General features: G+C 41.8%; 9 protein-coding genes across 10 annotated transcripts; 4 read left to right on the top strand and 5 right to left on the bottom strand.

Annotated features, from left to right (window-relative positions):
* Positions 1-43,657: 43,657 nt before the first annotated feature.
* hbp1 (HMG-box transcription factor 1) lies at positions 43,658-53,686 on the bottom strand. Of its 2 annotated transcripts, none has more exons than XM_080841984.1 (11): positions 53,670-53,686; positions 52,109-52,289; positions 51,662-51,884; positions 50,663-50,783; positions 50,406-50,517; positions 49,139-49,254; positions 48,703-48,859; positions 48,406-48,550; positions 47,558-47,866; positions 44,994-45,135; positions 43,658-44,650 (listed from the first exon to the last, which is right to left on the bottom strand). In XM_080841984.1, exons 1-11 carry the CDS (start codon positions 53,682-53,684, stop codon positions 44,633-44,635), a joined length of 1,539 nt encoding a protein of 512 aa, XP_080698110.1. In that variant the 5' UTR covers positions 53,685-53,686; the 3' UTR covers positions 43,658-44,632. The 2 variants fall into 2 exon arrangements, with proteins under 2 accessions (XP_080698110.1, XP_080698111.1); XM_080841985.1 differs by having other exon boundaries at positions 43,658-44,638.
* Positions 53,687-56,428: 2,742 nt separating this feature from the next.
* Positions 56,429-68,667, bottom strand: prkar2b (protein kinase cAMP-dependent type II regulatory subunit beta; the record flags this gene model as incomplete). The annotated part of the gene is made up of 11 exons (XM_080841643.1): positions 56,429-56,562; positions 56,765-56,900; positions 57,552-57,620; positions 57,838-57,912; positions 58,023-58,124; positions 58,541-58,694; positions 58,868-58,974; positions 59,387-59,470; positions 59,627-59,679; positions 66,388-66,423; positions 68,403-68,667. The coding sequence occupies 11 exons, from the start codon at positions 68,665-68,667 to the stop codon at positions 56,429-56,431; spliced, it is 1,215 nt and encodes a 404-aa protein (XP_080697769.1).
* Positions 68,668-74,521: 5,854 nt separating this feature from the next.
* LOC308367651 (synaptophysin-like protein 1) lies at positions 74,522-76,813 on the top strand (the record flags this gene model as incomplete). Its single annotated transcript, XM_080841628.1, has 5 exons — positions 74,522-74,593; positions 74,919-75,037; positions 75,304-75,514; positions 76,396-76,587; positions 76,682-76,813. The coding sequence occupies 5 exons, from the start codon at positions 74,522-74,524 to the stop codon at positions 76,811-76,813; spliced, it is 726 nt and encodes a 241-aa protein (XP_080697754.1).
* A 1,825-nt stretch (positions 76,814-78,638) lies between these two features.
* Positions 78,639-84,548, bottom strand: LOC308368446 (cadherin-related family member 3-like; the record flags this gene model as incomplete). The annotated part of the gene is made up of 17 exons (XM_080842616.1): positions 78,639-78,988; positions 79,080-79,128; positions 79,215-79,240; positions 79,346-79,359; positions 79,495-79,700; positions 80,380-80,624; positions 80,759-80,927; positions 81,018-81,256; positions 81,352-81,450; positions 82,133-82,235; positions 82,423-82,582; positions 82,730-82,922; positions 83,010-83,155; positions 83,601-83,698; positions 83,818-83,903; positions 84,003-84,159; positions 84,390-84,548. 17 exons carry the CDS (start codon positions 84,546-84,548, stop codon positions 78,639-78,641), a joined length of 2,499 nt encoding a protein of 832 aa, XP_080698742.1.
* A 1,288-nt stretch (positions 84,549-85,836) lies between these two features.
* On the top strand, positions 85,837-89,242 carry ccdc34 (coiled-coil domain containing 34). Its single transcript, XM_080841529.1, has 7 exons — positions 85,837-85,923; positions 86,819-87,076; positions 87,182-87,329; positions 87,657-87,764; positions 88,310-88,468; positions 88,653-88,776; positions 89,004-89,242. Exons 2-7 carry the CDS (start codon positions 86,826-86,828, stop codon positions 89,201-89,203), a joined length of 990 nt encoding a protein of 329 aa, XP_080697655.1. The 5' UTR covers positions 85,837-85,923; positions 86,819-86,825; the 3' UTR covers positions 89,204-89,242.
* Positions 89,243-90,719: 1,477 nt separating this feature from the next.
* Positions 90,720-92,729, top strand: rab19 (RAB19, member RAS oncogene family; the record flags this gene model as incomplete). The annotated part of the gene is made up of 4 exons (XM_080842336.1): positions 90,720-90,788; positions 91,323-91,517; positions 91,794-91,977; positions 92,452-92,729. The coding sequence occupies exons 1-4, from the start codon at positions 90,756-90,758 to the stop codon at positions 92,727-92,729; spliced, it is 690 nt and encodes a 229-aa protein (XP_080698462.1). The 5' UTR covers positions 90,720-90,755.
* A 482-nt stretch (positions 92,730-93,211) lies between these two features.
* hdhd5 (haloacid dehalogenase like hydrolase domain containing 5) lies at positions 93,212-96,830 on the bottom strand. The gene is made up of 8 exons (XM_080842246.1): positions 96,637-96,830; positions 95,949-96,152; positions 95,703-95,815; positions 95,394-95,487; positions 95,233-95,266; positions 94,928-95,102; positions 94,607-94,795; positions 93,212-94,495 (listed from the first exon to the last, which is right to left on the bottom strand). Exons 1-8 carry the CDS (start codon positions 96,748-96,750, stop codon positions 94,102-94,104), a joined length of 1,317 nt encoding a protein of 438 aa, XP_080698372.1. The 5' UTR covers positions 96,751-96,830; the 3' UTR covers positions 93,212-94,101.
* A 330-nt stretch (positions 96,831-97,160) lies between these two features.
* On the top strand, positions 97,161-101,928 carry ccdc77 (coiled-coil domain containing 77; the record flags this gene model as incomplete). Its single annotated transcript, XM_080841606.1, has 12 exons — positions 97,161-97,243; positions 97,885-97,944; positions 98,380-98,563; positions 98,650-98,792; positions 99,250-99,346; positions 99,480-99,552; positions 99,845-99,924; positions 100,166-100,314; positions 100,606-100,852; positions 101,221-101,346; positions 101,474-101,626; positions 101,782-101,928. The coding sequence occupies exons 2-12, from the start codon at positions 97,907-97,909 to the stop codon at positions 101,926-101,928; spliced, it is 1,437 nt and encodes a 478-aa protein (XP_080697732.1). The 5' UTR covers positions 97,161-97,243; positions 97,885-97,906.
* Positions 101,929-103,405: 1,477 nt separating this feature from the next.
* Positions 103,406-133,704, bottom strand: ankrd26 (ankyrin repeat domain containing 26; the record flags this gene model as incomplete). The annotated part of the gene is made up of 39 exons (XM_080842615.1): positions 103,406-103,554; positions 103,937-103,982; positions 106,017-106,266; positions 109,567-109,802; positions 110,083-110,373; positions 110,916-111,060; positions 111,922-112,034; positions 112,393-112,527; positions 112,761-112,838; positions 113,369-113,395; positions 113,754-113,847; positions 114,268-114,443; positions 114,694-114,846; positions 115,023-115,991; positions 116,408-116,554; positions 117,012-117,195; positions 117,377-117,590; positions 117,740-117,881; positions 118,087-118,114; positions 118,412-118,618; positions 118,955-119,196; positions 120,215-121,603; positions 123,359-123,507; positions 123,862-123,906; positions 124,000-124,161; positions 125,179-125,272; positions 125,367-125,431; positions 125,731-125,848; positions 126,645-127,580; positions 128,814-128,995; positions 129,074-129,134; positions 129,214-129,286; positions 129,390-129,426; positions 129,892-130,052; positions 130,576-130,713; positions 130,823-130,929; positions 131,787-131,960; positions 132,815-132,929; positions 133,502-133,704. 39 exons carry the CDS (start codon positions 133,702-133,704, stop codon positions 103,406-103,408), a joined length of 8,235 nt encoding a protein of 2,744 aa, XP_080698741.1.
* Positions 133,705-144,179: the final 10,475 nt, after the last annotated feature.

Here is a 144,179-nt window from a genome sequence, read left to right as displayed (position 1 = left end):
TTTTCCAACTTTTATAATGACAAAAGTACTTCAAAAAAGTTTGCTTTCAACTCTCTTTGTCGAAAACTCTTTGTCGAAAAAGAACATGTTGATTTCCACCAGCTTGGCTTTCCTTGTTTGAACTTGTTTGTCTCATGCTGTAAGTCTGTATACAACATGTGTAACTGTACTGTGTTCATTTTCCACTGCTAAACATAGGAGGACATAGCCTTGTCTGCTGGTTTTGTATGTATGTACTGTATGTACTGTATGTATGTATGTATGTATGTATGTATGTATGTATGTATGTATGTATGTATGTATGTATGTATGTATGTATGTATGTATGTACTGTATGTTCACATATACATTATCAGGGTTCTTCTCAAAATGCTTTTATATTTGTTTCCTACTTTGGCACCTTCTGTCGCTGTGGGACTAACCTGCTGTTTGGTATCCCACTCAGCTATCCACTTAAGTTATGAAGTAACGTGCAACCGTGCATGCAAAAAAAACTTGTGGGGCCAGGTGTGAATAGCCGACCAGCTGCCGTGTGACAATTCTCTCGCGGGTGCCAACACTCAGATGAGTTATCCTTAGACATTTAAATGTTTAATGATCTTGAAGTTGAGCTGTCTAAATCTACGAGCGTTTCAAGTACTACTTAAGTTAACTTGCTTTTGAGAAATGCTCTGGATGTAGGATTGTGGGGATTCACAAGAGGGATTCTACAAACTGCTTAGTCAAAGTGGGTTTCTTAAAGTGAGATGGCAGCAGAGTCAGCAGAGGCAGCAGCCTGAAAGCTTTTCTCTGTTTGAGTCTCTGGGTATGGCCTCCTCCTGGGGCACCTTTAAACATATGTCCTTATACCTGACTGAGAAGAAGAGGAATAAATCACTGTCAACCCAGGCCCCGCGGCACATCACACCACACCTGCCGCAGTGCTACAGAGAGAGAAAGAGAGAGACACAGACAGAGAGATAGAGAGAGAGAGAGAGAAAGTGAGAGCGAGAGAGAGAAAAAGAGAGACAGACAGAGATAGAGAGAGAGAGTGAAAGAGAGAGAGAAAGAGAGAAACACAGACAGAGAGAGAGAAAGTGAGTGAGAGACAGAGAGAGAGAGAGATGTGTGGCAGACCCTTCTTGATTAAAGCAGAATACAAAGCAGAGCCTGCCTCCAGTGTGTGGCCTCAAAGCCAAAAGTTCTCATGAATACAGTTAATATAGTCAACATCTGACTGACAGAGCTTTTAGAAGGGCCAGAGCAATATAATATGATAAGTGAGTGAGATGGAGGTATGGCAAACACCAAGCTTCCAAAATAAATAACCCAAAACACTTGCCTGTGTTTGTGTGTAAATTTGCAAATAATTGTCCACTCAATATATATATACTGTTTTTATAAACATAAAGCGAAATCGTAATGCCAAGAAATAGAATTAATCATCTGTCGCTGTGGCAGTGGTAACGTCTCTTGTGAAGAAAGTTGCGGTACACCTCATGAAATGGAAATCCTCCCCCTTTCGGTTTGCTTTGGCGACGGGCCTGGTGACAGAGAAAAACAAAGGATACCCCAGTCACACATAAGTCTTTTGTGTTGTTCAGATACATGACTAAATCATTGATTTGAATTGTTTCCCTGACATACAGTACATGAGGAAATGAAGATTCCCAGGCAGTTGGCCTTGAAGAAAGGAAGTGCTTTGGCTGAAGTCCTTGTGTGACCTCTGCAGTATACTTAAAAGTAAAAAAAGAGACAGGAAAATAACCCATGATCTGAATCAGTGACAAAATACTCACTCTGGCAGGGTGACTATATTTCTGCTAGAGCAGAACAAAATGTTCAGATAGCAATTAAATCTCTCTTCAAGCCATCATCCCCTCTGATTGATTCCTGAGAGATACTGATGTTTTCCACAATGTTTCTTTCAGAGAGGCAGTGATAAAGAGAGATATTAGATAAAAAGGAAGTCGCTACGGAGATGATAACAAGCGTGGTATGCCCATTTCAGATTTGCCTCATAGTCTTCGGGTGTAGCACAAACTAAAAGTCACTTAAAAAAAACCAGCCTTACCAACAGAGGAATTCTTTAACCAGTTGTTTCTTTCAATTTCCATCACACACAATAGAAACTTAGAAATGATAAAGAATCCCTACATGCTACATACAGTAAGTTGTTCAAATTTGAAGAGCTGTGACAGACACTAGTTACTGCATTAGATAGTTAATTAACCACAACATTAACAACAATGTTTAATATCTAATAAGTGATGTTGATGTCTGTCACTATCTCTGTGTGTGCCTGTCTGTTACTCTCAATTCTTTTAACAATGTCTGCTACCTTTCTGCTCTTATTCCATACCCTGTCTGTTCCTTCTCTGACCTCCATGCGACATTGGAGAGCCACAGCGCTGTTGTTCACCATCTGCTCCCTATGTAAGGCAGTAGAGCATGTAATTCCTGTGGGCGTCCACTCCTGTTTGGGACGACTCATTCCTCAGGCTCCTTGCTGCTTTGGCCATATCTCAGGGTAAAAATTACATGGAAGAGGAACGGGGACATCCATTACCCATCTGAAGGTGACGTCAGCTTGCAAGGTGTTCTCTCCTTGTTTTGCGGGCGGAGAGGAAAAACACTAACCAGATTAAGAGAGAACGACGTGAGAATTAAGAAAGAAGTGACTTTTAACATATAGTGATTCACATGCGTATATGTCTGAAGTTATGAGTCGATGTCATTGCTGTAGTAGTCTCTATCCATTGCATGCACTGTACATCTAAATATTTTGACAGTAATACACTTTTCTCATGTATGGCAAGGTCTACAGTTCTTATAGGGTTTCCTCCATCATTGATATAAGCACTCCATAATCAAAATTGAAAGTTAGCGGTTAAAAATACTGTTGCGGATTATAACTCTTGTTCTCAAATATAAATGAAATACAAAGTATCCTAATCCTGATTTGGGAGAGATGCGAGTGTTGAGATTTACATTGAAGTATTAACATTCCACTCGAGGTTTTAAGTGTGTTCCACTCGAGATATCTCACTGCTCGGAATGAGGTCCACTGTGCATGAAAGAAAAGACATTTCCACCATGAAATGATATCCGCGCAGCAGGGTCTTTTTTCTCAAGTGCACGCTCCACATACACAGCAACAGTTGCTCACAACAATTTCCAAAGCAATACCTTGGCACACTCAATCCGAAAGCAGCGTTGGGACTGATGGACAGAGAGGGGTTTCCAGAAGCGAACATGTTTTATTCAAGAACCTGGTGGGCTCCCTTCTACACTGGCACCAGAGATTGAGTCGAGAGCTTAAGTCTCTCTTGTTATCACCATGACCTAGAAAAGTGCCGGCGAGCTCGGGAGGACACTGCCCTGATTTTAGACCGCAGGAGCCGGTTGGATGGAGGAGAGGCGAAGAGGTGTGGAGTGAAAAAAGTAATGAAGGAGCTGCGGAGAGAAAGTGTAGAAGCAGGGAGAAAGCTGTACTCTGACTGAGAGAGATTGTGTGAACGGGAAAGCTTATAACCACCACCCCCACACACACACACACACACACTCACTCACAAAAAATCCTGTGTGTGCTATCTTTGAAGGGCAGGTTGAAGGGTACCAGCTCGTGGCATGGCAGCTGCAGTCCCTCCGACACCCTTGAATTTCAAGCACTGCCTGAGACTGATGTGGGTGTGTTGGGTGCAGGCGCAGCGAGGCAACCCCTCAGAGGCTTTGATAAAGAGGCGTGGAGTGACATTGTCATGGCCTTGTCTTGCACTGTGCATCTCGGCACTGCCGTGCGGGGTCTGTGTCTGACATGTGCACGAGGAGCAGTCGCATGCTTTGCTCAGCCCGGGAGAAAGCGAGAGGGGCGGAAACGTGCTCAGTTTTTTTTCGAGGGGGAGAGTCTCCTCATTTTTCTTCTTCCTCTTCTTTGTCTCCTGCGCTCGGCCCAAAGCCCTCCTGGTGGGGCCAGAGCAGCCGCTGGTGCAGTATGTGATCACAGCAGCGGCAGCAGCAGCACCCAGGACACAATGCTAACACTGACAGTGATAAATGCATACAGCGACAAAAGATGCTTGAAATCATTGAATTTCCCTATTGAGTGTGTTTGTGTGTGCGTGTTACATGTGTGCTGGTGTGTATATGTATGTATGGAACATCCTTTTTATATAAGTGACAAATGCATAAAGAGATAAACATGCTTGAGATCTTTGTCCCTATTGTGTGTGTGTTTGTGTGTCATCGTGTGTGAGAGTCTCTATATGTGTGTGTGTGTGTATCCGTGTGTTCCATGTGTGCTGGTGTATGTGCCTGTCTGTGTGGACTGTCCCTTTCTATATAAACTGGCTACAAAAGTGATCAAATTTGACAACAAAGGAGCAGCTAAAGTGAAGATATCACAGTAGCATTCAAAGGATGTGTTTTGACAAGCCTGTATCTGACTAGTAATGACAACGTGCAGGGGCAAAAGCAGGATGGTCAGATGACTAATCACACTGCAGAGTTTTTTAAGCGTGAACAGTGTTCACAAAAGCCCTGTTCAATTAATAATTTAATCAGGCTAAATCCTTTTTCTCATTACCCAGCAGTTTTCTCTCTCTTGCCTCCTCTCCTCTCCTCTCCTCTCCCCAAGCCCCAAACAGCATAGCAGGTGGCAGAAAAAGCTGATTATCAGTGCTTTTGCAGAGTGTGAGAGAGCAATAGAGATACAAAAATAAGGATCCCTTGAAGAACATTATATGACCAGAGAACCCTTGAGCATTGGGGGTGCCTGCTTGATGTAATATTGCTTTATTGACATCAAAGGAGTCGACACTGACTTATCATTCTGCCAGCCGTTGACACATGTCTAGAAGGCCCTATTCATCTCTTGACAGCCGTCTCACAGTCTACTATGTGCACAGATTGCTCCAGCATCATCATTTGTCACTCTCTCCACATTGTGGAGATATTTCACGCCCCCTCTCAAAGAATCTCAAAGTCACCTCCGAAGACGGAGTCTTAATCCAAAGCACTGGCTGTCTATTTTACAGACGATGACAGAATGCCTTTATTAACCTCTGTGGATTCAGTCGCTCACCTGAAATGGAGCAGGTGTAACTCCATCTCACCCCCTTTTATTGGTTGTGAACTAATTGAAAAGAATGCGTGGGTCCCAATGGGTCCTGTTCTGCATGATGTTGACTAAATGGTTTAGGCAGCCATACTTCATGGGTGTGGATGGAGTTGTTTATTCATTCCATTGAATATATAAGTACCTGAATTGGTTAAATGTATGACACATGAACTTTACAAACAGACAGTGATTGGTTGGTTGTTGTTGTTAATGCTCCCTGTCAGTTTCAAGTGCTGGTTTTGGGATGTTTGTGATGTGGTGCAAAACCCTACACAGTTTTGTTATTAAGGCCAAATGGGTGGACTTCAAAATAGGAAAAATGTGTTCAGATTATGTAAGAAATCATTTTTTATGATAAATATTTCAACATGTAAACAACATGCCATACACCATCAGGATGACCACATACATCTTCCCCCACACAGCTGGAAATGCTTGCATCCCAGACGTTGCCAAACATGCCTGCCTTCAGGGCGAAAGGAGATTTTGCCTGATTACAGACTGGTGAAATGTGCTGAGTGAATCTGGATGAGGCAGCTCATTCAAAGTGCACTTCTTCTTCTCTCTCTCTCTCTCTCTCTCTCTCTCATTCTCACATGACAACACGTGCTGCAGCTTTGGCAACTTTTTTATTTTCTGACTCCCCCCCCCAGAGGCAGTGCATGCGGAGATGAGAGAGAAAAGATGGATACCACTGTTTGCAAATGTGACACGCTTCCCAGAGAATTCTACCATTATTATTCATAAATAATTGGCCCTGACTGACTGTGGTGGGGCTATATTTAACCGCCAATGCTGCATGTTTGCACTTGTTCTCTCCTTTGCAGAGTTTTTCCTGCACAGATCTCCGTTACTCTTAACACAGCAGTGACACGTTCCTTGAAATTGCCGGACTGATGCTCTGATTAATTAGTCACGGCTGTTTCATCTGATTCTTGTCACTGGTTCGGTCGAGGATAATGGCGTGCTGAGCACCAAAGCCTGCGGGTGTTCTTTCTTTATCAGCTGAGGGGCTTTGAAACTGAGCCACAGACTGCCAGACAAACTTGTTAATGATGCCGTTTCAGGATCTGTCTTGCTTGTAACTGGCGAGTCAGTATCAGACTTGATTGGTCAGCCCACCACTAGATTCAAAGAGAATGCAATCTCCCAAGAACAACAGGGGAGTGGATTCTATTCTCCATCAATCAGTTCTGTACCTTGTGTGTGAGTGTGTGTCTGTCTGTATATGTTTGATGGGACCTCCCTCTGTAAATATGTGTGTGTGTGTGTGTGTGTGTGTGTGTCCAGGTTTGATAGAAAGGACACAACACGTAGGAAGACAGACATAGGAGCAGTCTCTGAGTTGAGAGTCTGTGGACACACAGAGCGAATAGACTGCGTGTATGAGGCAGCAGCTCATGGCAGATTGCTTTTCTCTCAGACAGCCTTTGCATATTCTGCTAAATCCACAAACAAGAGACCAGAGAAAACAAGCACCCTTCTGGCAATCAATGCATGAACACACCCGTAGATGTAATCACACTTCCAGGCAGAGGGTATTGGAATTGGCATATGCATGTTGAAGCGGAGTGGATGTGAAATTTGATTTTCTTGAAGCACCTGGTTTTTTGGCACCTGGTTTGGGGGCTTACACTGGTGTTACAGCAGGCAATGACCTTTGACCTCTAAGCCTTAATAAACACAAGGTCCCTGTCAGATCACTGTATTTGGGCTCGGTGAGGAAGAGAAGTCTGTAATCACAGGGCAGATGGAGACACCACAGTAACGCCTCTGATCGGGTGTGATCACATCCTCCTTCAAACACCAGATCAGGGTGTCTCTTGCGATCTCGCAATGTTACCGAAAGGGGAAATGAATCTGTGTTTCTGTCCTGTGATTCAGATCCGCTCCAAAATCGAATTGGCGCATGCTACACCAAGTTTCACGAAAATCGGGTTGGTAGTTTTTTCCGTAATCCCGCTGACAAACAAACAGACGTTCCAACAAACATACCGTACCAAAAACCTAAGCTCCTTGCCGCAGACAATAATCACATAGGAGCCCACACTTCTCCATGCCTTTGAACAGGAGAGCAAAGAGAAGCAGAAAGCATAATTTCCACCCTTGTGCCGCTCTGTCTCGGCGCAGGTATGACAGCATATGAACATGGCCAGAATACCTAATGCTTACACAACATGGTGGATGGCCCGCTTGTCTCTTTAGTATTCAACACAGATGGCTCTTGTCTGTTTGGACCTTTGCTGAAATCCACTCCAGTAAATAGCAAATAAATTGGGTTTGCCATGCTGCAGAGCTGAGTATAGATATCATCTCCCTCTCTCTCTCCCTTTAGCAAGTGAAGGTTTCTCATTTTCTTTCTCCCTTTTGACCACCGCAGGCAAACAATAGTTGTGCTTTATATCAAAAAATGGCAGGAATTCAGACATAAGAGTGCATCTTTATTTGCAAAACGTTTTCATTAACGCGATTTTAGAGGTGCCAATGTCATTTCAAGAGCATGTTAAGAAAACTCAATAACTGGTCCACATTTAGTTGCAGTTATCAACTCGATTTCTTTTATTGTTGCATTTTGAAGTCATATGGTCATTCAGGACATTGAGGTGTGAACTGACCTCAGTTAAACTGTTCCCAATTAAGAAAGGGTAGGTAAGACTCTAACCTTTGGTGTGTCACTGTTCTTCTCATGTCCTTAAAAATACCTCTTTCTTATATCCTCTCACATCAGCTATTTGAAAGGTCACTCTATCAGATATCCCTTTGCCTGACTGCCTTTCTTTCTCCTCAGAAGGAGTTTCCGATTTATCTGTGTCTTTTGTAGAGAGAGGCCTGTTGATAATTGACTAACCTTTGCCTCAAAGGAGGTTTTAAAAGGGACAGTTGTTAATCAAGGGGAAATAAATGGTCACCATTGTGTTCAGCCACTCTATTATTGCTGTGAGCCTGTCTGTGTTAAGGTCTTATGGGATTGTGTTGGTAGGGTTTCGGTGAGGGGGAAGGCTGAAGTGTGTAAGTTCTCTGTGCTTACCGTGGTTTGGAGGGGACCGGCAAGCCTTCCCCTAATGAGGTGGCAGCTCTGCCCTTTGGCACACGCTGTGGCTAATGCCCCGGCCCTAATTGCTACAAAGAACACGCAGTGCACCGATAGGCTTCATCTTCAGGGGGAGGCCACCTGAGATCTAGAGGAAGCGAGATTGGATTTGTGCTTGTCCATTGCCATCTCTGCTGGAGGCGTCATTCAAACGTAGAGCTCCTTTGAGTCGGATCGACAGAATCAAATCAAGCTCATACTTGTTGGGACATTGAGTGGGGTATAAGGACCGTTTTAGTTGACTGGGATCACTGTGAAAAGCAACAACAACTGCACAGACGGTGCATCAGGTGGTTTCCTGGTGTAAGGGGGTCTGTTGTTGTGCTCACCATTGAAGGACTGGTTGATTGCTTGATTTCTGTGTGAGAGCACCCTAGCGAGACAATAAGCAAGACATTATGGTTCTAAATTGGGTAAAACAAGCAAGTGTTTACTGTGGAAAACTGGATATGACATATGTGTACCTTATACAACACATAAGTGCTTAAAGTTATGCTGTTGAAACTGTGAACTGCATGCAGGGCCTGTTTTGTAGAGTTACGGGATTTCATAAATGAGTTTCTCGGTTTCAATGACTGCATCATTTTCCATTTAAATGTACCATCTGTCTGGCTGAGGAGTGGATTGCAAACTGTGTCGAGTTTTGTACATATAATGCAGCCGATATCAATATCAGCATGAACACCGCATTCGTCCTTCCCGGAGGGGCTGTTGATGAGTTAGAACATTGCTAATGAGCCCAACTGCCATAGTCAGAGGTATTTCCCACAGGTGCGAAATATACTTGTGGTGGCCTGTGAAAAGTGCCAGCATTACCGCCACGAAAATGGTGTGCTACATGTGACAAACAACAAATGGGGGTGACCTTAATGTTTGGATTTATAGAATATTTATATTAATTTGCCATACTATATTTAACAGACCCAACTCCCCAAAACACTGCCCTTCATCTACCCACAAGGTAAGACTAATTTAAAGAAGGATCAAATACATTTCACTGTGTGCAAAGATGGAGAATAAAACACTCTTTACTGTGTGTTAAGATGCCACTGCTTGGAACTGTGCTGCTTGGTCACCTGCACTTGCCTCTACCACACTGGGACCTGCTGCAGCTGCTGCTGTTTCCTCTCCCTCGGCACTCTCACTGCTTGTGCCAACACCTTCACTGACTCAGTGGAATGAAAAACAAGCTTGAATTTAGTTTGGTCTCTGCAATCTGGCTCATTGTTGGATTTGTTCTCCCGGACGTATACAAAAATGTGAAAATAAAAAAATGCTAACACGGGGCGCCAAATATATACTGTGGTGGTCGTTAATATACCAGAGTGGCCGTAAGCTTCTTCTATTTCTCTGCACCAGTGAGGTATTTAGTGTATCCAGTCTTGGAGTCCAACAAAGGTGTTTAGCTGGCCAAAGATAATTTGAAGATAGCATTGCACTGGTTCTGTGATGAACAGACATCAGTGATGTCCTCGAGAGATGCCAGGGAGGTTTGGAGATCAACTGCTCCGAAGAGGCTCTCTCTGTGTAGACTGGTGTGCATGGCTATACAGGAGTATCTGGCAGGGTTGTGATGCTCTCCTCAGTGAAGCTGTGCAGGATGGCAACAGGAAGTGACATGCAGACAGAAGAGGGTAAGCAAGCTGGTTGAGTGCATGGAGACAGCACAGCATTTCAAAACTCATTTTCTGTGAACCTCCTTTCCACAAAGTCTGGTAGGCACTTTAAACTCTCCTTACCACGTCACGGGTGAACCCAGTTACCCAGGATCAGCAGAGTCTGAGTGCACTTTAAACTCTCCTTGCCACGTCACGGCTGAACCCAGTTACTCAGGATCAGAAGAGTCTGAGTGCACTTTAAACTCTCCTTGCCGCGTCACGGCTGAACCCAGATCCCCAGGATGAGAAGAGTCTGAACCCAGTTACCCAGGATGAGATGAGTCTGTGTCGCTTTGTCTGTGGCTGCAGCCTTATCCCCATTTCTGTTCAGAATTCAACGTCTCTAGGACCATTAGATCCCCTCTCTTGTGGCTGTCGAGTGACCCTGGCTGAGCAGTGGAGCTTTGTCTGCCATGAGTGGGGCTCTGTCTGCTGTCTGCCGTATTGAAGAAAGAACATTAGATATCGTATCCCATTAGACACACAAGAAATGTACTGTATGGTGATTCATGTATTGCTATTCAGACGAGTACATTTGGGATGTATGACAGTCTGTCGAGTATACTATATTCCATTACTGTTCTGTGTGAGAGTAAAGAATATACTTCAGAATATACTGGCTGTAGCATTGTTGTGGGAAAAGCCAGTTTTTCAGTTTAGCATGTTTCCTCAATCTTTGCCTTGTCTGTTCTGTTATTACGATGAGCATAACCCCAATACAAATGCATACAATTTCATGGGTTTCTGGGATTGTGTAGGGCTACAAGCCTAAAATGTTAAAAAACAAGTGATAGAAATCTTTGTCAATTCATGGCCAGCGGATACAGCTCACTGCAGTGAGAAAATCATTCCCCGAAACTATACAGACATTCTAGCTACAGGTGTCTGATTCAGGGGTTTAATTTTTATGACATAATTATATAAATTCATAATTATTAGCACCCCTTAACTCTTCTATTCAAGGGTGCAGGTTCGAGTACATTGTGGGACTGTGTACATTTACATGAAATCGCAAAGTGACCGACACACCTGTGCACATCTGTGCGATGTCCATGGATCATGGATCATGACCAAACAACAAATTCACAAATTTCACGAGCCACATCTATGAGCCTATCAATATAATAACCCAACTGCTGCATGGCTCAACAAACTTGTATCTAGCTTGCTTTGCAGACTTTGCCAACGACCAGCCGTAGCAAAACTTAGTGTAACTATAGCCCCAGCTTTGAGCCTTACTTCACCCTCTCCATAATTTTTAAAATGCTAAAAATTGTGATGGTAGCACTTAAGACTTAAACATTAGAGCATTTAAAAAAACATCACAGCATTTAAAAACCGCATGACGCCAGGAAGACATAGCATGCCATTAACATTAGGTCATGTGACATGCACAAAACTCCACAGATTTCATGTGTCACTGCGTGACCTGAGTGATTGACGTTTCTCACTCTCTCTCTTTAAATCATTTTAAATGCATCCAACATAGACAAACAAGCGTTTTACGAGTAACTTTAATGGAAAATAAAAGACTGACAGAACAGATAACATTAAACATTACACCAAATTTACAGTTGTGATAGAGACTAAGGAGCTGCCGGATCCAATCAAATAGGTGCCGGTTCCAATCAGGGAGGTCCCGGATCGCCATGCTCTGGCACAAACCAAGGTATTAGATATGTGTGTGTGTGGATCTGTGTTTGCATGTGGACGTGTGTGGATGTGGCTGTGTGTTTTTGATGTGAATTTCATTAAGATAGTTACCTCAGAGGCTTGGCCTCCTTAACCCTTGGCAGTGTGTTATCAGCACCGGCCTTCCAACCGTGACCACAGTAATGAACCTATTAGCCATGAAATTGAGTTTCCAGATAAAAAAAAGGGAAGTGAAGGGAGGATTGGGGTACATAAACTTTTTTTGCTGAGAAGTAAAATTGTACTTTTAGTTTCACTGCATCTCATTACCCCCCAAGATTTTCCACCATATCTGTCTATGGGATCTTTTAAGTCCTAATCACTTTTCACCATATCTGTCTTTTTAGTCCCCAACACTTTTAACCATATCGGTCTAATAAGTCCCCAACACTTTTAACCATATCAGTCTAATAAGTCCCCAACACTTTTAACCCTATTGGTCTAATGAGTCCCCAACACTTTTCACCATGAAATCTTTTTTTTTTCAAACAGGAGATTCCAATCTGTTAAAGATTTTTTTTAGTAGCACCATCAAACAACAGAAGCTTGTCAATTAGTCTAGATAGTAACTCGTATTTGAGTTCATACTCCCTTTCTAAATCCTCCTCTGTCCTGCATGTTAGCCAGTTGCCTGACAATTGTCTCCTTTGCGTGTTTGCTTCTGTTCAGTTGCTAGGTTGCTCTGTCATGCATCACTGATATTAAATGCCTTTCTCCAATATTAACAGCAACATCTCACTACTACTCTAAGAAAATTCTCTTCCTTGTGGGATGCATGTTTGTTTTTACTACGGCTGTCTTCACACTTGGTCCATTTTGGTGTGATAATCCCCTCCTCCCCCTTCTTTTCACATGACATTATTTGGTTGTGATTTAGGGTCCATTTATGTCATCAACATGAAAGCAACATGCAGCTTTTATTTACCAGTGTTGCTAGGCAATGATGCAAATTAAGGGCAGAAAAATCTAAAGTTGTACTCTTTTTGGTTTTTCTTCAGTCAGTCAGTCAATTCTTATTGTCGAACAAACGACACACAGCAACAAACTTGAATATTTAGATGGCGACACAGGTCACACACACACACACACACACACACACACACACAGGCCGAGGCCGCAGTGAATTTATCCTCTGTATTTATCCCATCCCGGACTGTCATTCCTCCAGGACCCCAGGAACAGTGCGCAGCTTTTAGGCGCCCGGGGACCAAGTGAAGTGATCGATCCGTCTTGGTCAGGGATGGACAGGTGAGTGGTCTGTTCTTCATCTTTTTGTTAATTTGGTCATTTTCGCTCACAACCCACACAGGATCACACCATGAATCATGCGAGCCCGGATAAAGAGGTTTTTGCAGAGACAGGTAGCAATGTGAGATAAATTTTCAGTTTTGCTTACAGAGAATACATGCATTCCTTCAAGCATGAATTGCCACGTAGCTGTCCTCTAGTCTCTTTTTGAATGAGTGTTAGAGTTTAAAAAATTGCATGTCAGTAAATAATTTCACATTTAACAGTAATTTTTTTATTTTGGGAGAATTAGGACCCATCAGCGGTCATAAATAGTGTTTACTTCCTGGCTTTAGATTGGATATCTCTATCACCAAATTCGAACTGCACTAGAGTTCATGTGAACCGTACCCCAGACCCCCATTTTCTGGTTGAGTTGGTTATGGTCCCTTGGTGTGCACCCGAGTTCGGAAAACAACATTAACGATCCAAACTAACAGCTCAAGTGGACCCCGGTCTGCACCAAAAGCTCAAGTGTGAAAGGACCCTTAAATTACAAAACACTGCGTTCTCCACACTGGCACCTAAAATATGTGGAAAAGATTTAACTCCAATCAATGTTCTTCAATTGTAACATTTCAGATGCAGCTGAGCATCTGTCTGAATTTGTTCTACATTGTTGCTCCCATAACTGTTTGCCGGTGACAGGTCCTTATCCTTGACCAGATCCTGGGAGGCCAGGACAGATGCCAGTGGGACACATCACCCAATTCTGTGACATGTGAGGGGCCACCTTAGGTGGTGTTGCCACCCAGTGAGGGGGGGATGTTTGCATATGATTGGCTCAGTGTTTCAGCAACATCTCATCAGGATCTCGCGCCCGGATGTCTCGGCTCCTTGCTTGATTGATTGCGCGGCTGGTTCTCACTCCTCCGGTCTCATCCCAGTTGTGGAAATGACAGGAAGGGCACGGAGATGAATAATGCATGCAAGTGTGTGCCTAGTTTTCTTTCCCCACTGTGTGTGTGTGTATGTGTGTGTACTATGTGTGCGTGTGTGTGTCTGTATGTGTGTTTCATGTCTTCAAGGAGGAACATACAGATACATACACTCTATAAAATTATTTGGGAAGAGTATGCTGAACAGCTTTCATAGGTTTTGTGTGTGTGAGTGGGTGGGGTTATGTATTATTTGCTTCAAACTGCTATCCTACTTGCTTGCACCACCAGACTGTCTGCTTAATCATTCCATCATCGACCGAGGAGCTGAACCAAACGGATCCCAACCCTCCTGTCAACTCTCAGCTTCTCAGCATCGTGGCACTCACAGCCACATCTCCATGCACTTTCACACCTCCCTACTGCAAATGAAGGAATGACAGCTATTTCACACTAAGCAGCTCTCACGATTATGCTCTCTCTCTCTCTCGCTTTCTCTGTCTCTCTCTCTCTCTCTCTTTTTCTCTCTCTCTCTTCTCTCTCTCTCTCTCTCTCTCTCTCTCTCTCTCTCTTTCTCTCTCTCTTTCGCTCTGCACCATTCTGGTTTAACGTCTCATTTCACATCACGACAATCCTACCGGGACGTGTGGGGTAGGGCACCACTCCTGTGGGGGAGCTTTTTGTATCCCTCTAGCCCAGTGGAGTCATTCTTCTCTGCAGAGGAGCGTGGTGGCACATGATGGCACTCTGTGGGGGTATTGCACTCGGCCAGGAGACTGCTGCACTGAACCCTCCCACCTCCTACTGATGACACCCACAACAAACAGGAAATAGGTCAACAGCATTCATACACTTCCCACACACACACACACACACACACACAACAGTTGGTTGTTGGATATGGCAGTACACTTCAGCCCACACAAAGACACCCTGAGACAAAATCACGAACGATAGAATAGAATAGAACAATGAATCTATTAGGAGCTAATATAAAGTGAAAGGAACAGCCAGAACTACAGACACTAATAACCCCCTATCCCCTTGTTTTGTCTCTGAGGTAGAAGGTACATGGCCACAGACAGTGAAATAGCATATCCATCTTCTATACCCATGAAATACATATACCAATATCCCTGTGTCCCTCTCTTTCTCAGCTGTGAAACAGTGACAATATTTTTATGTCACCCACAGCATGGAAATGTAGCACTAATTTAGCACTATTTATTTAATGCTGTTGCATTAAAGGTCTCTTGTGTGACGCAGATATAAAAGATGCAGTTTGCACTGCAGCGAGGGTACGTAAATTGTTTGAAATGAACCACAACACTGTGTTCAGATAACCTCATGTGTGCCATCACAGACAAATATGCTTTGACTGTGCAATTTTGAATCTGTGTTTCTGCCGTATCAACCGGAGGCTGAACATGGCAGTTCCACCCACTGATTCAGTACAAGTGCCAGAAAGGGACGTTTCATTCCACACATTTGCTCTCCAAGTAAAAAAAAATACCTATTGCATTTGTGTGGTTGTCAAGTCAGATTAGAAGAACTAGAGGAACACTTCTTCCAGACTCTGAACTGATGCCAATGTTTAGTTTTTTTTTTAGTCCAAGATGCAGGTGCAAGTTTCCACATTATATCAGTTTTTTGTCTGTGTAATATAACGCTCAGAACGGTCACATTCAAAAAAAGGGACCATGAATCACCACTTGGAAAGAGGAAGGGACAGAGAGAGAGAGATAGAGAAAGAGGACTGAGGGAGGGGAAAGGAAGGAAGGAGAGGGGGATCATCCCAGGAGTGATTACTGTTTGAACAAAGTGCTGATTGCTGCCGAGTGCGTAGCTAGCCATTAATGACTGTCCTCACCATCAGCACTCATTCTTCTTATAATATCTAATCAGGCAGCCATTAGAGCAGCGCGGATGAAAGTTTGTGTTATCATTCACTCCGATCCGGTCCTGTGTGGCATGCATCAGCCCTGTGTGATTAAATAGACGCCCTACAGAAACCCAAGCCCTGCCCTTCACATCCATTTCACTGTGACAGACTGTGCAGTTGCTTTTGGAGTCAAGGGTACAAATTTAGGACTGCTTAAGTAACATGTGCAGCTTTGCTAGAAATGCAGGATTAAAAAAATAAGGGGGGGAAAGACATTTTGAATGAGAGTCTTTTGGTAGCCCCGACTTGAGTCAATCTCAGAGATTTAAATATGACCTACTTTTTTGGTGCATTGTGCGTCCGTTGGCGTCATCAGGCGTACATGCGCACGCTTCCAGTCTGACATCAATAGATCAGGTCCGTGTCCTTGATGTTACGTCACTGCTCATGCTGCTTCAAACTTAGCTCCATGGGGTATATTTTGCCTGAGGGGAGGCATCTTTTTATGTTTACAGAAGTTGGCAAGACTTGCAGATCCTATTGCAGAACCGTGCAGATTACATCCCTACTTGCATTGCACGCTTGTTCACTCCCTTTAGTAAGGGGAGAATGTTTTCTTCAGTGACAGCTTTAGTTATGTGGACTTAGTTATGTATAGTGTATCAACACCACACTACATGGAAAAGAATATTTCTCTTAGTTAGAACACCTAAACAATGACATCTGCCATTTACTCCCTGATCTTGTTATGTATATATATATATATATATAATGTATATAGCCACAAATGACTGATTTGTCATAGCACATTGTAGAAAGAACACTTAGAATGCTTGTCCTTGTCCACAGAATGCCATCCCGTCCCCTCCGGTGCGGTGTGGCTTATTTACTGCTAACACCTGAACAGTTAATGATTTTATAATGACGTCTCTGTAGGTAGCGCACCTGAGTGTGGTGGAACAAGAGCGGATAGTCTGTTCCGAGGCTCAGGATCGAGAGGAAATAGATTAGATTGTCATTTAAGCATTAATGGCTTTTTTGTCCTAAACACTGCTCTCCAATCACTTCTGTAAATCTCCACATGATTCTCCTTCCTCCCATAGGTGGAATCTAACTCCATATTACCAATCTAAAGAGGACTCTCCCGCCATGTTTTCTTTAGGACTAAAGTTTTGTTGGATTCAGCTTGGATTCAAGATAGATTTCAGGTTGAACAATGTATTTTTTAGAGACTCCCTTTCGATAAGCAGTCTTGAGGTCATTCCAAGGACATTACTATCTTTGCCGTATTAGCCGTATTTCTTACCATGATTTTACCCTTCCCTCCTTCCCACTGCCCGGGCTTTTCTCTAGTCTGTTATCACCTCCCTCTGTCTCTCTCTTGCCTCTAGAGGTGTGTGTCTCCCTCTGTGTCGATCAGTCTCTGGAGTGAGACAGGGGCTATAGCCTAGGGCGTCGTAAAACAATAAAAGGTGTATTGATTTACCAAGAGTCGGACAGCTGGTGAAATGTCTTTGTGGATGCCAGAGCAGCGGTGGCAGGCATCTCACGGCCGATCGTGCGTACCGCAAACCAGTGACAACAGACGCTACAGAGCCAAAGGGATCTCAATTTGCAGACTGTAAAAAATACAACAAGAAAACAAATCACCATAGACAGATGGTCAACAGGTGAAATGTAAAGTATCTTGGCAATAATGTGAGGTTTAGGGGTAACACTTTTGCTGTAACGGTCCATTATGCGCTGGCCAACAAACTACCAGGTGTTAATGTAAATAAATGTTCAACAAACCTTTATCATAACTGCCATCTAAGCCATACTCTTGACTACCCTGGTAGCTAACTGTCTCCTTACTATGGTAAATGCCTAACCCTAACCCCCAAAGTAAACTTGTTAGTCTATGTGATTGTCAACAGATTGTGTCAATTATGATTTGCTCTTGCCTTTTGATGGCCTATGGAAATGCATACTACATCTGGGCTATGGTATGGGCATAATCTTTATCCCCTACTCTAATTGCCTATATTTGAGGCATTTTGTCGATCCTGGATTGTAGCTGGAAGATACATGTCGGAGAATGTAAGCATCTTATGACGTTGAGAAGATTGTCTGTAAAGAGTAGCACCTAAGAGGCAGTGGTTTGCTTTTGGGACTGGTGGTGGTATAGTGTGAGGGAGAAATCAGCTGGAGAGAGAGAGAGAGAGAGAGAAGGGGAGGGAGAGAGACCGAGAGAGAGAGAGAAGGGAAAAGAGAGACAGACAGAGAGAGAGAGAGAGAGAAGGGGAGAGAGAGAGACAGACACAGAGAGAGTGAGAGAGAGTGAGAAGGGGAGAGAGAGACAGACAGAGAGAGAGAGACAGATACAGAGAGAGAGGGAGAGAGAGAGAGAGAATTACAAAATTCTGCACAGTCAAATCTTGCCATATAAAATCTATTCATGTTCACATCAAGTGCTCAGCCTTCTCTGCTTTGAATGCCATTGACCCCCAAGACCGTCCCCACCCCTTGTGATTTGAGAGCATGTGTAATGATCTCAGCAAGCCCTCTGTGGAGAATGAATAATTACCGAATGGAGAGGTTTCGCAAGGAGGACATTCTTTTAAGGAACAATTATCTATTTAATATTAATGAAAAATATTAATAATTCTCATTCTCATCATTCTTTTTTAAACGTAGGTTACTCAGTGGAGCCACTTTATCTGCAGTAGCCTAGCTGTATTGAAGACTTTACATGAGGTCTGATGAAAAATCCTGAGTTTTCAGGAAATGCTTGTGTCTCATTCAGACGGCCTCGGACTAGCAATCTTCACCAATCAACATGCAGTCACGTCATGCAGTAAACATGGGGCTGCTGCGTTTGGCATGCTGGTCTTCTTGGCTGTGCGCTCATGTATGACCCTGCTGCCAGCTGAGGCAAGTGTAAGCATGGGTGCATGTGGGTGGGGGTGGGTGGACGTGGGATGGGGGGGTGGGGGGCGGCAGCATGCAGTGTTCATTAATGCAGTGCTACCCTTGACTGTTTGGGGAGGGGGGGGGGGGGGGGTAGGGATGGGTTGTATGAAGGTGTGCGGAGCAACATTAGTATTCCGGATGCACTCCTCGGAGCTGTGCAGAGGTCCCGGCGTGGTGTGCAGATTTACTCCCCCTGTCCAGAAACATTCCGTCTCCAGCCCTGCAGTTGCTCTTCCCGCTGTGTCATTACTGCCACAATGGTCGTTTGAGCTGCATTTTCTTTCAGCTCATTCCGAAAGCGCGACCACACTCACCACCTAATAATGATCTGTGGCACTGCACCGTTTGCGGCGCCGATTAGCGAATCCATGCTGCGAAAGACAACAAGTCACTTCCAGCAGGCGTCTGAAAATGTCATCCTTGTGCACTATCTCTGGTTTGCATACCGCTGCTTGCAAAAAATTGACAGGGACAACAGAATGAGGATGACCTTTCAAATCCAACAAGAATTTACATGAAATGACTTTGTGTACATTCTGATTGTTCACATGGACTGAACAAGAGACCAAAAGTGTGCTTAGTATTTATACAGCAATCTCTATGCTTTCCACTATAGGAATGAGGCTTAAGTTCCATTCCAGATAACATAGTTCTATCTGTTTCCATCTCAAAATCACAGCCTTTATGGTATATTATTTCAGATATGATGCAAATGTACATGGCATTAAACCATCATGATTAAAGCCTTCCATGTTATAAATTGTACAATGAAGCAAACGTCTGATTGCCTACCCGCCACTCACCGAATGAGGATGTTTATTTAACATAATTCCCCTGAATGATTCCTGCTTGTGTCCATTTTATGTTGAATAAGGAATACAGTCTACTACAGAGAAAAAAAAAAGAACTTGTGGTATCAGCATTAAAATTAAACATATGTGAAACCTGTTTACATTTGTCCCCTGATCTTATTTTACAGCTGTGTTGTAAGGCTCCGAGGCTAACTTGAACAAGTGCTTGTCGGTGTCAGTCTCCGTGTCATTGCGTTATGTTTCAGGAAGGCGTCACACGTATCTCTGCAGGTGTTCTCACTTGTGAGTGCTGTCATATGCCGCTGTTGGAACTGCAGCAGCTCTAATCGCTGCCATCCCCTCTGCACACGGCCATATGTCAACCGAAGCCCAGCCTGAGAGAGATTCTCAGAGCCCCATGCGACAAACGTACCCACTTTGACATCCACTAATGAGCTTGTCATCACATGGAGCGTGGACAGTGGCAGCTCCCTGTGACGGCTTCATCTCCATGGATGTGGCGGCACTTTGACTAGATTTACAAATAGCACAGCCCATATGGATCAGAGCTGCAAGTGGACGTGCGATGTAAACTGTTGGCACACGCCTGAACGGACTTGGCGGCAATTATCACGACTGCTGCAGAAGATAAAGTTTTCACCAGAGAGCCTGTGTACAGCCACGGATGTGAATGTTTCTATGGAAACAACATCTTAATCTCACCCTTCTACAGTGTCATCTGTAAAATGTTTTGTTTCTATATTTGTAACTTTGGTACCCTCATCTGAAGTGTGTGTGTGTGGGGGGGGGAGAAGAACAAAGAGGGAGAAAGTACAAGCAACAGAGCACAAAGATAAACTGCTCTGGAGAACTGAGGCCGTTTTTCACACAGTTTACACATTTAAAGTATCCTACAGAGATAATCTCTGGTGGAAAAGATCTTTGGAGCTATAAAGATGACACGTGCCGACTTTTAGCATTCCACGTGGCTCGTGTGAGGAAAAACAGACCTCTACACTCCACTGCTTTTTTTTAGCAGTGACATTTCTTTGAATCTCTCAAAGAATGACATAGATTAGGTCACCCATATCTGTCAAAGGGTAAATGTCAAACCACGACAGCCTTTTCATGTCTCTCTGCATTCTGCTGAAGCCCTCGTCTACGTAAATGTTTGCCTGCGAGTCCAGGCACATGCTAGGCAGTGGAGATCGATCTCCACGCTACTTGGAGCAGCCCGGTGTTTCTGTGAGCAGAATATTTGTGTTGTTATTTCTGTTCCTGCCTCAGGTCACATATTGAGCTGAACCCAGCCTAATAACTTTTCCCCCATGTGTCCCCCTCTGTAGCCTGTGCTATTGCATCTGTGATTGAGACAGAGAACACCTGACACCCCCTCTACCCCCCCCCCCCCCACCCAACACCCCCCACCCCCCACCCCCCACCACCACCTCCTCACTCTTGTTACCCCTGAGGGGCACAGTCCTGAAAATTAAGTTCCCCTTTCAAATCCCCCGCACCATGCCAAGGTTAAATACAATTCTGCACGCACAGACGCGTGCTACACCATGGAATACATACTAATTACAATTTACAGAGTTTATCGTATCCCAGGGCAAGTCTGAGAAGACAGATTATTCATTATTAACTCCAATATTGTCAAGATAGAGTGAGTGAGTTTGTGCTCAGGGTGTGTTGTGATTGCCAGAGTTGTAGTCTTTCATTATTCTCTGTTCAGCTATGGTTAAATATGTATGCGTTTGACTTGACTTTGGAGCTGTGGACATGGACAACACCAGCTGGGTCATGGTGTGACCTCAAGGGCTGGGGTGACTCACCAGGGAGTCACATACGGTGACGAGGTCCCCTTATTACATTAACCGATTTCAGATACAGGCTTTGTGAAATGTGAGTCTTAGGTTGCTAAAATAGATTAGTAACTTGAGATGAACCCTTTTGGGAAACTGAAAGTCACTATTTGTGTTTGGCTTTTGACTCTACCTTCAACAAAATTTCATAAAAGCAATGATTGACAATTCATTAAACATGACCCTTATGTCAGGGTTAGTCTGCGTATGCAATGGATGAAAAAGCCTTGTATCTAATTATGAAGTGGATATACATTACTATGAAGATAATAAACACGTGACGCTGAAAGATAATCTATATATCATAATAATGGTGATTATCAAATAGTGTTAGAGTTGAAATCTTTTCCTGTCCATGCGCTGTGGCACTGTGTGAGGTAAGGTTGTTGGGGTAGGGGTTCACAGAAGAAAATTGCTAATATGTTTTTTCAGACTCCTGTGCCATTACTTAGAAGCAGAAAAGCAAAACACATTAACCTCTGAATCATTACTCCCCCTAACATTAAAATCAGTTTCTGAACAAAGACGTTAATTCACAATTTCCTCACCTGTTATGGCGGCTTTAATGGTTAATAAGAGTGTCAGATCTTTAAGTCAGCATAAAATTACTGACACACTCACTGGGTGTCTGGCTCCTTTGTTTAACCGCCGTTCTGGAGATTTCGGAGAGAAGTGTTCCTGTCATGCTCACTGGCACAGAGGAAGTATTTTTAGAAGTGCTTTGCATCCCAGAGAACAATGGACAGAAGCAGAATAACACAGGCAAACGCTTCAGGGAGCACTTTCAGTCTTCTGAGTCCTTCCCAAACACATTTGGTTTAGAAGCACAAAATAGGCGTTTTGGCCCTGGCGCTGAGAACCTGGCTTGGTGAGTTGATACGGCCTCACCCGCTGGCTTCTGTGTTCTTTGGAACATGGGAACTTGATCAAGATCAATTTCACTTTGTGTTCTCGACCAAGGATGTGTTTTCCAAAAAAAAAACATTTTGTCAATGTAATATCGTTGTTAAATGACAGAGAGTCTATCCTTTGTACCCACTGTCTCGCCCTTTTACTTACAGTACCATGGAAATGCACCCCAGATCCCACTCTCTCCGCCCAGAGGTCATGTTCCCCATTCAAGAGGTCATGATCCCCCATTTGACCTGTTTGCCAGGGGTCATGTCCCCCATTTGACCTGTTTGCCAGAGGTCATGTTCCCCATTTGACCTGTTTGCCGTTCAGCTCATCTTGCTGATGTAGCTGATGCTCTCCTACTGAGGACTTGATCTCTATTCATCAAGATGGCGTGGTGAATTTAAGCAATAAGCCCCAAGAGGCCGTGGTTTGCGCTGATTTTAGAACAGGTAAGGGGAGTTGTTAGGCGCGACGCACAGCCTGCTTTGGCTTGGCTTTGCGCCATGAGATTATGAAAGGGGGGGGGGGGGGGGGGGTCCTCATCTATTACAATGTCAGATATACAGACTTTCCATGGAGTCCACTCTAACCTGGCTCGCACCAACATACTGTGACATTGGAGCAAAGATGAGAGGCAATTTACGTAGTGGTTAAAAATGTGTAAATATAATGTGATCATTTGTTAAAAATAACGTTCACCATAGATTATAATTCTTGGCCGTGGTATGGGGTCAACGGGGCGGTGAGGATGTAGCCTGGAGGTCTTATCACAAGTAGCCTCTGAGAGGATCATTGAGTTATGTGTGATGATGGTAATACAGCTTTAATCTAATCTAATAATAGCTTTCTAATATGAAGCTTCACAATACTGAAGGTTCACAATATTTGAATGTCACACCAGAAACTGTGTAAAGTTTTCATACAGGAAGACAGTATACACAGGCGCAGTTTATCGTCAGTCACAGTAAGCTATTTGTCGAAGGGTCTGACTAGTGTGTAAATGTCACAGGCTCGGGTTTCATCACTGTATAGTTTGTGACTATAGTGAGATTTATGGAACCGCAATGTCACTCTGGCAGTTTAAAGCAAACAATTTGGTATTTCTTTGCAATCTCAGGGTCCTTCATTACAAGTAAATGAGGCCATTTCTCTGTTGACGGAGTACACTGTCTCTTGACTTCCCCGTCATGCCTCAGGGGCCACTAAAAAAATGATTACTTTGGTTTTCTGTCTTATCTCTGCACAGTATGGCATTAAAGAATCTCTGGGATTTGTACCACAGCTAAAAAGTGAAGAAAATACCATTAATCACATATAAACACACACACACACACACACACACACACACACACACACACACACACACACACACACACACACACACACACACACACACACACACACACACATATATAAACAGACACAAATACATACAAACAATACATACATACAAAGTTTGTGTTTCAGTTTTGCAGACATGATTTGTATTTCACTGTCTCCCTTTCTCAGGCTTCTTGTGGCATTTAACACACCCCTGTGCGTAGTGCCTCCTACCCCTGTGTCAACTGTCGCTGTTTGAGATTGGACAGTACCACATTACTCTCACAGCATGGCCCATAAACTGTAAATGTTTTTCTCCTGACAAGGGCCACGCTGCAGAATGATTGCACATCGCATATGATTCATTTCACCCATGGGTACAAACTGAGCACATAAAATGATGCTGAGGATGCACTATCCATCTCGTCCAGAGTCCGTGCATGTCATCTGCCCTGAGTTAAACTATTTTTGAGCTGTGGTGTAAAATAGTCACCACCATTGGGTTCATAATTTTGTTTTGTTTTCTTGAGTGCCTTGCGAGGATAAATAATATGCTTCCCCTAAGGCAGCTAGTGTCAGCTGCACCATTTTTGGCTGAGATCCTTTGATGAGCTTCGATTTGCCCTGAAGGCCTGAATACCCTTGAGTTGTTTTGTATTTTGTAGATTTTTATAGAATGTGTCTGACCATGCACAAGTTAAACAATTGTGACAGATGAGTCAGATCTGGAATGAAACAAATGACAACAACCAACAGATGTATCTGATGCAGTCTGTCAGATCACTCATTGGTCAGTTTCTTGCCCAGGTATTTAGCCATTGCCATTTTTGTGGTAAGTGATAAGAAAAACAATATATTTTCATCCTTAATGGACACTGAACAGTGCTGAAATATTGCCTGATTTGGTGATATCAGGTGACGTCACAGCTGCCTTTTGAACTTCATGCTAGTTGGACCTAGCCTGGCCGTTACCAGACTGTGACTCCATTTCATTCCGTCAGTCAGTCTGGGCCAACCCAATGCATTTTGGTTTCCGAGATGGGCGGGTGCTTATCTTGAGGTTTAAAATCATTGGAGTTCCCTTAACCAATCAGCAACGTTTAGTAAGCATTCGGTAGATTAAACTCTTCCCAAAGCCAGTTGGGAGAAGAGCTACGACGTCCTTTCTCATCATAAAACTTACAAGACAATCCTCTTGTTCTCCTTTTAATTGTCTGATGTTCTCGAGAGTTGAGACAACTTCTCCGATAGCTTTTCGTGTCTCTTCCTCCGTAGCCATTTTTGCTATACTGTTAAACTACAAACTCGGCTGGACTACATGCAACTCGGCAAGGCGAGTTTTGCGTCACAGCTCTGAACTGTTCGCTGATTGGTCCGGCAAAATTTTGAGTTCTGGAAACGATTGTCAATGGGGCTGGGCCAGACTGAGTATGAGCTTGAAATCAATTCAGGCGGAAATACGTAGGCTGGTGTCACCAGGCTAAGTTGGACCTACGTACATACCAGTTGACTTATGGGAGAATAAACTTAAACATCTGCATATCTAACTTAAGAATACACATTCTACGAGTAGGCCTATGACACACACACACACAAATTATGCAAATGATAAAAAAAAGTTTAAATATTAAACCATTTCCAGATATGTTGCATAATGTGCCAATATATTAGGGTTAATCAAGACGTCAACATAAGCCTGCTCCTACAGTGTGTCGTATGCTGCCTGACCAAAAGCGCTTTTAAGTATCCTTGGAGAAGGAGTTGAGGATGAGGAAAATGTTGAGAAAGATAGCAAGGAAATAAGGCTATATTTTTGTTACTCAGTTCTCACCGTTGTTTTTGTTTGTCCCCCCAATCTCTTCCACTTTCTGCACAAACCTGTGAGCTAGGTTAGGCCCTACTGAATGCAAAGAGTGAATGCCCTACTGAATGCAAAGAGGAAAAAAGACAAAACAAATGGACATTTAATAACTTTGGCAATTATGTGTCCATAGTTTAATCATACTGTAATGATGGAGAAACTTGAAGGCTTGTCTTTGGCATCTTGCCGTTCATTAACTGCTCTTATACGCATACGCAACACACAATGCACAGGGCAAATGTAGACAAGGACGCTAATGCACTTATCTACACCAGGGCTTTACAACACAAAGTTTCTCAAGTGCTTGGGAAGTTGTCGCTTATGCTGAGAATGCCCCTGAGATGCTTCAGCTGCTTCTGGCAAAGGGACAGGGGCGGCAGCACAGTCTCAGTCTCTCTGTCCCCGCCTGAGTGAGCCAGGTGCCATTAGGGTGCTAGTCTGTCTTGGTGGAGAACCACCGATCTCTGTCAGCTAACTAGCTGGACCCTGTACACAACATTAGAAAGTTGCACTCGTCAGAATGGCGTGCAGTTAAAACGTTCCGTGAGTCCATTACCTTGGGGATGCAACGGAGAAGTACTGAGTCTTTCTGATGCCCAGCTACCGGCAGACCCCCGCTGAACATGCCAACATCAAGTTCTGGCCCTGGTTGCTGTACAGCTCCTCTGGCACGCCTAGATGGCAGAACATGTCAGTGGCCAGCCGCTCAGCAGTGGTGGCAGCATTCTGATTGGGGACTGCGTACGCCTCTTGCTACTTAGTGAAGGAATCCAGCAGGACGTAGCGGTGCCCTTGGACTGTGGTGGGGAAAAGGATGTTTTAATCACACACAGGATTTAGGACTGACACAGAATGGGTAAGATGGCAGGGATCTTATATGCAGGCACAATGGGCAAGGGTAGATATAAATATGCTAATGCACAAGGAAAACTACACCAGGGCATTACACATAACACAGAGATTAAATGGCAATATAATTACGCACAACACTAAAACCGGCATATTCGGACATTGTAGTAAATAAGTAACATTGACATATAATACACAGAATCTACATTACACCACGGTCACTTATGGAAGCACAACACAATAGCACTCTGCAATATTTCTGTGAGCTTAAAATAACTTGTGATTGACTACAATACAAAATAATAAAGGACAAGAATGTACCATTGAAATAACACTGATTCATTTACTGTAAGTGGTAATGTCCCTGCACGTCCTGGTGGTGACCCCAGTGATTCGAAAGAGTCCTGAGTTTTCAACAAAATATTGTTGCCATGGTTTGTTTCAGGGGGAGCTCACAGCTGTGGAGTGTCAGCAGCAAGATGTGAGAGAGACTTTATCACCTGTGGGACAGAGACGCACCTGAGGCTGACAGGTAGAGAGGCATACAGTGCCTGGTTATAAGTGTGGACATTACACAAGTGTACCAATCCCAGACCAAAATATAACATTTGTTTCATCAAGATGCATACAATCTTTGCTAAAGTGAATGACAATTGTGTAAATAAAAGTATACCCTGTGGATCTCAGAGGTACTTCATATGTGTATAAGAAGGAATCGTCTTCTTTGCGACTCTAACACTGTCGCACTTTCTGCACACCCCAACCATCTGCTCTCTAATTGACTACAATTACAATTATGTGTACTGCATGTTTCATATCAACACACTTTGGCTTTATTGTTGTTCCTAAGTTGTAAGGCGCTTTTGATAAATGCACTTGCTAAATAAATGTGTATGCAAAGAGCGTGTGGTTTTGCTGTGTCGTACATGTTTTATTGCACATAAATATTCCATCCTTGTCAATGCACTGGAAATGAAAAGCTGCACTGCTCAGGCATACTGATCTAAGCAACACGTGGTCACCAACAGTCAGCAGTGCTATGGGCCGGATCAGATAACTCTTCTCCCTCTACCTTTCTGTCTCCCTCTCTCTCTCTCTGTCTCCCTCTCTGTCTCCCTCTCTCTCTCTCTTTCTCTCTGTCTCCCTCTCTGTCTCTGTCTCCCTGTCTCTCTGTCTCCGTCTCCCTCTTTCTCTCTGTCTGTCTCTCTTTGTCTCACTCTCTCTTTGTCCCTCTCTGTCTCACTCTCTCTCGCTGTCTCCCTCTCTGTCTCACTCTCTTTCCCTCTCTGTCTCTCTGTCTCCCCCTGTCTTTCTCCCTCTCTCTCTCTCTCACTCTCACTCTCTCTCTCTCTCTCTCTCTTTTTATTTAGAGGGGTTCTGTGTGCATCATGGGTCCCTTGCCGTAGCCCCAGGTCTAGTTCTGCTGTGCCATTCATCCTGGGCAGGGCGTGGTGTCACTAAGGCCCATTACCACCAACGTCCATTACTGTTTCTCAGTGATTCATGCCTCTCCAATTCACACATTAATAACACAGACCAGTCCAGCCCCACACCCTCCCACCCAATACTGATGCGTTTCGCTGAACTACTAGAATGGTTTATAATACTGAAGACATGCTTGCCTCAGCAGCATCTATGAACTCAGCATGTTCATAGAGACCTATGGATAATATATAACAATTTTATAATATATAATAATATAATAATAATATATAATGATATTGGTGTCGTGTTCCTGCATGGCCGCTCATCTGTAAAAGTTCCTTTTGAGATTTTTATAAGAGCCTTATAGTTGAGGAAGGGTATATAGATTTGAATAACATGTTTAAGTCATATATCTAGTCAAAGTACATGGTCTGAGAAAAGCTTTTGAATGGCATATCCTATTGCATTTTGTGCAAGTAAATTGATTATTTGACAAAACCTAGTAGCACTACACATTTTGCTTGAAATAAAATACAGTCTGAGTATTTTGTCCAGAGAATGTTGAAAAGAATGCACAAGACAGCTTTTGCCCTTAACTGAATACACTTCCTTTCCTTCTTCATACGAAAGAAACTAATCAACAAAAGTCATTTTGTCCTCAAAATAGATCAACTAGATGCACACATAAACTATCACTATACACTTTCACCAAATACACAGAGCACATATTACTATAGTTATCATTTACCGCTGAATGAACAAGATCCTCTGAATGCTCATTTTGTTTATGTAATTAATTTACTGAAACATGCATGTGCATGAAAAGGGCCTTTGTCCAATTTGTTTCATGATTCAGCCAACGATCCCTCATATGGTGAAAATGAAAATGTTATCCACTACATTTACCCCTACATCTTGGAAGTAGTGATCAGAGTTATCTGTGTATTCCTCTCAGCTTCCTATCATCCATTTATAACACAGTTGTTTTGTCTGCAGTTGTCCACTTGAATTAGGAATGGCTTGCCTTTGGTTGTATTTGTTTAATCGTGTGTAAACCTAAGCACTGAATCTGTGTAAATACATTGGAAATTCGCCCCTTAGTGATTTATATCCGCTGCCTTTGTGTTCCTGGTCTTCCCCCACCATCCGTTTGGGCTCTGTTGAATATCAGCTGAATTTCAAACATTTTATTGACAGCATCCTATTCGTTTGCAAAGTTTGCAAACGAGAGGGAAAAGAGGAGTCTCAGGTCTTGCCAGAGAAGGTTTACAGTCTCCCTCTCGTCAACTGCTTTCTTTTAGACTGTGGTCTTTACATCTGACATCAACAGGACTTTGTCATGAGGACATAAAGCCTATCATCAAAGCATTCCGTCCCCACTCCATTTATTCTTATTTCATGGGCCATCAACTCTGACATGTTAGTGTGGAGTAGACAGCCATTATGTTGTGATAGCCGTAAGAATAATCGTCGTCGTCTGAGGAACCACTGATATAGCTGTTGACAGTCACTGGTAAAACTACTGAACGTACTGTAACTTTGAAGTTTACAAGAACTGTCTCAGTTAAACAAACAGTATAAATCATACGCTTGGCTGTGTCTCACCACACCACCAGCTGAACTGTTTCAGGCTCCTTACAAGCAGGAAGGAGCAACTGGTGCAACAGCACTCCAGGGGCGCGTGTCGTGTCGAGAATATGTGATCTCTGGTAATGAAACCTCTGTCCTCAAAGGTTACCTCAGAATTACATTTGCGTCGTACACCTCAGACACTCCAAGCCCCCATGCTGGCTTTGATCTCAGCGCGGTTTGGCAGACGTGTCACTCTCTGAGCTGATCCCTCAGTCGTGGCAGTCTTGAGACCTAGATAGGGTGTTGTGAAAAATCGCTGCCGTGTCCTCTGTTCTCTAGCCATGCAAATACAAGGCATGATTAGCAGCTGTTTACTGGTGGTGTAGATGTGTGCGAAACTACCACTCGGACCTCAGAGGCACAAATTCTCCCTCGTTGGCTCCTCTTGGGGCCTCGGAAATGAGCAGATTTACAAGTCGTCCACTGATCCAATTAAGGAATTTTGCCCCTGTGAGACCGACTGCAAGAGCAACAAGTTAATTAAGACTGGAAAAGAACTTCATCAATGCATGATTCATCAGAAGCCTTAAATTATGCACTAACTCAGTAAGTCTGTGTACTCAGATGAAATTAGCATGATAATCATAATGAGTAATCAATCACGTGATGGATTTCTTTATGCTTTCATAAATATCTGTGTAGATGACTCGAATGTTAACCAGATAGGACAGTGACCATGAATAATTGCTCTGCACAGATTCATTACTAATATGTGCCATGCATACAACATGTAGTCTTAAGTCTCCTATAATTCTCTTGATTTGGTCCTTCCTGGAGACAAGGATACACGTAAGGTGAAAGTATCTTTTTCACTTCCTGTTTGTGTGATATGCGAGATGTGTGTCTAACTTGACTATTTTTGCCGAAGCTGTCAACTCCTCCATTAACTGAGTTAGTAATGTGGAAGAGCTGTCCTGTTTGTCCAGTGTACCTGTCGAGTGTTCCGAGTGCCGTCTGGAGAGCTGTGTGTCCAGTGTACCTGTCTTGTGTTCCAAGTGCCTTCTGGAGAGCCAGACTGTCCTAATGAAAGAGGAGAGAGGGCAGCGCTTGGTGCCGTGACTCGTTAGAAACATAATTATGTGAACCAGCGGTGTGCCAATTGTCTTTCTGCAGAGGGCCTCCACCGTCCCGGGGGGAGGTGAGAGATCCTGTCGCATTAGCAGAAAAGAGTTTTTCAGGTTATCTCAAGGTGCTGGGCTTCAGCTGGGTTAGGCGGAGTGCATGTGAGATTATTAACATCTAAATGGTTTGCTCCAAAAAAAATATATTTACAATATATAACGACAGCAGAAGTGCTTATTTTTTTTTTAACTGTTGAAAGATAAAGATACACAATTTTTAGCATGCCTGAAGGGCAAAAGAAAAATCTTATTCCAGTATTCATATAAAGACATATTCCCATCAGTCCAGGATGCAGAGCAGAGATAAGATTTGATTTCGTTTAACTTGTGTCAGACAGCATTCGCGCCAATCATCTTGATACCCTGAGAGACTGTGTAGAGATCTGAGCAGTGTGAAGATGGCTTTTGAATGTCTCAGACTCCATTCCACGAGTCTCTTGGTAAGAGATGGCTAAGAGGGTGCGAAACTCATCTGCCCCGTTGCCTCACTGATTCCTATAAACGTTCAACCCTAGTGCCGACCCATTTACTCCCCAACCAATCCTGCCTTTGGACTCCGTTAATACTGGTGGTCGGATAATAAGGTCTCCAGCTATTTGCCGTCCATACCACCCAATCACTTCAACGAAGCCCTGGGTCCAGTTTGGTTCACCATCTGATGGGATGCCATAACCCATATAGGTAAGGGATAGTGAGGGATATTACCCCATCATGGACACAGAGCTGAAAACTACTTTGCAGGGGCCAATGCAGTTATTTCACAATAGACGGTTTTCCCAACCACTTTTCTTGCTATCATTACAATTCGTGCACCAGTACTTCTGGACAACTCAGAGACTGTTTTTTTTTTTTTTTGCTTGTCAGTGCTAAAATAACCGTAAATTGTGCTCTGGCTCAAACATCATTCAAGTGGAAGAAAAGAAAAACAGGTTTTTGTCGCTGATATAGGAAGAGAGTAAGGAAGAGAGACAGAGACACTTATAAAGGTTGCATTAATCCCTCTTCAAGGTTGAACTCATTCTCTGAGTCATGATTATATAGACTCGCAACGTTTTAATCCCAAATGAATGTCTCAGAGCAACCAGTTAAGTCACCCTGTCAATCACAGTGTGTGTGTACTGGGGAACAGGGATGGCGAGGACCGAGGGTCAGGTGCACGGATCCGTGTACAGAGGTCCTTTCCTGTCCTTCCCTATATGCTCTTTCTTGTTACAGCATCACAGATTATAATTTTGACCCCTTAGTTCTCACAGATATCATCACACAGCATCCAGTCTTTAAGATCTATGGTTCTGCCTGTAAAGGCACTGGCAAACAGCACAGGGCTGTAATTTACTGTTGGAACCACAATTTACAATCCAAACTGTGAGCATGATGATACATTTTACATGGGAATACATTCCTGTTAAGGTTTTCTGGGCAAAAAAAAAATACTTTTACCTTGTTGCATTTGTGACAGAGTACATTTAGTCTCCACTTTTATGTCATGCTCATCAAATAACAATCAACTCGGTTGAGGCGAAATCGTATCATAGTGTATGAACAGCTCTGTGGGGTAGCACAGGAGTGTTTGAAATGGGGTCAGACGATAATTAAAATGGACACCTGTGGTTGTGCTCATGCTTGTCAAGGGTTTGTGTCTGAGTGGTTGTGGGGCCTCGGGGGTAGGAATCTTGGCGGGTGTGTACACAAGCCTCGCATCCTCCGGTCTAGCAGGGTGTTGTGTCTGTGAGCAGGCAGGCAGGCAGGCAGGCAGGCAGCAGGACACGTGGATTGGCAGGCGTACGGACTGTGATCCTTCACTGAACTGCGAGAGTGAATACCTCGGTAGGTTGGATTCAGTTCGGCACGACTCCATCTCTGAGGTCCATTCAAAGTCAAAAAGGTAAAAGATTTGGGATAGTTCTAAACACACTGTGGGCCTATCTGAGCTTGCATTCATATGATGCTGGACTGGTTAATATGTTTGAAACACCCTATGATTGTCATCAGGTGGATAGTTTATGGTTATTTTGTTTATGTGACTCCTCTCTAGTTAAAGCAGCAAGTAGTTATGTTCCAAAACTAGCAAGCTAACTACCTAAACCTCATGCAAAGACCTTGCAAAAAACACCAACAGCCCATCAGCTGTGAATTGAAAGCTTTTCTTCAATTTTTGCAGGGTGTACCAGCCCGGAACACAGAACTACATGGTTCTTATCATGAATGGCTAGTGGGAAAGACACAGGTGTTTATCTGTCTTTCACATGACCATATGCTATCAAAAGGAGTTTCAGGGTGGTACCAAAACTAGTTGTCCATAAAACCATACCACAAAAAGTGTTGTTACAAATTGTTACATAAAATATAAATAAACAGATGCCCATCAGCATTAGGCTAGCCATCTCTTTTAAAATATAGACCCTGATGGTAGACCCTGACCATATTATTTCATTTCAAAGGCTATCATCTCATCACCAGAATGGTTAGTCACAGGCTACTAGGTATTCTGTGAGAGCACTGCCATACTTAATTTGACCACTAGTTGGCTGTTTATGGTTCTCTTTCCATTTTATCGCCCTCAACCCTTGCCCAACACTTTAGGAACCACTGACCTAATGGTACAGCAAGAATCAGAAGCACAGAGTCTAGTTTTGTTTCACGTTGGCCTACTTTACCTCAGTGTTGTTGCTTTGTTATTATGTCTCTATAGCCGATCAGGCACACCCTCAACATGAATGTGATGTGAGCAAGAACGCAAGAATACTGAATAATTAAATGGTATGAAAAATGTAATTATTGAAAGGGGACATTTAAAGGGCAGCTGCATGGCTTAAACTGTTACTATTTCTGCGCAACCATTAGTTACTCTGTTGCTAGCATCCCAGTTGCTTGAGAGGTTGGAACAAGTTAAGTAGCACTAAATGACTACAAACTGCCATAATGGCCTTTCAACAGCAGAGCAATGCACAAGGTTTTGACATGCTTTCAGTCTTCATTGTAGCACCTAAAAGACATCCACACATCTTTCTCAGTGCCAGATGGCTTCTCACACATTTTACAGCTATAGATCTATCTATAGAGTTCTATATTTTCATCTCCCATTCCCGATGCTCTTCCAATCTCCTGAAAGAAAACAAGGAATACATTAAGGTGTGAATCATCTGAGGTGTTTGAGCAGGTGTGTCTCAGTTCCATCCATACTGGTGCACACCAGTCGGTGGGGGTGTTAATTAACTGTTGCCGTGCCAATTTTAGCATGTCACCATAGCAGCCTACCATGTCTCCATTTCAAAGTGTCTTTCTTTCTCAAACTGATGCATCTTCTTTGATCCCTGAGGCGTTTCCTCTCTCTCTTATCTCAGAGAAGCTCAACTGAGGGCATATGTATCTGTCTTTATCCTGTTTGTTGCTGAACATTGCACTCAATACGAGGGCTGCAATATCAACGAGGCACTCATCAGCATGGGCGCTATATGTCTTCTGGAGTGGCCATGACAGTGCCATCCATCACTGGGTAATTAAGACACAGCACAGCCCCAATGAGCCATTGTTTGCAGGTAAGCTGCAGTGGATGACACAGTCATAACACATTTTCTCTTCTCCCTGTATCTCTTTCCCTTTTCCTAGAATCAATGATGGGGGGGGGAGGGTAGCAAAAGACTTAAAGTGGTAACCTGCAGGGTGTTCGATATCAGCTGGCCTGTAAAATGTGCTTAATTTATTTGCCTCCTCATTCCCTGTAGTTGAGTCAGCTCTTTCCCCCGTCGACCATTCAGTTTCCAGGGACATAGGCTGCCTGACAAAAGGGAGATATAGCATTTTTTGTACTTCTTGATACATACCATAAAAAAGCCCATCAGAAATAATGGCAAAGGCAGGGTAAATATATCAGTGTTTATGTGAGTCGTGAGGAAATAGCCAGTGGGACACCGTTTTTGGACGTTACGTTTGGAGAAGAGGATGAAACTTAATTAAAGGACCTCAATTTAAGTGCATTTCCCTTTATGGGCAGCCAACCTAACTTCTTAAATTGGTATTAAAAATAACACTAAATAACACTGACTTGCACGCCATCACAAAGGGTGCATCATCTCCCTTTCTAACCAAACATACTTAATTTTACAGAGAGGGAAACAATCAAATTAAGACTTCATAAATACAAATCTTAAAAATAGCTGAGCTCCCTGTGCTGAATCGCTTCAACCACTGTACAGGAAGGCGAGGGGATATCTCCAGGAGGCAGTCACAATTTGCCGAATTAAAAATACATGAATCCTCAACTGCGGTGCCGGTGTTGGCATTTATTGATGAATAGCATAATACAATGAAATGACTGCCTTCCTGAAATATTTAAGCAGTGGGGTTATCAAAGTCTTAATGTTTTGAAAGTGGAACTGCGATATCATCAAGAAGCAGGGAGTTATTTAAGGAAACGGTGAGGAACGGCATCTCAGGCCATAGAAAAAGCTCCAGTCTAGGGGCTCTGTAATTACAGGGGAAAAAAGGAGTGGGATGCAGTGATCATTTACCACATCCAGCTTCGTGCTCAGACAGCTCTTCACAGACTGAAACCACTCTCTGGCAGACGGACTGCGCTGTAAATATCTATTCCTGTCTCTGGATGAACTGACAAGATCTGACCCGTATGACTGTGTATTCAGTATTGAAGATGGTGCGAGAAGTTTTCGTGAGCAAAGAAGTATGAAGTATTGAACTGATATATAGTTTATGAGAGGCGGCACTAGATAATGAATTATATATAAAGCATAATCTAAGGTCTTTTTGAGATTGGAACAGCTAATAAATTGTCTTATGGAGTTGTCGTACTACCATGATGACCATGATGATCTTAACAATAAGGCAGTCTATGTTCTTATTGAAGTAAACATATGATTGAATGTCCAGATCCAGAGGTTCAGATTTACATGAGGCAAATCATTATTGGAGTTTTTTCTTGGAACTATTTGGAGAAAACTGGCACCTGTGAACTATGTACAATTTGTACAATGTGGTGTTTTTTCAGAATCCTTCTGTGAGTGCTTCAAATAACTGAAAAATCCCCCAAACCCCAAAAGAGTTGTGTGACTTTCACATTAACTTTCTACGCATGTCATCATACCTTTCATCTGAGTTTCTACCCTTTCTATCGATCCTCCAACCCCCCCCCCCCCCCCCCTTTCTCTCAACCCGATCCCTTGGTTTGATGAACAAAGGGTGTCCTCTTCACACCGTCACCTTGGCCCTCAGTGTGCAGAGGAAACGTGCCTGGGCCTTTGGAGCGCACAGACATCCTTCTGTGAGCGCGAAGGCTCTCTCATCCTGAATGGTCAATCATGCGTCATCACCCAATTCACAGTGACTCGAATGATGAATGTGCAATTTGAATGACAACTATTAACGAACAAGACTAATTGAAGTAGATTTTCTTTGGTTCCGGTCATCTTCTGTTCATTCCAATTTGAGTGCTTGGTCCAAAGAATCTTCACATTTTCACAATAATATGCATATAATGTAGGGCTACAAGCATAATGTGGTTCCTCATTGCTAAACATGTATGCGCTGATGCTCAGAATGATTTGGAGACAATTATTTTTGGTTGATATGTTCTCCTGGTGTCTCCTGAGAGCTCTTGAAGTCATTTTAGAGCCCATTTGAGCAGGTCTTTATGGTGTTGGTTTGTCATTATTGTGCTGATGGGGGAATTAATTGCATTGTGGGTGCGTCTTTGTGGACAATTTGTCACAAACTCTCACAGGAAATGTGTCTTTCAGCCTGATTGTGTTGACTAATTTGGGCCTTGTTCTCATCTTCCCCTGTTTGAATGTGAGCTATCCATGTAATTGTCTTTAATGCATTTATTAAATACAAACAAACAAATAGAAAAATTTCTTTTTTTATATCTTTATTGTTCACTGTCTGCTTTTCTGTCATGTGATGTGTTTTCTTTTAGTAACATTGGAGTGACATTGTCCTGTCAACATGTATTTTCTTGGATTACCATTGAGCCGTTCTCATGCTAAAGCTGTTGTTAATTAGTTAGGCTTGACACAAGAATAACATTCTTAAAGTCATTCTACTGTATGTATTTTTAGCTTTTTAGCCTAAGTTGTGACCAAATTCTCTCAGATGGCTTTAGTATTCCATTTTCACCTTCAGGAGGACTCTGGGCAATCCAGGAAAAAGGGACTGTTCTCTCTTACTTCACCACTCTACAGCACAGCATCCAATAAGATAAGGGAGGAGAGACAGAGAGACAGAGACAGACAGAAAGAGAGACTAAGGATTTCTGTTAAAAAGGGACAGCATTCTACAAGGAAAGAGGTGATACGTGAACCAGTTGGGGTAACAACACCCCCCACCCCTTACCCCGCCGCTTTACTCCTCGACTTCCGTTCCCCACCTTGTCAGCCGTCCTCTTCCTGTGCTTGCCGTTTTAAGATTAGATGGCCACTGCCGTCCCCGGCCCCCTGGCTCTTTCTTCAACACCTTCTCTGGCTGCCTCCTCTTTGTACCTGTCGGTGGCAGTGACCTCTGAACGCAAGGCAATTTGAAGCCCAGCTTAAATGTCAGCCAGCTACTCCTAGCCTGTTGATTATGGAGACCAAGATAGTGGAGGGAAAGAGGGAGATAAAGGGAGAGAGAGTTTATGACTGTGAGGGGGGGGGGGGGGTGTTTGGTTTGGGGGAGTAAGAATCAGCAGTTCATTTTTGTTTGCCATGAATTATTCAGAAGCTTTCTCGTCGCAGTGCCTTTGAGTAGATGTCTTAACATGTCTATTGCCGAGTGGCTAAGTGGTGGCTTTACCGTTGGCAGAATGAATAATGTGTACATCATTTCCAGTGATGACTACATTCAACCACAAATGATGTCATAGGGTAAGCTTTTATCAGTTCTAAGAAAGATTTCAAAGACGGCACACTCAGATGAACAGGAAACAAGAAAGTAAGAGTAGAACGTCTTGGCTTCTTGTTTTCCCATTAGACCTTAGATGACATCAATCACTGTATGGCAGATTTATCCCATGTATATATAACTGCTATAAATGAGATGCAAATGTGACTTAAAATACAAAATACTGAAGTATCACATATTTACATATTCAAAAAGCATGCATAGACCATTATTAAAGCAACATTAAAGTGTTTTGGTCTAAAACTAGCGAGCTAACTACCTAAAAGGCATGCAGGAACTAAATTATGTTAACACCACCAACAGCCCAATTGGCACTGATAAAAGCTTTCTAATGTGCTAACCAGTGTATTTTGGCAATGTAGTTGCTGATGTCTTGTTTAGCTTTTCTTACGTTTTCACAGGATGTTCCGTCCTACACAGAACGACAGGACATAGTGCGTAGCTGGGGTACTAGTGTGAACACTTGCGGTATTTATCTGTCCTTCATGTGACCATATTCCATCAAAATGAATTCGAAGATGATACCAAAACTAGTTGATTATAAAATCGTACCAAGGTTGCAGCTTGTAAGGGATACATTCGTATTCAGGAGATAAATGGTCTTCAAGTAATGTAATGTTCTGTAAGGCAACCTCAGAGCATCTGATGTGGATGGGATCTTAGGAAACGGGAATTTAATAATCATGTAGAACTATGCCTTATTAAAATGCTTATGGATGGACTCCTAATACGACATACATGAATGCTACATTCAGTTGATTGTCAAGAGCAACATACACACACACACACACAAACACACACACTCACACCCCACACATAAACACACACACACACACACACACACACACACACACACACACACACACACACCCCACACACACACACACACACACACACACACACACACACACACACACACACACACACACACACACACACACACACATCCCCCCACACACACACCCCACACATACACAAACACACACCACTGACATTCACTCTGCTCTGCTTAGACTTATAATCAGGGAACAGAGGCTGTGCCTGATGCCTTTCCCCTAGTTATTACAGCTAATTGCTCCTAATGAAGAAGCCTCTGTGAAGATGCAGGTTCTGATTAGTGGCAAGCCATTCGGTGATATTTCTTTCTGTCTCAGTATAAGTTACTCCCTCCTTAATTGTTTCTTTTCATTATTCACCTGTTTTATTGACAGCTTCCTTGCAGAAGCCATGCTCATTAGTAAACACTTAACTGAGGCTCTTGCTGCTGTGTCATTAAAATGGAATTCAGACTTTTGTGTCTTTCAATGTGATGTGCTTCAACAACTTCAACTTCAACTACTGCTGATGAAATTCAGCCCTATGTTTCACTTGTTCGATTTCTAGCTCTGTTTTTCCCCTGGTGGATTAAGCTACACTGACCACTCCTTACATGGCTGAAATGACATCACATTAATGGACCTACTGGTTGGACTCTGGACTTTGAGATGAATGACATTTTTTCTCAGTTGCTTTGGTACAGTTCTAGATCATAATTAATATAATTAAAATTCTCAGAACAGTTTGTTTAACCTCCATGTCATCTAAAAACATACAAATCATAACAGCAATTTCTCATTCTTTCGAACATTTTGCAAATTCTTTTTGCACATTCATGTTAAAGGGTATGTACAATCGTTAGCTAGTTAGTCTTACCCCCCAAAACATCTAGGGATCTATGCATTGTGTAAGTCATGTCATGCAAATGGGTTGAAGCTCTTGAAGACCGAACTCTTTAAAAAGCACCTCCTTTCCTTAACTTGCACTCCCTCTACCTTCCTCTTTCTTCCTCTACCTCTCCTTATCTCCTCTAACTACTTCTTAACTCACACTTACAGTAGTTACATTCCTGCACTTTGTATTCCTTATGAATGTAGTATTTATTGTTACACTAGGTCTCTATTGCTCGTAGCTTGATTGTTTTCTCCTTGGTACGTCGCTTCAGATAAAAGCATCTGATAAATTACCAAATGTAAATGTAAACCAGTAACCATTGTGTGTCAACCATATGCTTTCAGTGACATGGTATTTTTGGAATGTTGACAAAATTATTTGTCATTCAAACCTTGATTGTTTGCATGTGATTAATGAGGATTAATTCAATTTATTCAGACAAAAATGAGTTTAAAACCTCTGATACTTCTAAGCCAAGAGTGGATGTGTCAGGCCAGGTCATTGGGAAATACAGTACAGTAAGTGTGTAGCACTATATCAGACAACAGTGTGTTAAGTCATAGTTTATCTTTCTCAAAATCATTTATATGGATTGATAGGGAAATATAAACCTCTGACTTTAATTGAGTATGTATGAGTGTAAATCATATGCCTTATTTTGCTGAAACTGTTTCTGTATATCTTTGATTCTTAAGTGCTGACGGTTCTGACTCTGTGTAGGTGCTTAAAAGTATATCTTCTGTGTGTGTGTGTGTGTGTGTGTGTGTGTGTAAGCAAGGACTGATGTGAAGAACTAGTTGTCCTTTTTTTCTGCCTTGCTTATGCATTACATTGCAAAAAGCATAGTAAGATGACCTCAGACGTCAGAGACCGATCACGTGGTTATCCCTGCTGACAAAATGTTTTGGCGTCAGAGAACGCTAACATCTTTCTATATAAACCTCGTGTGATGTGTCTTATTTAGCTTCTCTCTCGTCTGTTGCAGTCTGGGAGTGAGCCCAGGCTCTCTCTCTCTCTCTCTCTCTCTGAGAGTGGGCCCGTAACTCTCTCTGGCCTGCCAGGACATGGGTGAGCCCGACAAGCTTGTTGTTGGTGTTGTTGAATAAATATACTCATATGCAACTCCGGAGTCCTGTGGGAACTTGAGTGAATTTTCACCTAACAGGGATCTCAGTCATAAGAATGAGAGGAGGGTTTGTAAGAGCAGCATGCCAAATTGTATGCATGTGGTCACTTAGGTCACTGTAAACACCATCAGGGAATGGTTTGGTGCCCTCAAAATAATAAGATCAACTTTTATTAATCCCATTAATTAATTAAATGAATACTGATTACGGATCCATCTGTTTTATGCTTTACTTTATCCAATAGAAAAGTTCTGTTCTGAGTGAAGATGAAATGATTATGATCATCCTGATACAATAACATTAATCCATTAAGAATTACTGTAATGTTTTTCAACAGGTTCTAATTGTTGCTACTGTCCAGTCTTTCAAGTTATGTTCTGCATCTTATTACTACATACGTTATTTACATACCAGTTGACATTGTTGTCATGAATAGCTTTCTAACCTGCACCAAAAGAATATTCAGTTCGTTTGAGGCAATAATCTGGTGAGGTAATCCCAGATTGAAAAGAGTGTGAGTACAAGGAAAAGTACTGTAAATACTAGAATACTTGGAAATAAGAAATACACTTTCATATTGGAATATTATTTATATTAATATTAATAGTTTTATTCTGACAAAATGGCTGCCAAGCATTTTGACTGTCTTGGTTCAAGTCAGTGATAAACGGACTATTTATTCTGCCAAATTGATTGGCATAGTTATTTAGTATTAAGATTTAAACTAATATTTTTGAGCGAGTTACGTGCTTTTGCTGGTAATCCTTACTATGGTGCATTTTATACTAACTATTCTGATAAATGCACTCAGTGTTTTGAAATGTTAAGGATGATTGGAAGAATGTACCAGAGCGACTGAGAAAAACTGTGACACACCTATCAGAAGCACTAGCAGCACTGTCAGCTTTCTTGGCCCATCTTGGTGTGACTATCCGCTTCCCATTGGCTGTCCACTCTGACAGTAGCCGCAGTCAGCCGTGGAGAGGCTCCTTCGCCACCCTAAGCATGTGGCCTGTCCCTGACTGCCCCACTCCACACTGCGGCATGAATAAACATGAGTTGCCCACTGCCAGACGGAGAATAAACAAGAGAGACCCGTCGACAGACTGCAGATATGAAGGTGTGCACTGCAGGGAACTGTGTAAGAGGTGTGTGTGTGTGTGTATATCTGTGTGTGTGTGTGAGTGTGTGGTGTGCGTGTGTGTGTGTGTGTGTGTGTGGGTTGGTGTGTGTTTATGCGTGCGTGAACGGATAAGGCCACATAGCAACGACAAGTATGCCATTTGTGGAAGCAGAAGAATTACATTAACTTTTTTGTTGCGTGTGTACTTTCACAGTTGATTATTATAACAATAATTCCTTTGTCCTGTGCACCTTGGAAGTGGGGAGAGAGCGTGTGGCATGTACCGTTGGGAGACGTGCTGCCTTTCTGCACTTTAATTAGAGGATTACAGGCAGGTCCCCTCTGGAATAGACTACATACGCACTTGCTCCAAGATATTAGCTAGGCTACTTAGTCAGGTGTAGCAAAGATTTGCTTCAATGATTTGATTTCTTAGTTAAGCCTTTAACATCTACGCCTATATATAGACCTATATACAGGCCTCTCAGCATAAAACTTGGTTACACTGGTGCAATACACGCAGACTGCACAGTGGATCCCGGGTAATTACCATGACTACAAGCAACCTTTGGGGATCTCTCCATTTGCCTGTTGTGTTTGTTTGCACGTCCAAGTTCACCATGCCTGTGGAGAAAGTACATCCCTGAAGGCCAGCTCAATTTTTTTTTTTTTTAGTTGAGTGCTCTGTCTGATATTGTAGAAGGCTTTTGTGGATGGATACTTTTAGGGAGTACACTGAGGGAAAACTGATTCTTGTGGCCATTTAAATTTCATGAGGCTTTTAAATCTAGAAAAAAAAAAAAACTCTTGGCAACTGCGAGCAGAGGAAAACACATTTTCCCGCTTCCAAACAGGGTGCTAAAAGCACAGGGGTGCCTCTCAGTGCCCCGAGAGAGAGAGGTGTGTTCTGAAGGACCATGGGGAAACTCCTTTTTTGGTCACTCTCTGTGTGTGTGTGTGTGTGTGTATGTGTGGTACCATCCGACACATGGGATTAATGAGAGTACAAAGACCCAGCTTCTGACATGTTGCCTTTTGGATGCTGAGCGGACGGGATGAAATGGGAAAAACACTGACCGGTATCCAAAGAAACAGAGAGGGCAGTACGAAAGACAGAGAGATTGTACTAATGCTTGTTTAGGTTCCAAAAATGCACAATGGACATGGTATGTTATGTGTGTGTGTGTGTGTGTGTGTGTGTGTGTGTGTGTGTGTGTGTGTTTATGTGTTCGAGTGTGTGTGTGTTCGAGTGTGTGTGTGTGTTTGTGTGTTGTGTGTGCAAAGAGTGAGAAGGAGTATATGAGTAATTTGTTGAGGACTACTGAGATATTTAGGATGTTGAGGCGTTACATAGCAACCCCTAAAAACAATCTCTTGCTGGCAGGAAACAATTTAACATGACGAAAAAATGACTAGTTGCTCTAGAAATGTTTACAGTTACCTTTCCACCTACAACAGAAATCTACAAAAAGCTTCTCTCTTCCACAAGGATCTAGACAGCTCCACAAGCTCTTATTGGTTTACTCGGAGTGTTCGGAGTGTGATAAGTTAAGAAGTGCAGCGTTCTGTTTATGTCATGGAGAAGTATAGGGAAGCACAATTCCTGTCAGATCCCAGGCCAATACCATAACATTTCTCATCCTAAAAGGCATAATCTGAAGTAAATGGGAGATTTCATACATTGTATACTAGTGACCTCTGCTGGTCAAATTCACAACTGTGCATTTATATAACATACGAAATTGGGTATTTCGGGATTTTACAACAGTTCAACATTTGAAGTGTATGCATATATGTATGTTTAATACTTCTAGATATGCTCTAAAATGTAAATGATTGATAATAACATTCCATGAATTGAGAACATGCATTTTATGCAGACCGATTCAGAAATACAATTTTCATGAATGGAATATGAGTAATTAATTCACTGCCATTACTGAATGGTTGAACTGCACCTACAAAAGACAATCCCAGTTAATTGTACTCCTACTGTAAAGTTTTACCTTCTTTAAGAATTATTTTGGCTTTGAATTTTTTAAAGCTTTTTTGCTTATACTTTTTGTTGTTTCACCTCCAAGGTGAGGTATTGAGTGAGGCGAAGATTTAATTAAACCTTCAAAGAGATCTCAGCCCAACAGGAGATTCAATGATGTGGAGGACACTAGAATAAGGAATTCATTAGAGTGCTTTGTGCGCACATTTGTTTTTGATGCGGTAAATTGGAGAACAAACACAAGATTTGCAGAGATTGAGCAGACAACAGAATGAGTTACAGAAAGATTGCCGTTTCTTTTTTTTCACAGGCTTTTGAAGAAGATCATGAAAAGACATGCAGATCTGTTGCACACATTAAAGCCTCTTCATCACCTGCTAGAGCTCAGATTTTCTAATGCAGGGAAGATTAGAAAGTAATAAGAAAAGTGGCCCTCCCCCCAACACCATCCATAAAGAAGTTTGATCTCGTACACATTTGAAAAATACTGATAACAGCACACGTGAGATGATAGCAAGTTTCAAATGTTTATTATAGTACAAGAATAGTTTGTGCAAGAGTTTTAACATGGAACGTGGACCTGTACATTATAAACAAAGTTTTATAAATGTAATGCAATGGCAAATCTGCAGAGCACAACACTGAGCTATACAGTTTGGCCATGATTGTGTCAAAAAAAAGGATATATTTCAGCAAGATATATAAAGTTTCTATTTTTTGTTTTAAGCACAAAACTTTCAGGCTGTATACATTTATTGGTTTTATAAGGTTATATGTATATAAAGTGCAAAAAAACAAAAACACTTTCAGTGATGGCATGGCCCTGAAGTGTTGTGTGTGAGAGTGTGTGTGCGTCCACCCCATGTACATAATAATACATCATCATATGGCAGAGTGGTTAGTCACACACATGTATATGGCCTATACTGAGCAGGTCTCTCTCTATAGTACAAAAACCTGCCAGCCCCTCAGAGTATACAAAGTTTACCGGGTTACCAAGTCAATGTGCAAGATATTGAGTTATACCAATATAATTAATATGAACAGCTGCAACAAAGGCTATCTAAAATTTCCCCTTTTTACATTTAAAAATAGACATTTGTCTGAACTCTGCTCCTTCAGCATCTACCATAGCACCACAGGATCTCAGGATTCAAGCCTAGAAATATGAAATTACCTGAAAACAAAGTACTGAGTGATTTCTTACTTTGGAAGTATAAGGCATTTCTGTCACTGAAAATATAAGAAAATATATAAGCACTGTTAGTTAACTAGATTACATGTTTTTTTTTATGTTTGCATTTGATTTTCTCTTTTTTATTATATTTATCTGCATAATGTCTGGGTTAAGCGGTTTTCCTTTAAAACAAAGCATGTGTATTCGGCATCACAGTTAAGTCTCGTCGATCTTACAGGAGAGACGGGATCGGTTTATTGTTGTGTCCAGTTCACGTTTCCATGGTGATCTCCTGCATATGGGGGTCTAGTTCTGCTGGGAACCCTGCAAAAGGGAAACATTAGAAGAGCTGTGGGAGGGAGGGCCCACACAAGCCTGGAGACAGAGTGAGGGCCTTGTGCATTCCTCCATTAGAAAGCAGTTACAAAACAAACAAATTACAAAACCTGTTTCCTGAAAGCATTGTTGTGCAAGAACCACGGTAAGCAAGCGTGCTCCAAATTGTAGTCTCTCTATCATTTATCCATGGTCGTCGCATAACAACCCTTCCAGGAAACACACTGCCAGGTGTTTTTTGGTGGTTCCACACAGTATTTCGTTGTCAGTTCATTTTTTTCGTGGTCATCTGAATATAATAACTTAAAAATAAGATGGCGGGATGCCTCACCGAGTTGGTTCTCTTGCGTTTCCAGCAGTCGGGATTCAGACGCTTCTGCTCCTCCGCTAGAGCCTTGGCCTCCATGGTGTACATCCGCCTCTCCTCATTCTTCATCTTTTTCCACTTGTCCCCCAGGATCACGCTAATGGCTCTGAGGGTCAAAGGGGAAAGGTCACAGGTCAGAGGTGTGGACAGAAAATGTGCCTCCTCTCAGTGCACTCTGCCAATCGGTCTCTAAAGGCCCATGTTGCAATGGTGTGGTTCCTAAGGCTGGGCGATATGGCCAAAAACATTATCACGATATCATTTTTCAAATCAGTCGATATCAAATATAATTTGATAAAGAGCAGGAGGAAAATGTAAAGGGTTTTATCATATGGCATTGCAGCTGAGTACCTCTGCATTGTAGATTGTTTGTATTCAACAAGTCAACCTTTTGTAAAATGTAAAAGTTAAGTAAAGTAAAGTTTTCTGATCGCTACTGAGGAAGTATTGCAGTATGGATCACTATGGTTTTATCTCCCAGGTGGTGCCTATGGGGCAGAATGTATTGAGCGGGTTGTGGTCAATATTAACGTTGATGTTGTGTTAATAAACACGATCCTCCAGAATAGCTCCACGCTGCATACATATCCACTAAACGTTTTTGTCAAATTTAGTCTTTTTAATACTGAGCCAGTAGCAACAGTACAAATCCATTTCCAGTGTTCCATGGGTGTACTTCATCAGTGATATCATTTTAAACCGAGACCGGTCAGCTGGAACATATTTGTCAGTTATGATTTAATAATAGCCAGTGTACCCAATACATAAACAATATATGTAAATATTATGAGGATTGAATAATGGCTGCACAGATCTGTGGTCTCTCTGTTTAGAGTCCATGTGTCTATCTTCCAAATACCAGCTACTTAGGCTCCTGAGTTTGTTTACTGTTGAGTCTCACGGTTCTTTGACCAAGCCTGCTGTCAAGGCTGTGCAGATCTATTAGCTCTGCAGCATTCCTCACATACAGCACAAGCAGCCTTCATGAGCAACACGTCACTCTGGATTTCCCTTTCCACAACATGTGCACACTCACACACTCACACACACTTACACACACACACACACACACATAAACAAAAACTGAAATATATCTAAGGGATTCTGGGGAAATAATGTTTGTTGTTTGTTTGCAATGAGATATTTGAGCTGCCTTTCCATATCCCCACAATGTTTCTTGGAAACCCATGTTTAATGGCCGCTCCCTGTATCCTTGTGCTGTCAATCATCAGCTGCCTGAGAGCTGCCTCCCCTTAGGGGGCCCTCGGCCGTACATTCCACATAGCTGTGGAGCCACACTATACTATGCCTTTGCTATGTCATGTCTTTTGTTTGTTTCCATTTCTACGTAGCTGCTAAAGCCTGTTAGCAGGTCCAGGATCAGTCATGAACCCTGAATGGTTCGTTTTCGTTGTGGACACATGTTATGAAACTGGTTAGAGTTTGGAGCAAAAGCCGCTGGCCCCTCCCCCTCCTCCTGCCCCCAGGCCATTGACACACATCCATTCATTTTGACTGACATGTTTGCGGTCCAATACTCTGACTCTATTGCGGTCTCAATAGCCTGTATGAACTGAACTGAACTGAACTCACTGGTTAAAGGTCATGACTGGCTGTGAGACTTCAGGAAGGTATATGTTTTGCTGGCTATAGCTGGGTGTGAGCTTGGTTTACAGAGGCTAAAATTAAGCCATATATGTTCTAAATATATGTGCTTGCTGCAGCTTTACGTGTGAGCTGAGCAGAGAATAAACTATATGACGAAATACATATAGCTACCCCTGAAAGAAAAAAATAATGATTCTAATCTGCCCACATTTCCAAGAATGGTATTTTTATCAGAAAGGGTCCATTTTGCAGTGACTACCTTAATATCATCATCATATCCAACTGGCCTGAAGTGACCTTCTCCTGGCCTGAAGTGACCTTCCCTTAATGCTGCTACACTCGATCTCCTCTCAAATAATCCATCCATGCTAATTTGATGTACAATGATGAGCAACACTTTTGAAATACTAATGTTAAAAATGGAAACAAATGAAGTGAACACTAGTCACGACTGTTATACAAAGAGTGTTGTTCCTTTCTGTGTGTAAATAGGAAGGCCTTGGTAATGATAAGGTCCTATTGTTTAGTAGCACTTCATGAATTGGGTCTGGCCTCGCTCCACAGGGGATTGTTTCCCGTCGTTGCATCCTAAAGGGAGTAGATTTCGGGTTGGTTTTGGAACCACTGGACCATTCTTAACTACACTATCTACTATAAGCCCAGCAGAAACTGAGCTGGAAGCAATAGGTGGGCTAAGCCAGGCTACTTGTAAAAAGATTCTGTTGGATTTGGTGAAACATATTGAAAAGTATGAAAAAGGGCTTGACTGTTGACAGCCTTTGTCATAACCCTTTTTAAGTGAACAAAATGGACACATGAACATACACACCGAAAAAAATTGAGTACATGAATGTAACTAACTAAGTAGCTATCTCAGAGATGACGCAAGTGAGCTCCCTACGGGAGTCTAAGTGACTTGCCTGTTGTCCTTGCCAGGATACATCTGAGTGTACTCCACACGGTACTTCTTGGCGAACAGCATGAAGGCATTCATTGGCCGCTTGCATTTGGTGGGCGTGGTGGTGGTGTTGCTGTTTGTTGTTCCTGAGTTGGAGTTCCGATTGGATTTACTATTGGGGGACGGGGCGGAGCTGGAGGGCTCCTGGTCACGCCCCAGCTTGTCACAGTCTGGGCTGACAGCGCCCCCACTGGACTGGGAAGCCCGGCGCTGGCGAGCCATGCTACTCAGGACGTACACAGCTGACGAGTCCAGAGGGGTGAAGTCATAACTGTAGCCAGGCACACATACACACAGACACACAGACACACAGACACACAGACACACACACACACACACACACACACACACACACAGTCAAACAGAAAAATACCCAGTTATGAATTGTTACAAAAGACCAGAAGCTAGCCATCAACATGCCTATTATTAAATGGCAGTGCATGGCTCAACATGCCTTTTATTAAATGCCACCACCATCCAAGTCCTGCTCCAGTGTACCCTCTGCTCTATGTATTTACCTTTTTGTTGATTGTATAAATACAGACTGTGTCAGAACAAAATGGCATACACAAACAAACGTTATGGGTTGGAATCTCCTTCCTTACCTAAATATATAACTAAATGGTTAACTCTATCATACAATATCACAGAAAAAAAGACAATAGCAAACTGCAAGTAAAACATCAAACTGCATGTTCTCTTTCTGTTTCTCTCTCTCTTTCTCTCTCTCTCTCTCTCTCTTCTCTCTCTCTCACACACACACACACACACACACACACACACACACACACACCCGAAATCACTCTGTACCTTCTGAATGTGTCAAAAACAACAGAGTCATCGCAGTTGATGGCATCTTTGTGCCCTGGAGGTAGACACAGGTCTCCCACGTGCATATCATAGCAGGGGATTCCATACTGCACCACAGTAAGGCTCGGATAGAAGGAGGACCACCCTATAGAACAAATTATGCATTATTTGTTGCTGATACTACTGATATACAGTATTCTGCACATTTGCACGTGAGTGAGATACTAGAATCAGCCAATCAATCATATTGGATCAAACAACTTCAGCAATGCTTCTCCTGAGACATGAGGTCCCTACCTTTGTTTTTCACATAAAAGGGGTGGTCTAATCTGCACTCAGTGGTTAAAAAGCCATCTTCTGGAGAGCCGGGATCAAAGGTCAATTTGTGTACAGATTGGCCAAAAGACAAAATCTCCTCAAACGCCATCAACTTCAGACCCTCGGAGCCATAGCCCTGCGAAAGGAAGACACCAAACACATGAGGGGAATGCTTTCTCTTTATGAATAGAAGTGAACGTGCTGTAGGTCATTGGGTTCACTCTCTTTTCCTTGGGTTTTGCTTTTCAATATACTGCACTCTGAATGGTTCTTGTCATGAACAACAATACAAAAATGAATCATGCCTGAAACTAATTTTAGCCAACAAACCAGGCATTTCCACAAGCCTTTGGAGACAAACGTTCTTAAAACAATGGCCATTTATTACGAGTCCTGTTGAGCTCCTGTTCTTTACCTTAGAAGAGATGGATGACATTCTTCCATCGTCGTCTGACTCGTCGTCTGAATGGCAAAGGTCTTCTACATACTGCCACTCTAGATTGGAGCCCTTGTGGAAGCGCACACGAGTTCCTGGCAAGGTTCAGTTCATATGTGTTATCAGATGCATGTTTTGCACCGTTGTATTGTTTTGTGTTGTGATGTATATTTGTGTAATATGTGTAAGCACACTGAGAGCCACTGCACCAAGACAAATTCCTTGTTTGTGCAAACTAACTTGGCCAATAAAAGCTGATTCTGATTCTGAGATACAAACAGATTTATGCCTATAAAATGTATTTGATCCAGAATGGTGTCAGCTGAAAACAGTCCTTGTTTGGAAGTCTATACAGTAAAGTATATGTTTTATGTGCTAAGATAAATATTGAATATTTTCAGTCTGATTCAATATTCAATGTATGGTTTCAAACATTCCAACGGCTAAATAATTTTAAAATCCAACTGACCAAATATTTCAGACTTTAACAACTTCTAAAAATGCATAACTTTGAGAAGGATTTAGAAGTAAATGTCAGCCTTTCAGGCAATTTGTTGCACAATTCCTGTTTTTAGTTTCACTGTTTGTTGCAGTACCACAGTTCAAACAACAGGGGGAGCTATTTCCTTTCACGAGATATCAGCTCATAAAATGGCTGAAGTTCATTCAATCACACCCAGTGAACTAACTAGGACTCACAAACAACGGATCAGCACATTTCCCATGTTACAGCCTGATATGGTCTGACTCTGATTACACACAACCTTTTTTATCTGTGCAGGTTTGGAAACTGTGCTTAGCCTTCACCTTCTGTGTTACGTCAGGGGGAGATCAGTGCTGAGGGTTAAATGGTGCTTGGGACAAAGCAGTACAGAAGGACTACAGTTTAACAGTATGTTTTTTCACATTTGTACAGCTGTACAATTATAAAGATATGGTAAACCCAGTCTTATGGGGTTGTCCCTTCAAGTACCCAATTCATACAATGAACTAATTACTAAATTGTAACTCAGTGTACAGTTTTAATGGAAATAATCTTCAGGTTGATGCCAAGGGCTCTGAAGGTCTCAACACATAGGGAACTCTATTAAGAGGGTTATAAACATGAATGTAGGTAAAAAATAAAAATAAAACAGTTTCGTGGAGTATTTTCAATTTGTTACTACACATCTCCTTTGCCAATTCAGTGTGTCCCCATGCGTGTGATTCTGTTTGAGAGGCGCCATATAGTCGTGTCATTCAGTACCTTTCAGGAAGCAGTGCCACACGGTGGAGGGCCAAGAGTGGGACCATCCCATGTCATCATCATCTGACAGCGAGGACATGCAGAAGCTACCGGACTCTGACTCGCTGATGGCCTGGAGGGGGTGGAAGGGGAGGGTAGAGGGGGGTCATTCAAAGGGACACAAATGTCACATTTGCAGTACAAATAGTGCCAAAGGTATGGATGTGGGGGTGTTTGTGTTGCGGGGGGGGGGGGGGGGGGGGGGGGTAGGGGGGTACCCTGGTACGCCTGCGCTCCCTCATATGGCTCCGGGCGGGACTGGGGGCGCTGGAGGCCTGGGGGGGGCGGGCGTAGGAATGTAAACTGTTACTGGTGGCAAAGATGTGCACAGGTGAGGATCTGAGGGGGACAACAAACAAGACAAACGGATATGAGACCAAATGTTTGGGATTGACATACCCATATTCTAAAAAGTGGTATCAGCCAAAGATTGTTAAAAGTGTATAGAAAATGCCATGCTACAGATTTGTGTGTATACAATGGCAATTGTAATGTGATATGTTTAAGTACTACGCCTACGTGAGATGCAGGTATCCCGCAGTGTGCATGGGTGTGCGTTTATAATCCCTACTTTACATGCAAGTCCATTGTTAGTTGTAAGTGTGTGTGAGTGTGTGTGTTTTCAAGTGTAAACTATTTGTTTTCCAAGGGCAATTTGGTTGTGGCAACACAATGGTCATACAGCAGTCATTCATGGGTGTATAAAAATATAACCATAAGAAAAGAAAACCTAAAAAGAGATCTACTTAGTTTCTCCTAGATGACAATAAGATTAAATGGAACTTCATTTGAGATTTAGGCTGAAATCTCCTGCTTCTCAGATTACTTTATTGACCAACTATGGACCAAACAAGGAGAGATTCCAACAGGGTCACAAATCATACTAAATGTTTACTAAATGTTAAGACATCTCAATATTACTTCCTCTGATGACAGTCACATCTAGACCTCCTGAATTATCAAAGACCATCTTTGAGAACGATAAACAATACACATCTGTGTGCATTGTTTTTGCTAAAATGTTCCAAATAGTGCAAACAAGCTAAAATACCTGACCCGTGATTAGGAGTGTGATTCGCAGCAGGGTACCACAAGGAAGTGTGGAACCAACTTTTTATTCAGTTATAAAAGTTGTTATAATGGTTATAATGTATGCCTGCTTGCAAGTCTGTGTTCTTCCTATGGAGACACTACAACATAACTGCAGAAAACTAGACCTGGTGTGGGGGACATTCTGCAGCAGGGGACTCTGTGGGCTGGTGGCGATGTTGGCCAGCTCTGCCAGCCAGTTGGTGTTGGTGTGAGGGGAGGAGGCTCCATCCAGCCCTGAGCCCCGGGCCCCCCCAGGGCCTTCCTGATGCGACACACGCGCCTCGACTTGGAACACGCCTACTGGAGAGGCCTGATGCTCCTGCACCTCCTGCAGCTCTGGGAGGTCATCTGTACATTAATGACAGAACACCTCTTAGGAAGTTCATATTCAAAACATTCAAGTAATTTTGACATAAATCAACTATTGCTTGTCTGTCTCTTAAAAGGTAAAAGCAGCCTAAGACAACAATGTATGTTGTATTATATTAGTGAGCCACATTTATGAAAAAATGATTTGCTGTGCCCATGTTATGTTTGTGTCATATAATTATATAACAAATTTGAGTGATTACCATATTCCATGTGACTACCAGTGGAAGGGCATCCTGGAGAGGAAGGCAGATCTTCGTTGCACTTGAGCATGTCAAAGGCCTCATCCATACCTACAGTCTCCACCTGCGATTCCACAACTCTCTCGGGCATAGGCTGAGTTTTGACTTCCCACACCATATTACGCCATTTCAGTTTGCCTGACTGAATACAAATGTGTACAATGTATAAGAATGGTAAAGATAAGTATAATAAAAAAAAATGTATTAATTTGGTTATTTATTGTATTATGTAATCTTCTATATAAACCATGGCTGAACACCACAAAAAAACTGGCATTGCACAACACTCACATTGAAATATTCGTGTTGTTTATCGGTAAGATAGTATAGTATAGCCTACAGATTGCTTTGACATCGACGACAAATATGTTTGAGCAAAATGACTTCAATTAAAAGGGAGTGGGCCTCAAAAATAACTTTGTGATGGTAAAAAAAAAAAATCTGGCAAAGTTGGTGAATAAAGTTCTCTGTTTGCGTACTTTCTGTCTTCTCTTTGAAAAGAACTGTCATGTGACCTCTTGCATGGAAGGCTTGTTTATAAACTTTAAGAACTTCGCGCATGCGCTTCCTTACTCATTCATTCATAACTGCGTAACAAGACGAGATCAATAACAGAGTCGGATTTAACTAAACATTCCAGTGAAATGAATGACCCTGACTTACGTTTCGACTATCTTTTCGCTAAACAATCTTTGTACACAGTCATACTTTGCAAATCGGTTCCATTTAAAATGGCAAAAAAACAGAATTGATTCTGGGCAGGTCGAATCCTGTCGAATGAAAACATTCACATCTGTCAATTGAGATACAATGGAAAAATAGATAATAACGAGGACGACACTTCATATTCTCGCGTAGCACCGAGAAATTACTGTGTGGATGGTAACATTCATTCATACATTGCTTGTTTTGATAGAGAAAAGAGCAACTAAATAAATATATATAACGTAATATATATGAACATAAACCCAGTCCAATCGTAAATTCAGCGACGTTGTCATGTCTTTTGTTCGCAAAATATAAGACGGTGTGATACCAATCCAAATCGTATGAAACATTTAACCAACTGAAAAAAAACATTGTTGCTCCCCGGACAGACTACTGACAAAAAGGAACACTGAAATGTAGGGGCGAGCTTCTAACTTGTAAACAAAAGAATGTCAACAAGTTGAGACATGAGCACTCTAGCTCCTTCGTTCTAAGCGCTGAAATGAATGAAACTAAATATCGAAAGACATTTTAATGGACAACAACACGTATGAACGTCTTTTGAGATTGCTGGTCGATTAACTAGCTGTCTAGCGTACTCGCTAGCAACTAACTAGCTACAACCAAAACAACAAACGTCACAATGAAAAAAATCGATCTTAAACAACTTGTCATTTGCCATCGACCGAAAAAATGGCAATCATTTTAAGTAACATAGTTGACACAACCAGAAGCTTAAATTGTAATTTCTCATTTCGGTTAGGATTGTCATTCTTTTGTTTCAAAGAGATCTATTGCTAACTTTCTTACTTACCAAACCTGTCGCCATTACCGAGTCTCTCTGGCATTTGCTGAAAGGGTGGGACTGATTACTTTTAGAAACACTATACCATTGGAGGACGTTAACGTCAATGAAAAAACCTGCGATGGCGATTGGTCAGTTGTTGATACATAACATAAGACATGCTGAGGTTTGTTATTGAAACAGTCATTGGTTGAGCCTATACGCCCGTTACATTCAATGAGACTATCATTGGGTGATGCATTTGCAAGTTTTTCCTTTGTTATATTTATTAACTATAACATCCTTATTTGTAGCATGAATATGAAATATCTGTTTAAACTCAAATAAGATACACAGGGGAAAAAAGTGTCTTGTAGTTGTGATACTACAGCATTTTGTAGGTCAAAGGGGCAATGCAATAACAGCAGGATGCACAAACATGATATTTACTCTCAGGGGTGTTCAGGGAAAGCAATTCGTCCATGGACCAGTCTATTAGCTAGGTAGGTATATAAGGCTTTAAAAAAACATAACATACATTTTGTTTTTATGGCCCACCGGCCCGCTGGGCTTTGCTCCTGTATTCAGGATGGCCAGTGCACATCTAGTGACTGTTTTATGGTCATAATCTTATTGTGATCTTATTGGGTTACAGTGGGATGACAATTGTCTAAAATATGTTTTTTAATATATATATTTGAACAAATATCCTTTAATAACCTTTCAGACCATTGCATAAAGGGGCAACAGAGAGTGTGAGAGAGAGGCCATTTTTCAATAGAAAACAAGTTTATTTTCATGGAAAGTTAAATGTAACTGACAACATATTACACTCTGGCATTATTAAGAGATCTCTGTAACCTTTGAGCTTCATTACATTAAATTAAACAGCACTGCCAACACAAACCTACAGTAGTTCCATTGTAATAACACGATTTCTGACAGAAAATGGTGGTTTAAAACAAGAAAATAATAATTATAATAAAAAAGTGTCAATTAAGTGTTGGGTTTCAATGCAGTGGCAGATTAACAAGCTAAATTCTAAGGTGACATGACGACTGTACATAAATATGATGAAACAGTTTATCAGTGTGAGCTGCTATTTGAAGAGGCCGTATGCCTTCAAAAGCCACATGTGAAGGTGTCTTGTGTTATTTATGTAGAGGTAGACGGTAATAAATAACCTTAGCAATGTCCTTGAATGAAATGGCTACAACTACAACTACAACTGCAACTGCAACTGCATTTTTAAGACTGGCTACAGAAACGTCATAAGTTAATACATCGAAGACAATGGGCAGCGGTACTAGTTGAAAGCACAGTATAAATCAAATTTAACACTATTGTATTACAAATAAGAAGCAAGGTAATAATACCTCAAAGGCAAAAGGGACATACTTAATCTTTATGGACAGATATGTTCATTATTACATGAGACAGAGATAAGCTATATTAGCTAGTCATATCTCGTGTTTGTCTGCAGAAAAGTACTGACAAACACTGAGAGCTGTTTTTAACATATCAAATGTTTCGAGTCCTGTAGTAATGTACTGTATGTGTGGTAATAAAGAGATGCATGAAACATACAAAGAAAACAAAAGCCTAACAAGGTCAGGTGATGACAACACTAAGCTATGCCCTTTATATTTTCACATTTTTAAATCAAACTATCAACAAGAACGACTCTATACTGGTGATCTATGCTAATCTGGCAATGGTGAGCCAAACATATGACATTTCTAAAAATAAAAATCGACTAGATATCATGTGCAATCACAACAAGTACCTGTTTATGACGCAAGTGCAATATTAACATGTTCACATATATTTCCCAACACTGTTTTGTTTTTTTTACCTTTGGAACATTGTTACTATCAAATCTTTTCCTTGTCAAATAATGTGATACTAGTTTGCAGTACTCTTGATCGTAAATGTTGGAATTCATAAGTAACAATTCAAAGTAAAATGGGCATGTGCTCGAAAGGTGAAGATAATATATTTACCTAACTGCATTTGAAGTGCTTGAGATTCCTAAACCCCAAAGCAAAGTGTAAATGCAATGCAGGTAATGCAATCTTTTCCTCCAAATTAAAATCTCATTTGTAAACAGAGAAAACACATTTTCATACACGGCTCTGTGGATGTTATATAAAAATGAGAGCCGTATGGCCTTTGTAGATTTATATCTTTAAAAAGACAAACTGTTGCAATGAAGATTCATCCCCAGTGCAAAAAGCTTGGCAGGCAAATGTTGAAGCATGAAGATCACATAAAAACAACAAGCGTTTCACAGAATTCACAACCTTTGGCACATGAGTTCGGATCAGAAGAAAAGAAAAAATATATATATATATTTAATGAGAATGAGTAACACCTACGGTTCTGAAATACAGAACTGCCCTTATATTAACAAGTGTCATCAGTTAACAGTAACATAGTCGTGTCTATGTGATGTCTCATGAAAGTAACGTAGCGTGAACTGTGAACAAGAGGTGAAAATGTGAGTGGGTACATTGTCATACTAGCATGGTGGTTATGCCCAGAATGTCAAAATGAACACTGCCATGTGAGAAAAATTCCTGTTTTCTGGAAGTACACATACATTTTGAGCTTATCACTTTGAAATCGCTATCTTTGATGTACACTGTTTCACATTGTGTGAATGTAAAAACAATATTTGCAGGAGTAAGAGCAAATTACAAGACACCTGGCACCCACACTATGGCAAAAGCCTTCACCCACCGCACGACCTTCTGTTTCTCCGTCTTGGTTCATTTCCTTTCAGACTCTCATGCATTTTGATCCGCAATTTCTGTGTTACTTCCAAACAGGGTTACCAGCTGCTCCTCGTAGTTTGCAATATTTCTCTTCATGATATCCATACAGGGGCCCAGCAATCTCTCAAACGCTTGGACATCCATCACTACCAGAGTAGAAATGGGGAAAATTACCATATAGGACAATATAACGGATTGCATTAGGCTAACAATCCCTGTCATTTGCATTTAAAGCTCCCTTGCTTTAGGAATTTAGCAAGCAAGCAACTGTAACTTTTGCAAGAGCTATAATTCCCTGATGTCAATTATGACAGAGGGTGATATAGAAGAATGTAACATGCAATGTACCTAAGCATTTGACGTTCTCCATGGCATATGCAGAAGCTGCTCGTGGCTTGTTGGTGACTAGAGCTAACTCTCCAAAATACTGTCCCCTTAAGCACGTGGCGATGTCCACTTCTTCTTCCTCAGCATCCTTTTTTGTCTGGAGGGAGAAAATGTCACCACAAACCTATGGATAAACAAGTTTTCAAATCTACACAGACTTAAAGACCCCTCAGTATAACACCAAGCTCTCCCACTGATGCATGGTTTCTTTGACAGAATCTTCTAGAAATTCTGATCTGGGGCTGAGGGACAACTAGTCCCCTAATTTGAAAACTCGCTATGAGTCTACATTAGTGTGAGTGAGAAAAGCCATCTTCCACTGTTCTCTGTGCGTGTGTGTGTCTCTGCGTGAGTCTGTCTCTGTTGTTAATCTTCAACATCACTTCAGTGATTTGACAGTACTGATTGAGGGTAACCCGCCAAGTAAAAATTTCAAAGTCAAAACAGAAGATATTATCATATCTGAACGAATAGCTTGTGAGGGTACTTTAAAATATGTTTCCTTTTATAATACCGCACAAGAAGAAATATCAGTGTATTTCTTATATTAATATTGAACCAGCTACTGGTAAAATTAGGACAATGCTTAACCCAATTCCTGGCTAAATAAAATGAATGACTTCTCAGTGTGCTTGAGCATTTGGTAGGTGCAGAAATGGAAGAAATGCATTTGGACATTTTGTAGTTTTATGAAGATGAGGTTCAATGGTCATTCAAGACTGTCCGTCATGGAGACGTTCAGACTTACCCTAGTGTGCTTCATTGTGATTCTCACGCGACCAGATTCCACAATATAGAAACTATCAGCCATATCACCCTACAAAAAAAATATATCAGTTATAAAACTTGCCATAAGGTTTCCAATGTCTACAGTCTATATGTACACACATTGCTCATTCTAACACAGATACAAGTGACAGGACAGGAAACAAAATATGGATTATGTTCATAATATTGAGTGAAAATGTAGTAGATTAAGTGACTCAAATCCTGGGATGGAGATCAATGGTGAGATGGACTGCAAAAAAACACACCTGAGCAATGATCCGCTCTCCAGTGCCGAAGCATTTAGAGGACAATACATCCACCACCTTCATCCTCTCTGAAACCTGCCACAGAAACCAGTGTCATAGCATTCCTCATATAAACATAAACAAAACATATGTAAACAACAACAACAACAAAACCTCAAGGAGCACAAGCAGACCACCAGTCCTACCTCCAGAGACGTGAGAAATGGGAGAGTCTCAATGAAGGCTTCATATAATCTCCTCTTCGTGGCATTGTTCTTTACAATGATCCTTCTGAATGTTAACCGATCCTGGAGAAAATATGAATCATTCACTGAATCAGTATGGTAGTGATATATCCAGTAGAGGGGGCTATATTATCAAGTATTGAAAGATTACAACACATCGAATATCAAATAGGCTATTCAGAAAGCAAAGATTATAGTCAGAATTATATTTCTTTCATAAATGCCTGGATCGATATCAAATTGTTCTCTAATTCTATGAAATGATCAATGATTGCATGACATGACAAAGTGTATGCAAAATTTTATTTAATTTCAAACAGTCAAACTGTAATTTAGATTTAGATTAACTATATTTACATTAGGAATATCAGTATTCATTTTAAAAGGAGAAGTATCTCATTACTCTATGATATGAATCATGTTGACTTAATTATATGGACAACTAAGGACAACACAGGCAGCAGGGCACACAACCTTACCATGCACCACAAAGCTCCAAGCGAGGTGGCGATGATGGTGGCCGCCCTTGGGGCGTTGTACAACAGAGCCAGCTCCCCAAAACTTCCACGGTTGTCATAAGAGCCCACAGTCCGATCAGCACCTTCCACTCGCACTACGATCTCAAACGTCCCTCTGAGACAGGACACAGAATCGATAGAGAAATAAATGAGTCCTATAAAAGTGTCTTGTCACCTCCAAAGGCTTGGGTTTGCTCTGCATACAGGAAAGCCCAGGTGTTACAGGGAATAGCGCACTACCTCACACCTGTTTTGTTTTGGTGTCTTGGTGTCTTAAAGGGCACTTACCTTTCGATGACATAAAAGTTATCCCCGTCGTCGTCTTGATCGATGATATGTTCCCCAACTTCCACTATTTTCTCAAACATTGCGTCTAGCACTTGGGACATCTGCTCCTGTTTGTGTGAGACGAGACCCGGGCATCAGCACTGAGACAACTGTTTATCTATCCCCTACAGAACCCACTCAAATCAGGCACTGGCACAGCAACAACAGCATCAAACAAACAATGCACGCAGGAGGGCACAGAAGGCTTCACTGTCGGATCACAAAAATATGCAAACCCATGGTTAATTAAGCACGATGTCAAGCTTGAACCAAAAATATTCAAAAGGTTGCACAGGCCACTAAGCCTGGGTCATTAGTCACTCTCCACTCCTCTCCCCCTCTCTCTACCTTTAATGCTCTTTCATCGTGTCTGCGTGTGTAAATATGCATCAAGAGCCAGGGGAGTCCTCTGGCCTTTAGCTGTGTGTGTAAAAAATACTGGGTCACACGCCACACCACGCCACGGACTAGTTCCCTCACCGGATCTAGGTTTTTGAACAGCAGGATGTCTTTGCATGCCTCCTGTAACCTGTGCCTCTGTTCGTCTGTTTTGGGGTGGGTGATCTGGGAAGACAAGAGTGTTAAGAGTATTATTACAAATCCAAAAGGTCATTCTCTCGTTAACATATAGCACACAGTATGTAAGGACTTCTATTGCTAAAGTATGTCCCCCTGATGTTCAACTGCACATAACATTCGCTACCACAAGAGGGAGCTCACCCTCTGTTCCTTTTCCTCGTCGTCCTCGTCCGGGTTGAAGGCCTCTGCACACACTGCGGGACAGAAAAGACATGCTGTAGACTGTAACGCAATGACAAAGAAACTAGAGCCTCTTTATATTAACCAACACTGCTGATCAGGTTTCCGTTGTGCAGCAACACTGCATTGCTACAATACTCCACATCACCTTAGACCTGAAATCGGGCCTAATAAAAAAAAAAAAAAAAAGAAACCTTGCTGGGTATAATATGCTCATTCCATGTCTGAATCACAGTTCCTGCAACCACAGACCACCCATTGGTCATCTGCACAGGAAACAGCCATCCCATACTGCAGTCCCTGTTTAAAATGCTGGCCTCATCTGCACCCTCACTGTCACCCCAGCCAGGGCAGAGAGAAATGAGCACGTTGCATCATCCACTGGGGCACAGGCTACGCATCAACACTAGGCATCACCAGGCCCACAAACAGATGGGAGACGTCCTATTTGTCCTTTCCAGAGCTGAGTGTTTCTGCCATTTTGCTGACTAGTTAACCCTTGCAAGCTGAACAATGGCCGAACATTCTGATTCATCAATATTTCCTCAAAAGGGAGACACCACCATTCCTATTGTTAGAAAGAAATCTGTCCTCCTAATCACTGTATTTCTATGGAAACGTTATTGTAAAATTCTGTACATGAAGCTTCTGAAACATCACCATTATTTTGAAATATTTGATACACAAAGCATTGGTGATTTGACCTGTCGTTCCTAAGCTGCAGTAAATCTTGAACAGTTCAAATAAATGTAAACAAATACCATGATTTTTTTTCACACGGGTAAGATTAACAGTCTAGAACCAGATAATAACTTTAATGGCCAAAAATGTTGCCAACTGCACAATGTTTCCATAACTCACAAATCTTTTAATGTCAGTTATGAATGATTTATTCACCATTGATGTTACAGATTGGAACTTACACTCATATCGTTTCAAACAAGCATGACTGTGTGAGTGTGCAAACACATGTGTACTCTGTGTGTATGTTCTTGCTGGCTTTCTAGTATTTTCTTTTAAATATATGTTGTTTAACATGTTAAAACAGAAAGAAGAAACACTTCAATCCATTTGCATAAAACATTTCAAACCAAACTGCACTATTCATGCATTTTCCAAATACTACCATCAGCCCCTTTTCCTGTTTAGCCTAAACAAAAGATCTGTGGGCATTCACCCATAACCTTGATCCATTAGCTGTGCTTTCTTAAAAGGACAAAATGCACGTCTGAAACCCCTTACTTCCTGTTCTGAAATTGGAAAATACTGCATTAAAAAGAATGCATGAGGGATACACATAAGACTCAATAGCAAGCGAGGAAGAATGGTAGGTATATAGAAGTAGCCCTAACTGTTAGTAGGGCCTAACATGAGGATCGCTTCTGCTTGCAGGTACTCCTGAGTTCACAGAGTTAGAATTCATTTAAAAAGAAATGAACATCTCTTATATTAACTTTAATACACCTGTCATTCTGAGGGCCCATAATGAAAAGTGATTACTGATCTTAGAATAGTTACGATAATTACAAATAATTACAGAACTTAAAATAGTAATGCTTTTTAAACAACATATCCAATTATCTGACGTATTCATCAAATTGGTTGGAATGTGGTTTAGTGTCATGTGAAGGTGACAAAATCTATTCTGCTGTTAATACTAAAATGTGAAAAAAAAAGCTTCTATGCATGTTATATCATACTGTTGTCCTGACTCCTGCTATTATTTATATTCAAGACAGACAGTGAGATCCAGCACACTGATTTTGAAATGACAGTCATCACCTCAGAGTCATACTGGGTCACTGTCCAGCCACCCATACAGGGATTGTCATCTGGAGGCTATGATGCTAATCTCATACACCAGTGTTGACATTTGAATGTGTCCTCTAAGCCTCCCCTTACCTGACATCATGGCCTCCACTGATCTCAATTACTCCAAAAATCTTGTCAAGCTCTTGTCAAATGCTGTCATCCTGTCATGCACAAACACCCTTCTTCATTTCTTTTCCTTTTACATCTGCTACCATCGGTGGTACACATTTGTTGACTGTTGTTGTTCATACAATAAATGATCTATGGATTATAGATTTTTGTTATAGATTTAAATTAATATTGATATTTGTATACAGTTTAAAATGCTTGTGGAAATAACACTTTATAAAATCATTATAATTTACCTCAACGGGCTCAAACATTCTCACATTGTTTTTTTAAGGAGGAATATTAGCCTGACGTAGGTCTTTCAATTCACTTTCACTGTGTTTTCATTTGTGGTCCGGAAACATTTAATTGGATTTCAGTTTGGAGTTGGGTGTAGCTGTTGAACAACCATCTAAATGACTAAGAAAGTGATCAGATAACTAATGACTCATGTCACCAATACTATGCTCCCCCCAAACCTTGAAGGTAGAGGAGACATAACATAATGTCCCTGAAAAAAGTGGCCGACAGTGTTTTTCACAACTTCCATCATGACAAAACAGATCCAAATGTGGCATCACTCCTAACCCTATAGACACCGACCTCATTGTCTGTTGGAGGGCAAATGAAAGTACCCAGATAAAACATGGATACGCCTTTTTCAGAGGAAAACCTGCATAAATAAAGGACCAATTCAATCACACAATGGGAACAAAAACAGGAAGCAGCACACAACATAACGACTCAAGCCAATCAGTTCATTGATTAAGTTGCGTTGATGTGAATAATAACCGATCAAGCTCCCTACTCACAACAACCTCTTATGTTTAATAGGATTGAAGAAATTGGCTTTATTTTAGGCCATGTCAAAAAGAAGTGCTAGTAAGATGTCAGGCACCATTGTGGAGAAGGCCATGCCCCCTGAAAAATGGGTGATACAAATGCTTAGGCTATTTCTCAAAAAACAACCAGCATATGTTCTTTTCTCATTTATAAAAGCATAGACTGAAATGCCGTTTGAGAGCCCTCCAGCAGTCAGTTTTGATAATGAGTTGTACCGCTTATTGATACCGTCTAAGTCAGTCAGTGTTTCAATGAATGGCCTTGGACTCCTCACAGATGCCTCCAGTTCTTCTGCTATTAATACCCTTGCTGAGGCTAGCAGGAGCAGTAGTTGCACTGTTTGAGGCGAACACTCCCTTTCTGTATCAAAATCAGGGGCCTCATCTCAACAGTATCCAGTAGTGTTTGATGTCATCCCACGTCAGCCAGTATGAATGCCCACCAAGGTTTTGCCAAGGTAAGCGGTTTTGCTGAAAGTTCATTGATGTATCCTGATTATGGTGATTCAGGTTTTTTTTTTATTAATGAGCCTTGAGAAGGGTACATCAACACAGAGGACAGGAAGGGAGTCTGTGGCTAATCTGATTTACAGTTCAAATGAACAGAGCTTCCTCTGTCCTTCTGCAAAGGAAAACATATTATAATAATAATTCTCACCAATAATGACTTTTAAGTGATGTAATGATGGTTTCAAGTCTAACCCTCTCGCACATGCTGTCCACACATGCAGTCCAACTGCACAAATGTGTGTATGTTAACAATTAACTACAGGATAACAACAAATTACTAGGTAATTGGCTCAGATGGTCACACATCGTCTCCTACCTATCTTCTTGTGCACTAAGTTATCTATGGTTGGGCAAATCCTGTGAGTTCCATCCTTGCACTTCCGAAAAACATCTGTTAAAGCTTCGTCAGTACAATTGGAAACAAATGTTTGTTTACTCCGTTAGCGAGTACTAGGCCTTGTCACAACAGCAAGGAACACATCAAATAGGTCTACTGTTAAGACATTTAATCTAAGAAATGGCACAGCAGTACAAATGGCTTCAGCAGTTTCTTTACTTAGGCAGCTATTGGCCATTGTTAAGAAACAATGAGTACCAGACTACCTTAACAGTCAAAGGTCTGTCCTGAAAGACTATATTAGTCCTCCAACAAATAATGTAGAGCTCAGTATTACGAGAAGGGTATGACAGGGTATGTAATTCCTAAGAGGCTGGGAGGATTACCATGGAGTAAGATTAAAATTGCAAAAGCATCGTTAATTTCTTCTTTGGTAAATCTGTGGTACATAACCATCACCTGAATAAATAAAGCATTCTTGGTATTGTCTCTTCAATTATTTAAATATGCTAACTTTTAACTGCCAACACTGTCTCGTAAAACCACATAGTGTTTACTTCAAATCACATGACCAGTTGCAAACTGAAGGCAATCACTCAAGACCAAAGATACAAACACATTCTGTCATCCAAACGTTCCCCAAAGCAGTTCCCTCATTTCCTAGGATGTCTCTTATGTCTAGTTCTGTTTTCAAGTCGTAAACACTGGTGCTGCATCACATTAAAAATGCATCCTCCTTCACTGACTTGGCAAATGACGAGGAGTTAAAGTAATCCATCCCCTCAAACCATTAACTTGGCAAAAGAAATTAGGATCCATGAAACTAGTGGCCTTTGTTTGTGCTTTTTGAAAACGCAATAGCTGCTTTTTGAGGCCAGAGCCTGCGTAGTAAACAGAAAATCTGCCAGGTCCTTCCGGAATCAACCATATTTTGTTAATTCAGCCATTTTTAAATTCACTTTGAAATTCACTTTTGACTGAGTGTTAACTGTCCATTGTTAGTCACTGAGTGGGACATTAACCAGTGGCTGAGATATAGGCTACTACATAACCTTATCTCGTCATCACAAGGTTGGAAGAAGCGGAAATCTTTTGCAGTTGCAGCAATTTTATGTGCAATTTATGTGGTACGTAAGAAAATATGCAGCGTCACAAAAAATGCAGTATATTTGCATCAAGTCGCAAAAAACTGGAGGGACTTTAAATATCTTCTTAGTCAGTCAAGGTATCAATGTGATGCATGAGAATCGGTGAGATTGACAAAGACTGACCAAAACAGTTGTATTTCTTTGTGTGAGCGTGCTAGTGTGAGACAGGACATAAAAGTCTGTGTTTCGCACCAAAACCATTACAGTTGGAAACCCTGAGGAATCAATCAAGGCTATCAATTGCAATTATAGTAAGCTAGCAATCTAACATCCTAGTTACTAGTGTTGTCCAGTTCATAGTGCTAGTATTTCCCAATTTACTACCTAAATAGCATAGCCACGGCCTGGATACCTTTAGTTTTTATGCACGTTTTAGTTTGACACACTCTAATAAATTAAAACTCAAGCCATAATATTTACATAGGTTTTTGATTGATGTTTTAACTACATCTTTATGATCGTTGACTACCTTTAAATGTCATTGATTCATGTCTCTCTTTCTCTGGTTTGTGTTACTATAGTGTACATCTTGACACATTGTAAAACCATATGAAATCATCCCTTTTTTACTGAGTTAGTCTAAAAGCCTTCAACTAGGGATAGCTGGTTTGCAAGTCTTTTCTGTTAGCCAATCACTGAAATGTGGGGAATGTAGGGGACAAAAAGGAAGCACAGTTGTTTGAAATCTATCTACGACAAATGCTGTGGCCTAAGGGATTGGAAACCATGCCACAGTTAAGCTATTTCATCAGGTAAGATGAGGATGAAATTCTGAAAAGTTTAAATGTTGCATGGTAATAGTTGTGCTGCAAGCTGATGCAGCAGTGTTCAATATAACTTGCACGCTTGTTTCCAACACAGCCTTGCTAAAGACAGAATGTATTCCCATATCAGTGTCTGCTGGGATCAGACATCAAGCAACACGAAACAAGCAATCTTGCTGGTTGTGTTTTTGTTGTTGTTGTACAAATCAGCGATCAGTCAGGAGTGGCAGAGGTGTTGACAAAGAGGAAAAGCTTTCGTTTTAAATCCGAAAAATAGAATATATAGCAGCTGCGGTGGAAGGTAAAAACACATGGCATACAGGTGGATAAAGTCATGGCTTTAAGTATGCCTCATCTCCATACTCGGTTTTGAAGTGGTGGATCATCCACCAATCACCTTGAACATTTTAATCCAATGAGAGAGTTTTGACCACAATAAATGCAAAGATTGTGTGCTGACTTAATCAGGCCACTACTGATGCTTACCTAATCAAAATCCATTGCGGCCTCTTATTAATATGGGATCTATTTAGTGACAAAAAAAAACATCTTTACCAACCTGTGACCTGCTGTTTAAATGCGTTTTCATGTGAAACTGATGCAAGTGGAAAAACTGCTCCAAAAGTCATCTGATCGCAAATTATGTGGTTGTGTACTTTCACTTATAAAACCGATTATACAGACATGCAAAATGTAATTTGTGTTAACATTTGTGGAACATGTCCTTTATTTGCCATTATAAGTTGCATTATAAGGTGCATTTTTATTTGCAGAAGTCATTGTGTTTTTGTTTGAAAAGTGTTCGTGTGCATATTTGCAAATCATGGGACATTTATAAATCAGATTCTGTTGGTTTGCAAATTACAGGGTACTTAATATCCTGTTTGTTTGTGACATTATGACAGCCTTCTAAATCTTTTTGTCACTAAATTGATCCCATAGATTTACTAATAACTAATAATGTGATAAAACACCTACTAATAACAAGGACCTTCTTCAGTTCCCTTTCAGATGAGATGCCCACTTCTCACTACCCACTACTTAAGACAACATGAAGAACTATTTGAACCTGATTCTATTTGCAGCAAGTATAACCGTTTAGATAGCACTAACTGTCAAAAAGAACACTCTAGAAAGACAAAATGATTACAAAGAATGCTGATAAAAGACCAGAGGAAAATAAATAAAGGTTTAATCTCACCTGAGGCTCTTCGTGTAAACCTGTTGATGACTGGTGCTGCAAAACAGAGAGTGAGATAAAATTAGCAATGTAAAGGCATTCAAAGAACCTAGAATGTGTGATCACTGTGGCAATTATTGTGACTACATTTGTAATGGCGGTTTTGTTGATCACAGATTGGATATAGGCCAAACTGTTAAGGTCTAATTGTATCATTTTGAAGTTCGCACAATCCAGATACAACTTGCAAATGAGGTAATAAACAGCACTGAGACAAGGGGAGAGGTAAAGAGCTGTGAACTTGTGTGCCAACAGCTTACAAGAGCCAACATCGGTGGTTCTACTAATGTTCACATCTAGGTTTATGGGTCAGCCAGACCATCACTTGCAAAAATGTGTTCACAAAAAGCCAATGGTCACTTCGGGCCTCCCTCTGTGAGGGGACATTCCTCCTCTCAAAAAAACGGTTGGTTGACCAAACCATGCCAAGTAGTTTCCTTTGGGTACAAAGCTGACACAGAAAGAAAATTAAATGATTCACAGAGCTAATTCCCTGTTGAACAATGCAGTAATGACATTTTTATATCAAGCAGGGATCCTAACATAGTTTTACACACCTGCGTAATTTGATCCAGTGCAGAAATGACTGTGAACTGTGTGGACATGATAGAATAGGAGAAATACACAGTGTCTCTGTGAGACCTGCTAGCCACATCAGACATTAGACTAAACACACCAGTAACATTCATGTTTGGGTGTTAATTTGAAGACACATATTCAAAGCCTTGTCCTCAAGCCAATTACTCCTTTGCACATGCTGCCTAAATGTATGTCTATTTTATCATTCACTGTGGGCTAATCCAGATTTGAATTGACATGAAGCAATCCTTCTCTGAATTACAATTATGTGAATAATTTGAAGGACAAACATCTGATGTAATAAAAGCACTCAGCACTGAGACAATGCCTCCGCATGAAACATACATGAGTCTGGGGGGCTAGTCATGAATATTGTGCTATCCAGTTAAGGTAGCTCCACAAAAAGGCTCAAATGCAAACGCTACCTAAAAAGTGACTATTAAAAAAATTAACTAGACTGTTCAATGCCATATTGTGGTGCAGTACAGTGGTTTGACTAACAGTCATTTAAATTTAAATATATATATATAATTGTGAATGGGGCCTTACGCTAGGCTAGGCCTGCTGTTAAAGGCTTGAAGATTGGCCGCATCTTCTCTGAAAGAGCATCTGCTGATATTAACAGTCTTCGGAGTAGCCACAGAGCGTAATGTCATCTGACCGTCCAGTCTGGTAGTGTAAATGTAAGGTTAATATCGCAGCCATATTTGTCCCGTTGTTCCCAGATGTGTTGGAGGTTTCATATTTGGCTAACGGTGAACTGAATAGTAACCAGTTGAAAGAATGGATGACAGTCGGAGGTGGAAATAAAATGTACTACAGATATAGCCGTGGGGGGTTGGCCACTGTCACCTTGTTCCATAATGAGGCAGATGGAGTTCAAATGCTTTGTACGTTAACGTATGATGCCAATCAGAGAAAGGGGGTTAAACCGTGGCATCAAGCCATGTATTCAAAATTGGTAACGTGATTAAATGTACACGTTGCCTATGAATCCGCTAAGAGAATCAATAGGGCCTACTTAACCAATAGCCCATGCATGGTGCATGAAGGGGAAGGCTCTAAGGACTGCGGTGACCATCGGATGATGAATACTGTTGCTTACGAAGACAGTGTCCAGATAAAAGACTAGGCCAAACAACATTCTAACAAACAATGATCATGCTGGCTTTGTGCCCACCATTTATAACATGCATAAATGCTTGTATTTCAAGGCACGCGCACATGCACGTTGCTTAACTGTTCGTGAAGCAAAATTGGAGGTATCTGTCGGCTGCAATAATCTTGAATGAAACTGGCAAATACCGCTTTTGCCGACCCACCATCGGAGGGCCATTCAACCTTCTACACACGATAGCCTACAGTAATCATAATATGAGACGTGGGGTATTTGTTACCTACGAATTCCTCGTCGTCATCCTCCTCTTCCTCTCCATTTTCCGAATCGATTTGCATGGCTTCGTCGATAAAGTTGACTGCTTTCCCAGATCTTGAGGCCGAATTTTGGTCATTGTCAAATGCGGCCCCTTTGGTTTCACTCTCTTTCAGTTCCGTGAAATACTGCAAGGCAAATTCTAGTAAGTCCCTTGGCTGATTCCTTAACACTTCCACGGTAAAGCTCTGCAACAGCTCCGTCAGTCCTTCTGGGATTTCTATACTCATTCCTGATGTGAGTCCAGAGAAATCCGAGTGAAATACAGTGTCGGTGTCAAATGCAATATTGTCTCTAGATTATACTCACAACAAGAGCAGAGAACGTAATTTACGACGACATGGAATCAGAACACAAAAATATGCGGAGGAATTCTCATCATTGCCACGTAGCTAGTCCCATTTGTTCAGCGATATCCCGCAATTTGCTAAAATGAAAATGGCAGTGAATTCAGTAGCTAGCATCTCTTGCTGCTGGCTACAGGAAACCCACGCATGTGACCTGCGAAACCATGGCAACCACCCATCCAGGGATTGCGTATGCGATCCGCAGCAATGGCAGAAACCGCTGCTGCAGAAACGCTCTGTATTCTGAGAGTCAATGTAGCGAGTGATTCTATATTGCAACGTATGTGCTACCAGACATCATACCATCATTCTGTACGATAAAGCGGTTACCTCCAGCCATGAAGATTTAAATGAAATAAAGTGAGTGTGTCGGCTACCAAAAAGCTATGGTTTATATACAAAATACTAGCCTATTTTTTGAGTGAATGTAACTAAGATTTAAAAAAAAAAAAAAAAAATGCATTCTTACACTATCTGGCATTTTTTCCCCCATCCAGGTTAATATTTTGCCCTGAAAGTATACTCATATATGCTAATGCAGGTTTATCAAGTAAAACTGCAATAGTTGTCAGCCTGCAAGAGGAGATACTCTCTCTACTGCCACTATGCCAATTTAATGACATAGTTTGCATTGCAGTTTCGGTGATTCAAATAAATCATTAAACTGTATCAGGTATCTGGACTGTATTACAATTTCTTCTTGTCAACCACTTCCTGGGCTCTTGTTTTAACAGCTAGATTGAATCAGATTATTAAACAAGACTTACAATTGTAAACATTCCCTTACAGTTTCACTGAGTTCCCACGGAGAAAATGTGTGCGTGTGTGTGTGTGTGACATAGAAGGAGATTGAATACAGCTGCGCAGAGAAAGAGTTTTAAACAGAGCTAAACCTTGTGGAAACACCTCAGTTAAAATACATCAATGCAGATAAGAGGAAACCTCAAGAATAGAAAAGGATTTGCATGTTGGCATTGCATGCCGTAAAGTCACGGTAAATGGATTTTGTGTACACTTTTCCGCTGTGCTGTTTTATTTTTCTCCTGTCCTCTGATAACACAATCCCTCTTTCTCTCTCTCTCTCTCTCTCTCTCTCTCTCTCTCTCTCACACACACACACACACACACACTCACTCTCTATCTCTCTATCTCTGTCTTTCTCTCTCTCACTCTGTCTCTCTCTCACTCTGTCTGTCTCTCACTCTGTCTCTATCTCACTCTGTCTCTATCTCTCTTTTTCCCTTCCTTCCTCCCTCTGCGGCTGTGACCCACCCCATGCAGTGTCCCACATCTGTCACCATTCATCTCGTGGAGGCATGTTCCCAGGCATAGAGCAGAGAGGGATGTCTCATGGACCAACCTCTAATGCGTTGTTCATGGTATTTGCCAAAGGAAAAAGACAGAGGGAGAGGAGAGGTGTTGAGGGGCGTGTGAACATCCTCCTGGCTGTGAGATACTGCTCTAGGAGCATACTTCCTGGGGATGCACTGGCCATGTGCATTCAATCATTCAAGTAAGATATTTGCTAGGCGACATGGTAAGTTTGATGTTATAAAAGGTTTTTTACATTTGCTTAAAAAAAAATGTGCCTATCTTTGGGCCAGCATAAATCTTATTCAAATCTTCTCTGAAGAAATAATAGCTTTTGGTAATTTCAGTTATTTGGTACCTATCACGCACGTCTTCTAATTTTATTATTATCTTCATCTTATGACCAATAAATGTGGGGCCTCTACTTGGATTCATTTGAAACCTGTAAAAATGAAAGCTGGATCTGTGTATCATTTTACTACTTTCAATGCTCCATGGCACAATATCAGCGCCTACTAAATCAAGTTGTTTGTGGAATAATGTGATCAGTCCACATGAATTCACAACACTGTGCACATAATGTATCTCCACCTGCTGGTGAAGAATATGAATGCAAAAAATGAAGATGGAAACAACAAACAACGAAATTACCTAATAGTAGTCAAGGTTATCCTCAACTACAGGAAATACCACCATTATTACTGCTGTTGCTACAACAGCTATAACCACTACAACTCAGTGATGACAGCATACATTTATCTATACAAGAACAGATAAAGGACCAACTGCCAACCACCTCACCATCTGCAAACAAGCAATGCATATGAGGCAAGAAGGGACTTGTGCCACAATCTTCGCTGTATTATAGTTCTATAGTTGGTGTCAAGGACGACAAAGTTTATGAACATCTATGGTTGGTAGATAGAGAAAATGAAATCCCTGATTCCACTAGATGGCGCTGAAAATTGAGGGCTGGTGTTTGGATTATGAAATTAGGACCCGTCTCACTATCTGCAGACTAGCAGCCATATGGCAAAGTATACAGTGCATTTTAAAAAGGATTAAGTACAGACTACAGAGTAAAGAGTACCAGATGAATCTTTCAAATGCCAAATGTATCAATCAGATATGGCGTAGGATGTCACAGGGATGTGGGGAGAAGGTGGGAGAGTGTAATGCAGTAACATTCTACCCACACCTAATGCACAATCAAGTTAGGCAGATTTACAAAGATTTAATCCTGGGTTCTCTGTGGTCGACTCTGCAGGTCAAGAGAGAGCTGGCAAATGAGTGATAATGAGAATGGGTAGGCTACTCAGATGAGCTTCCTTAATGTTTTAACACTTTCATATTAAGGTTTGAGTTAGACAGTCCATGCATTTGATCCATCCTGTGGGGCTGTGCTGCAGACCAGTCCATGGTTTGGGTAACTGGTGATCTAACATTTTGTGTTCTTTGTCTGTATGTTTAAACAATGTCATGCAGTTGCTAGAAAAGGTCCCTCTCCCCACCGAGCTCAAACCTTTACCAGGGGGCAGTGTTTTCCATTTCCTTCCCACAACATTCATTTAGGCATGTTTGGTGTTGGATGACAGGAAATACAAGAAGTCTTTAAAGTCTTTAAACTTGTCTTTAAACAAGTCTTTCTTCGTTGAAAATTGTTTTATCCATGACAGAAAAATAGAGAAGAAATTCCAAATAATATGTTGATAAATAATCATATCCATGCATTTCTGATCTACTTAGAACATTCCATTTCATCGTTGTGCATTTTTCATTTCAAGATGAATAGCGATTCTAGCTATTATAGTATTATGTATCACTAATTTATTATTAGTTATTTTTTCGTTATTTTGTTGTGCATGACATCATTGAGAGTTTTGTTTCGCATTTTTGCTCCAGGAATTCTCGATGAAAGCAAAACCTAAAAAGTAGGGAGACAGAGACCTACTTGCGCAGTGCGTGAATTTCTTCAAGGTACTGGAGTTCACCATAATCACATCAAATCACATGACTTGAGCTGAGGCACTAAGCATGTGACTGTTTAGGCCCTTCTTAACCAACAACTAGCATGGATTAAAACATGGCCTATCGAATTTCATCTTTTGAACCAATAGCTATGTAGAGGAGTATCAGTCCCTTCTTTAGTGTTGTTTGTTTAATAAATACTCATAAAATGTGTGAACAAGCAACAAAATACAAAAGACCCTTTGGATTATGACCTCTTTGAAGTTACTTTAGATCTTTTTGATCTTTGCAGACTATGTGAAGATTTAGAAACCCGCAACATTTGCCACCAAATTTTGAGAGTTGAAAAGGAATCCTAGCAAAGTATCTAATGGAAACATGGAGATAGGGGGTTTGAATAGAAGTTGCATGACATAGCTACAGATGTGTTTCTTTATGAGAGATGCATTGCCTGTGAAGCCAGTGCTAATTCTCCACATTCATTTTGGTCTAAAGAACATTTCTCTGGATTTCAACTGGGCAATGGGCACAGTGAGTTGTCAGTTGAAATTGTATCGAAAGTCACTGGATTTCTTTGTTTGTTGCCATCATGTGTTCACGACAGCACAAGGATAAATAAAGACAGTCATACACAACTCCCCACAACTGTCTGAATAACAGTACAAAAATAGCCCTGTGGAGGTCACATGTGTTGTTTTTCTCCTCCTTTCCCAAATTTCTCTTAACTGAGTCCACTCATCACTAAAGCTTTGTTATATATAAAGTTTTAACATATATTTGAATCACAAATAGCCACAGTCAATTGTATTGCTACCATCTTTGGATAAAATTCTGTATAATAGAGTTTTCCTCCAATGTCCATAGAGAATTTAGTAAATTGGCCATCTCAAACACATCATGTTTTTGACAAATACAAATAATTCTTGTTGGTTTTGTGATATGTTCCTCAAATCAATTTGTAAGCCTGTGATAGTTGGTGTTTTAGCTCTGTAATTAGCAATGGGATATGTTTGGGTAGATTTGAGATCCTTTGTGAGTCATGTGACTACAGCAGCGGTCACCTGACATTCTTGAGTTCAGACAGTAATGGATCCTCAGTATGTGAACTTAAAAGGCATGGATGGATTACCAAACGGGCCTACTAGGCCCAGGCCCAGGGGCCCATGAGCTCACAGGGCCCCTAAGCCAGAGCCTCTGCGTGAAGTCGCTGTTATGTATCTCTTATTTGTGGTTGAAAGAGGTGTATTTTGCTGTTAGCTTTAATTGAGTGTACCTGCGCTGTGCTACAAAATGTTTTTGTGCGCTGTAAATCCTGTTGAGGTACTGGTGAATTTATTTATCGTGCTGTTGAAAAAAATGTCATTACATTTAAGTAATGTTTTGCGAGCACACATTTTTGCAGGCGAGCGCATGCGGGGGGGGGGGGGGGGGGGTTACATGTCCAGGCCCAGGGGCCCATGTTTTCATAATCCGTCCATGCTTAAAAGGGATGCTTGGAATTAAAGTCAGTCAAACGTTTTGTGCAGTTAAGATTGTGTGTCTGGTATCTCGTCCTGCTGCAGAACAATTCATCTGTTGAACTGAACTATGTAGCACATCAAGCCTTATTTTGGATGTTGTACTATTATTATTTTATTTGTATGCTCTGATGGTGTCACTTTGCACTACCACCACTTCCCCAAGTAAAAAAAAAAATGCAACTCTGACTATTGTTAAATGAAGATCCCTCTCTTACTTATGATAATGATATATTCATTTGTTGAGTTGAGTCAATCTTCATCAGAAATATAGAACTTACTGCATTTACGATTGATCTGTTTGTTTGTATCTTAGAAACTTTGTACAAAGTTGAACAAAACACATTTCAGATTTGTTTGTTCTAAAGAACATAGGCTAACCTAGGTACATGGCTGTGCTTCTGTGTCTGTATATTTTACAAAAGGGGTGGATCTATTAAGGTAATGAAATCGAATTTAAGTGCCTCATCATGCATTCATGGTGCTTTGAACTTGTGATGTGTGCCCGCGGAGGCTGGGTTCTTTAGAGAGGGAGCAGTCATGTGCTTGACAGGGCTATTCTTTGGAGCAGATCTGCACATTTCCACGAATTGAAGCTATTGTATTGTCGGATTATTTGTTAGATTTTTTCTAAATTCGTTTTAAAGTAACAGGTTTTTTTGGGGGGGGAAACAAAACAGCAGCCCGTAGGGCAAACCCTGAGGCAGTCGTGTTCCAGAAGTTCTGACGGAGAAATTTAGACGCCGTTAAGTCATGGTTAGTACACCTTTCTTCCCAACGTATTAAGTTATTTAAATTGTGGATTGCATATAGCTGTTTAACACATCATACCATCAAACATGCTTTTATCTATCGAACAGCGTTTTTGGGTGAATCGTACACAGCAGACGGACTTTCTAAATGGAAATATGCATGCATCACCTTATTTCAAAACTTTCTAGATGATGACAGGATTTCGACCAAACCTGACTCCACTTAAGGAACCACTGGGATTTATAAAAATTCTGGAATGGGTAAATTACCTTTCTTTCTACTGTAAACATTCTGCCGGCAATGCAATTTAATTGGGCCGTATCAGCTGATTCATTGAAGTAACCGGATTAGCCTTGTGAAGGTCGCATGTTGTGTTACATCTCCCCCTTCACAGATTTGTATTAGCTAAGAGGTAGGCTAATCTTAAAAGCTTTGTTTTTATTTTCTCTAAAGTTTTAACCGATATCACAAATACACCACCAGTAGGCTAGCCTAAGGACAGTCGTCCAAAGCTAATAGTAGATTATTGAGACGAATGGAAAAATGTTTGTTTTAGATTATGGTTAGTGTGGTTATGTTTTACAGTTAACAGCCATTTTTGCCTTTGGAAGCTGTGGAAGCTATAGTGGCCGGAATGTGATATCACTTTTCTGTGGAGGGGGTAGAAATGAAACACTGAACGTAACATTTCACTATCCTTTTAGGTAAGTGTACGCCAATACATTATACTGAGATGGGAAACTTTTAGATCTAAATATGTATGTTGTCACAGCATCACTGTCTGTGAGTGCCACTGCCACAAATCGACTTGTGCTCAGGTTTTAGGCTTTTCATTGCACATGCACAAAATGTTACAATAATAGTTATTATAAGTATATGTAGTTTCAGTCACGTACCAATAAATAAATCACTGTCATCAGTGTCCTTGAATTAATTAACACATATGAGTTCTTGTGCACTCTTGCTTCAGGTTGAATGAAGTGATGCTGGTGGGTTCCAATTCGACTCTCTGCGGTCGCACTGTTCAGGAAACTCATCTCGTTGGTGATTCTGCCTTCTCCGCTGAAGTCTTTGTGGTAGTCGCCATCCTGGCTTTCTGCTACTGTATGGCAGCACTACTGATCTACTTGGGGTATATGGAGAGCTACAGGAATCCTCAAGGATCATCATGGGGACAAACTGTAAGACCTAACCTATACTGGACATTAATACTGTGGATAAGGATGGTTTTTACAAGGTGGCTGGCTTATTAATAGAGTGACTGTTAGACCATATCTTTATCTCCAGTCAGAGGCTAAAAGCGCAATGAAATGTTAATATGACAAAAGTAAATAGAAAATAGGTTAGAACTGATTTTCAAGTCCAATTGCCTAAATAGTTCAAATGCATCTGGACCACAGAAAAGCTATCTGTTATTTAACTTTCAGGTTTTTCACATTCTAGCAAGGAAGGATGTTGATCTAGGTTGATCTTTTTCAGATTTAAAATAAACTTCTGTGCTAATAAATACATCTTTAAGACTTGAGCTTGAGTTGGTTATACGCTTGACTATATGCTTCTTGGCTACAGATTAATAGGCAGGTAGTTTAGAACTAGCAAAACTGTTCTTGATAAGAGTGTACATCTGGGTACAACTTTTTCTCAATTTTAGTAGTTAAAAGATACTGTTTGTTTATTTAACTTAAATGCATCGATTTTCTTGCGCACAACACATACATGTTTACCAACACAATGGCATTAAAAATATTAACTGTCTGTAGCCACTATTAGATTCAAGATTAGATTAGATTCAACCTTATTGTCATTGCACAGTGTACAAGTACTGAGACAACGAAATGCAGTTTAGGATCTAACCAGAAGTGCAAAAAAAGAGTTACACGTCACAAATAGGATCCACTCTTGTTTTGATTTATAAGTTGGTACGGCTTTAGTAGGACCTCTCTGTTTTCTTCTTTGCTCTTTCTTGCATGTTGCATTCATTATCACATGAGATCACATCACACATCAGTACAAGTTGCTTCGTGAAAACCACATGTTTTGTTTCCCACCCTCTCACCGGCAGGACTTCATTCTGACTATCGTCTTTGTGGCACTGTGGCTTGTCTGCTCATCAGCGTGGGCCAAAGGACTCCAGAATGTCAGAGACGCCACGAGCACCGCGGGCATCCAGTCCACCCTCTCAGTGTGCCAAGCACAGGGTGTAGTCTGTGAGGTCACCGAGAGGGCCAACATGCGCACCCTCAGTGTCTCTGTGGTGAGTTGGATTGAAACCATTTTTGTAATCCACCATGTTTCCTTCATGTGTGAAGCATCATAGTGTATTAAAGGCTAATGTGTATCCTATCCAGGTATTCGGTTTCCTGAACCTGATCCTATGGCTGGGGAATGTGTGGTTCACCTACAAAGAGACCCCCTGGCACTCTCAGACCCTACCCGCAGAATCAATACCTGTCTGTAGGCAAGTACCAGTACCCATTTGATCCAGCTGCCCAGGGATGCTACACTAACTCATCCCATGACCTTTAGGGGAATATGTCCTCCTATTTCCCCATGAACTGAAACTGTATTCATATTATATTCATGTCCCTCTTTTCTATTGTTTGTGTATATATGGCCGTATGTAATCGGGGTTAGTGAAGATGTGAATCACAGAAAGAAATATCTAATAGTATTATTGCCTCGTATCTAACTTGTTTTGTATAAGAATGTTGTTATTCTTCCCACTGGCACTTGCTTTTTGATACTGACAACCTTTGGACATTTTTGTCCATAAAGCTGCAATAAGAAACTGCTTACTGCTTTTATATGACTTTATCTAATGTCACTGGTGTGTTAGGTCTGAAATGTAGGTTTGTCTGAATGAGGAGCTTGTGCGGTGTTGATATCCTGAATAGCCTAGTGTTGCTGAAAATTATCAAATATTGTATAAGTTGTTAGTTAGTCCTGTTGCGTTTTAGGTTTCAAAGCAGAGTTTGATGCTTCGTTGAGTGGACTGAGAATGCTTTTCATTAGTCAAACAAAATAAAAATGAGCCGGATGTTTCTGTGAACTGACAAAATTGTTGACACACAAAACTGGTGAAATGTGCATGTTTTTACAAAAAAAAAGAGAGAAAGACAGAAATGTAGATTCATTTCTATTCTTTGAAACCAAATAAATTAGTTCTTCAGAATTGTTCTTTCTGTCTGTTTTTCCTATCTCTGTCTCTCTGTCTTTCTGCCCAAAATAGCACAATCCGCAGTAAGCTCATGGACTGGATTCCAAGTCATTTTGGTTGTGTTCTTAAGTGTTCTTCCTTTTCCATGTTTGTCTTGTGACTGCTGATCTTCAGTTGCCTTGGAGGTATCAAGAGAACAAATGCTATACTATCTGAGAACTGAAATCCCCCTGCATGGTTTTAGTAGTGTCTGCTGCTTTTAAAGCAATCAGGGAGCAAGAAAACACGCATAGAAAAGGTCTACTCAGGTTCTCAAACTGGAAATTCTGTTTATTTTTATCACACACACACAAACACGCAGTTATCCTCTAAGACAAGTTATGGAAACCCATACTGTTTTGTTGTGACATGTTTTTAAATTCACAAATTATTAGAAACTTCTCCCAACCATCCAGGAACAGTTTGGTGATGAACATGGCCTTTTCCAGCATGATGGAGCACCTTGCCACAAGGCAAAAGTGATAACTAAGTGGCTCAGGGAACAAAACATTGATATTTTGGGTCCATTGGCCAGGAAACTCACCAGACCTTAAACCATTGAGTACTTGTGGTCAATCCTCAAGAGGCGGGTGAAAAAAAAAAAAATTCTGACAAACTCCAAGCATTGATTATGCAAGAATGGGCTGCCATCAGTCAGGATGTGGCCTAGAAGTTAATTGACAGCATGCCAGGGCGGATTGCAGAGGTCTTTTTGCATTAACTTCATGTAATTGCCAATAAAAGCCTTTGACGCTTATTAAATGTTTATAATTATACTTCAGTCTTCCATAGTAACATCTGACAAAAAAATATCTAAAGACAGTGAAGCAGCAAACTTTGTGAAAATGTATATTTGTGTCATTCTCAAAACATTTGGCCACGACTGTACAATCAATCATAATATGCTAATTACTTGCATTTTAAACATGAAAAGAACTCCTCAAGTACCATTTGTATTCATTTAACCAGATCATTTTCTCATTTGTAGTTACAAGCAAAACTTTGCAAGTATAATAATGTGATGAGTAGCAATAATTCAAACGCCAAGTGACTTTTGTCACATTGGACAATACTTGACTAATTCCTCTGCTGTACAAACTCTATTTGCCCTACACCTCTGACATACCCTCGGCTGTCATGGGGACAGTGCCTGGCTTAACGTTTGGTCTAGACCGCATAGGCAGCTGGGCGGCCTGGTGCTCACTAAAGGTTTGCAGATGGATTTGTGAGGTTTGCACCCTGTCGCCCGGCCAATCCACCGACTGGGCAGAGCTCAGCCTCTCAGCATGTGACGATTGTGACTGGGCAGTTCCTGGTGGCTGCTCAGGAGTGCCAGCCTTCTGGGAGATTACCAGAGTGCTGATGCCTGGTTGTGTCTGTGGCAGGCCAGTCATAATAATGGCGTCCTTCCAGCGGCGGGCTCCAGACTTACTGTTGTATTCATACACCCTCTTTGTAACTGAAATCGAACACACCACAGATTGTCATTAATACTTGATGCCATGTCGGGATATATGTCAAAGTTGGTTAAAAGGAAAATGAACCATCACCTGGATCGACTTCCTCTCCATCAAATATTGTGTTGAACTTGGTCACCTCCTAACAGAGAAAGGAGAATGTTAGAGGGATCTTCATGACTTTATGACTCTGAACAAATGCTGACAAACACCTGACAAATCACCCACCATCAATACTTCACGTTTTGGAGGATCTGTGGACAAATAACATAACAAAGGAAGAGTGTTATGAACAGCATTAAATTCCTTCTTCGAAATCTATCTTAGTTCACTATTAACATACGGTAGTTTAAACATACCTTTATATGGAATGCTGTGAAGACAAGAATAGTCAATTAAGCATCAATTCACATTTCGTTATTTTGATAAACAATATAAATCAAATCAAATCATAATAAACAATAGCACAGACGCAGGCTACTCAAAAGAGTTTGGTGAGCACACTCACAGGGTGTCTTCATCCTCCATGTGTTTGGGCTCACAGCAATCGCAGGAGCATTTACACTCTTTTTTAGAGAGATATCTGCAGCATATATACAGCAGATATGCCAAGATGCCCAAAAGCAGGAGTGCACCCAGGACAAGCACAAACCACACGTACCAATCATCCGCATCATATGTGTTCTGTGTTACAGCAATATATGTAATGCGAGGCTGTAAAGCAGAACCAAAAGCGTCTGTTATTACCATATACCTAGTTACAGTACACAAAATACACAAATTCTTGATAACGCTTGACATGCATTGAAAGGTCAATAGGAATTGCGATTGCAGAACTCCAGTATTTTTTATCCTGGACCCTTTTCCTCAGCTTTTTAGGGTTCAGATTTTTACTGGGGACAAAAACGATTAAAATCAGTCTAATATTGAGTTAAAACATTGTAACTGGCAACTGCAAAATGGCTATGTAACCCTATTGGGCAAGCATCCTCGTCAAAGTAAAGCGATTATTTTCGCCACTGACAGACTCACATGGTTGCTTTGTCAACATGGAAAGGATCCCTACAGATGTACCCCTGTGTCTTTTTACCTCAATAACTGTAAAGGAACTGGAGAAAATAATTGGTTCTACAGTCATTAGTTCTTCGGACCAGAAGAAAAGAAAAATGAATGACTGTAGAAACAGTTGCTTGCACCACAGGATTACATTGTATAGCTCTTTTGTGGTCGCCGGTAATATCATAGCACTCGATACTGAACTGACTTTGATGGTCTTTGTCCCTTGTAAAATTTTGGATCCAAAAAAGGTTGGAAAACAGGGCCCAGTTAAAAAATACTGCAGTCCTCCTTTAACAAGGTTCATCTCACATCAATACACAGTTTAAAAACTCACTGTTGTTGTTGTTGCCATGGTGGTGGTGAGGTCGGGGTCCACCACCTGGACGTTAATGATGATGGTGCCAGTCTGGGGGGCACGGCCAGCTCGCAGGTTGGCATCAGAGATGAGCACGGCTAGGCTGTAGACCCACAACTTATCTACCCCACTGCCAAAGTCAAAGGGCTCCCTAAGGATCAGCCTTGTGATGTTGGTCCCCGCGCTGGGAGAAAAGCCAAAGTGGTTGTTCACATTGGTTGCACCTACAAGTTATGGAGGAGGAGAAACATGAAGATGCCTTCAGAATCAACCACTCAACACTGCAACTAAGGGGTTAGATACTTCCATATAGGTAGAGTCTCTTTGAGACTTTGAGAAATTGATGGCTAGGTCAAACCTAAGATTGTGTAGATGAAAGAAGAGGGAGGGGAGTCTTTGTCTGTGCATGTCAGCATGAAGCCTTGGACACTGGATCCTGGCCGCATGTCGATGGGGACAACCAGGTTGGTTTTGTTAGGACCACACAATGGTGGCTCATCGTTTGCCTCTGTGATATTGATTTTGACCTAAATGGCAAAAAGAAACACCATTTTTTTTTCATAGAGGAATTTGACCTCATTTAAAGTTGCTACATAACATTTCATCTCATAACTCACCACAGCGGTTTCTGAGCGTGGCATTTCAGGGTCCCCATCCACCGCACGAATGACCAGTGTGTGTGATGGAGTGACTTCAAAGTCAGGGTTGGTGAGCAGACTAATCCTGCCCAGTTTGGGGTCTACATGAAAGATGTTTGCCAGACCTCCACTGCCCCCACCTGACACAAGTGAGTAGTGGATATCCACCGGGGGTAGGTCGTCATCTGTGGCAACAACAGAGCCAATCACAGTGCCCCCTGGAAAGAGATATGAGTTACTGTAGGAGTGTAGGAGTGACTTCACACTGTAAAATTCATCAGTTATATTTGCAGTACTGTACAGTATGCCTTACTTCCAAGTAGCTCAGAGACACTGAAGAAGTAGGATGTGGGATTGAACACGGGAGAGAATTCGTTGACGGGTTTTATGCTCACATATACATAAGCATCACCTGCATAAAGCATATAGCTTGACGTCAACTACAGGAGTTATATCACTCACAGTATATAACTGTAATTATTATACGGCTCTTCAGAATGTTCCAAAAAGTACCGTTGATTTGAATGGGCCATCCCTACGTCATACCCATACATTAATTCCTGCTAACAGACCTCTGCGAAAGATAATCACCGCTGTCATTGGCAACGGGTTTTGTACTTCTAATTCACATCTTTCATATCATTCCGCCAGAAGTCCAGTCATTTTAACGCAACAGTAGAGAGTAATTTGAAGTCAGCAAGTAATGGGTTGCTATGCAACACCTGAAACTTCAAAGTTCTATTTGCTTGAAGAACTATTTATTTCTAAACGGGACACATGAAACGGCACCTAAATCATTAAAAAGAGATATGTTGGAGGAATGTCTTCTATCGTTTTTGGCAAGTACCCGTATAATAAGCGGGATAATGTATTGTCCGTCGGTCATTCTACAAAAATAATTCCCTTCGGTACAAAACAACACCCTCCGCTGCGCGTCGGGGTGTTGTTCGCCCCGTCGGGAATTATTTTTGTAGAATGACCTCCGGACAATACATTATCCCTTACATAATGTGACAGGCCTATCCTTTTATGAGATGTCATTATTATAACACTCACAGTACAGTATATAACTGTAAATAATGTCACAGACCTACCCTTTAATGAGGTATCATTCTTATCTGTAGCCACAACTAAAAGGTTGTATTCACTGGCAATGTTTACGTTGCTAGGATCCTCAAAGTTGAGACTTGAATTTAACTGTGCAAGAAAAGTGCCACAGATTGCAGATTTACAGAACACTAGTAAATCACTTTTGCATAATAAGGTATTCAAATAATACATATAAGATACATAATAAACAATACGTAAGCATATAATACAAATAACAACATTCATCAAATTTCCCATACTCTATTCTAAATATTTCTAAATGGGCTTTTCTTACCACAATGGAACCATCTGACGTGAGGGCAAAGCGCTGGGTGCATCCAGTGCAGGAGAAGCTTGTGAAACTGTATTCCCTAAACTCCGGTTCCACGTCATTATCAGTGCATGTGACTGTGGCAATCAGAGCGCCTGGAGCCTCTGTCTCTGGTACTTCTCTCCTAATAAATCACAGCATAAACCATAAACAACTGGAGATGGAGGAATGAAGTTTGTACTTGTAGTGATTCACTCGCACATCTTAATTTGTCACAAACAACAATAAATATATCAAAATCTTTGCTTAGAAGAGATAATATTCTGCGAACCGTGGTCTGTCAGAGGTGCAGGTAGGTGGGTTGTCGTTGATGTCTGTTACCGTGACAGTCAGGTTAATGGCGCTGAAAAGAGGAGGACCAGAGGACCTGTATGTAGCTGTAACAATCACAGCTATTGTAGGGGTGTTTCTGAACGTGTCGCTGTCACGATCCATTCGGTTTGCTATGGTGACTAAACCTGTGTCTGCAAGCACAGAGAAGGGTGAAACATAAATTGGTTCTCACCATTTGGTTTTTGGTAGTCATAACCCACATGTTTAAAGTGCCCTACATCTATTTATTTCAAGATAGTCATTGGTGCTGATGGTGTAGAATATGAGCCCAACATAAAGAGAGACATCTGGCACAACTGCAGTAATGTTGGCCACGAAATGCCCTGGGCTTAGCTCTTCTGGGAGGGTGAAAGATGTGATGGTGCTAGAAGATAAAACGGACAGAGTTCAATTTCATATGGTATTAAAAGCTTAATGAAATTGTCATAATGTAAAAATCAACCATTATCACTTTATGACAAACTACTTACTTTAAGAAGATGGGTTTATCATCATTAATATTCATGATATTGATGATCAGTGTTCTCAGGACTGTATTGTTTCCATCACTTACTGAAAGGTTGAATGAGTAACTGAAGAAAAATGGAAAAACACACACACACAGACACACACACACACACACACACATACACACACACACACACACACACACACACACACACACACACACACACACACACACACACACACACACATACACACACACACACACACACACACACACACACACACACACACTTCAGCACATTCCGATAGTACTTCACTAGTGTTGCACTCTTTTCCACATATAAGTGAGATCACACAGTTACCTTCTTGGATCAATTTGGTAATTGAACTCCTTTGTTGTAAAAACTGTGCCTTTACTTCCATCTACACTGAATGTGGGGTTCACAGGAATAAGACTAAACTGATTGAAACAAGTAAACAAAACAAAGAACAGATGTATTATCATAAAATACTTATGACAGAGTATTTAGTGGAAATTATAGATTGAATCTGAAGCCAGGCTGGAAATGTAACACTAACAGAGAGGGGTTTGTTCTCTGGATCGGAAACACTTGGTTCATAAATCTGTCCAGGGGGTGTCTTCTCCAGGATATAAAGGACTGATGCTGAAATAAAAAGAGGACATATCAAAGCTGTCAGCTGTCAGGCTTAACGTAGCCTTTTCTTCTGAGTTATCTTCAAAGCCTTTCCAAAATTTGCTATACCTTCATCCAAGAAAACTGGAGGTTCGTCAACATCTGTGAGAAGCACTGTTAGTGTTCCACTGTCACCGTTTCCATCTGAGCCCACAGCAAGGATTTGGAAAATGAAGCGATTTGGAACAGTCTCAAAATCGAAGTCAGGGGAACCAGTCACTAAAACCTAAAATCGACAAATTACCATATCTGTGAATATCTGCAAGTATGTGCAATATGCTGAATGGTTCGAATATTAAAAAATCAATTCAATAATTTCTTACATAGCCTTTAAAATAATAAAGTATATTTAGGTAATAGCAAATTAATGTTTTACAAAACAAGAGGTATGAAAAAGTGACAGGGCCAACATTAAAAAACAAAATTGTTACACAGTAAAAGTGAATATATACCCACCTTTGCATGAGTGGCATTCTCCATGGACACAGCGAAAGCATCTGTGAGAGGGTTAAAGTTCAGCAGTCTTGGAAAACCCGCTGCCATGCTCTCTCCAGCAGAGAAGGTCACCTGAAAGCTGAACACCTCTGTGCCTGCTGGGCTGTTCTCAGGCAACATTGCCGTTGCTGGCAGTCCAATGATGGAGACTTCAGAGAATGCACCTGAAAGGGATTAAGGTATGGTATGGACCTGGCACGCAGCATTTGTATGGGTTTAGAGATAGGAGTGTCTCAAGAGATAGACGATGCAACTTGTTTAGTGTATACAAAACAGGTCTATATTAAGAATTATACCTAGCACTGAGAAATCATGGAAAGGATATTAAATTAAATTTACTCACCTGATATTACCCATACCCCCAGACACACCACTAAAGCGTGGAGGCTGCTTGGCATTTTCTCACAGGTCAGATTCACCTAAAATCTTTACTGAGGCTCATCTGTGCTGGTGCTGATCGCCTACTCTTAGACCCACCTTCTCACTACTCAAGCACATGCAGACTTAGCCCTCTGTGTGTTGTCATTCTGTAGTCGTTGGATACAGGTCTTTATGGCCATCAGTCAAGCTTTAAAAATTACACACACAGACTGTCAGGACAAGCTGTGCTTTTTCAGTGAGGATAGTGATAGTGAGTTTCATATAGAAGGCTACAAAGAGCTTTGTCTGAGTTGACTCTGTTGAAATATTATGATATGGTGGGCCTACTAGGTCACTTGTCTCACTGTTCCTGACGCCTATTCTTCTTTACCTGAAGCAAGGCAACTGAAATCCTATATTTTTCTTAAGATTTTTCTGACTCCTCTGTTCTGGATTTGATTTAATATGAACGACTATGTTCCAAATTGTATTAGAGTAAGTTTAATTTTATAGACACATATGGTTCATTCTACAATTTCACATATGGTTCATTTTACTATGGTGGGGTGTCTGTGACTGCTGATGTCAACAAGCTATTTAGGCTTGATGCTATGTCTGACTTTCTGTCCCTCCACTGCTGGTTTAAGACTACCAACCACCTGCCATACATCCAACACATATCCCCTCTCCTGTCACAAGCTTTTATTTATGTCTTCGCCTTTTCCTTTAAACTTACTCCGCTGCATATATTTCACTGCCTTGTGTGCCTGTATGCCTATGTAGTCTAATGTAGGCCCTGGTCTATTTTAACTTTCTAAATGGGAATTTGGCAGGAATTAGTGTAAGAAGTGGTCATCCTAATCTAATGAAACACCACACCATTTGATGTTCTGGATTAAATCAAACACATTTTTGTATGGGCTTTCACATGCAATTATCTCTATGGTTACAGAAGCGTCTATGGCGCGGCCAAATGCGAGACAATCGTGGATTTCATTGGCTGAGAGAGGCTTGAGGGCGCGTGGGGTGTTGTGGGTGTTGAGAAGTTGGACAACAGAGAAGACGCTAGCATTACAACAACATTGCCTGCACACAGGGCTGTTTATTGTGTTGTGGTATAGAGTGTTTTGGTCGGGTAAGTGGATGCACATGAAATCAGTGCTTGTTTGAGCAATTGTCATTTTGTGGAAATGAAAAGTATAGTTTCAAAACTCTCAAAGTTCTCTCTGTTGTAATTAGCTTCATAGCTAGAGAACTTTGTGGCTCTGCACTTCGTAGTGAAATTATATTGGTTGTCAAATTAAACGTCAGTTAACGTTTAACATCAGCCACATTGATGAGCATAGACAGATACACGAATTCATTTTTGCGGGTTGCTAAATCATAATTTATTAGCAACCTAGCAACAACACTTATGCTTGCTCTGTAACATTAGCGGATAAGTAGCTAACTATTTGCTAGCTTGGCTAGCTGTCGTAGTACCAAAAGCAAGGTGGGGAACTTTTTGCACAACAACAATGCGCTGCATTCCCACAAAATGTTGTCTCTGAAGCCATGCAACACAACTAATTGTTATTCAGCGCTGCCAAATATACGCTAGCTTCCTTCGTTGAACCTCTGTTTACTTCAACAACGTTGAACCGATGTCCGAGATGGCTTTCCATTTGCTGTAGCCTTCGAGTTTTCAGGTCATTGGAACGCATTAAGTGGTTTATGTGCTTTGAACTTAATACTGAAATGCAGGACCGACTGCAGGCTGCAGACACATTCTGCAGTTCGATTGCTCATAACAGGGGAACCAGGTCGAGAGTAGTACTTCTTAATTTTCAATTTTCAAAAACAAGCAGATCATTCTCTGTCAAATACAGTTCCGTTTACAGAACAAGAAACACAAATGTAATGTATAAATATAATGTCTCTATTGTAGCCTGGAAACATCTAGTGAGATTTCTCTTTGCTACATATCCTGGCTCTAGGTCAGCATTGCAGTGTTATGGTTTTCTTAACAGTGGTTCTCTGTTCTTTGTCAGGCTCATTATGTCAGTCTTTCGGCCAAGCACATCCAAAAGCCTGACATCAACTCCTCTGAAAAGTAAAGACATAGGTGTTTACCGGAGCAGAAGTGTGGAGAATGACTCCCCAGAGGATTCCACCTACTCCTTGTTGTCGCCAATATACCATGACAGTTTTGAGAGCTCAGATGATGACCTTGACTTGGAACAGCTGCAGCAGGGGCTGAACAACTTGCGTGCTTCTCCTGATGAGATCAAACACACTATTCCGCATAGGTATCTTAAACTGTTTGCCATGCATACATTTTGGTTGTTCTTTGAAGGTCTTGCATTTGGTTGTTTTGCCTATGTTATCTTATGTTATGTTATGTAATGTTATAGGCATGGAAAATCGCACATCCAAAGGAAGGTTGCAGAAGTAAAGCTCGATAAATCCTCTGTTTCGCTGCAAAACCTTAGTGCCTGGGAACAGTGGCTGGTCACCAAGGCAAAAGAAGAACGTCTCAAAGTAGAGCAGAAAGCTCTCGAGGTACAACTTCAAATCAGTTTTATCTCTGTGGTTTGTAAAGTGAACTGGGAAGTTGACTACTGCCCTTTCTGCAAATGGTTCGGCTGTAGTATTCACTAATGATGAAAATGTTGTCCCTGTTTATGTTTTTTTATGAAATCCGTTGTTTATGTCTTAGTGTTTCCATAGCTCTGTTACATTGAGTATTATAAGTCCTGTGAGATCACTGTTATATAACAATAATAATAATAGTGTTTTTTATTTATATTGTACCTCTCAAGCCCAAAGTGCTTCACAGAATACTCTTTAATTAATAATTCCTAACTTCTGACTTCTGTACATTTTTAGGAGCTCACTCTTAAAGAGAAACAGGAGCTGGTGGAAAGGCAGAAGGTGCAAAAGAGAAAACAGACAGAGGGCAAAATACAGGATTGGCTTAAAATGAAAAGAGAACTGGTAGGTTTGAGATGTAAATGAATGTGGGCTTTCAACTGTGTGTTTCATGAATAAGGAAATGTGAAAGTTGTATCTTGCACTGAAAACCTACAGTTTGTCATTTAATTATTTCAGAGCAGAATGCATATAATCATGAACGAACTTAGCATAATAGGTTTCTGAGTATCATTAGAAAACTCAAGGGTATCCTTATCAGAAGATACTTGTCAACACAAGACCAGTGTCGCAAAGGCTTATTCTGAGAGGTTTTCAAACAAGAGTGTTATTAAAAGAGACACACATACCATTTCTCTAATTAAGCCGTAAATACGTTGCTTGATCTATAATCTATCCATCTCCAAAACAACCTATAAATAGGCCAAATAAATGTGTATGCGTTTTTTTTTTTTTCCTTCTAATGAAGAAGACACTGCAATTGCACGGTCCCAATTGGGTCCCAAATCAAAGTTTGTTTGTAGTCCTCAGTATCAAGGCTGTAATGGTATAGTTGATTGATTTTAAAAAAGGAAACAAAATAATACTTTTTTATACTGTTTTTTTCACAGGAAAGACACGAAAAGGAGTGCAAGGAACGTCAAAAACAAGAAGAAGTAGAACGCGAAAAGCAGAAGCAGAGAGAAATTGAACTAAAAGCACAAGAGAAGTACAAGGAGTGGTTACTAAAAAAGAAACAAGAGGAGAATGAGAGAAAGGAAAGAGAAAAGGTGACTTATCAGTGGACTTGTAGAAGCTTGTATTGCCTTCTTTTTCTGCTATAGCTGTAGATAACTGAACTATGAGCATAGTGGAAAAGTTATGGCTGACATGACTTCTCATTGAGAGGTTATGGAGATCAGCTGTGAGTCAATGTCTTCCTGACTTATTCTCCGATAATTGTTTGGCCAATAGGAAGAGGCAGCGCTCAAAGAGGCAGAAGAGATGGAGCGCAGGAGGAGAGCAGAGGAGAAGTTCCAGGATTGGCTGAGGACGCAGAACAAGAATCGACCCAAGCGCGACACACCCTGCCCTCAAGGTGCATAGACCCACTCTGCAGTCAACCTGACCATCTCTCGACTACACTGCACCCAGTGCTCTTGTTTGTTCTGTTTACCAACTAGGCTAATAGATGGACATGTTGTGTCTCTTTTATGTAAAATAATTCTTGAAATAATAAGTCAGTGATCCATTGATGTTTTTTTTTTTTTAAAACACACATTGACATTCACTTCATACTTGACCTTCATACTATTTTTATTTTAGGCTTTGACCACCTGAACTACCCATCTCCCAGTTTCTATAACCCCGTTCCTTGGAAGCCCATTCACGTTCCCCCTCCAGAGAGGCCTCCCCAGAACAAAACGCCACGCCGCAAACAGCGAGGGCTGCCCAAACACCACTCAACGCCATGTCTGACGTTCAGGCCTAAAGACACTCTGAGCTTTGCCTGCAAGAGGCGATGACGCAAAATTAGTGTTTCTCCTCCACGAGGCTGCTCTCTAGTGGTTCAGAGAAGAACTCTGACTTTCACAAAGGGATCCACCCTTGAAGGTGCAGTGTAAATAGGGGTTTGGGCAGAAGTGTGAACATTGACTGTGGTGGACTAGGCTTTCAGGATGCTCTCTTGAAAGACTCAACTAGGTCTGAGATCATTCCCCTGTTTGGAAATTTTAAATCAGGTTAGTAGAGAAGAAATGATTAGGTTCTTTTAATCTACTAGAGCCAGCTTGATTGTTGACTGAAAGACAATGTATGAAGGTCTTGTTTTCAAACCCAGACATTCTTATTTTTTCTTGCATATTTCATCAATGATTTAGATTGGTATGCATTCGATTGTATATTTTTGTACATGTTTATCAGATTTTTACTAAATGTTTTTTTTTCAAATACCTTGTTTCCTTTCAAATATGAGTTCGCTGTTTTAAAAATAATTGTTTATAAAAAGAGATATGTTTTACAATAGCCTGTTGGAGCAATGTTAACCTGTTTCATGAAAATTCTCTGTCTGAATAAATGTGTTGAAAGTCATTACTATGAAGTGTGGATCAGATTGTACATTAATCGTTACAAGAGGCCATTTGTGATTCCTGGAAGAATCTTATAAGAAATCAAGCAACAAGTCCCTCCAAAAACATTTTCACTGACTTTAGGCTATCCCTTCCACTTGTGTGCGCAAGTGAAGGAATTCCTCATTAATATTTCATGTGTTACACATTTACAATTCAAGTTATCAGCATGTTCCCAAGCGGAGAAACAATTCTCTGTACTGTTTGCATTATGTGGAGTCATTGTATGACACAGGAGGTTTTGATGCCAGTGGCCTCCCCTCTATTCACGCATACGCAATCACACAAACAAAAACACTCTTACACACATATTGTGTATTGTTTGGTGTCTGTCTGTGCCTTGTGCCTCGCTGCGCTGACGCCTAAGCTATGTGTGGGAGGGGGGGTCGCTGACACACTCAAGGGCACACAAAGTACTTCACTCTCATCTCTGCTGCAATCCTCAAGGCATTCCAGCTCCATGCCGGGCCACCATTAACATTCACGGAGGTACTTTTTCAGAACTGGAAATCTGATAATCATAGATATTATTTTCATGACTTGGTGTGCTTGTGATGAGATAGTGCAGAGTGGTGGAATGTGCTCTTAGTCTGTTCTTTGGCTGGGTCTGAGCAGTGAAGAAGGAGGCAGCCCCAGGCTTTCCCGTGGACTGCGTTTCAATGTCGAGCAGCTGAGTCCGAAGGTCAAAACTGAAGACCAGAGTTGTGTACACTAAACATGTGCTGTACTTGAAGGAGGAGCTCGTTTTTTTTATGTGTTCAATGTACTAAGAATCATGTTCTCATTGTTTTCAACAAGCTACTGGAAATAACCACAATTCCATGTTTATTTCATTTCCTCTGTTTTCTTTTTGTCTTTAATTCACTTTTTCGGCTCCTTTCCTGGTCGTTTACTACACTCTCGGGGGCACAGTGGTGCACGTGCATGGGCAGTGCAGTTGTGCAAGTGGATGGGCAACCGGAAGTCACACACAAGAAACCAGGTACAGTTGGGGCGGGGTAACGTTGTTTACATTGTGGGTACGTGCAAGTGGAAAACATTTACAAGAAGGAGAGTGAGATTTGTCACAAGGTTTAGACGTAGGGGATTAGATTTTACTAGGGTTAGACATTTTTATTTAATTTTTTTAATGCAAGAACATTTCTGTATACTTCTGTATATATGAAGGTGAAAGAGCTCCATTTTCTAGTGAATGGCATTATTTGAAACCCTGGAGAATTTTCCGAGAAGGGGCAGAAAAGAAGACTGGGTTCACAGGGAAAGAGTTTTAGAAGGAACAGCTGAGAACATTCAGCCTGTCAATTGAAATTGTTTCAGCAGTAGGTATCTTTTAGCTTCGCATGATGGATTTATAGAAAGGAGAACTGCACGTTTGAGGAAGTGTTACCTGAAAGTGTGTGTGTGAAAGGACAGTATCAGATTACTATTGCTTGGCACTTCTGCACACTTTCAGCAGTTCCCTCAGCTATGGTATTGATAAGGTGAATCTACATCATTGTCCCCCATGGCTCTGCAGCCCATAGAAATGGAGCTGGAGGAGGACGACGCGTTTGATTTCCTCTTCAAGATCATCCTCATTGGAGATACCAACGTGGGCAAGACTTGTGTGGTCCACAGCTTCAAGTCAGGAGTGTTTCTTGAAAGGCAGCAGAACACTATAGGAGTGGACTTCACAGTTCGAACTTTGGACATTGATGGAAAAAGAGTTAAGGTTGGTCGAGAACCATGCTGTTAGAGAATCACAGTGTATTTGATTTTCATTTGTAATGTCACCTACAAAAAAAAATGTATAACTGCCATATGTATATTTTGAGATTACCGCAGCATTTAGAAGAATTTCAAATAATTCTTGAATGTATGCCATGTACTGTATGTGGTCCTAATCTAGTGATTTATGTATTTTAGATTTAAAAAAATGTATTTATATACAGAAAAACCACATTGCATGGATGACAAGCTCGTAATAGCTCTCCTCTGTTGAGATTAGATGCAGGTTTGGGATACAGCGGGACAAGAGCGTTTCAGGACCATCACCCAAGGCTACTACCGAAATGCCCATGGTGCCATAATCACCTACGACCTGACCCGTCCTAGCACTTTTGAGTCTCTATCTCACTGGATCCAGGAAGTGGAGCAATATGGAGCAGCCAGCATAGTAGTCATCTTCATAGGTAAGGCTAATTTTATAAAAGGTCAGATTTTCACAATGTTATGGGTTCCCTATCGTTTGCTTCCATTTCCACATTAAATCCAATGTTAACTCAGGGAACAGACATTGTGGATTAGGTTGGCTTCATGTTGTTTTGGCAGTTTAATTGTACTTCCATTAAGATTAAAGTTATGCACCAATTCTGTGGAGGAACAAACATGTAGTTCTCTTCAGTTTAGTCTACTTTCTGGTATGGGGTAAGAGCTTTCAGCAAAGGGGGCTGTCCTCTGTTGTTCGTTCTCATTTTGACATGTAGAAACAGTACATGCAATAATAAAGAACCTTAGGAATGTCTCCTTCAGTCAGACAGAATAGAGGTTCTCTTGAATAGTGCACTCATAAAATATAGGAACAACATTATGAAGTCAACTCACCCAAATGTGTACAGGAGTGTGTTAGTCATGTATGCTTCTTAACTATTTGAAAACTCTCCTAGGCAACAAGTGTGACCTCGAGTCCGAGCGTCAAGTATTGTTTGAAGACGCATGCACTCTGGCCGAACAACGCGGGGCGCTTGCTGCACTAGAAACATCCGCCAAAAAGGACCATAACATTGAGGAGGCCTTCATCTTGATGGCAAAGGAACTCATTGTGAGAAGTGGAGGGGTTGTCAATCAAGAACCCTACTCGGAGTCCCCTTACCCCCTGCTGCATTCTGACTCGCACACCATAAACCTGGAGGAAGCGCTGGAGAAGAAGCCATGCAGCTGTTGAAGCCTGAATCATGGATAGGCCTTCTGGTTGGTTCTGGTTGTCCTGGACATGGTTGGTTAGTTGTGTTTTCTCTTAAGATAAGCCACAATTCTTCATTTTTGTACCACTTAATCTGAGGTTGTACTGTTATTTCACTGTGCTACCATCAGGTGGGGAAGATTACACACAGTGTTGAGTCTGACTATTGTAATTGATGTTGTAGTTAATTACGCACACATCACCCATCATCAGGGCATGGAGGTATTGATAATGTTAGCAGTGGCTACTCATAAACACCATGTATGTACTTTGTATTTAGTTATTTTTCTCATTAATAAGTTATATTGGTTTACTTTTTTAAAAGGTATGTACAAATGCACAAAGGGCCAAAACAGAGAAGTTATCTTTTCAAGCTATATACCTAAGTCATAATAACATCTGTGTGGTCCTAAGTGTATACAAAACTATCCATATTTAAATAAGACACATGGCAAGCATGAACATCTTGTCAACAACAGACTTGAACAGTGTATTTATTCACAACATGTTTGAAACAGAGCTATGGCTTAAAATGTCTCAGTACATTTCATATGCATACCAAAAGGAGTGCAGAAGTTCATTTGGTTGTGTAAATCAATAAAACTTGTAAAAATAATGACTTTTTCCAATCTGCAAAGCCAATCAATGGGCTTCAATAAAGAGCATTTCCTGTTTGTTCTCAAGCTTACAATAAAAAAAACCTGAACACACAAATACACAACTGAACTGAGTGAAAATAAGCATGTTTAGTAACCACATATTGTGCATGCATACAGAATTTCAATACGGCAGTAAAGATGTGTATATACATTATATAAATGTATTTAGCTTAAAAGTCTATCTGTGCCAGATGACTGCATAGAATTCCCTGACTGTCACAAGGTTAACAAGTAATCTCCCGTATTTAAATTGGATGGAGTACACTGAATGACCTCAGTTCAGAATTTACTACGGATGGAGTTGTTTGAATAATATGTACACAGGTCTGTCTGAAGAAATGTCAGACCTGTGTCCGCATTAGATCTTGTCAACCCTGACATAGAATTGAATGATGAAAGACAAAGAGAGCATTGTCATTTTGACGTTATTATGACCTACGGATCTTTGATCTCTGATCCGATGTTCAAGGTTCATCCATATTAAGAAATAAATTACTTTAATGGCCAGTTTGGCATTTGCTAATATATTCTGGTAAACCATTACCGTATCTCTTTCACATTTTGTACCTGCTATACAGTAAAATATAAGATGGCCGGTGATACCCCCCCCCCCCCCTAAATACACCATGGTGAGCACTCTATCTTACCCTGCTCAGGGCTAGCCACCCTCCTGTGCACATCAGAAGCTTACGGCCCTAGTCCAGCGGGCAGCCCTCCTGCTGGAAGACGAGCTCCACGGCCTCGCGCACGTCCTGCACAACAAAGGACGGCTGGGTGAGGTTGGGGTCAAAGCGGAAGTCACGGTGGCCGTGGAAGATGCGCTGCTCGACCGCCTGATGCGGGTCCGGAGGAAGGTCCTGCTGGTCACGGTTGTAGACCCCCGTGCAGACCAGGATGGAGCTGCAGCCTACAGGTAGACGTTCGTCGCCGTAGGAGTCCCCAACGGCCATTTCGTGTCCTGCCACCTCTACCCTCTCCTCCCTGGGATGTCCCCCTCCCTGAGCCTGCATCTGGGCCCTGGCACGGTGAGAGGCTTTCAGGTAGCGGTTGTAGAGGTTTGCTCCGTAGATATCTGCCATTGGATTGTCACTGGGGGCAAGACAACAAATAATCAATAATAATACATGCCAAATAACCAACAAGGTACACCAGGTATTTCAGCTTCATGATCAAACTCAATCAAAGCTGCACAGCCCTCACCCAATGGCATAAAGACGCTCGACAGGAGAAGTCCAGCCCAGATTCTCTGCCTGCTGGCGGACCAGCAGCTCTGCATAGTTGTAGGTCACCACACTGGGCTTCCCAATCAAGGCATCGTACTTCAGCTCACGACCAGTGATCTTCTTGTAAATGCTCTCCAGGCAGACGAGGAACATCCCGTGCCCAAATCTGAAGAGGAAAAAAACACGCTATGTGTGAATATGTTTATGTGGCTGACAATGACTGAAATGTGAAGCAGAGAAGGGGGATATGGGTAAATTCACAAATCATGCAAAAAAATGAAGTGGTCTGAAGCCTGACCTTGGGTTTTTGGCCTCCGCCACCCACAGGAGGTCCATGTTACAGGCTAGCACGGGGATGTGGGGATACTGCAGGGTGGTTACAGCGTTCCCAGGCTTCCCATTAGTGAGGAGAACATCCACAATGAGCTGAAGGTTCGTCTCCCATCTGATCGGCTCACCAAACAGAATAACAGCTAGGGGGAATGGGGGAATAGATTATTGGGGAGCTGAATAAATCAAATATCTGAAAATAAACATAGAATACAGCCTCTAATTAGGCTTATTTATTACAGAATTAGGATCTCTAACAAAATAACACCATACCTTCTATTGGTGGAAGATTATTGGTTGAAGATACCTGTAAGCATTAAACATGGTAGACATTTAAAGGAGAGTTAAACACATATCATACTGAGGACAATGTAAACAGAAAGAATGTCTCTGGATATTCAAGTTAAAGTCAATCTTTTCCTTGGGACACTTACTGAGTTTGTAGGTCTGCGATTGTGATCCACCACATCAAGAAGGGGATATGATTCCCGAAGCATATCAACGGTCAAAACATTTTGAAACCCTAGACTGATAATATTTCAGTTAAGGCTAAGCTAACAAAAACAATGTTTACTAAAATGTAGCTCACATCAACATAGTCAATTAGGTGGGTAGAGATGGCCAAGAACAGTGACTTCAACATCCCTAGAAGATTATTACAGGCTCATATTTGTAGTGAACTTATGCTCATAATAGTGAACAACCATACAAACATAACCATGTGATAAAAGCTTAGAGGATACTTGTTGGCAACCTCCAAAATAGGTCCCTGACCAGACACAAGGACACATTTGTCATGTAGCTGGCTGAAGATTTTCAGCGGACTATGGGACAACATGACTTGATCCGGAGACACCTGAAATGGTAATTGAAAGGGGGGAAAGCATATTCAGATTAGAACAAAAAATTGTGGCAGTTCAAATTAATTGACATTGCATGTAAATCAATATAGCAGAATGGACATAGCACAAGAAAAGAGCATGACAGACCTCGACTTCAAGCAGGTGAGACAGTTGTTCAGCCTTCGTTTGCCTAACACAGTTCCCTGCATTTGTCACGAAGACAACAGGAACTTTGTATTTCCCATTTCTATCCACCAGATTCCTGAAGCACTGTTTGGCTGCGGGTATGAGTGTTCTTCCACGCACAAGCACTCCATCGATGTCAAACAGAAGTCCGAAGGAGGGGTGGTCCTGTGACAGATGGTAAGGAATTCAAAATAATTGAAACTGATCACTTTTGTGAAAACACGGAATCGAAACTTATTGCCTCAACAAATATAAGCATCGGTGGAGAAACAGCCCCTCTGAGAAATTAATTACTTCAGCAACTTGTGACACAATAACATCATCCGCGGCTTCTGGCAAATACGCATTATTTGGGTTTAACCGGTTACTGTGACCTCATGGCCCAATATAGTAGCAGTAACCTCCTGTATTTTAACAGGAACAACGGCTCTTTTTGGGGGCAAGTGAGCTGACGTTAATGGTCGGGTAACAACAGTAAGAAAAGGACTGAACTGAATTACCCAGCTATGGTCTATTTATACTTTTAAAATGAGTAAAAACCAGTGATATGTAGGGCAAAAATAATGAGCTGAGTAAGATGGCATGCTATTCATGAGCCTAAAACAGTAAATCAACACATTTAGGGCGTCGTTAGCTAACATTCACTTACTATACTATAGAAGCGTTGAGAGGCAGGTGCCACAGGGTTCCTCCCCAAACTACCTGGGCTGAGAAAACGCCATCCCAATTTCAAAGCATTCAATCGTGTGAAAAACTCTGCCATGTCTTAAACGTGGCTCACCCGTATCAGTTTACGGGCAGCTACCCTGACGCGTCCAGCGCATGCATAGCCAGACAGAAAATAACTAGCTCCAACAAGAATAGCCTCCCCTAGCCGCATGTAATTCAAAACATCGTATCACTGCACTGGCTTGCATTGCGCAGAAGTCTGGCTGCGCAAGGTGTACACTGTCATGAACCACAAGAAGAGGTATGTTCTTTAACGTTCGTCGATGTCAACATAAAAGTCTAGCACACTCCCACCACGGCTTTAACATTGTTTAATATACTCCATACCTGCAAGACTTCCTAAAAAATAGTGACAATATTTCTCCTTTTCTATCGAAATGACATCCCAATTTGTCAGAACATTTAAGAGTCTTTAATGAATGGTTTCCGGAAAACGTGTGACATTTCCGGCGTCTCTGTTGTTGCCATAGACATGGACGTTGCATCTTGCTGCAGAAATAGCCAAGACAGAAAAATAACGTTAGAAGGTAACGATATCTCGCCTAGTAGTGGCTTTCGTGTATAATGAGTACTTTTATGATCTGGACAACTTTGTATCTTTAGGCAAGTACGTTTATCCTTAGGAATGCCAGTATTCTTAACCACATAAAGCTGGTGCTACTGACTAATCGTACATTGGTAACGGTAATGTTAGCAGTCGCTAAGTTGCGTTAGCTAATTCAGGTTTTCGATCTACTGGTATCACATATGTGGCCAACTTGAAGTGGCAACTTGGTTGTTAACATTTACTAGTTTTGAAAAGTATGTGTCGTCAAGAATTAGGCCTTTTTTTCTCTTTTAACGTGGTCCCTAAATGTTAACGTATCAGGTGGCGCTGTGAAACATTTAAACCTCCCGCCCGGGCCACCACGTAATGACCACGCTACCAATAGTGATTTGTAAACAAAGTGGGCTTCAGGTAGGATGGTTCGTTACATTTAGTAAAAGATGTAGAAATGACTGCCACTCATAATTCTTGACTGTTGTATCTATACTTGTACACATTTTGTTAACGCAAATGTCTTAAGTTCTGGTTATTTTTGAAAGTAGTTTAATGCAATGTACCGCTAACGTACAAACCTGTCTTTTCTATATTCTCTTGCATTCGTACGGTCGATTTGCCCCGTAGTGTTGCAGATTTACGTAGTGTGATGGATACACCACCAACGCGAGATGGGGGTCCTAGCAGGTATGGTGATTTCCTTTGCATTTGGTTTTCTATTGAAGACTGTCATACCAGTGAGCGATCACCACGAATATTGTGATTTATTTAACATAAGAATAGTTTTTATTCTTTGGTTTTAGCACTTAACGACTTCCTTTACAGAAACATTTCTGTAAGTCACCTTTAATGTGACTCTAATTTAACGGACGGGCACACGGCAATGAGCACAACAACGATCAAAGTCCACTACTACTGAACTAAAGCTAATTTAATATTTTCGCAAAATCATTTTGCTAATTTAATGCCATGAGAACATTAAAAGTGCAAACTTGGTGGGTCAGCGCAATGCTCCCAAACGCTACATTATAAGTTGAATGCGCGACGGATATTCGTCTTTGCTCGTTGTTTTACCCGTTGGCGTCAATAAAATGAGGGCCCATTGTCTTTTCTGCCTTTCAGCTATGCCCACAACCAGAGCCAGGAGGCCGATTCACCTCTGCCACCGATCAATGAGCGTCTAGCCTACCTCCGGCCATCTCGTGAATTGCTGGAGTTCTACAGACAGAAGGTGGCTCAGTTTGATGGGGAACATGAGGACCTTCTGCAGATGCTGGAGAAATACAGAAGCACCACAGACGATCAGGTGCGCTGTTTCAGCCAGAGCTTTGTGTGTGGCTGTGCTATGTGTTTGTGTAGGCTGACAGTACATGGGTCTGTATGTGCATGCAGCATAAGCTCCAATGGGAAGTCCGGCAGCGTGAGGGAGAGATCGCAGAGCTTCAGAAGGCACTAAGCGACATGCAGGTCTATCTCTTCCAAGAGCGAGAACAGGCACTGCGCCTGTATGCTGAGAACGACCGCCTAAAAATCAGGTCAGTTCTTTGTGGTTTGTTTAGTTTTTAGTGTCTGGACAATTTCACCATTCACAATGGGAACAAGTAGGAGATGTCTGTTAAAGCAGCATTACGGTTATTTGGTTAAGAGGAATGCAAGCAAACTACAATCTTGCAAACACCACCAACAACCCAGTTGGCAGTGATTGATCAAAGCTTAAGTTAACACGCTGTTGTTTTGGCAATATAGCTGGCAAAGTTGTGCTGTGAAAGCTTTTCCTACATTTTCACGGGGTGTTCCGACCCAGAACACAAAACTACCTTGTGCATATCCTGGATGACTAGGGGGAACTTGTTTACCTGTCCTTTGAATGACTATATACCATCAAAGATGATGACAAAAATAGTTGCCTATAAAAAGATACCTTAAAAAGCGACACATTTTTGTATAATTGATCTCAAGTTTGTAACAAACGTACAACTTTACTGTCCTCAGAGAGTTGGAGGACAGGAAGAAAATCCAGCATCTTTTGGCACTGATTGGTCCAGATGTAGGGGAGATCACTTACTTTCATCGAGAGCCTCCAAACAAGGTGAGCCCTGTAAAAAAAGCCTTTCCATTCAGCTGATATGGTCGTCAGTGGATGAAAGTAAACAGTTAATAAAAGTTAATACCACTTCTTATGATCTAATTAAAAAATAATGTGTTTCTTGTCTATGAATTAGGTCACAGTTCCCCAGAAGAAGGTGCAGCCAAGGCCTCAGGATCAGTGGAAGGTTTCAAAAGCAGCTTCTAGAGGTTATTTTTGGCTTGTATATATTATCCTAAGAGCATCATGTCTTTAGTCATATTTACAAATTTAGAATACAGTTATCCTGTTTTACCAAATCTTACATACAAAACCCTGCTGTGGTTAATACTGAGACCCTGAGCAAGATTTAGGACTAATGTAATGTACTAATAGGCACTTCTTAATCCTAATCTGTGAGAGGGGGCTGATGCTCCAATCTGTTTATCAGCCTGTGGATTAATCTCATTTGATAAAGCAGCAATCTCTTAATTTTGCTAATGCTCCTGTCCCCCTGTCCAGAGGCCAGTAAGAAGCTCTCCAAGGAGGGGCTGGAGAGTGCAGAGCAGTACAAGACAGACAACCAGACCTTACTGCTGCAGGTATAAGGCAACACACAAATAAAAAGTGTAAATATTCTTTAATACAGAACTACCAAGTCCGTTCCACTGTACACAGCAGCCCATCTGTCACACACACTAGGTTAAGGTTGCTTTGCATGCTGTCGTTAATGAGCTGGTTGGTTTGAACGGGAGTGCACAGATGAGTCTCTTGTTGCTGTGTGCAGTGTGTATGATAGTGAGTGTACTGTAATGTTAATAATGCAATACTGGTGACGTCCAGGTGGAGGCGCTCCAGGCCCAGATGGAGGAGCAGACCCGTCTGGCCAAAGAACAGGTGGAGTCTCTCCTCGAGGACCGGCGCATCCATGTGGAGGAAGCTCAGGTCCAACACCAGAGAGACCAGGACCTCATCACGGCTCTCACCAACAAGTAAGTCATCACCCCTTGTCAGTTTAATCCTCAGAGTGACCCCACTTCACTGTAATTTATTTTGCAATAGCCACTAATAGTGCTCAATATTATATCCCTTATGGGTGTTCTGAGAAATGTATTTAACAATAGCCACTGATAGTGCTCAATATTATATTCCTTATGGGTGTTTTGAAAAATGTGGTTAATAAGTGGTGGCAAATTTGCCCACTGAAGCAATGTAATATAAATGGCTGCATATAATGCAAATGTTTCTTAATTGTCTTAATTGTAAATCTCACTCCTACCCAGGCTCCAGCGCACACAGACCCTGCTGTATGAGAGCACCAGGGACTTCTTGCAGCTGAAGTTCGAGAGCCGCAACCATGAGAAGGGCTGGGTGACGGAGAAAGACCGGCTCCTGCGGCAGCTTGACACCTGCCACGAGAAGCTTCAGAGTGGCCGCGGAGGACTGGACAGATCGGGACCGGCCACTGCACCGCAGCGCTATGCCCACGCCCCGCCGGAGACGCAACAGATGCACCAGGAGGAGATTCGGGTGAGTTTGCCTCAGTCTGGGACTGCACACTATTGAAGCCTCCATATTTGGAGAAATGTCACACTAATTGTGACCTTCCAATAAAAATGTGTGAGCATGTTAAGCTGATTAGTCTTAAACTTTGTGTGCCATGGCATATTAAGCACCCAACCATACAGAGGTCAGTGTATTGACATTACTGAAAATGACCAGCTGTAGGGGTTTGAATGATCCTTGTAATATAGACCTTCTGAAACAGCATTGGGTCTGCAGGATTCATGTATGTGCAGCTGGGGAATGATTTGTTGTCCACTGTCTAAAGGGCTTCAGGCACTTCAAACTATTTTATTGTTTCGGCGCTATAAAAAATATAATTTAATTTACTCCAGGCACTGAGTGAGGAGCTGAAGCAGGCCCACAAATTGGCCGACATGTACCGAGAGCAGTGTGTGGGTTTAGAGACAGACCTGGCACAAAAGAGAGAGGAAGGAGACGTGGGTAAAGAGATCTTCCAGGTATGCCAACCAGCTTTTACCCACCTTTTAAAGTCCGAGCACAATTAAGTGGTGTTCTCAAACAGAGTCTGTTCTGTAAAGAGTGTTATCACCTGGACCTGCACTCACTTTTTATGTGTGTGTATAGGAGCGGTCACATAAGATAGCGAAGCGTTTGCAGATGATGACCCAGCGCTATGAGGCCCTCGAAAAGAGGCGGGTAATGGAGGTGGAGGGCTTTAAGACCGACATCAAACAATTGAGGCAAAAACTTAAGGACGTGGAGAAACAGCTCTTTAAGGTAGGCAGTTTCCATTTTAAGATTTTGACTAATGTGACTGGAAATGTAAATGTTTGATTTTAGTTTGTTGAACTGAAAGCTGTGTATGTATTTAGCTAAGTTATCACAGTAGGCAGTATCCTCTGCCAATAAACTTAATGACCTTCCCTTTTTAGGTGACACTAAATGTGGGGCCAGATCAGGACCTGGCCATTCTCCATGAAGTACGGCAGACCAACAGCCGCACCAAGAAAATACAGGGAGAACTGAAGACTCTGAAGGCCAAAATATATGGACTGGAGAACGAGCTCAGACACTCCTGAGGCTGCCAGGCCATAGTCAAAGTGTCCGTTATCCCCATTCTAAAGGGTAAAGGCAGCTATTAATGGTCAATTAGGGATAACATATCCAACTTTATACCTTTTATGAAGGATATATAGATACTTGAAGATGCCTGAACTGTGGTTGAACAGTTCACTGAAGTGACCTGGTTTCTTTGAGTATTTATTAGTTTCGACTATGCTTACAACTGTGCCTTGTCTGTGGCTAAGGTAAAACAGCAGGTAGTTCATTGCTGATTTTTGTGTGCACCCTTAAATGCTTAATTTAATTATGATAACAACTCGTACCTGATTTTGTATAGATACTGGTGTGTGGTTTTATATTATGGGAGAGATTGTATGATTTTTTTTAATATTGATGAATAAAAGATTTTATATTTAAAAGTTCTGTGTTTTTGTAAGTTGTTTTAGGCTGTGTAGTAGGGTACTTCCTATTAAGGTTGAATCTTTGGTTCTGGCAAAAGGTTGTTAAATATTTGAGCTCAACAGCCAATCAAATTATACCCACTCCCTTGTTTTCCTTAAAAGTGTTGGGTGGCTGGAATCTTTTATGGCTTAGTGCGAGCAACTAAGTTTCCCATTTACAGAGCCTTAACTGTTTACGAACCCTGGAGTTTTTTTTTGGATTAGAATCATGGACATCACCTTTAAGTGCACTGTGGCCTGAATGAAGAAAAAGTGGACAGTTTCTGGAAAGTTCCCCTTTATTGGACGGCTTAATACTCCACAAAATACTGAAATGCTCCGAATTGAGTACAGTTTAATGATCAATTGCCATCAATATGTAGTCTAAATATATTCCATATAAATATAGCCTTACTGTAACAGCATATTATAGTACCCTGGGTAACTAGATAATCTAGTCATGTCTCATTCAAGTATATCTTCTGTTTTTACACACACAAAAAACAGGCGTTCAGATTGTTCTCGACAATAAAAGCAACAAACTCACTAGGCAACAAATACATTGCACCATAAAGAAAACAAGTCCAAATATGATTGGTAACTTGGCCTTAATATTTATAGTACACTTTGAATACACATATTTCCTACAAAAAGCAAATAAAACTTTAGACAACCCGATTAAAAGACCATCCATAACCATAACAGGTGAAATAAAAACATACGAAAGCTACTGGAGTTCAACTCCACACGTACCACAGCAGTTTTTAAAATATGGCTTCACAGACAATACACTAGACACGACGACTCCATTTAATCATTTTCTCCTGAAAATATTAAGTGCAATGTGCATCATCCTTTCGTCCTCTTATGTAAAAGCCAAAATAAATAACCACGCACGTATAAAAGGAAATGTAGTGGTAAGGGGCAGCTAGGCTTTGGCCTTATCTAGTGTTGAGTGCTTGTGTGTGTGTGTGTGTGTGTGTGTGTGTTTGTGTGTGTGTGTGTGTGTGTGTGTGTGTGTGTGTGTGTGTAAACAAGAATCTCAAAAGGGATGTCAGATCATGTAGTTCTTCTTGAGCACCTCCAGGTACTGCTGCGTAGCTCTGCTCACAGGATCCTGATCTGCTGTCAGGCTCTTCTGGGAGCCACAGGCGGAGCCCACAGGGGACAAGCGCGAAGAGACTCCATCCAGCCCTGCGCTCGCTGTGTGCAACAGAGCAAAGGCTCAAAAGGTTGTGCAGGTAACAATACATGACCCTTGTCGCTACTATCATAAGGCTATAGAACTGTTATATTACAGTACCAGTCAAAAGTTTGGACACACCTTTCATTTTGTTGAGAAGTTTTTTCTTTATTTGTATTATTTTCTACATTGTAGATTAATACTGAAGACATTTATACTACGAAAGAACACATATGGAATAATGTATTATACAAAAAAAGTGTTATCTACCATGCAGAATATAAAAAAAGAAAAAAAAAAAAATTCTCAAAAAATGAGAAGGTGTGTCCAGACTTTTGACTGGTACTGTATATGGAGAATTACTTTGTGTACAGTAGTTAAAAGACCATTCCAGGCACTCACCATGGTCCAATTCCTTTGATATGTTTTTCTCCAATTCATTCTGCATCTGTTATGAAACAGAACATGCATAGAATTACGTGCACAAGAACACACAAGGACTTGACACTCTCCCACTTTTAAAACATTTTGTTACTACTGTTGGTAGTGTGGTTAATTTCATTTTATTTCTTGAAATAAATCAGTGGTAACTGAGCTGGGACACTCATAACCACCAGCAGGAAATGACACAGTGATTGAAGAAATCCACAAGCAAGATTTTAGGGCCAGCAATGGGGATGGCCACTGCAAACATGACATCAGGGCAGAGAGCATGCATGGTACCCTTAAAGTGACCTGGTGATGTAGAATAGACATAGATGGTAATAAAGTTTAGGATCTTTTCTTGTTCTACTGACAAGGAAAGCGAATCATGCAGAAGCATGGGGAAAATCTTCCTGAGTACAGTTTAAAGATTTAGTATCTTTGCCTCAGAAAAGAACACGCTCTGCTCAACTGCTTCAATCCTGTAGACATCCCAAAGGCGGAGTCAACAGCAGCACATTGTAGGAGGCATGCTTAATGAATGTGGACAATGGGTCAAGCTGCTTGGTGCACCAGGCTCCCCTCTAGCAGTTAATCAGCCTCTTTCGAGGACAAATGTAAAGGTGCGATAGACAGCATTTCCAGCTATTTTCTATGAAATCACAAAGGGTTTGTTTAACTTGTTAAAGCATGTGAATTCCATAAGCTGTGGATATATTTGTTGCTGTGTCAGAGGTGTCTTATCTTATCTCAAGACACCATGTACACCAACCATGCCCCTCTACACAAACCCTCCTGATAAACCTATTGTGGCATTCTGGCATTCAGATGTGAACAAAGGGATGAGAGGCACAGTGGCAACTTGTGTTTTGGCTGGACATCTGTCGTCTTGCTAACTAGAAAGCTACTTATCAGCAGGGCTAATTGCAAGTGCCCTGACGGGTTGAAAATCCTGTGCTGTTCTAAAGCATCACATCAACACTTCCTGTTTGGAACTCGGAATTTTGATGTTTTGACATTGAATGATTCCCAATATTCTCCAATTAGGAGTTGCATGGTATTTGTGATTTTAATGGGACTTCTGGTAATGACAACATGTGATTTATGAACGGAACATGGACACTGTTTGGTTTTGACTCTGGGGTAATCATATAAAATGATATGTGGTGGTGCTGCGTTTGAAACTTCTATCTGATATCGTGGCCAGGATAGGTTCAGATTAATGCTAATAAATGCTAACTGCTACACTGAGCAACCCAAACTGTTACGACCTACAGACAAAAAACAAGTTGACACAATGTATAAAAATCAACCACCATTCAGAATGCGGACAAGGTCACCTAAAATGGCTATTAATAATAATAATAATTCTAATGCCAGGTGTATCTATACCTGTAACTATATTTACAGACTGTAACTATACTGCCAACATAACGTAAAGAAGGGCTGTGTGTGCGGGCCAAGTGCAGGATAGGGAGAGGAGTGAAGAAGGAGAAGAAAAGCACGCCAGTCTGCTACACACAACTACACACCTGGTCATGAATCTGGCTGAAGTGAGGAGAGGTGAGAGACAGACTTTTGAGCTAGGAGCTGAAGGAGTAAGAAACAGAAGAGGTTAAGCACAATGTCCTTTTACAGGACACTTGAGAACACACAGAGGACTAGAAGAAGAAAGTAGAGCGAAGGAAGCGGAGTCAAGAGCTGAAGTGTTAATTATGTGCAGAGAGAAGCACAGAGGGGCGGAGGAGTGAGATCCCCTCACTTCTTGTAGACAGTGGTAGCTAACAGTTAGCCATAGCTAACAGTGTTCCAACAGTGATAAGGACTGTTATATTCCTGGGTTTGCCTAAATGATTTCATTTTGTGACTCACAGTGATTGTGGAGATGACAACATTAAGAATGGTAATGTATGAAACCAAACCAATGTCCTGTAACATGTCATTAAACACAAGCCTGTAACTGTGTATGTGTGTGTGTGTGTGTGTGTGTGTGTGTCTGTGTCTGTGTGTGCGTGTCTGAGTTCATGCTTTTTGTGTGCACATCGTCATAGCAACTCACCTTGGCCAGATAGGCTTCCACTCGATTGCTCTGGGGATCTGGAACCGAGCTTAGGAAGCTCCCCCCCAGCCCCAGGCTCCTGTTGAGGGGCCCCAGACTGCCTCCATAGGCTCCTAACGAGGCCAGAGAGCCCACCTCCATCGAGGGGCCCCCCAGGCTGCCGTTGACGATGCTGCTGGCGATGAGGGACTTGCTCCGCTGGCGCTCGCTCAGGAGCTTGGTGTTGGCCTCCGACAGACGCTCATTAGATCTGGAGTCACACACACACACACACACACACACACACACACACACACACACACACACACACAAACATTCACAAAAAACCCACACAGAGCCATTAGCATTCAAAGTCCCGAGGCTCCACATCTACTGTACAAGAAGTAGAGGAAGTGACAGGGCAGTAGGGGTGGGCGATATGGGTAAAAAAAAAATATCTCGATATTTTTTTCATTTTGACGATAACGATAATAAGACGATATTTCAAAAAAAATGTGATTGGAATTCTTAGAGTAATACCTTCTTGGAGATTACAATAATGGGCAAAATATTTAAGGAAAACATTTCTTTATTGTCTTTAAACAAAAATAACTTAATTAAACTGCAATTCAGAAATATTGAACTCTTGTAATAACTTTTTAAACCTTATTAAACTTAAAATTATGTCCAGGATTGTACAAAAATATCACCAAAAAGAATAGAAAAACATTTACTAAAAAGGCTCTCAAATAAATATGTAAACAACATACAATGTTGAGAGAAAAAATTCCACAATTCTCAAATAAAAAAAATACCAAGTATTATCACAGTTAAGGACAGATGTCAGAACATTCTAGGCCAACAGGTTTTTTACTTCAAATTATGTGCCAAAAACACCAGTCTGTCCACATTGTCAGGCTTGAGTGAGGCCCGGTGACATGTCACAACATTTCCTCCTGTGCTGAATGCCCTCTCTGAAGGGCTGCTTGAGGCAGGGATGCACAGATACTTTTTAGCTAACTTTCCAAGTCTGGGGAAATTGACCTCTTGTGTTTTCCACCATACAAGTGGATTGACATCACTGTCCACCTCCGGTATCATAAGGTAGCTATTGAGCTCCTTTTCTATGGCAGTAGCCGGCGACTCCCCTCTTGCTTGTTTTTTGAAGTAACTGCCGAAAGACTTTTTTGTCTTTTTGGCTGGTTCACCACTATCTGCTCCACCCTCAGCGGCAGCACCTTGAGCTGTGGTAGTTGAGGTGCCTGGAGAATCACTCTCTTCCTGAGTTGCCATAGCCATAAGTTCAGAGGAAATGGTTGACATTATCATCTGATCATCATCATTGTACCGGTTTTTAAACCGTGGATCAAGTGTGGATGCCACACTTAACATGCCATCCACATCGTCTTCTCTGTATTTTGTATTTAGGTAATCCAGAATGGTTTCCTTGATTTTTTTTGTGAGATCTGTTTCATCAGACTTCACTGCCAGGACCTCAGAGTTAAATAATGACAGGACGGGTTTCAGGTAGGAGATCGTTACTACTTGCTCACCTGAAAGGGCATCTGTAAACTCAAGCAGCGGACTAAGTGCTTTGCTCACTGATTCTAACACATCAACGTCTTGCCATGTTGGGACAAGATGTCTGCGCGTCTTGTCTGCACCTAGCACATGACGAATGGCCTTTTCTTGCTCAGTAAATCTCTCAATCATACGCTGTCTTGAACCCCATCTTGTTGGTGATTCTGTGATGAGCTTATGCTCTGGAAGCTTGAACTGGTTTTGAGCTTCACCCAGTGCTTTCTTCAATTTAAAGCTGTAGGAAAAGGTTCCAACAACCTTCTTGCAGACACCAATGGCTCGGTCTATCCTAGTATCACGCATGCTCCTCTCTGGAAAATATTTTAAATGGAACATCATTATTAGCCATGTAACATTCAGTGCCATGTATGTTGACCTTGTAATACCATGCATTGTAGTTTAAAATTAAGTTAATTTCATATAGGCTAGGCTTAGTGAGTGAGTGTCCAAAAACAAAAAACCTAGGCCTTTAAATATATACATTTTTTTTTTACCAAACCGATTTATTTTCACTTTTCTCGACATTGATGACACTTAAATTGCTATTTCATATGACTGCATTAAAAAGAATATTGAAATGACTAACTTACCAATTGCGATGTGTAGCCGGTGGCCAAAGCACGGTAACCTTTTCCAGTTGTTAGTTTTGAGTGCACTGACGACATTTGCACCGCTGTCGGTGGACATGCAAACCATCCCCTCTTCACTCAACGACCATGATGCGAGGGCATCTTTCAGACCAAGGGCAATGTTGGCTCCTGTGTGGTCGTCTGGGAAGTAGGACGTCTGCAAACAGTAGCTCCGAAGTAGCCAAGATTCGTCAATGAAATGCACTGTCAGAGAGAGGTATGGCTCCGATGTTCTGCTCGACCATAAATCGGTTGTTGTTGCGAAGTGTGTCACCTTTTGCAATTCGTTCATCACAGATTTGCGAGTTGAATCATACAGGGTGGGGATAGCAGTTGCGCTGAAATATTTGCGACCAGGCACATTGTATCGCGGGTCTAAGACATTCAAAAGTTCTATAAAGCCTTGTCCCTCCACCAACTGCATTGGTAACATCTCTTTGGCTATGAACTTGGTGATGGCATTTGTTATGTCTTTCCATCGTTCACTTTTTTTGTCATACTGCACTTTCCTGCTGAATGATTCAGCAAGGGTCTGTTGCTGACTAGGTTGCCTGCTTGTGCTTGGTTTTTCTTTAGCAGCTTGAAGTTTCTCATATTCTTCGTACTCTTTCTTATGATTGGTTCGGAGGTGGTGAAACAGGTTCGTTGTGGAGCTCTGTTTGACGTTTACAGATTTTCGACAAATCTTACATATCACATTCTTTTGATCTACGTCTGTCTTCTCGAAACCGAACCATTTCCATGCCAGAGAGGTAGACGCACGTCTCGGCACTAAATCATCTGAAGTAGCTTCAGGGTCTGGAGATGCCTGCATTTTCTCTCTATGAGAATCACCATGCGCTGCTGACCTGCTGCAAAGTGGATGGGAGAAGCCATGTCACGTGATCACGTAGGCCCACTAGTCGCGTGAGTGCCGTGCTGTGGGGAGCGCTGCTGCGCCGAAGGCAAGAACATGCTGTGAACAGTTTCCCCGTGCGTGTCATTGTTTTTTGCGAAGTCATTTAAATACTCGATAATGTAATTTTGCACATCGTTTGAACAACAATGACGATATTATCGCAAACGATATATATCGCCCACCCCTACAGGGCAGCAGACATTACTATGCGAGAAAAAAACCTCTTAAAACTTGAACCACTTTACACATTACAGGCCTCATTAAGAACATCACCCTACTGTACATTTGGAAACATATGATCGACTCAGGGCAGCGGTTGGTTCCGATATCACTGCCTTTAGTAAGCTACGTCGTCAACTTTGATATGGGTCAGGTGAGTCAGGTGTGTACATCGAGTCCTACTGTGAAAAGCTGCTAGATGCAACTTAAACTGCGTCAGAGCGTCTGCCAACCGCTCACTCACCGGTCCAGCTTGGCTGCCAGGGACTTGCGCAGGCGCAGCTCGTCGGCGTAGAGCTGCCGGTAGCGCTCGAGCTCGGCGCGGCTGGACTCACGCTGCGTGATGCTGTCCTGCTGGGTGCTGCGCGTGCGGGTCAGCTCCAGCTCCAGCTCCTTGATGCGCTGGTCCAGCTGGGACCGCTGGCTGGCCTCGTTGGCAGCCTTGATCTGCTCCAAAGCCTCCTGGGAGGCGGCCTGGGTCTGGAGAGTGCGGGCGAGAGATTTAAATACATGCTCCTACACGCAAACGGTTAAATTCCCATACAAGTGTGTGTACGTATGTGTGAGTAAAATGAAACGCAAATCCAAATGCAAGTTCAATGCTAAGAAATGGTCAATACTCCTGACAGCTGCTTGCCCCACTGATTCACAATATAAACGTAATTGTACGTAAATGTAATTAACCCTAGTGTAGAACTGAGCAATGAGTCATTTGGTTTCAGCATTACGCCCTTAAGTGTGCACGACGAGGAGACGGTACCTGCAAAAAAAGGTTGACCTCCTCCAGCTTGTGCCGAATCTCGTTGCGTGCGCGTTCCTCCGTCTCGCGGCGGTACTGCTCGGCCTGGCTTTGGTCCATGACGCTGCCCTCCATCTGCCGGCGCAGGCCGGACAGCTCCTCCTCCAGCTGCCGCTTGCTGCGCTCCAGACGCTCGTGGCTGCGGCTCAGGCCCTTCAGCCCGGACAGCTGCTCCTTCAGGTCCCCGTTCACCTGCTCCAGCCGGGTGCAGCGCGACGCCTCCTTCTCCAGCTGCAGCTGAAGATCGTCCACCTGACAGGGATGTGGACCGTCAGGAATAGTAAGTGGGGACAGGAGACAAGAGGGGACAAAGAGCCAGGGAACAAACAATGAAAACAGGTATGTAACAGATTTCAGAAAAGGAGAGGCACAAAACTAAAAGGTAAAGCTTAAAACAATGTATGTTTTATATATTCACAGTAACAACATGCAAGATCCGACAATTGCCTTGGCTGCTGACCGCTTAAAAACTAAGGCTTGCAAAGAAACGTAATGTTTACATCTCTCCAAATATCTCTTAAATGCTACTCACGCTGAGCCTGGTCTTACCAGCTTTCCATATAAATAAATACATATATTCCAAACGGGGGAAATGTATGCTATAGCATTAAGAATTACTTGTTTGATAATACAGATGCAACATGGGTTTATTGGAGTTGTGAAAAATATTTGCAATTAGGGGTAAAAGCTCAAGGCTCAGCAGGAGTCAGACAATTAGTGCCTGAGGCTACAAGCTAATGAAACTCTCAGCGCAGCCTGTAAGTGGACTCATCAGTTTCTAGACTGGTCTGCACCTTGGCCTTCATCCGGCTGATGGCAGACTCTGTCTCTGACTGCCTCTGGCCCATGTCTCCCCTGAGAGACGTGAGGGGGGAGCCCAGCTCTCCGCCGTCCTGCTCTCTCAGCTTCTTCTTAGCGGTCTTCACCAGCGTCCTCAGCCTGCAAAACCAAACAGACGTGGTCAATTGTCGCTTACACCAAGTTATGTACCCTCCAGGCAGACTGAATCTGTTTGGACTATATGAGCCATTTCATGCAAGTTATAACATTTAAAGTTAATCCCAAACAACTCGGAACAGTACACTATATAAAATCGATAAAAGGCTCTTGCTTCTTGAACCGGGTCTTATTGGGTGACTAGCCGATCTAACTCCCAAGCCCAGTTGTGTTTATGTATACTACGTCCAGACGCAACCCCACAGGTATTAACGCAAGCCTAGAACAAAAAAATGCTTACCTATTATTGACCAAATAACACAAGTACTATACATAATTAATTATAAATACTTTAAATAATTAAACTATACATAATTATAAATACTATAATAACTAGAAACAATGATTGCAATAACTGCTGCATGTGCTGCATTGGCACATAGAGGGGCCCAATGAAAAGGTTAAACAACCACACCTGTTATCATTACTGTTGCACCTACAGTCTACAGGGCAGTGATTACCAGAATGATCTGCCACATTTTGATAAAACGAGTGCCTAGTGCTGTTCAGTGTTATTGGATAGAATGTAAAATCTCACTGTCAAAAGCTGGTAGAACTCTTCCCTTGACACCAACTCGGTACGTGAACTCTGCACATTGCAGATCTAATACATACCACCAAACCACAGGGATACTCTGCACATCTCCTCACACAACACGTCACAAGGTCACGGTGACAGAAACAAGGAAGGGGGAGGGCCTGTTTCTGTGCAGCGGGTGTCACGGACACAGGGATGCGGCACTACAGAGGAGGACGTCTACAGGTGGCTGGCAGAGGCGGGGCTCAGAGGAAATAAGGTGTCACCTGTACATTTCTTTCTGCAGTTCTGTGTTTCGCTTCATCTCTTGGTCCAGCCGGGTGTCGACCGACTTCTTTTGCTCAGAAATCTTCTTCGCTTTCTTTTTCTCCAGCTCCATCTACAATACAGAGACACCATCTGTTCAATTCATCAGTCATCACAATTCATGCTTTGGAATTTTTTTTGTAAGTAACACCAACGAAAATATGAATCTATGAATTGTGAACTGTGTTTCAGGAAATTCCCCCTTGAAATCTCAGATATGTGACCCTTTACAAAATTTTACACATTATATATAAATATATATATACATATCAAATCTTATCCATACACTTCATGCAGTGAAATGTTACCTGTAAAGTTTAAGGATTTTTACTGGCAAGCACTTTGCAATCATGCACACACTATACATTCATTCTGTTAAGTGTTCATACTTAATGCAATGCAAACGCAGGTGACAATCCGTCGGCACTCACCTGGCTGCTGAGCTCGCCCTTCTCCTTCTCCAGCTCCGCTAGCCGGATGCCAATACGTGAGCGGCTCTTCAGCTCCTCCTCCCACAGCGCCTGCGAGTCCTGGGCAGTATGGCTCAGGAGACTCTGCTTCTGCACCTGAGAGCGGGTGGGTATTGTTTTTTTAATAGATAGCTAGGACTGTGTAGAACATGCCCCTTTCAGCTCATCGCTCCTTTTTTTGTCCTTTATACTGTTGTACTGCAGTGTTGTTCCCCTCGGGAACAGTAAGGTTTAAATTCAACTGAACAGAGCTGAACTAAATTGTGTGCATCTGAATGCCACCAAAAGCACAGTTTTTACAACAGATATAAGGGGGGGGACACACGCACCTCACGGTTAAGCTGATCCTCCAAGGTCATCTTGCTGCTCTGCAGGTTTGTAACGAGATCCTCCAAACGAGACCGTACCTAAGAAAGAGGCACAGAAGAAACGAACAAACATGCAAATAAGCTTTGCATCGACAGTCAGGGGAAGGTGCACAAAGACCCCCTGTAAGAAATGTGAAAGCTAAAGAACATAGTAGCATGCTTTGTGCATCTTCAGAGACTAATCAACTCTAACGGCAGGTCGTAGAAAAAAACAAATAAAGAAAGGGATACGATCGATCAAGGATCAATTAAGTTCTACCAGGAGTTACCCAGTTACCAAGATCTACCACCAATTTCAGAAGACCCAGAGCCACCACCAAGATGAGAAAAATCACCCAGAAGGGAAAACTCAAAAGGCAAGGACACATTATCAAACAGTCTCAACTACAATGCCTTTGAATACTTCCCCCTACACAAACAAGAGACCAACGTGCATCCCTGATTGCTTTAAATCAGTAGCATTAGGCTTTTTCTTTTACAGAAGGGTTGAGAGGTGAAACCAAACACAGCACACAAGAAAATCAATGATAGGATGAGCTAGTAGAAACCACTAGATCTCAGATACCAACCCCTCCTGCTGGTGAAGAGTCTGATGGCTGTGAAAAGATTGAACACCTTTATAATGCGTCTACATTTCAATAAATTATTAAAACTCTTCAGCCAGTTTTCTGTCAATATCTATTCTATTTTCATCTACAGAACAGAAAGTGGTATAGGGTAAGGTCTGACTTCTAACCAGGGACTTACCTTGGTGGATGTGATTATTCAACCTAATCATGGAGCACGGAATGTTAACACCGAATTAAGCCTTACTTAACTACCCAATGGCTCAACCACACACAACAATAACGACTGCTAACGAAGGCTAAATCATCTACAAATGTAGAACGAAGTGGTATTACATGTAGTTGACAACATCAAAAAGAAGAGAGAGAAAAAGAGATCGACGCTCACCGCTGAAACTTCTTGCGCTCCTTTCTGTAGCACCTCGATGCGATTGGACTGCTGCTTGGCGGCCGCCTCCAGCCTGGCGTTGTCGATCTCCAGCCTGCGGTGTGATGTCATAATCACATAAGCTATCGCTGGAAGACTGTCCTTACGGAAAACTAGCACCGAGGGCCACAACACCTTGCCTCACCTCACCACCTCCACGTTTTTGCACAGGTGCTATCTAAGAAGGGATTTCACAGACCGCTCGAGCGACTGCCAAAAGGGTTTTCACTCATCCTGCTAACTTTAGACATGAGAGCTGACCTACAATGTCTTTCAAAGGCTAAACTTAGAGAACCAGAGCACTGATCATGCTTAAAACTATGTATATATGAGCAGTGGCATAAACACTGTTTACCATGTTTTTAATTCATACTCAAACTGGTTTCACACCAGAACATCAGATAAAGCCCCTTGTGGTTAATGCACCGAGATATCGGAGGTGCAGTAGAGGCACTGTATGAGCATATAGGTTAACCTCTGCATGGCTTCCTCCAGCTGTGTGATGGTCTTTTCCGAGGCGGTCGAGGCGGCCAGCACCTCCTGGAGTTTCTGGCCAGAGGCGATGACCTCGCGCTCCTTATCGTCCAGGCTGCCTTTCAAGCCATTAATGCGCCGCTCGGCCTGCACATACTGGTCTTCGCTCTCCTGCAGCTGGGGGCGAAGAAAAGACCAATCAAACGCTGCCCTGCTGCCTTCGTGTGCAACCATGGCGACTTAATGTCCAGGTGGTCAGACATCAGTTCCAGGACCAGGTATAGAAGATTCAAACCCATTATGGATGGCTCAAGAGATTACTGTAGTTGTCAAAGTTGTACTAGCAGTGGCAGTAGTATTGCTGGTAGTAATGGTGGTAATAGCAGCAATAGTAATTAATAATAGTAGAAAAGTGTTTTGCAAGTACCTTGGTCTTGAGGCGGTCCATGTCCTTCATGGTGCGTGCTTTCTCCTCTTCTAGGTCGCTACGGTAACGAGTGTTGACCTCTAGTGATGCCTCGCACATTGACAGCTTCTTCAAGGAGTCTGCCAACTCCTGCTGCAGCTGCCTTAGAGAGGTCTGAAAAGGCATCGAGACACAACTATTCAGCGTGGCCGTGGACCACCATGATTCCCAAACCATTCCAGTTTCAGAATAGATAAATCAATCACATGTTGAATCTCAGAGAGTCTCTACTGGCTAAACACATGTAACATTGGTAAAACAAATAAGGCCGCCGTTCTGGCTTTCTGTACCTCTCTGTCTGCCTTCTCCTGCTCCAACTTGTGGTTCTGATCACGTAGATCCGCATTCTTGGTGGCCAGCTCCTTGCTCCTCTCCTCCACCAGCTGCACCCTCTCCTCAGAGTCGGAGCGGAGCTTGTCCAGGATGTCGCTGAAGCGCTCCTGCGCGTCTGTCACGGCCCTCTCCTTGGCCACGCCTTTGTTCTGCACCTCCTCATACTGCTGTCGGAGCAGCGCCCCCTCGCTCTGTGCCTGTGCCAGCCTCTCCTGGGTGGCCTCCTGCCGGGCCCCCAGCCGTGTGGCCTGCTCACGCTCTGCCTGTAGCGTCTCTTCGGTCTCTCGGAGCCGGAGGAGCGTCTGCTCGCGCTCCCGCGCCGCCGTCTCCAGCAGCAGGCTCTTCTCGGTGAGCGAGAGCGTCGCGCGGTGGCACTCGTTCTCCAGGCTGTTGGCGCGCGCCTCCGCCTGGCTGAGCTTCTGCGAGAGCTCGTGCACCGTGTCCCGGTGGGCGCCCGTCTCGCCGGCGCGTTTCTCCAGCGTCCGCTTACCGTCCTCCCGCTCCCGCTGCAGTGCCCGCTCTGCCTCCGCCCGTGCCCCCTGGCACCGCTCCACCTCCTGCAGCGCCCCCGCCAGACGCACCCGCAGGGACTCCGCCTCGGTCTCCAACTGCTGCCGCGCGGTCCGCTCCTGCTCCATCCTCCCGCCCGTCACCTGGCATTCGGCCTTCAGGGCGCTCAACTGCCCGTTGTACTGGAAGACGGCCTGGGCCAAAGCCTCCTCGCTCAGCTTCAGGTCGCGCCGCACGTCATCCAGGCGTTCGCGGAGCACTTCGCTCTCGTCCGAAAGACGGCTTTCCTCCTGCCGGCTGCTGGCCCGGTCGCGCTCCAGCTCCGCTCGCAGCGTCAGCAGCTCCTCCTGCAGCGCGCTCACCTGCTGCAGCAGCTCCCTCTCCCGGTCGCTGGCGTCCGTCAGCTGGGACAACACCTGAGGAGCACACAGGTCAGTAAAGGTCACCACACACACACAGAAACACACATTCATGTCTGATTGCATGTCTTAGTTTTGAAATAAGCTTTGGCTCTCCCTCTGTCCCACCTCACATCTGTCACATCTGTCACACAGCCACCACCACAGAGCACACAGGTAAGTAAAGGTCACCACACACACAGAAACACACAAACCACAAACAAAAATACATTCATGTCTGATTATATGGCTATTATTATAGCTCTCCCTCTGTCTCCCCTTACATCTGTCACACAGCCACCACCACAGAGCTGCTGCCCACTGCCATTTACATATACAACCTAAACTATCAGCTCCAGAGCAGTGATTCAACTCTGCTTTTCAGGCTGCTGATATGTTTAAAGACAGAACTGGACAGAGACGTTCTAATGTACCTCTTTGCTTTTGGCAAGGTTCTTGCGGTTCTCGTCCTCAATCTCCTGCTGCTTGCGGAGGTGGCTGTTGAGCATCTCCTCCTGCAGAGCCCGGGCGCTTCGCTCCTGAGACAGCAACCTCTGGGACTCGTTCCGGTCATCCTCCACCTGGAGAACAGAACCACAGACCCAGATCACTTCCATTCCTGAGCCCAGTGTAAAACCACTCCTGACGTACGTTTTGACTTCACCATGTCCAAACTCAGTGAATGTGAATTCACTTGTGAATGTCTTCAGACCAAGAAAGGAGACCCAGACAAATCAGAGAGAAGGATCACAGTGTTCAGAGGGGGAAAGCCTGAAAGGGGTGCTGGGGTGGGATACCTGTTTCATGCTGTTGATGAAGATCAATGTGTTCAGAGAGTGAAAGCCTTAAAGGCATGCTGGGGTGGGAGTGTTCAGAGAGTGAAAGCCTTAAAGGCGTGCTGGGGTGGGAGTGTTCAGAGAGTGAAAGCCTTAAAGGCGTGCTGGGGTGGGAGTGTTCAGAGACTGGAAGCCTTAAAGGCGTGCTGGGGTGGGAGTGTTCAGAGACTGAACGCCTAAAAGAGGTGCTGGGGTGGGATACCTGTTTCATGCTGTTGATGAGGGTTCGTTTCTCCAGCTCCAGGTTGCGGATAGAGAGCTCCACCTTCTGCCTCTGCTCCTCCTCCAGCCGTTGCTGCTCCTCCTTGCGGCGCAGCTGCTCGCGAATCTTTTCATACAACATGGCGGCGTTGTGGTGCTTCTCCTGTTCCTGCTTCAGCAAAAACCTACCAAAACATCAGGGGGAAATGGGGAGCAGAAAATGGAAAATGCAGAAAATGAAGGAGGACTCTACTTTTGGAGTACCTTATGGTTATGTTTAGTTAAGAAATGGTTTGAAGAGAAACTACTAAACTGCTACTACACTACCAAAAACAATACGAAGTGCACTTAGAGGCAGTGGCTGACCTGAGGTTGTTGAGGTCTGTCTCCAGCTCCATTTTGAGGTGCGCCAGGTTGGACTGACTCTCGCGGGTCTCCTGCAGCACAAGGCGATGTTCGGTGCGCTCCTGCTCGAGCTGGCGCATCTTGTCGGCTAGCCGGGTGTGCCGACTGCGTTCCCGGTGGATGGTGTGCTCGTACTCTTGAAACATGTTCTGCAGTTTCACCATGCTCACAGAGTCTATAGGCAGACAGAGAAAATGACACAAAGACAAACAGAGAGAGAGAGAGAGAGAGAGAGAGATGAGTGGGGAGGTGGGCGATTACGCAATAAATGGTTTTGTCTTTAGCCACACAGTTCATAATCCTTGCAAGGGATCTATGTTTTACCTATAGAAGTGGAATCAAATTGCTTGATGAGCAGAGATGCATGGCGGTATCCGGACGAGGGGGAGTCTAGCTCCTCACTGCGTGTGTCTGATGACTGAGTGAGGTCATCCAAGTCATCTGCCATGTCCACTTCACTGGCACTCTGCCAGGGTGTATGGAGAAGAAACACACAGATCATGCTGCTTGTAGAGTGCAAAAACTTAGGGTCCAATTAAGATTTGTTTTGTATTAAACATTTTTTTTTTTTTTTAAACAGCAGCTAATGATGAAACAACGATATGATAAAGTTAATATCCAGCGCTTATTCCACACAAGTGAAAAGGATAAAACTGAACATGTAAATGTACCTTGATGTGCCGTGCTGCGGTTGGTGACCTGCAAAGCAAAAGGGGGAAAGAAAGGAAAATAAAACGTAATCACTATGGGTACGACATCCTTCACAAGGAGGAGTCTACTAGGGAGGTCTGTATGAACACGATGGTATAATGCAGTATCTCTTTTACACCATGTGAAAACACTATAAAACTCATGAACTGAAAAAAGGTTAGTCATGTCATGCAATTTATTTAGAGAGTTAGCTATAACCATGTGCTCCTGATTAGGCCCATCCACAGACAGATGTGCATGGCTCGGTTAAGAGAGAGGAAAAAGAGTGGCATACTGCATATATACCTTCCTTCATCTTCCGACACCTCACTTAAAGTACTATCATCAAACACAGACAGGTGGTCTCCATTAAGGTGGGCTGTGTGCTGCGGAGCCCTGGCCTGCTCCATAGCATGCGCTAGCAGGCTCCCCTGACTATCTAGAGCCTTGACCTCCTGCTCCTCCTCTGCAACACCACCAGGCTGCTCCTCCTGCGGTGGGGACCTGCCAGTGCTGGGAGAGCGCACACACACACCTCACCATGAATGGGACATAAGCACACTTATGACAACAAATGGTCTAGGTTGCCCGCCCAAGCAGCTGGTCTGAGTTGACGACAAGCACCAGGCAAGGGAGGGAGGAAGGACAAAGCAAAATTAAGATCTTGCCATGCAAGATTTTAACTGCCAATCAGTTGTAAATTAATACATGCTTTTTTTTTTTGGAGTATTGCATTGTCAAAATACAACCATAACAACTGCCACATCAACCAAAGTTGCTGGTCTATGGAATGTTACAAACGTAGAACTACTAGAAATAAAAGGATCGAGTCCAAATAGATTTCCATACCTCCTTGGACTTTTTGTCGTTGAAGTTTGAAGTTTTTGTGTAACACTGTCCCTTATTTTAAACTCGTGCTCCCTAGGACTTCCTGCTGGTCCCTCTGGTTGAGGTTTTAGGTTTCCCGGTGTGGTTTTAAATTTCTTCCCTTTTTCCAGGTCATGTTCGGAGTGTGTTCTTGATCCCCTCATAGGACTCCTCAGGATACTAGTATCCTTGTCCTCCACCATGCCTTTTAACTCTTCAGAAGCCTGACATGACAGAGGCGGGGAAAATGACAAAGCAACAAAACTGATGTTTACATAAAGCACATTTTTCCACATTTTGTGTACATCCACATAAGTTTGACCGCCCTTTAAAATGAACTGTTCATTTTGACTTATAATAATAAATGAATTAATTTCATACATTTATTCAAGCCCTCACACTGAAGAACAGTAAAGGTCGGCCAAGCCTTTCTGCGATTCCTTTCTGAGATGATTGACGGTTTTCACAAAAAGCATGCAAAAGCAACACAATACATACATATATTTAAAACAAAAACTAAAAAACTTTCACACAAAGGACTACAGATAGACAGTTGCTCAGAACCAAGATTCTTTTTAAGAATTAGGGACTAACTTGGGCCCCTTCTTAAGATTTAAAAAGAAACCTGTAATTTAGAGCACAGAAACACACCCACATCAACCAGGGAGGAAATATACAAGGTCTGTAGCTAGTATAACCTTGGTTGAGGCAGCATGCAATGAACCAACTCACAAACACACTCACAGAGACCTGCTACTTTACGACGGAGACAAATGGAGGTGATGCTGAAATGCAATCCATGAGAGACACTAGAGCCAAGGTGTAAAGACAGCACTACTGAAAAGTCATTATGGGAAAACTGACACCAGGATAATACCATGGTGTTAATGTGTAATGACTTTGACAGGCTTGAGGAGAGATGAGGTAGAGCTTGTGCCAGCTAATTGCACACGGCACGCAGGTGTGACACTGGAAGGGCAGCACCAGGACAACAGACTGGTAAGAATGAGAAAGAAGATGACAACCTAATGTTGGTCCTGAAGATGAAGATGAGAGCTTTAGCTGTTGTAAATGCGAACAGGTGAATTGAATGAGAGATTTTTTGTCAGAAGTGAAACACAGATGAGTCTCTATGGCCTGGGATGGCACTCTCTCTGAAGACATCTAAGACGTCTAAGAAAGCCATACAATGAGAGTTGGAGAGGAGAAGAAAATGACCATGGAAACGGGCATCACCATCACCTTTTTGCGGAGCCGTGCCCTCTCCTTCTGCATATCCTGGAAGACAACCCTCAGCCTCCCTACCTTGTACTTGAACCTTTGCAGGTCCACCTGCAGCTCTTCATCTGAAAGGCCGGAGGGAGTCGAGGGGCAGCGTGAACTGGGAGAGAGCGGCGCTTCGGGACCCTCTTGGCAGGGCCCACTATTCTTCCTCTCAGTCTCTGTAGTTTGTGTGCTCCGGTACTCCACAGGGCTCCGTGTGAATGATGTGCTTGGGCTAGGAGATGCTCTGGTCACGCTAGGATTAGCTCTACTCTCTCCTACGGCTAGGATAAGGTCACCATCACTGTTGAGCTGTGAGCTGGGTTTGACTGGCCTTTCACCATCACTTTGATTTGTGTGATCTGCCTCCAACTCTGCATCAAGGGCACAGCTTCTGGGAGGCTCCAGGGACAGCACATTGATCTCTAGGTGTTGTACTGGGGCTGTGATAGGGTCTACTTCTTCTTCCTCGCAGACCTCCTTGGTATGGAGGTTAGATGGATTCTCAGGGTGTCGTAGAGGGCGAGGGAACTCCTCAGACTGTGAGTCTTCCTGCCCAGAGGACTCCCTCTGTTCAGGAATGGAATGGAGCATGATACTTCTCGCCCTGGCTACGGGCCTTATGATCACTACATCATCATCCTCCTCTTCACTGGAGACCTCTGCAGGAGGACTGACTCTGACTTCAACTTCTCCCCTTCCCTCTTCCTCCTCCACTTCAGACTCTTCAGCATTGGTGGCAGAAGCAAGAACCACGTTTGTCATCTCCTCCTCCTCTCCACTTGGCTCCTCTTCTGCAGTCCTGACCACCACTTCAGTCCCAATTGACTCACACTCAAGTTCACTGGGCTCCTCTGCAGCAGCTCTAGATGGCCCTTCCACGTCTTCCTCATCAGCCTTGGGCTCATGTTCTGAAGCAGCCTTGGCCACACATTTGACATGCTCCTTCACAGTCTCCCCTTCCTCCTCACTGCCTTCTTCTTCTAGAGCTGGACCAGAGTCATTCTCCACCCTCTCACATTCCTTCTCCTCTTCCTCAATAAACACTTCTGATGTGGATCTAAAAGGTGCCTCTTCCTCTTCCTCTTGTTGCTCTTCTTCCTCCGCGGCACCTCCTTCTGTATAAGGACTGCCAGGTTCGTTCGTCAGTTCACCAAACATCTCTTTTAGCTCAGCAGCCACATTTCTGTACTGGGACTTTGTCTCTCGTTTTTCAATCTCCACCCAAATCTTTTCGTAGTTTTTCTTCCAGGGTGCATCGTTGACCTCTTGCTTTTTTTCCTCCTCCCCACCGGTTTGGGAGACCACTGGAGGACCATGGCACTTGCTACTTATACCAAAATGTGATGCATTTAAAGCATCTGTATCCTTTGTTAGCATGAGTGGACAAAGAGACACAGTTAACACCAAAAGAGCAAACAAAATGGTCTAAGTGGTGCTACTGTACGTATGTATTGCAATGGTCATGAAAGCATGGATTCTTAGAGGCATGCTTTCCACAGACATAACAAATAACAAAACTTACAAAACACTGATGGGAGGGGGAGGGCAATTGATCGGAGGTTTGTGATATTTTGTGTGGCAATATTTCAAATAATAAGTATCCTGGTTGAAATCAGTAATTTAGCATAAGCATAATCTTTTATTCATCATTTATTACTTTCTTACGAGGCTTACCAATTAAATTGCTTTTACAGCTCACTACACAAAATTGAAAAGTTCTTAATCTGTAACGGCATAAAGCGAAGAATCACTACGGAAAACAATACTTTATATCCCAAATATCCCACAATCACAATGTATTACAATCAACAAATGTATTGAATCGTGACACAGCAATGGTTACCAGACCAAATCATGAGGTCTCTAACCTAGCCACTCTATACAAAACATATCCAGACTTCTATCAGACACATATTCCATCACATAACCAGACTTCTTTCGGACACACATTACAACACATAACCAAACACACATTACAACACATAACCAGACTTCTATCAGACACATATTACAACACATAACCAAATTTCTGTCAGAGACACATTTTTTTGGAATGCTCAGCTGAGCCGCAACCTTGGTTCCAGTTGAATGAAGGGGAAGTAAAATAAGTACTTTGTAAAAATGAAGGAACTTAAACACAAACATACCTGCTCAGGACTTCCTTCAGTCTTTGCATGGCTGATCCCTTCTTCTACTGGTGAAGGCTCACGGAATGCTATACAGTCAATAAAAACATGGCAGAGTTCATGAGTCGTTCAACTTAAAATGAAGAATATAATTTATTTAGCGATTATTTGACAAATCTAATGGCCAAACACATGATTTCCTGTTTCACCACCACTAAAATTAACCTTCGTCTTTGGTCAACTATGTTCTCTATTTATACAATTCTTCTCTAAATATAAAATACATCTTGCCTAGCTGAAATACAAAATAAATGTATATATGGAGATATGGAGAAAGCTCCTGCCCTAAGCCTTAGTTTGATTGAACGTAAAAGAGAGAAGGTCAAAGAAAAAGGTAAAAGGTTTAAGGTTGAAGAACTGTCATTAGATACACAATGAGTACTACCACAATGACATATGACGGACAGGCAAAAAACATTTATCAGCATTTAGTTGGGTAGGAATTTGAGTCTTTTCAAAAAAGAATCACTCTTTATAAATTACCTGGTGTAAATATTGCATCAGTTTTAACAATATTTGGCAGTGTCTTTGCTGGACTGGCAGCAGTAGAGCTTTCGGAATCCCATTCAGACCCTAAAATAAAGTGAAAACGTACTGAAAACGTCGTACATTTGCCTCCATTAAACAAAAGCTTGGTATTGCTATGGTATGTAAAAGTTGCGAGATGTAGCACCATAACATTTCTTATAAATTGCCAATACTGCTTTAGAGAGACAAAAACAAAAACTGATTACAGGGCCCTAATTTTGGTATCAATGTTATCAATACATCAGGTTCCATCCTCACCCTCTCTACTTTCAGGCCTGGGAGAAGTTGGCCTCAGACTATGAAGCCGTGCTAGGGGAGAGCGGATACCACTTAACCGTGGACTGGGCAGTGGTGAGCCTGCCGAGGGAGAGGCTCTCCTTTTCTCTGGTGTAAGGCTTCTGTGCACCTCTCCTGGACTAGGAGGGCCAGGACCCTGCTCCCGCAGAGCTGGCAGAGCTAGGATAGAGCTGGGGTCTCGCTCTCCCGCCTCCTCATTCAGACGGAAAGAAGGGCTGGCTTTACTAGCGGTGCTAGCCGAGTCCCAATCTGAACCATCTGTAATGCGTGAAGATGATGGTGAGACTGTGACCGTAACACTCACTTGATGTAACAGAAGTTTCTTATGCCACTACGACAAGTGTATAGCACGATAGTATCTTTGGTTACATCACTATGAAGCCTGCTTCTAAACTACTAGGCACAATGAGAGTAAAAAGCCACAGAAGCGTTAAGACGGGTCTGCTGACCTGTAGGACATTTGCGTTTTTCTTTAAGGCGAAAGGGAGGAAGAAAAATTCAGGACACTCGTGACACTCAAAAGTGACATGACACGTTTCAACACAAACTGCAATTAAGTTAATATAAATATTATCTGATGATGCCTATAAAATAAATAACCTAAAAATGTACCTTCTAGGTCATCCACATCTCCCAATCCAAGTTCTTCCATAAGATCTGTAAAGAATATGACACAATTTGCTACCTTTGCAAATACAAGAGTAAGGAAACAACCAAATGGAAGAAAAGTCTGCGCAACCAGGGACATACCCGTCTTTTTCTCTGATTGTCCTTTTGAGTCCATGAGCTTACTAAGCACAGAGATGGGTTCCCTCCTCGTCAAAGCAGGTTCAGGTTGCGGAGGACAAACTGGCTCCTCTGGATCTTCAGATTTGTCTTCCTTGTTGTCATTGTCGTGCCCACTCCTCGACTCTGAACAACAGAATGACATTTTAACACCATGCATGGAGATGTTTCAGACTACACTGACACCAGAATGAAGACACTTGCATGAGACATGCAGCAGATGCAGGCAGGCATGCCAGTGGAAGGAAGTCAAACTATTCTTTGCAAAGTTAATGCACTAAGCTTATGGTTAAGGCAATGAGTTTGGGATGAAAAGTATGGCATACAAGCACAAATACACACAAGATCACCTTCGTTTTCAAGTAGACCAAATGGAAAATATGGTTTGGGAAAAATTAGATGCAATGGCTGACTCTCCTTCGACCATTCCTTTCTGCCCCTGTTACCATTTCTAGCTAACGAGAGATTCTTTCTAATTTGCACAAGATAAAAAATTAGCTCTGGAGCTTAAAAATGTTGTCACATCATAAATTTCACCTTTTCAGAAGTAAAGGAGTTAACACTTGTTAACATTTCACAATTGGCAGCCAAGAGACGAGAACAATGCAGGAAGCTTGTGGTCCTTCACATGAATTCATGAAAGAGACAGCGTATATGCGTGGGGTTATGGCTTATGGTTAGTTAGGTTTTTTTTTTATGATTCATGCATTGGATGCAAATGGCCAGAGCTGAAATGCTCCTACCCTTCTCCCTCTTCCTTGCAGGCCTGCCTACACTTCCCCATGTCTTTAGGTTACTATTCCTTGCTTCTCTCATGAAAGAGGGAACGTATAACAGGTCTACAAAAAGATAAGTGGAGTAAGTAAAATAAAAGGCGTAGAGGCAGTTTAAAATGTACATTTATGAACTTTTAAAGAATTGTATACATTTATGACAGCATAAATAACTGTAGTGTGAAAGAAAGAAATACATACATACACAATTTGGTGTTTGTTAATTAAATATAGTCATTTATATACTTTATAGTTTCAACCTAAGATTGCTGGAAGCATGGAATGAAAGCAGAAATGATTCAAAAAAGCTTGTATTATAGGACTCAAGAAACTGAGCTCAGAATTATTATTGTACGTAGGCCAAAATTACCTTCACTATTCTCTGCAATATTGGACATGATGTGTGTCTTGGCAGGAGAGCTGGGACTGCCGCCGTGCCGTTTCTTTGGGCTTTCAGAGGCAGACTGGGAACAGACGGTAGTGAGTGATTGGAGCATACTGCTGGAATTATTTAATAATGAAAAGTGTGGTTAGCACATTAACAAAGAAGATGAATACCTCCGAGTCCCAGGGTGAATCATCCTCTCCATCTCCTTTTTCCAAACCCAACTCTGACAGAAAATCTAGAATCAAACAAAACCGAGGCTGGTAGAGTAAGAGACAAACCTTCCTGTTTTCATGAATTTTCCATTTCTATTGATGACATCAATTTCCTTTATTAATTTATGACATATTTCATCATCTTCCAGCAGATTGTTTTTAAATAAATAATGTATAATGCAATAATCAGACTTTCAATGATGGTTATTTTCTCATAATTAAGAGGATTGTGGTATTATCGTGATATGGATTTGACATAATATTTCCCTTCTAGCAAGCAACATAAAAATAGAAAATGTGGAGAATAAACTGAGATACTCACCCCTTTGTTGATGTTGTGGAGAGGCTCCATTCCCCATCAATGAAGTGTCAGGACCACATCCAGCTTCAAACTCTTTCTCAGGGTTTGACTTCACATCATCTCCCTCTTCTTCTTCCTCCTCCTCATCATCATCATCATCAACATCCTCCTCCTCATCATCATCTTCCTCTTCTTCCTCATCATCTTCATCCATGGAAACATTTCCCTATTTGGAGACATTTATATAGCCGTTTGAATATAATAAATGGATTACAATCTTCTAATTTTGGGAAAAATAACTCTGTTGTTACGTCTTTTTACTGTTCAAACAGGTTCTGCAACACCTTGAAACAATGGTCTTGTCAAGTGGCATTGTATAAAGGTGTTGCATATCACTGAAGTAAAAGCGAAATGAGATTTCACAAACATTTCAAACTTCCTGACTATAATTCCTCTCCAGGTAAACTACCTGTATATCCAGTGCATTCAGAAAGTAATTCAGACCCCTCCACTTTTTTCATATTTTGTCAAGTTGCAGTCTTATGCTTAAATGAATGTATACATTTGTATGGATAAAACTAGACACATCTTCCCAGTCTCGACATGTTCTGTAAACCAGTCTAGGACATTCACAGCTCTGCGAGCGCTGAATTCTGACATATTGAGCATGTTTAACTTGGTGCGGGCCAGACAGTCAAGTACACACTTCACTATTTTTCCAGAAGCTTGTTAAGTAAGCATTTTGTTATTTCACCAAACAATTGTCAATGATCAGTAACAAATACAATTGGGTTTGAGTAGGATTAAAGAGTTGAAGAGATGAAAAATGGAAACAGTTTTTCTCTGATTTGGACAATCAATCTTTCTTATGATGTATCTGATACAAATAATTAAACAAAAACGCAATAATGCCCCTCGCCCCTCTCTTTTAGTACCTGCATTGATCCTGCCTCAGATAAACTAACATCTGCAACAGACTTCATTCTTTTCTCCTCCAGCTCTTCCACCTCCTCTACCACATCATTCACAACACCGGGCCTGTTGTCCTCAAACAGGTCGTCAACTTCAACATCATCAATGACTGTCTGAGGAATCGGTTCCTGCTCCTCTGTTAGCCCACCAACAGCAGATACAGGATGATCCTGTGCTTCAGCTGCTGAGAGTTCTGATATACGTATCTCTGGATTTTGCCCGAAAGGACTAGCTCTTCGTGAGGAGGTTTGGGCGTGATCCTTGTCCAAAGCCTGAAGTGTTCTCATGTTTGCTCCTGCTCCTTCAAACACTGCAACTATTTTCTTCACCTGTGTATCAAGGCCTGAATGGTCTGCAGGAGTAAAGTCCATGTCATCATCCTCATCTTCAGGATTTACATCCAATGTACTGTCAGAATTATCCTCATTGATAACTTTAATTGTGCCACTTGCAAAGTCATACTCCATTTGTTGCACATCACTGTCAGAGTCCTCACTCTGAACATCTCCTTTGTCATGCAAGGCCTGATCCTCAATTTCTTGAACATCCTTTTCATCAGTAGGATAATCCTCAGCAGGATAATCCTCAGCAACGTCTTCAACATCTTCAGAAATCACTGACACGGGCATGCTTTCACTACATTGGACTGACTTCCCATCTGGCCCATCTAGAACTGGAGACACAGCATCTGTAGGTTGTGGTGATTGCTTATGAAGAACCATTGGACTTGACCTGCACCCATCTTCAGCCCCAACTTCATCCAGCCTCTGCTCAGTATCACATGTGGGTTTAGATACCTCATCTAGGCTGTGCTGAAGGTCACCTTGGTCGTCATGTGCTGGAGTATCTCCTTCATCTCCCCAGCTGTCCTCCTGAGAACCACTATGTTCATCATCATGCTTTTTGAGCAATGCAGCAAGAAAATGTACCTTTACAACACCCCCTGACATCCCACCTTCATCATCTCTTGAAGAGACAACTGGAGATCTGGGTTTATCTAAGCCCAACATTGTTTTTGATTCTGCTGAGGGATCTGCAACTACTGATATATCCTTTTGTTCCAAATCATCACACTGTAAATCTTTTTCATCCTCATTTTCTGCATCCCTTTCGGAGTTTTTAACATCTTTTGAGTCTCGTCTAACCACTGTGCTTGGTTCTTCCCCTGTCTGAGCTTCCACATCAGGGACATCAGAGTCAATGTGGGAAATTACGGGATTCACTTCATTCTTCCCAATTCTAAGAAGTTCATCATCTTCTTCATCATCTTCCCAATCATCATCCTCTTCTTCTTCGTCACTTCTCTTTTGCTGAGGTGTGCCACACATGCTCCCTGTTGGTGTAATATCTGCTGGGGAGCCTAGATTTGATCCTTCATGGTCTGAAAACTCTTCACATTCGTCCTCAATGGAAAGCCTTGATTCTACCCTGATGGCTGAGACGACACAATCCTCATCTAAATCGATATTTCCAGCAATCCCACAATTCTGACTGTCTTCATTTTCATCTTGTTCAATCCCAGCAGGTGAAATTCTCTCAGCAGGTGAAACTCTTTCAGCAGGTGAAATTCTTTCAGCAGGTGAAAATCTTTCAGCAGCTTCTCCTGTAGTCACTGTTGTTGTGTCTTTGAAATCTTTATCATCCTTCTCAATTTGGAGAGAAGGGATGGCTTCAGCAGCTTCTGGTTCAGACGGTTTTGGCACAGCTACAACTTCAATACCACCTATAGCAATGTTTGCTTCCTGTCCCTCAACATCATCCTCCTCCTCCTCTTCTTCATCACCGTCAGCCTCCTCCTCGTCTTCATCTTCCTCGTCCTCTTCTTCGTCCTCTTCTTCCTCATCATCGTCTTCGTCCTCCTCCTCTTCTTCTTCTTCTTCATCGTCGTCGTCTTCATCATCATCGTCATCGTCGTCGTCATCATCATCCTCCTCCTCTTCCTCTAGGCCTTCCTCCTCAACAGAATCACCAGCTTGCTTGCTGCCAGAAGGCTGTTCTGAGACATCAGCCCCAATGACTGTCCAATCAGGATAAGATTGAATACGATGCGGGAAAAGGAGAATAGAAAAGGCAGAGAGTGAGTGCAAAAGAAGGAAACCAGAGGCAGAGGGAGAGCACTACAGGGACTTTACCTTTTGGGAGTGGTTGACAGGGACAGAGGTCATCTGGGGAGGTTTGGAAAAGGGAGAGGGTGCTACTGGGTGCTTGGGAGTGCTGTTCAGCAGGGGGGACCTAAGGGGGGGTGGGTTGCTTTCTGCTCCCTCCACGCTCCCTCGCTCGGACTCACTCCAGGATCTGTCAGGGTCAGCCAAGACTACGGGATAGGGGTGAGACATTAAAGCCACAGTCACAGTCTACAGAACATCTGCATCCACAGAACACTGATAATTACCTTCAGTCCTGTCTTTCTTCGAGGCACTCAGGAGTTTCTTAAGGTTAACCTTTTGCGGTTTCTGCAAATAAAATCAGAATTAATTCCCTGCAAATTAGGCGAGGGAATTTATCAAAATATGAGGTCTTGAAAAGTCTGACCTTTGGACTAAGATCCAATGCATCATCTTCATCTGAAGATGGCCAGGAGTCTGCAGGGCCACTTTTTGATGCCCTTTTTGAAGAACGAGTTTCATGATCATTTTGATATCATTGTAACAGTTGAAGAACAATTCCATAACAATGCATGTGACAAAACCCTCTTCAAAAACACTTACCTACTAATGGAGTCTGTGTGAGAGTTGTCTTCGGTGTCTGTAAACATAAATATATGTTGAACACAATTCAACACCCCCAGCTTCCTGGCTAAACCAAAACCATGAACAAAGATTGAAAGAAACTAGATCAGATCTCTCATAATGACCAAATTCAGTACCATCTACTCCTTACAGACACATCCAAAGTTGCGTGTTCAGTAAAACCAATCATTGCCAAATGTTAATTGTAAGTCATGCTGCGTCTGATCTAGTGTTTCTTCATCAAATGTCGCAACTGCCATTAATACCTCTCCCTGCTGCCATTGCTCCTGACAGCTGGAGCTCTACATCCAGTCATGTGGCAGAGCATGAGGGGTAAATGAAACAATCCAATGATTTCAGATACAACAGACCGATGTATGTATGACAGATGATCAAAGTAACCATGACTACTGGCACCAACAAAATACTTTCATATAACATTGATTGGGGAGGGAGGGGGTAAACTTTTGGAACTGCTCACCATCTTTGTCAGTGGCTGGGCCGCCTAATGAGAAGCCTGCCTCCATGTCACCAGACCCACTACCCAGCATGGATGTTCTTTTCTTCTTACTGGAGTTGAGTTGGGACGGAGAGTGCACAAACTTGCGCTTTGTCCCGTGCTCGATGATCAAATGTGAGCACCTTCAAGAAAAAAAAGAATATAAATGACAACTTTGCTTTCTCTTACTCTAACCTGTACATGCACTCATTCTGTGACTGCACTCATTATTTTATGGTATATTTCAAGGTCTTATTTTGAAGGTGAAACACTTAGCTCAGAAGCACTGTCTCAACCATTCTAACTATAATCCACTAAGGATAATCAACTGAGGTAAGGGGCAAGGAGGTTAATGTGTAAATTAAGATAACTTAGTAAGTGTTGTTGGTTGGAGTTTCAGTTAGTGGTCTAAACAAAGTCCTGACCTATGTGTTGTCTTACACCTGACCTGATTTTCCTGATATGCATCAAGATTATGAACCAAACATTTAAAATGCATAAAGCTGTTGTTTGTATCCTGTCCTGTTTTCATACACTATCCAACCTTGAACGCTGACATGGAAATCAAATCATACCTGAAACTGACAAAAATAAGATTGTTACTGTGGACAGGTTCTGCAGATGGTAAGCACCAGCGAGATGACCCCTAATGTTAATTTCACTCACGCGTGATGGCCATTCATTACTGCATAGTCATCAGATGTCCACCCTTTGTCATCCTTGATTGTGATATCAGCATCATATTGCAAGAGAAGTCGAACCATGCTGATTTGTCCATTGCAAGAGGCCATCATCAAAGCTGACCTACAACGGAAGGAATCTTAGGTGACTTACATTTCAACAAACAAATTCAAAGAAGAAGAAGAAAAATGTCATCTTCACGAACAGACTCCTTTTGTGACTGAAGACTTACCGATGCTCCAGGTTAATGAGATCAACATCACCACCCTCCTTCAGAAGGAGCTCAGTCATCTCAGGATGGTTCTCCTCCACAGACAAAATCAACGGAGAGTTTCCATCCTAAAGATCAACAGTAACAGTTATTCCTTCATCTGAACCAAAAGCATCCACTGTGTCCAAGGATTTGTATAACTGATATACAATTATTTAAAGGGGAAAAGGTTTTCCAAGACATTTCAGAAGTCTTAACATAAGCCTTAATCTTGACTCTGAATTTGATTCCTTGAAACTTTAGGCTGCCAAAGCATTAAAGCCCATGTTAGGCCCATCACTAGTGCCTTACTTAAATGTGACTGACACTTTAACTTGGTTAGCCTCTGTGTGACACAGGAAATAGTGTGCATCAATTCCCAAAAAAACGTATGAATGCAAAGCGACAAGCTTGTATTTTACTCAGGTGAGCATCACTCTTGATTAAGGTATAAAACTAAATGAGAACTACCATTATCCTATAATTCCATAAAGGGAAGAAAATACATTGCACTAATACAAAACCCTTACAAGACATACAAACTGTGATCTGGTGCATCAAAATCTGTTCACATTATTAACTTCAATCTCACAATAAACATTTTCTACTATAAAAAAAAAACTTTTCCTGGATAAGTAAATGGGATAACTCATTACCTCATTCATTATCAACCTTGTTCGGGCTAGGCATCCTCCAACCCCAATCCCTGCTCTTCTCTTTATTTGTATTTATATATTTAATTCTTATTACCTTGTAACCCACTCTTGCCTGTAACTCTCCTTGGTGCTATTACACCTGAATTTCCCTACGGGGATTAATAAAGGTTTAACTTATCTTATCTTATCTTATATATGTAAACCTTTTTGATCCAGTAGAAATCCTGGATCCACTCTTAGTCTAATCCGGAGTCCCGCTGAGGTGTCCTCCACTTGAGCACCTGCCTCACCTTATTCTGTGCGTTGATGTTGGCCTCGTGTTCCAGAAGCAGGACGCCGACAGAGAGTGAGGGGATCCGTGCTGCCAGGTGAAGCGCTGTGTTCCCATTGATATCCACGAGGTTGGGATCAGCCTCGTGCTCAAGCAGGAGGGCTACACAGCGGTCCTGCTGACACTGCACCGCCTGCCAAACACATTGGGTTACAAACATGTGCACATTACCACCTACGAATGGAGATATTTCCACAATATCTAATGGTTACACTCAGAGACTTAAACTGCTCATTGAGGATTTTATATTTACAATCTGAGCAACAAGGGCTGGGCGATATATTAAATTAGTGAGTTTAACTCAAGTTTTTGAAAGATGTGAGAAATGCCTAAGCACCAGCGCCGTCACCAGCTCTTCTCTAGAGTTACTATAGAGTAACGACCATAGGCAGTCATAATGTCGGTATGTAGCATCTTCATGTCTCGTCAGTCACCAAACAATCCCATTGGTCTGTCATTGAAAGGATCCTTAATTAGATGTGTTGAAGTGGCACCCCGTTTTCAATGCAGGTAAACCGTAGATTAATCGCAACCAAATTACACTGGTGGTTGAGCAATGATGGTTTGTGCAATCGCCAGTGATACATGTAAAGTCACACTAGGGCAAAGGTTACGCATCAAAAAACACACATAATCAATTAATTCTATCTATGCTGACAAATAAAGCCTGGGCCTACTGTCAACGTCAACTGCTGAAAAACTGTAAACTGTACTTCAGCCGTCCTGTTGCACTCCCATCACTTCTAATTTTTTGTGGTCTCTTTTTCAAGATTTTATTTAGAAATACCGTGATACAATATTACATTCATACATCTTTTGGGGTATAGTTGAGCCCTTATGCAAGTTGACAGAGCAAACACAGCAGAATCTAAACCATGGAAATATGCAACATGTAATGTCATCTAATCATCATAGTTTACACTGAATCCTTTGCTTTGATTAATTCAGCAGGCTTATTATTTTCTTTCTCTTTCAGTTAAACCATACCTTCATCAAGGCGGAACGGTTTTGATTGTCACATAGGTTAAGTTTCACTTTGGTCTCCACCAGGAACTGGACCACTTCTGTATGGCCATTGACACAAGCAATATGAAGTGCAGTTCTGTGGACAAAGTGAGGAGGGAAACATTTCTGGAATACCTTGGCAACATGACTGCATTACAGAATGTAAAAACATCCGTTAATGTTTCTCATGCCATTTAACAAGTACAAAAAATGAATACGATTAAGTCGAAATACGATGACTTAAATGTGTTTGAGGTTTGTCCTACTTTTCATATCATTGTTAAAACTGTATTTGAATGTTTAAATGTTTAACTAGAATGCTGTATACAATATTGTTTTTACACCTCGACTTTAACAGCTGGACATGGCAAAATGTAATTGAACTGACATGTAATTCAGGCACAAGACTTAAGTTCCTCGTACGCTCTCGTTAATGCATGGGGTCATGTCCATTTAACACCAAAGCTTTGCTGACACAAAGCTGTTGCAATGTCTTAAAGCAGCAGCCCTACTGTCTGTATGAAAGTAAAGGTACCTTTTCTTCCAAGTTCTATACAAATACTTAGACATAAAACACATGTCTGTCTTACTCCAGCTCGATAAGTGCCAGACTGCAGAAGATGAAAGAACAGGTGCCAATATGCCTCAATACATTTGGATAGAACTTACCTATTTTCTTTGTCGAGCTGGTTTAGATCATTTTTCTTTGCAAGCTGTTTTAACTTCGAAACATCCCCAGCCGAGGCAGCCTTGTGAACCTTTCCCAAATCTTTCTCCTTCAAGTCATAACCGACCGATAACACACTTGCTGTTTCAGATGCACTTGGGGAGAAGTTTTTCTTCTTCTTGGTAAATTGGAATATTTTCTTCATTGTGCACGACTCTGCAGCTGACTGCAAGACTGCATCGCCTTGCAGGAAATCTACCTGACACGCAGGTGCAGTAGGATGATCACCCTAGGAGTCTTTCGCATCCCTAAAAATAAAGTGAGAAAATCGGCTTAAGCCCTTTGACAATGTCTCAGTCATGTGCATGGCGGAGTGAAGACGGTGCTGATAATTATATATAGCTACAACCTAACAAAAATCCCCATCGGAGTTGGCAGTACCACTAATGGTTCACTTGCCAGTACGCCATAAAACCCCAACAAGATAGCAAAGGACCACTAAGATAGAAATGCCACCGTTTTGTCATCGTCATTAGATACTAAATCCTTGCAAGCCGGTGTCTATCGATAGCTAGCTCATTTTAAGTCGTCTTAGTTGGTTGTACATCAAGCAAGCGGGTAAATGAAACATGCACAATGTTAGTTGATAGTTTTAATTATGTTAAGAAGCTAGCTAGGGATAGCTGTCTTGCACATTCCGAAATCATCTCTGTTGATGAGTTTAGTAAAATCAGCTACCTGGCCATCTAGCTACCGTTGGCTATCCTAATGTTTTGCCTTGTATTGTTTATTTTGCAGTTAGTATCACAAAATGGGGTTTGCACCATTGACTAAACTTAGTACTTAATTAAGGCAGTTGCTGAGCAATTTATCTAAACTAATCTTTGTATTGATATCGTTCAAGCTCGCATTGATGAACCCAGCTAACCTCATCTTCCATTGGTAAGGTTAACGTTAGCTACAAAATCAGTATCAGATAGCTAATGTTACCAGGTCTGCCGCTATCTAGCCAACGTTAACGCACTGATGAGGGATACGTTAAGTTAAATGACAACATCACCCAAGAAAGGATAATAAAGCGCGTGCCAATGTTATCGTAGTAAGTGTTGACGTTATAGCTAAGCTATCCTAGCTATCTAACAGTTTAAAGTTACTCGTCAAACTTACCTTTAAACATAGCTGTCATCAAAGCAACATGTGGTTTCCATATTTTTTGTTAGTTATGGCATTGCACAATTATTACAATGCTCACACTAACTGCAACCTGTCCAATTGGTAGAAAAGATTAGATAGCTAGCATAGCTACATTCAAGACACTGAAAAGTGCATGCAGGGGCGACGTGAAATTGTATGGTTGAGCCGATTTACAGTTCGTTACCATGGTAACCTTTCATGAGTGGCCAGTGGCCACCTCGTTTAAGATTTACCATCATACAAGTATGTCATTATACACCTCTTCACTTAAAGCTATTTTGTGGTAACGGGGACGTGTAAACCATTTGGTTACCTTTTGTGAGGAGGATAAATCCATAAAAACCAGTAAATAAGCCCGAGTTCCGGAACTCTGGCAACCTTGTATAAATACCGTGAGGTGATTAGCTATGACCACCCGCGTCACTTCGCCACTAAGAAGTAACCGCGACATTTAAATCTTTGCCAAAAACTATGACACGTTGGGCTCAGATGAAAGGCAGATATTTGCGCAATCGATCAACAATTGTCAATATTTTCCACGAATGGCTTATGGTCGATAACGTTATTAGTACAGTTCTATGTGTGGAGAATAGCATCAAAGTTAGCGATAGCTAACGTTAGCCAGCCGTGTTACTTTGGAGTACGTTTGGTATGCTATCGCTAACTTTACGTTACGAGCCTGCCAGACACGAAGCCATCAGTTGTACTAACCAAAGCACGAACCACTCTTGATTTAGAATAAATGAGATACACTGTCATTAACCGGCGTATGGTACACGTTTCGGTTGACAGAAAACCGAAGACGTGGATGACAGTTTTGACTCAGCCACATTAGCCAGCTAACATAGCTAGCCAGCTAACTAAACGTTGCCAAATCTGACGTGCAACGTTTTAGCCAAGTGGACTATGGCTAGTGGTTTAAAAACAATTGAGAAATGCAAAGCTATCTTAAAATGAAAAGCAAGTCGATACCCCGCGTACCTGTGGGCCTTTCAAGTAACGATGAAAAGCATTGCATACCACTGAAAGATATGTATAGTGACAGTAATTGTATTGTAAGAACTAACTTTTGCTGGACTCGAATCCTCCGACATGAAGCGCCCCTATCCACGACTTTGGAGCACTAGTCGGAGTTAAGATTTTGTTTTTGTTCAGCAGCTGCTGGTAAAGTTACTAACTATAGTCATTAGTTTGAACGTGCCTGTCTGTTCTCTTACCCCTTACGTGTCAGAGTAGGTCAGCCATATAGGCCTAATCCAAGTACTTTTGAGTCTGAGAGAAACAAACAAAACATCATTCTCTTCAAAGTGTTTAAACGTTATGTAAAGAAGGCCTATGTTTTTTTTATTGAAGGCTAAGCTGCTTTTTTCCTCACCGTTAGATGGCGATAGAATCATTCTTGTATCAATCATGTCTTTTTTTCCCACAGAATTTAACATTTTGCCAAAATACCATTGATATGGGGTTCAATGGATCACTGGCCTATTTGTGTGTAGAGTGTGCACACACCACTATGTCAAAAGGTGGTGTGGGTATTCTATAAATATTTCAACAATAAGAGCAAGTCACAGAAGGACCAACAGATGGATAGCAGGCACCATGTGAAACACAATTCCAAAGCATTGAATTTCAGGTATAAAACCAGTCTGCTGCTTAAGGAACTTTCACGGTTCACAAACAGTATTTCTGTGTCATTTTTACATGCTTCTAATCTTAGAAGCTGGTAGCATTTAAGCAAACACATTAAATGTTGTAGGTGTGGACTCAGATGTTCAGCTGGTTGAACATCACCAGCTGCATCTCTGTTTGGTTGGTAGGCCCATGTCGTCACCTCTTGAGTACTGTGACTGGGAACACTTCTTGCCGCACATTATCTTCCTGGTTACAGCAGCATTCACGATGCCTGCAAAACAAAATAATCATCTCCAGATACGTCCCCAGACATGCACGCTGATCCATCACAACGCACAGTATGAATGATAGTTGCAGACAGGGTTCAGAGTGCTGAGGTATTCCTATGGTGAAATGTTACAGAGCCCTCTTATTTAAAATCAGTACATAAAACCAGGTCTCCAGCATCAGTATTCAAGTGAAAATGTTTTGCTTTTGTCTAATACACTTTTCCCAGTAGTGGCTTTTTGCCAGATGAACTCACATTTGAAGAATTGATCAGAACACCCAAATCTTTTCAGTTCTGGAGATGATAATAGATCAGTTATTGATCGTGTTATGTCTGTCTGAGTTTTGGTGGTCCATCAGGTTCTAATTGCTGGAGCATCATTGTTAGAACTTGAATACATTTTCTGAAATAATAACGGGGGTTTTTCTATTAGGTTTACCACTTGCTCAGAGTTAACTCACCCAAGTGTGTCACTAAACTAAAAATTTGGAATGCCTCCCAGGATATCCCCCAACAACTATGTATATTATCAACCAGAACAGTAGATACCATAGTTTTTATGGTTGTATTTAAAAAGCGTTACTTGATGTCATGATGAAGTTAGGACAAGCTGTACAGTCTTTAAGGTTTTTTTTGTTTTTTCAATCGAGATGAACTGCACTCCTGCACCTTCACCTTTTGACCTCTGTCTTATCTAAAGTGGGATGTTCTTTTGATAATAGGATAATAGAATCTCTCAGTCAAGCATGATTTATTCCTCTTCTCTCACATTAAGTTAATTGTAATTTATAAAACGGTTGTGCTGTAGCCTAAGAGATTTCAACTCTGTAGATCATCCCAACAAATGAGCTCTGACAATCTTTCCAAACAAATATAAGGTAATAACATTCCTTTTACAGTGCACTGTTTTGGAAAAATTGGAATGCTTCTAGAACCATGACACAATATCTGAAGGATAGAAGTTGACAATTGTTGACATATGTTGTTCAAGGTATCTTCATGGATTTATTTAGTTATCACATGAAAACAAATACTTAAAAAGGTTGAAACTGATAAAAATGTGTGTAAAGTTCACAGTAACATTGAGATTTACTGTCTATTCATTAGACCTTTAGAGTTACATCTTCAGTCCAGTCAACAAAACAACTAACTGCACCCTTAATAAAGAAACATTTAGATACAGCTGATAAATCTAACTAACTGTCTGTATTTTACGGTCACTCATTCAAACTACTGAATGGTAATCAGATATATTTTTATTTTGGAAGGATTCCTCAAAGACTTAAACTCCTCTTACCGACATCCTGCCTTTCTGATGTGATTTTCCTGAATCCATGTTATGGCACCCACAACTGAACAGCACCTCTCACCAGTCAGAGTCGGTGTGTGCCAGTTGTGCCTGCCATTACCACTCGCAAAATATAATCCTGTGTGTGACAGCTGATGTATCCAACACCAAAGAATAATTGGTACCTGCCCAGAGCCGTGGCTTAAAAACTAGTACATTTTCATTGATGGCCAGCAGCGGTCTGGAGAAATCCTTTCAAACCAATTCGTTAAAAGAAAATGTGTCAGCCAACAAAATAAGAAAAATGCACACAGAAGTTCTCATTAAATTCCAATTTGCCCACTTTTCCATCATTGGAGACTGGGTAGGCATTCAAAGACTAGGGTTACATATGACACTAATGAACACAAAATATCTTTTTCATTGCCTGGAGAATCAGTGTTGTTTTTGAAGATAGACTCAGTTCCCTGGTTAGTTCATTATTAAAAGTTAATAAGTCTTCTGATAGATCCCAAATCAAATAGTTTTTTAACAAGAAAAGGCGAAGGGCTTTTGACCTGCTGATGACCACAACTGCTGTCAAATTAATCATTACACACACTTGATGGCAGCCAACAGCAGTTTTATTAAGGCCTCATACAGGGTCATGGGAACTATTTTCATGAAACAGACACAGGTGTATCCTTTCCATGTTACTCAGAACCTTATAACAACGGTTAGGAGTCTGTCATTGGCTAAAACAAGTGGTTTACTAGCATGCTGCATGCTTGTATTGCCGTTTGCTTTGAAAATGAAAATGCTTTGAAGACGGCCTTGATGTTTTTGTTCTATCAAACAATCAATAAGGCATATAGGCCTTATAGATAAAGGAAATGTTTCTTTGCCTTAAAGAAAGGCTACCCATCCCTACTAACCTCCTCATGTACCTTTCCACTACAGTATATTCAACATAAATAATTTTCACGCTAAGAAGGAATCTCCATGCTGAAATAAACTCCCGAAATCCCGACTGCGTCTTCAGGGTCCGTTCTACAAGTTTGGCATGCTCATTTAGATTCTATCAACAATGATAATTTAACAGTCTAAATATTTGTATAACATGTACTTCTGTCTGTTGGATTCAACAAAACAAATGATAAGTGGCTAGGAAGAGGGGAAGCTTCCCCTCTTCCACCCGTGGGGTCATGTACGTCAGCCAAACGGGTGCAATTGTTATTCACCTCCATGAGCCATTGAACTCTGCAGAGCACAGGCATACAGGTGTCTCACAAAGGGCCACCCTTATATAAGGTCTAAGTTATGGGCAATCAATTCATCCCTTCTCTAATGAGGGTTATCAGCTGAGAACAGCTTCGACCTCAAGATCTTCTCTTCCCTTTGATGTTGCGCCATTTGCAGACTAGCATTATGTCACACGCATAGCTTACAGCTCGTCGCCCTATGATTGGGGCCCAGTATGTTCCCAATGCTTAAATGATGGCAAAAATACCTGACTTGACATCTTTTAATTACAGGTTAGGAACTGAATTATATCTATGCTTCAAGCAACATTCTCAAATGGGTTTATCCAGGGGTTCCATGTTGACCCCATGCAGATCGCACACACATGGGTTTCACACTGGATCTAGATTTACACATTTACAGGGAAGGCATAATCAAAACCCCAACTTCTGCTACATCTAGTATTGTAAATGCTAATGCAAAATAGATATGGCACAATAGGTCAAAGTTCACAGGATGCTGGTATCTATACCAGAGGACCAATGTGGCTGCAGGTTATCATTCCAACTGAGCATGAGCAAAGCAGACTCAACTATTAACTGATTTCAGTCTTTTTTTACGATCGTTCTTAATCTTAGAACAGGGAATGTAAAATAAGTTTGTGAAATCTAAGGCTAGTTTATTGATATGTCAACAGTGTAAGATATAATTAATATCTAAAAGTATGATAATAAGACTAGTATAATTCAAAGACGAAACACTAAGATGCAGCAGAGAGATCCAGCATTTTGAAATGAGACCCACTAATTCTAAATGTTTCAAGGCAGTTAAGGCTAGTTTATTTACGTGGATGTCAACAGTGTTAGATATAATTAATATCTAGTATTAAAATAATAATTCAAAATGTTGCAAGGCAGTTAGTCATGGAAAACACTCAGTCCATCGGCCATCAGTACTACTGCCACTGCTGACTTCAGACGCCAGCTATGCACATCATCAACCGGCTCACTCAGGATGACTCAGTCAAACAAATATTTCCATTGGAGAGGAAAGCTTTGGTAAACATCAGGCTGACACGTTATGAGTTGTGATAATTGATTTGAAATGGGTTATTTGGCATCGGGGATAATGAGAAAACAGGGTCATGAGGAGAAACATAAATAATGCATCAAAACATTAAACCTAACGTACATATGAAGTGGTTGGATTGATGACAGAGGTAGTCTTTTTGCACTGGTAAAGAATGTTGATTGTCCATTTCCACAGAACTGATATACCAGACATCAGGACATTGCATGAAAGAAGAGAACATTGCCCTGGGCAGACCTTCTTTATTCATTAATATACAATCATGGCCAAACATATTGGCACTCCTGCACTTCTTTCAGATAATAAAGCACTACTCCCAGAAGATTATAGCAATTAGCTTTGCTTTGGGATTCACATGTATATCATGTGCATTGGACCAATGTAAAAAAGCCAAATCTGATAATTACATAGAGAATTAAAAATAAATGTATTGCCACCTTGTCAAAATTGTGAGAAATAATTGGATTTCAAGCATGTAGTGCTTCTTTAATTTGTATTTAAACTCACCTGTGGCAAGTCACAAGTGCAAATTGAGGAAAAGCATGGACAATCTCAAGGCTACAGGTCCATCTCCAGAAGTCTTAATGATCCTGGGTCCGTTGGTGAGTAGCATCTTCAAGTCCATGACACTGCTAACCTCCCTGCACATGGACAGAGAGAAGATTGATGGAAGAAATGCAACAAAGAATTGATAAAATGTTGGATGAAGAACCTTGATCAACTTCCAAACAAATTCAAGCTGACCTGCAGACGAATCTTGCAGTGCAATGTAGGGCCCAGTGTCAGAAAGCTGGTTCTCTGTTTCTTGCTTTTTTGTGTTGTTCCAATGCAAACAAAATAAACAAGCACATGAATACCAAAGCATTTTTAATTGGGAGAAGTGGTGCTTTATATGAAAGAAGTGCAGGTGTGTCAATATTCTGGCCATGACTGTACGTTTGTATGTATGATACATCCATACATCCATACATCCATGTGGTGACTGACGGGTTTGACCAGTGTCTAACCTGGAGGGATGTATAGGCCAGCCACCAGATGGAAAATGGAACACTTGTGTGCTAGAATGTTCCATTCTGGTCAACGCTCTGTTGTGGCGTTGAGATGCCCCAGATATCTCTCCCCCCACAGAGAATTCTAAAGCACAATAAAACAGAGAGACATGAACCTACAAATGATTTAAGAGCTGTTTTAAAATGGTTATGTAACAAAAGACGAATGGAAATGATAGTAATAATTGGAATTATAAGTAAGATGATAAATAGAATTCTAAATTGGTAATCTAAAAAAAAAGACTGCAGTTCTTAAGAAAAGCCAAGGCAAAAGCACCTCAAACACCTTGATCGGACACATCTCGATTGCCATCAAAAACCCAGTCACTTGAGACACAGTTGCAGCTGTGTCACACAGTTCTTCCAGGCACCCGAGGGACCTGGTGTGTCTGCACAGACCCAGCGTGATGGAGCCAACCAGGAGGAAACCAGACAGACAAGAACAGGGCAAAAAACAGCCAGGGAAATAATTCTCTAAACATGACTTAAACATGCAGGCCAAAGTTAATAAATGGAATGGCAACTGAAAAGAATGAAGTAAACAAAAACAGGGTAATGGCCAAAGAGACAGTCCACAGTGCAAAAGCACCTGGAAATAAACCTTAGCAGCCATAAATTAAAAAGAATCATGGCAATCAAATTGCCCTCTGGAGCATCATATAAAAGCTAACAAGGTGCAGAAACCGTGAAACCACTACACCGACCACAGCCAAATAGACCACAGAGTAGCTGGTCTGGTCTTTGAGATCCTGAGACACATAACCAAGTGTGGAAAACAATCAAAAGACTAAAGTCCTGAAGCATAACTGCAGAGACAAACCTTTCAAATAAGGGCTGGATATCCTTCTGGTGAAGACCATTTCAGACAAAACAAGTCAAAAACAGTGATTTGGGGGCAGGCAAACGTTTATCACAACAGCACAGTTTGCAAGGTGTGCATCTGTCACTCATGTTACTCTTGAGGGGCCTCCTCTCTTTGTTGATGCTAATAACACCCTTGCCCTTTTTTCCTTTAAAAATGGCCATGGCTGAGCCTTTTTCTATTGTTTGTGTTTGGCCATGAGCGCTTAAACTAAGGAGATATTACACTAGTTATATAGATAGCAATGGTTCTCTGACCTAATAGAAGCCACCAGGTCCATAATGGCAGAAGTCACATTCAATTCAGGCTTAATGCCAAGACCTCACATGACGCTCATGAGGTGACCTTTTTAATATAGGTTGGTAAAAAGTGTAAGCACACATAACTGTTTGCTGTATATGTTTACCATTATATGATAATACTTGTGGTTTGTAAAACTGAGGCGCTTTTCAGGCCTTTTTCGCTCTCAAATTCAGCACAATTGAACAAGTGCAATAGTGAAGGGGTTCATTCATTTTGAGGACAGAGGGTTATGTGAATTGAAAATTATGTTTTTTATAAGATGTGGGAGGGAAAATGAACTCACCGGAAATGTCCTGCCAATTGCCCTCAGCTGTGAGATGTATACAAAAGGACTATATGTGTGAGGGAAAAGTTAGATCAGAGCAACCAGGGTAGAGAGTCAAAGATCTGTGCACAGTATTTGAGAATCAAATTAAGAAAAGGGTGAGATGTAAACATTTTGTTTAACACATTTTCAACTGAAGATATCAGCGATCCAGGTTGTCTGGGTCTTTGGCCTGTATGATATTTTCTATTTATTACACACAGTAAATCAGCATTTTCTATTAATTACACAATAAATCAGCCATAAGGCTTTCTTTTCAGTATAATGGAAAGTGCTGAACCTTTGACTGTTTAAGTGAATGCGTTTACTACCAGCAGCCAATGACAGCCTTAAGCACTCAGAAACACTATGTTGCTCCAATGCCAGCTTTGAATATTCCAACAGAGATTTTGATGAAGTGTGTAAACGTGCCATCTCCTCGTTCATCAAACAGACGTGCTTAGTCTAGGGTCATGCATTGTGTTGCATTAACGCACCTTGATTTACCTGGATTGACACAGGAATTATTTCTTGGAATATTTTCAGTTAACTAGAATCCAAAGCATATAATGGGATGGGAAGATTAAATTGTACATGAATATGAAATATTTCAAAGACTCCTCAACTCTGACCTAATTAGAACGCACATTGCATTACAATAACGTCACATTAGAAATCCAAAACAATTTCCATCTTTAGAATGAAGGTCAGAGCACTGAAGGGACAGGATGGGTTAAAAGGAAGTCCACAAAGAATTATCCCCTTCCACAAATTGTTTTTGCCTATACTCATGTGACCCGGAGAGATGTATGGAAGGATGTACCTTCTATCGTGGATACTGTGAAATTCAAGGATACTGATGTTTAGTAAAAGTTCTTGAATGAGTTGGTAGTCTCCTAAAATATTCTTCAGATGTTTTTTAGAAGGAGTTTTGAAGGATTTGACAAAACCAGGATCTTTAACCTAAGCTGGTTCTTTTATCAAAGGCCCATTGCTCTTTCCCAGTAGGTAGACTCAAAGAGAATATTTACTCAGATGCTTGCAATCACAAGTCTTGTAAAGATATTATGTACAACAATTTAGAATTATTAGTCTTTTGTACACTCTTACAGTTTATCATTTAGCCTGTTGTCTCATCTCAGATTTCCTCTACGTCAACTGACTATTCACAATGTGATAAATACGAGCTAAAATGATAACTGACAAACACGTGAGTGTGATGACAATGGATGATTTGGACATGGTTAAAAATAGGTTGGTCTCATTGTTGACGTTTTAGCAGTGCCAAGAGGATTGCTTCCATTTCCACATAAACATGACCCCTGGTAGCTTGACAGTGTACACTGAAGATGACATCGAGGGCAGTTATGAGTTCTAAGAACTTGCAAAGGAAGTGCCCCATTCTTTTAGACTCCACAGCTTGAAGTGATTTACAGTGCTGGATTGTGAAACGTTTACTTGAGGGCTAAT

The sequence above is a fragment of the Sprattus sprattus genome, assembly GCF_963457725.1.
Source record: "Sprattus sprattus genome assembly, chromosome: 7".
NCBI lineage: Eukaryota > Metazoa > Chordata > Actinopteri > Clupeiformes > Clupeidae > Sprattus > Sprattus sprattus.
Note: the sequence above shows the minus strand (reverse complement) of the source record. Positions and strands in the feature narration are given on the sequence as shown.

Coding starts and splice junctions, on each gene's coding strand:
- hbp1 (XM_080841984.1), bottom strand. Junction 48,551..48,702: donor CTTTTATGTGAAAAACAAAG/GTAGGGACCTCA, acceptor TTTGTTCTATAG/GGTGGTCCTCCTTCTATCCG. Junction 45,136..47,557: donor TATCCTGGCAAGGACAACAG/GCAAGTCACTTA, acceptor TTTGACCCTCAG/AGCCATTAGCGTGATCCTGG.
- ccdc34 (XM_080841529.1), top strand. CDS start 86,826: ATGTCAGTCTTTCGGCCAAGCACATCCAAAAGCCTGACATCAACTCCT. Junction 87,765..88,309: donor TTAAAATGAAAAGAGAACTG/GTAGGTTTGAGA, acceptor TTTTTTTCACAG/GAAAGACACGAAAAGGAGTG. Junction 88,469..88,652: donor AGAGAAAGGAAAGAGAAAAG/GTGACTTATCAG, acceptor TTTGGCCAATAG/GAAGAGGCAGCGCTCAAAGA.
- hdhd5 (XM_080842246.1), bottom strand. CDS start 96,750: ATGGCAGAGTTTTTCACACGATTGAATGCTTTGAAATTGGGATGGCGT. Junction 95,267..95,393: donor ATCGCAGACCTACAAACTCA/GTAAGTGTCCCA, acceptor TAATGCTTACAG/GTATCTTCAACCAATAATCT. Junction 95,103..95,232: donor TAATCTTCCACCAATAGAAG/GTATGGTGTTAT, acceptor CATTCCCCCTAG/CTGTTATTCTGTTTGGTGAG.